The 139,173-nt window shown below is 49.5% G+C and overlaps 7 protein-coding genes and 1 long non-coding RNA gene across 13 annotated transcripts; 4 read left to right on the top strand and 4 right to left on the bottom strand.

The window, feature by feature from the left end:
• Positions 1 to 814: 814 nt before the first annotated feature.
• Positions 815 to 3,902, top strand: LOC133230486 (free fatty acid receptor 2-like). 2 transcript variants are annotated; one of them, XM_061388004.1, is made up of 2 exons: positions 815 to 976; positions 2,018 to 3,902. In XM_061388004.1, exon 2 carries the CDS (start codon positions 2,025 to 2,027, stop codon positions 3,012 to 3,014), a length of 990 nt encoding a protein of 329 aa, XP_061243988.1. In that variant the 5' UTR covers positions 815 to 976; positions 2,018 to 2,024; the 3' UTR covers positions 3,015 to 3,902. The 2 variants fall into 2 exon arrangements, with proteins under 2 accessions (XP_061243988.1, XP_061243987.1); XM_061388003.1 differs by lacking the exon at positions 815 to 976 and adding an exon at positions 983 to 1,470.
• Positions 3,903 to 14,890: 10,988 nt separating this feature from the next.
• On the top strand, positions 14,891 to 30,244 carry LOC133230488 (uncharacterized). Of its 2 annotated transcripts, none has more exons than XR_009730877.1 (3): positions 14,891 to 20,230; positions 23,389 to 23,446; positions 24,657 to 30,244. It is a non-coding gene; the product is annotated as an uncharacterized LOC133230488 (long non-coding RNA). The 2 variants fall into 2 exon arrangements; XR_009730878.1 differs by having other exon boundaries at positions 26,873 to 30,244.
• Positions 30,245 to 31,307: 1,063 nt separating this feature from the next.
• Positions 31,308 to 34,789, bottom strand: KRTDAP (keratinocyte differentiation associated protein). 2 transcript variants are annotated; one of them, XM_061388005.1, is made up of 6 exons: positions 34,655 to 34,789; positions 33,344 to 33,382; positions 33,207 to 33,248; positions 32,986 to 33,030; positions 32,140 to 32,187; positions 31,308 to 31,458 (listed from the first exon to the last, which is right to left on the bottom strand). In XM_061388005.1, exons 1-6 carry the CDS (start codon positions 34,739 to 34,741, stop codon positions 31,420 to 31,422), a joined length of 300 nt encoding a protein of 99 aa, XP_061243989.1. In that variant the 5' UTR covers positions 34,742 to 34,789; the 3' UTR covers positions 31,308 to 31,419. The 2 variants fall into 2 exon arrangements, with proteins under 2 accessions (XP_061243989.1, XP_061243991.1); XM_061388007.1 differs by lacking the exon at positions 33,207 to 33,248 and having other exon boundaries at positions 34,655 to 34,788.
• Positions 34,790 to 44,287: 9,498 nt separating this feature from the next.
• Positions 44,288 to 57,179, bottom strand: DMKN (dermokine). Of its 3 annotated transcripts, XM_061388008.1 has the most exons (19): positions 56,571 to 57,178; positions 56,111 to 56,302; positions 55,946 to 55,999; positions 55,630 to 55,674; positions 55,026 to 55,256; positions 54,314 to 54,349; positions 54,114 to 54,176; positions 53,883 to 53,921; positions 51,863 to 51,913; positions 51,663 to 51,710; positions 51,344 to 51,391; positions 49,134 to 49,190; positions 48,748 to 48,795; positions 46,937 to 46,984; positions 46,551 to 46,592; positions 46,153 to 46,224; positions 45,372 to 45,395; positions 45,216 to 45,263; positions 44,288 to 44,596 (listed from the first exon to the last, which is right to left on the bottom strand). In XM_061388008.1, exons 1-18 carry the CDS (start codon positions 56,970 to 56,972, stop codon positions 45,216 to 45,218), a joined length of 1,548 nt encoding a protein of 515 aa, XP_061243992.1. In that variant the 5' UTR covers positions 56,973 to 57,178; the 3' UTR covers positions 44,288 to 44,596. The 3 variants fall into 3 exon arrangements, with proteins under 3 accessions (XP_061243992.1, XP_061243994.1, XP_061243993.1); XM_061388010.1 differs by lacking the exon at positions 56,111 to 56,302 and having other exon boundaries at positions 56,571 to 57,179; XM_061388009.1 differs by lacking the exon at positions 46,551 to 46,592 and having other exon boundaries at positions 56,571 to 57,177.
• Positions 57,180 to 64,838: 7,659 nt separating this feature from the next.
• On the bottom strand, positions 64,839 to 69,496 carry SBSN (suprabasin). The gene is made up of 4 exons (XM_061388011.1): positions 67,934 to 69,496; positions 66,067 to 66,132; positions 65,905 to 65,949; positions 64,839 to 65,045 (listed from the first exon to the last, which is right to left on the bottom strand). The coding sequence occupies exons 1-4, from the start codon at positions 69,416 to 69,418 to the stop codon at positions 65,022 to 65,024; spliced, it is 1,620 nt and encodes a 539-aa protein (XP_061243995.1). The 5' UTR covers positions 69,419 to 69,496; the 3' UTR covers positions 64,839 to 65,021.
• Positions 69,497 to 74,197: 4,701 nt separating this feature from the next.
• Positions 74,198 to 83,144, top strand: GAPDHS (glyceraldehyde-3-phosphate dehydrogenase, spermatogenic). Its single transcript, XM_061388012.1, has 11 exons — positions 74,198 to 74,375; positions 76,483 to 76,645; positions 77,668 to 77,764; positions 77,949 to 78,055; positions 80,214 to 80,304; positions 80,385 to 80,503; positions 80,869 to 80,950; positions 81,240 to 81,391; positions 81,553 to 81,715; positions 82,731 to 82,828; positions 82,919 to 83,144. The coding sequence occupies exons 1-11, from the start codon at positions 74,309 to 74,311 to the stop codon at positions 82,989 to 82,991; spliced, it is 1,212 nt and encodes a 403-aa protein (XP_061243996.1). The 5' UTR covers positions 74,198 to 74,308; the 3' UTR covers positions 82,992 to 83,144.
• Positions 83,145 to 83,366: 222 nt separating this feature from the next.
• TMEM147 (transmembrane protein 147) lies at positions 83,367 to 85,240 on the top strand. Its single transcript, XM_061388013.1, has 7 exons — positions 83,367 to 83,552; positions 83,631 to 83,700; positions 84,241 to 84,300; positions 84,387 to 84,523; positions 84,664 to 84,748; positions 84,839 to 84,960; positions 85,043 to 85,240. The coding sequence occupies exons 1-7, from the start codon at positions 83,476 to 83,478 to the stop codon at positions 85,164 to 85,166; spliced, it is 675 nt and encodes a 224-aa protein (XP_061243997.1). The 5' UTR covers positions 83,367 to 83,475; the 3' UTR covers positions 85,167 to 85,240.
• Positions 85,241 to 87,787: 2,547 nt separating this feature from the next.
• ATP4A (ATPase H+/K+ transporting subunit alpha) lies at positions 87,788 to 100,688 on the bottom strand. The gene is made up of 22 exons (XM_061385797.1): positions 100,677 to 100,688; positions 100,436 to 100,576; positions 100,281 to 100,340; positions 99,696 to 99,899; positions 98,272 to 98,385; positions 97,823 to 98,075; positions 97,261 to 97,529; positions 96,410 to 96,608; positions 95,928 to 96,037; positions 95,690 to 95,824; positions 95,028 to 95,220; positions 93,834 to 94,009; positions 93,214 to 93,350; positions 92,976 to 93,126; positions 92,712 to 92,880; positions 92,466 to 92,620; positions 91,144 to 91,267; positions 90,571 to 90,716; positions 89,096 to 89,229; positions 88,584 to 88,685; positions 88,401 to 88,492; positions 87,788 to 88,192 (listed from the first exon to the last, which is right to left on the bottom strand). Exons 1-22 carry the CDS (start codon positions 100,686 to 100,688, stop codon positions 88,164 to 88,166), a joined length of 3,105 nt encoding a protein of 1,034 aa, XP_061241781.1. The 3' UTR covers positions 87,788 to 88,163.
• Between the last annotated feature and the right edge of the window lie 38,485 nt (positions 100,689 to 139,173).

Consider the following 139,173-nt stretch of genomic DNA (forward strand, 5'->3'; position numbering starts at 1 on the left):
ACGTGTAAAGCACTGGCTTGTATCCTTTATCTATGCTGCCTTGGGGACCCCTCACAGAAGTCCTGGGATGTAAGTATTCCTGTCCTCGCTCAAATATCAAGGAAACCAAAGTTCAGAAAATTGATCTGCCTCAAGGTCACAACGAAGGGACTTGGATTTGCGCCCACATCTTCATTTGGGGCTTGCCTGGTGGCTCAGCTTGTAAAGAATCTGCCTGCAATGCGGGAGACCTGGGTTCGATCCCTGGGTTGGAAAGATCCCCTGGAGAAGGAAATGGCAACCCACTCCCATATTCTGGCCTGAAGAATTCCATGGACAGAGGAGCCTGGCAGACTACAGTCCATGGGGTCGCAAAGAGTCTAGACATGACTGAGTGCATTTCATTTCACTTCACTGCGTGATTTTAAATCCCACACTGTTTCCACCCCAACAAGACATAGGCTAGGAGAAAGCGATCAGTTTCAACTGGGAAGGCTAAAGAAACTTGTTGGGGGCAGAGGGCAGGAAACTCTACGTAAAGTGGAAAATTGAAGAAGAAAAGGAAGTATAAAACTCTTTTTGGAGACTGAGTAGAATTACAGAAGAAATCGCCTAGAAAAGAGAAGACGATGAAATAATCTGACTTGGGAAATGGGGGGAAAATGCCTGGGATTGAAAAAAAATTCAGGAACTAAGGACAGAAAATCTGGGTTTGGAAATCAGAGTGAGGATCTCTGGGCAGGTGGTGGGGAGTAAAGATGCTCACATCCTTTCCTTTGGGTTCGAGAGGAGACAGCGCTCAATTACTGAGCTTCCCCTCTTCGGTCACATGACCATTGCCGATATAAAAGCTTTCTACCAGCCAAGTTTCTTACCACTTTTTGCTGTGTGAAATGGGCGGTAGCCGTGGCTAATGCTCTGTTCCTCTTTCCCAGAAGCTTTCAGCCTCTTCTTCAAGACTAATCCCAAGAAGCCATTTATCCCGAAGGAAGACAAGGCAAGGCAGCTTGCTTAATGCTTGCACTCTGGGAAGTGATGCCAGGATCAGAAATGGAGGGGAAAGCATTGGGGGTGGCTGGAGGAAACTGACTGTGAGAGGATCAAACCCAGAAACAGCAGCCAACGGGGGCAAAAAATTGTGGAGCAGACGCTAACCCTGGAGAGAGGATGGAGGGGCCAGACAGCGTGCGGGCAGTGAGGCTGACAAGCCAAACGGAAACTGTTACCCCATTAAGAAGAGTTGCTCTGTTTGTTATCAAAACACCCGGCTCAGGAGCAGTGACAGCCCGTGTGCTTTTCTGAATATTCTCTGAAGTCTCTCGGGGGACAAGAAACCATAGGATATTGTGGGCTCACCCCTCCTCCCCGCGCCCCCTCCCCACACTTCTCCAGCTTCCTCTTTGCAATCTAGTCCCCGAGTCCAAGTCCGTATTGGACTGGGGAGGGAGAGGCGGAGAAGAATTTGTGTTCTGCAAAAGGAGAGGAAAACAGGTAAGGGGATGGATGGGGGGCTGGGCACCTGCTGCCTGGGCCAGTGGCAGGGTCCTGAGGAGGAACCAGCCCTAGGTCACAGGGCCTGGGTTTTCAGAGCCCGAGTTCTTCTGAGAGAAGTCTTCAAATACCCTCCTTGCTGGGGTGAGGCTTGCCTTTTCTCCCTGCAGGTCTCTGACTGGGGAAAGGACTTGAGGAAGGTTGCAGACTGCTAACAGTAACTTCCTGTGTCCGGGAGGAGAGAAGGAGAGAGGCTGGGAGAACCACAGGGGGAATTCCCTTGGGCAGCCAAGGGTTGGTCTCCCCCAGAGACACATGATGGCAAACGTACTAACTACTGCTTAATATCCCGCCCCAAGCAAAGTCAATAATTGCTCTGGGCAGTTCTGGCAGGTGGTGTGAACAAGCAGTGGTGGGGGCAGAAAGCCCTGGCCTGGGAAAGGGAGCATGCGGGGGAAGATGTCCACAGACTGAACCAGACCAAGGTCTGCAGTCTGTGATCTGGTTCACCTGACCTTGCCCCCTGCCCCTTTTCATCCTCTTCCAGGACAGCCATGCCAGACTGGGATAGCTCCTTGATCCTCACGGCCTACATTATTATCTTGCTCACCGGTCTCCCTGCCAACCTCCTGGCGCTGCGGGCCTTCCTGGGACGCGTGCGTCAGCCCCACCCTGCACCTGTCCACATCCTCCTGCTCAGCCTGACGCTGGCCGACGTCCTGCTGCTGCTGCTGCTGCCCTTCAAGATCATCGAAGCCGCGTCTGACTTCCGCTGGGAGCTGTCTAATCTAGCCTGTGCCCTCATGGGTTTCGGCTTCTACGGCAGCATCTACTGCAGCACGTTGCTACTGGCGGGCATCAGCGTCGAGCGCTACCTGGGAGTGGCTTTCCCCGTGCAGTACAAGCTGTCCCGCCGGCCCGTGTATGGAGTGATCGCTGCTCTGATCGCCTGGGTCATGTCTTTTGGTCACGGCACTGTGGTGATCATTGTTCAGTACCTGAATTCAACCCAGAGGGCCCCAAAGGAGAATGAGACCACCTGCTACGAGAACTTCACCCAAGAGCAGCTGAGGCTATTGCTGCCCATTCGGCTGGAGCTGTGCCTCCTCCTCTTCTTCTTCCCCATGGTGGTCACCACCTTCTGCTACTCGCGCTTTGTGTGGATCATGCTCACCCAGCCCCATATGGGGGCTCAGAAGCGGCGCCGAGCCATGGGGCTGGCCATCGTGTCGCTCCTTAATTTCCTGCTGTGCTTTGGGCCCTATAACATATCCCACCTGGTGGGGTTCTACATGAAAGCAAGCCCCAAGTGGCGGAGGGAAGCTGTCGTATTTGGTAGCCTCAATGCCAGTCTGGACCCCTTGCTTTTCTATTTCTCTTCCTCAGTCGTACGCAGGTCCTTTGGGAAAGGGCTGCAGGCACTGTACCATTGGGGCTCCTCCCTGCTGGGACGCAGATGCAAAGAAACAGCGGAGGCCGCGAATGAGGACCCGGGCGTGAGTCAAGCAGAGGGAGCCCCGAGTTCGGACTTCACCCTGGACTAGGGATGTTCCTGGACCTTCGGAGGAACTCTGAGTTTCGTAGGAGTTGAGCAGGCTTGGAGAGGGAGAACACGAGTTCCTGGCCCTGATTCAGGGATTCCCCCCCGGCCCAGACCCAGTCCACTCCTGGGGACTGTAAAAATCTCTCTCACCAGCTCCATATCCCTTCCTGACTGAATTTCCTTCCCAAAGGAGCGTAGCTTCAGGACTAAAGAAGAAACAGTTGGGCACAGAAGCACTATCAGACCAGAGTTTCTGAAGCAATGTAGCTAATACAGATTACAGAAGTCCTTGTGAGGTGGTTAGTAGCTGAAGCTAAGGCAATCTTGCTACCAGCTTTGCAACAACACCTACACGCTGGGCTAGTTGGTGGTGCTGGAAAGAAGCCCGTGGAAAAGATGGAAGAGAAATACTAAACGAGGTCAAAGATGTAGGAAGGCTCTGAAGCAAGGGGACTAGGAGGGAGGACGGGGATTTAGACCTCTAATGACTGAGGTGTGGACAATATCCATCTGACCTGCTGCTTTGTAAGTATGATCCTGTCTTCCTGTGTGTACCTGTCTCCCCCAATAAACTGGGAGCCACCTGAGGTCTGGGGAGGTATTCTTCCATGGTGCTCTCTGCAGGTCAGAACCTAGCTCGGTACCCATCAGTTAGAGCTCAACTCTCGCTAGCACAGGAAAAGACAATCTGGTCTGCCAGATTAAAAACAAAGATTAGAGACTTTCCTGGTTGTCCAAGGGTGAAGATTCTGTGCTTCCACTGCAGGGGTCACAGGTTCAATCCCTGGTCAGGGATCTAAGATCCTGCATGGAGAACTAAGATTCTCCATGCCACAGGGTGTGGCCAGAAAAAAAAAATGACTGAAAATAAAGATTATAAAACTCTGAAGAGAGTGTCCACAATTTTTGTGACATTTCTGCAAGCACAAAGAGGGCAAAAATGGGATGGAGAATTAGACTTTGTGGTAGGGTGAGGGTGCTGCCTCTGAAACCACAGAAATCTGTTAAGATAAAGATGTCATCAGAGTGGAATGAGTAAGCAGAATAAGTATGGATGGATTCCTGCCTAGACTGATGAATAGAAATTGGATTCAGAAAGAGGACTGGGGTGAGTCCCTGCTCAAAGCTATCAGTGTATCTCAGAGGCTTTAAACATGTTATCCTTCTGCTTAGAAACCTGCAGCGTTTTCCTTTCATCCAAACTTTTCCTCCCAAGAATTCACATCTTGTCACCCTACACTTGCCCTGTATCCTCTCTTCCTTCCCAACTCCCCCTGCCTCATTTATTTCTCTGCCAGAAGGATCCCTAGACTGTGCTCCCGGGTTAATGGTCCCTCCAGCACCTAGTGGTCTGCAACAGAGGCTCCACAACAGAGGGCTTCCCTGGTGGCTCAGTGGGTAAAGAACCCACCTGCCAGTGCAGGAGCTGCAGGAGACATGGGTTCGATCCCTGGGTCAGGAAGATCCCCTGGAGAAGGGAATGGGAACCCATTCGAGTATTCTTACCTGGAGAATGCCATGGTCAGAAGAGCCTGGTGGGCTACATACAGCCCATGGAGTTGCAAAAAGTTGGACACGATCAAAGCAACTTAGCATGCACGCATTCCACATCAGAATAACATGTAGAGGTATAAAAATTCTACAAGTAGCCACCTCACACATTACTGACCTGGAGTTGCTGGGGGTGGAGCCCCAGCAGGTGAGCTTTAAGATGCTTCCCAGGTGATCATGAAAGGCAGCTCAGGTCAGAAACCACATGGCTCAGGGTCCCAAGAAATTATTCTTCAGAGACCTTTTCTTGCCTGTAAGTCCCCTTTTCCTCAAACCCGTACCATGCCATCTTCTTATTGCTTGTTTTTCCCTCTCTTGTGAGACACCACTCAACACGTACTTTCTCCAGAGAGACTTCCCTTATTACTCCCACTCAACTGAGAGCTCATTTTCCACTTTTCTTCAAGGCAATACCGTACTGGTGTCATAAGAACTATGGTTTCACTGTTGATTCTACTAGTAGCTAGATGACCCTGAGCAAGTCACAACCTCCAAGCCACTGTTTCCAAATCATACTAACGAGGATGCCATATGCCTCTCAGGGTGAGTCTGAGGATTCAAGTGAGATTGCACAGATAAAACTGCTGAGAAACTATGGAGTGTTAATTAACTCTAAGATATCAACGCGGGGGACTTTCACAGGTTGGTGGTCCAGTGGTTCAGAATCCACCTTCCAATGCAGGGGACACGGGTTTGATCCCTGGTCAGGGACTAATATCCCACATGCCCTGGGGCAACTAAGCCCGAGCACCGCAAGGAAGACCCAGTGTAGCCAAAATTAAATAAATAAATATAAAACTTAAAAAATAAGATATCAATGTGTGTGAAACACAGATGTACTCCCACTCAAAAGAAGCATAGTAAGTAGAACATTTAAAGTTATGGAAATAATATATTATATAGTCAGCTATGTAGGGTGGTTTGACAGTAACGTGTCACAAAAAATTCTTGGATTTTCAGCTGACTATAGACTTACTATGCGCGTGTGATACATTATACCTTCCAAAAAAAAAGAAAGCTGATTTTGTTTTGGGTGGCATTAAAAGAAATTGAGTCTAAATAAGTTGATGATAATCCCACTTTACTGAGGTCTAATCGGTAGCATGCTCAGGACTAAGAAGTTCATTTTTTTAAAGGACATTAATCCAAGGAATCAAGCCCAGAAAAATTAACTGTAGTGCTTTGGAGATTTAAAGCATAATAATAACACACATTAAATGCCAGGCACTGTTCTAGAGAAGGAGCCTGAGACAATTAAGGGAACTTTCCAAGGTCAATAGTGAAAGGGAATTTGAATTCAGGTCTTCCCAACTCCAAAGTACCTGCTTTTTTTCCACTGACATGTGAAAAGCAAGTAAGAGAATGCTGAATATGTGGCTGGGACAAGATAAGCTCATTTTATGGAGGATGAATTTTCTGTACCCCCACAGAGAAGAACAAGGATCATGGGCAAAAGAGGCAGACAGCTACATCTTAAACAGTCAGGGCTCAACAAGGTAATCACCCCCAAGTCTCCAGGAATTTTGAAGTAGAAGGCACTCATCTTAGATATGGAGCAAACTTCCATATCCAATAAGGACTGAACCAGTTAATTGCCAGACTCCTTCCAACTCAGAGATTCCCAGGGTTTTAGGGCCATGGCTGCTCTTGCTAAAAAGTGCAAGAAAATTTATGGATTTCTGAACCTTTCAGGGTGAAATTTTAGCTACTCACTGACAAGCATTTGATCTCTATCAAGTCACTTCATATATAGCCCATATCTTTACTGAGAAATTACTATCGTTTGCTTACCAAATATGTACTGATTTTTAACCTATTTATATAGCTATTGTAAGCCAGATACTTTTCTAGGGACTGGGGTGCAGAGTGTATAAGAGACAAGGTACTTACCTTCTTGGGACTTCCATTCTAGTTGGAAAAAATAGTTAATAAGCAAGTAAACAAACAATAAGGTAATTTCAGAGTGTGGCAAATGGTTTTTACAAATGGGCCAAAACAGAGATATGGGAGAATGTATACTGAGGGATTGAGAAGGTTTAGAAGATTCTTCAGAGCCAATGATGGTCACGTGAGACCTGAACAAGAAGGAGTTGCCATACAAAGGCCCATGGGAAGAGCATTCTAGAAAGAGGAACCCCTGCTTCAAAAGCCATAAGGAGGGAGAAAACCTAAGCTTCTCAGGGGCATAGAGATGCGGCCCCCATCTCAGTGTGGGGACAGAGCAGAGGTCTGCAGACTCAGGCATGTTTTAGAAACCCCAGGAGAGTTTGCTGAAGCCTAGCTTAGTCTTCCCTCCCCTCAGTTTCCAAATCAGTAGGTCTGGGATGATAATCTGGATTTCGAACAATCCCAAATGATGTTGACGCTGGTGTTTCAGGACAACTCTTTGAGAACCACTGGGCTGGAATCCTGTGAAATGGGGAGAGAGTGAAAGAGGAAGTCAAGGAAGCCAGCAGGGGCCAGCCGATATGTGTTTGAGGCTCCAGATAAAAGCATGAATTTATTGCAAGAATTTTTGAAGCTATTCTAGAGTTTGAAGCAAGAGGGTGAAACCATCTGATTTCCATTTTCAGATGATCGATGTGGCATCTGCGCCTACCACTGAAGGGAGACGGTTAGGATCAAGGAGATAATATGCCCAACAGAGTTAAGAACCATAAAGTAGCAAACACCAGGCTGGGAACTCCGTGAAAGTGAGGCGGTTTCCTCTTTCATTAGAACTGGCCGCTCAAGAACCAAACAGCCAGGAGGAGGCCTTATAAGTTATCACACATCTACGTGACAAATAGGTGACCGATGCAATGGAGTTTGAGCAAGCTCTGGGAGACGGTGAAGGACAGGGATGTCTGGCATGCTGCAGTCCATGGGGTCGCAAAGAGTCAGACACGACTGAGCAACTGAACAGCATATGTAAGCCGGTTCTTCAGATGAGAGTGCAAGGGGCGGGGAGTGGTAATGGGGGAGCGGGGTAGAGGGATAATGATGGGTAGCATTACCCAAGGGATGGAGGGCAGCAAGGGCCCTGATTTGTAGCACTTGCCAGTTTCTGTGGCCACACACTCCCTCCAGGGTCAGTTGCTACCCTGAACATGTGTTTGGCAATCGATGCTAAAAACCAGCTCTTGCAAACCAGCTCAAGCACATCACTAGACGTACTGCCTAGCACAGAAGCTCAACTGGCAGATTGGTCACATCCTACTTGAGGAAACTTTCTCTCTCCCTGGTTACAGGGAGTACCAGGCTCGAGCACAGGACTTTCAACATGATAAACACTCGCTAAATGTGGCTGACTGGGCCAGATCCAAGAGAATCTGGGTGGCGGGTTAGTTGTGGGACTCCTCTGAATTCCCTGCAGGATGACAGATGGGTAAACAGAAATATTAGTACCTGGTTAATGAATAACACAGACAGCAGCCTAGAGCCGCTAGCAGGAAACAGGGGTGGAGGGACATGTCTGAGCCTGATCTGGGGGCCCAACCAACAGGATAGGGGAACCTGGCATTGACTATTTCACTTCCACTTTCTGGAAAAGATGCTCCTGTGCCCCTTTCTCAGAAATTCTCACTGACCACACCTGTAGTGTGGTTTTGTGGGGGACACTGTGGTGGGAGAAGGCAGATGTGGGTAGGCCCGGAGAGGGTCTGAGGGAAAACACACAGCCAAGATTCCAACTCCATTCCCTTTAACTTCCCTGCTCCTTCCCTCCAGGAAGGAGGTTCTATTTCTATTGGTTCTCTCACTCTCTCTTTTTTCAACTTTCTCTGCCTCCTATGGTTAAATATTAATACTTTTGCCCTATTTTTTTTTCCTTTTCATTATTTTTCTCTAGTCACAGGAAATGAGGGTATTTCACATCTAAAAGTTGCACATTCAACCAGGAAATTGGGCCAAAGATCGCTAAGCCTTCAGACTCGGTAGTCCAGTAACCTACTTGGCAGAGTTTTCAAGGTGTGATAAGGGAGAAGATGTGAAGTGGTGGGGGTGGGGAGCCAAGGCTGCGGTCAGCTGTCCACCAACAGCTTACTCAAGGAGAGGCTCTTTTCTAACCTCAGGCTCCCTCTCCCCAATCATTGTCCCCTGCCATCTGTCAGCTCTAGCCTCAAGGAAACAGTGTTAGGAAAGTAAACATACTGCTCCCAAATCTAGATGTTTTAAATCATGTACAGCAGTCTCAAGTTTCCAAACTGCCTTATCAGGACTTCTCTGGTGGTTCAGTGGATAAGAACCCACCTGTCAATGCAGGGGACATGAGTTCGATCCCTGGTCTGGGACAATCCTACATGCCTCGGAGCCTATGTGCCACAACTACTGAGCCAGAGTGCTGCTACTACTGAAGCCAGTGTGCCTAGAGCCTGTGCTCTGCAACAAGAGTTCAGGTCAGTTCAGTACTCAGTCATGTCCAACTCTTTGCAACCCCATGGACTGCAGCACGCCAGGCCTCCCTGTCCATCACCAACTCCTGGAGTTTACTCAAACTCATGTCTATTGAGTCGGTGATGTCATCCAACCATCTTATCCTCTATTGTCCCCTTCTCCTCCCATCTTCAATCTTTCCCAGCATCAGGGTCTTTTCCAATGAGTCAGTTCTTCACTTCAGGTGGCCAAAATACTGCAGTTTCAGCTTCAGCATTAGTCCTTCCAATGAATATTCAGGACTGATTTCCTTTAGGATTGACTGGTTGGATCTCCTCACTGTCCAAGGGACTCTCAAGACTCTTCTCCAACACCACAGTTCAAAAAGCATCAATTCTTCAGCACCCACTTTCTTTATAGTCCAACTCTCACATCCATACATGACCACTGGAAAAACCACAGCTTTGACTAGATGGACCTTTGTTGGCAAAGTAATGTCTTTGCTTTTTAATATGCTGTCTAGGTTGGTCATAATTTTTCTTCCAAAGAGCAAGCGTCTTTTAATTTCATGGCTGCAATCACCATCTGCAGTGATTTTGCAGCTCCCCCCCCCAAAATAAAGTCTCTCAGTGTTTCCACTGTTTCCCCATCTATTTGCCATGAAGGATGGGACCAGATGCCAGGATCTTCATTTTCTGAATGTTGAGCTTTAAGCCAACTTTTTCACTCTCCTCTTTCACTTTCATCAAGAGGCTCTTTAGTTCTTCTTCGCTTTCTGCCATAAGTGTGGTGTCATCTGCATATCTGAAGTTATTGATATTTCTCCCAGCAATCTTGATTCCAGCTTGTGCTTCATCCAGTCCAGCGTTTCTCATGATGTACTCTGCATAGAAGTTGAATAGAAGCCACTGCAAATAGAAGCCACTGCAAAGAGAAGCCCGTGCACCACAAGGAAGAGTAGCCCCCAGTCGCCACAACTAGAGAAGGCCCCCGCAGCAACAAACACTCAGTGCAACCAAAAATTAATTTTAAAAAAGAATAACTCACTTAAAAAAATAAAGCGGCACATCAGACCTCACGTCATCACACATAAGCATTCATTCATCCATGAAAGTCTGTAGAGGCCTATGGCACATTAGGCGCTGTTCTAGGTGCTAAAGACACAGCGGTGCACAAGGACAAGACCCCTACTCTCAGACAGTTCACATCTGGGGAGAGGCAGGCAAGGGGACAATAAACAGACACTCTGAAGCAGTGTCAAGGGCTCTGAAGAGAGTCAGACGGAGCCAGGGTAGGAGATGACTTTGAGGAATGAATGAGTGGCTTGGGAAGGCCATTGGAAAGTGCCCTTTGAACTGTGACCAGAATGACAAGAAGAAATTATGCAAGCCAAGAACTGAGGAGAAAATGATCCAAGCAAAGGGTTCAAGGCAGGTACAAGGCTGGAGCAGGCTGAATTTGCACAGGGAACAGAATGGCCAGGGTGACTGGACTTGAGTGATAGTTGGAAGACAGGCAAGGAATAGATCATAAGGGGCCTCGAAGTTTCTGATAGGAAGCACAGTGCATTCTCTTCTCCCTGCTTAACAACACAGAAACCTGAGGCTAGAGCTGTCAAGTGACATGCCCCAGTCCCCATCAAGACAGTCTTCTGAGCCCTGGTGCAGACCCTAGACTCCCTCTCAAAGCTGGATGTGCTCACTGGCTCTCTCAATCAGCTACCTCTTTGTGGGAGAGAAAGGGTAGCAGGAAACATGATTCATGAGGTGTGTACTAGTTTGGACAGAACGCTGGAGGTGGAGGAAGATGTACACTGACTGCCGAGACCACCAGGGAAAAAGGAAGCAGAGGTGGGACAAGACACCTGAGCACCCAGGGCAGAGATCAGCAAGGAAAGTGAGGTTCTGGGAAGGAGTCGCGGCTGGGGGAAGGAAGGATGCCTGGGCTCTGGGACAGCCTGGGTGGGAGGTAGAGGCAGTAACCAGCACCATCTCAGGCCAGTGAAACAGAAATGGCCTTGTGAGGACAAGTGATGGAATCTGGAGAAATTTTTGAAAGCTTCTATTGGAACAGCCAGCAGGATTTCCAGGGAAGCAGCAGTCACAGTAAATGGGACTGAATCCTGACTTACACTGTGCAACTCAACTTCTCTGTACTTTAGTTTTCTGATTAAAAAAAAAAAATGCAACTAATACAGCTTCATGCTATTATGATGATTAAGTGAGTTTAATATTATACATACAAAACACTTAGAACAGTATCTTGCACCTTGTAGATATTTATACAAGGTGAGCTTTAAAAATGTAATTCTGTTTTTCTGCATTGTTGTTGTTGTTCAGTCTCTCAGGCATTTCCAACTCTTTGCAGCCCCATGGACTGCAGCATGCCAGGTTTCCCTGTCCTTCACCATCCCCCAGAGCTTACTCAAACTCATGTCCATTGAGTTGGCAATGCCATCCAACCATCTCGACTTCTGTCATCCCTTTCTCTTCCTGCCTTCAATCTTTCCCAGCATCAGGGTTTTTCTGCATGGAGCCCTCCAAATGCTTCTCATGCATGGCTCTCAGAATAAAACTCAAGGTCTCCCTGGGCCAGCAAAGCCCTGCATGATCTGACACTTGTCCATCTGCCAAAGCTCGTCTCTTCCTCACCCCCGACTGGCACCCCATCCTTCTCACTTCATTTTTCCTTTGTGCAAATTACAACTTGCTAAGATCTTGCTTTCTGATTCTTTGCACTTACTGTCCCCTTTTTCTTGAACTCTCTTCCCCTAGATCTCACAGGGCTGAGACCTCATCTTTCAGACTGCTGGTGACTTAAACTTTGTTTGTTCACAGGACTTTCTCCTCAGTCCAGACTAAAATTGCCTCTCTCTGATACACGCACTCACATTATTCTGAGTTACTGACTTTACTGCATTTATCACTCTCTTGTATCTATTTTTTGTTGTTATTTCTACAAAAGGTGCACGTGCCCATAGTTTAATGAGTCAAATAGTTTGCTGTGAAAAACAGCATATAGCTAACCCTCTCACCCCACCATGGACATTTACCCCTTCCTGGAGGCAACTGCTTTCACTTTTTTTCCATTGAATATTTATCCCTTGTGTCTATAAGGGATTTGCTTATTTTACTATTCTCTCTCATTTTTCAGTATCAGGTTTTATCTCCTAACTCTCCCAATGTCAGATGTGGATTTGGCTCTCCCCAATACATAAACACACTTCCTACTCTTCATATTCATAGTAGACTTACCTCATAATCATATTAGAACAACACTCAATGCTTATGTTATTGTGACTGTGTAAATAATGGAGCTCTATAGCAAACTATGATTACCCCTATACCCTGCACAACTTTCACCCCGCCCCAGAATTAATAGTTAACTTATCTTTCATTTCCTTAGCTTTTTACATATTTATCATTGATTTCACCCAAACTGTTTGCCAATTGTCTTATCTCCTCTCGAGACCTTCAGAGTTATTAGCAGGAGACAGATTCATCTTCTCGAGACCTCTCTAAGGACTTTCTGATCTGTTCCAGTCTGGACTAGTGGTGGTTTATGCCAGCTGAGTCTTGGACATTTTTAAACTGAGAGGGTTTTTCTGCCACTCTGTTCTCATTTCTCTTCCTTGTTTTATGTCCTCTCACAGCTTCTCTGTTATTGTGGTTGTTGTTTAGTCACTAAGTCATGTCCAACTCTTTTGTGACTCCAGTGGACTATAGCCCACAAGGTTCCTCTGTCCATGGGATTTCCCTGGCAAGAATACTGAAGTGGGTTGCCATTTCCTTCTCTAGGGGATCTTCCCGATCCAGGGATCAAACCCACATCTCCTGCGTTGGCAGGCAGATTCTTTACCAGAGCCACCAGGGAAGCCCAGTAACAGCTTCTCTAGAAAATAATAAATGTTTTGAAACTCCACATGTCTGAAAATGTCTTCAGTCTACCTTCATTCTTCACTAATATCAGCTGTATGTGGAATTCTAGATTGGAAATAATTTTCCTTCACAACTTCCAAGGCATTGCCATATTGCCATCTGGTTTCCAGTCTTGTTGAAAATTCCCAAGGCATTCCTATTTCTGATTCCTTGTTTGTGATCTTTTTTTTTTCAGTGGAAGCTTGTAAGTTCCTTTACCTTTCTCACAATTATTCTAAACTTTCACCCACTGCACTAGACACTTGTTTTCTTTCAATCTGCAAAATAATATCCTTCAGTTTGGGGAAATTCTCTTAAAACATTTTGTGATTATTTCTTTGCCTTCATTTTCTCTCTTTTCTCTTTCTAGAACTCCTATTATTTGGGGGGATTTTGGACCTCTTAGCCTGGCCCGCTAATTTTTCCTTCTCCCCCATATTCCTTCATTCCATCTTTTTTTTTTTCACCTCTCCATCTTTTTGCCCTACTTTCCATGAGATTTCCTCAAGTTTGTCTCTCAGACCTTCTGTTTAATTTTTCCTTTTTGTTATCACTTTTCAAATTCAAGGACTCTCTTTTATTCTTGACTTTATTCCTGACTTTTATTCTTGACCGATTACAACAAAGTCCTGGTTGTAATATCCACTCTGATCTCTTTAAGAAATTTTCATCTTCCTCTTCCAAGTTACTTTTAAAGTGCTGGCCTCAATCTTATACGTCAGAAGTTGTCATCATACATCTGGAAATCCTTGATTGTCTAATCATCTTGAAGAGAAGGAAGGAGACTAATATTTTTTGAGATATAAAAAAAGGATATAAAAGTAATTTGACATGTTGTCTAGGCAGAAAAGAAAAAAAAAAGTTTGCTTTAAAGGCAGAAAAGGAAAAAAAAAATGAATAAAAACATGGCAAAATCTCCATAAGTGTTGAATCTGGGTAATGGATAGGATTCTATTGTACTATTCCCTCTACTTTTGATCATATTTGAAAATATTCACAATAAAAATGTGGTTATTGGCAGAATTAAGTTCCTTGATGTCTTCTGTACTGAGGGCCTCAGTTTCTTGCTGGCCATGGGCTGGAGGTCTCCCTCAGTTTCATATCTCTCTGTAGGGCAGCTGGCCTCTACCAGAGCAAGCAAGAAAGCATGAGAGGACAAGAAGGAAGGCAGTCTTTTTTATAAACTTGACCTTCAAATTGATCTTCCATCATTTTTTCTCAACTCATTTTGAAAGGGTAAGTGAATCATACAAGAGTGTGTATACAAGGAGGTGGGATCACTGGGGCTGTCTTGGAGGCTGCCTTCCATAGGTACTAGGTAATGAGTGGAAGCTGTGAACACATGAGTTAGGCTTCACTGGAGGGTGATTCAGCTGGTTCATTTAGTAGGGAACTTCTGATGTCAATTTCTTCTTGGGCTGATCAAATTTGCCAGGAAAGATTCTTCTAATCACCTGCCTGGAAGGTGAAAGTTGGATTGCCAGAAATTTAGGATTCAAATGGAAAAGACAGGTGAGTGGTCTCAATATATACCATTCCTTTAATCTCTGATTTACTTCATGTTGCTCCCTCTTCCTACTGTCTCTGATGCCCTACATTCCAAAGACTCTCTGTATTCTCCTCTCCAGAGAATAAAACTCATCTTACCCCATGTGAGGGGCAGCTGCCTTGCATCAGAAAACTGGGGAAGAGATCTGGGGGCTCTTTTCAAATAAACTTTCAGCCAAGCTTCCTTATGTTAGCTTGCCCTTCACCCCGAGAGGCACCTCTTCCCACCAGTTTGTGAGCCTTCTGTGGGCTCAGTAGTAGAAGCTTGGTTGAGTCTTGGCTTTTCCCACTGCTGGTTTGGGATTCAACTTTTCATAGGTCTGACAAATCAGTTACCAGTTATGGGTGGCATTAGTGGTACAGAATCAGCCTGCCAATGCAGGAGACACAAGAGACTCAGTTTCAGTCCTTGAGTTAGGAAGATTCCCTGGGGGAGGAAATGGCAACTCACTCCAGTATTCTTGCCTGGAAAGTTCAATGGACAGAGGAGCCTGGTGGGCTACAGTCCCTCGGGTCGCAAAGAGCTGGACACGGCTGAGCACATTGTCATTCATCTGCTTTCCAGCTTCCAAAATTCTGGCAGCGTTGCATCCTCCTTTCTCCTCCCTGTTCTTCTAAGTCTAGTGCCTTTCAAAAAGATCTCTTTGTTGTCATTTTGGTGTGATCTCAGGAGGGAACCAATGGAAACATGGGTATTCAATCTACCATCAAGTATTATACCAGCAAGTATTTCATTATTGTTATTTGTTTGTTTATTGCCTGTCTTCTTCCCCTCTTGATTGTGGGTTCCAGGATAACTTGTTTTGTTCACCTGCGCATCCCCAGCATCCAGAACCATTCTTGACACAGGTGGGTGTTCAACAAATGATGGAATCAATTTGCTGGAGAAGGAAACTTGCTACTCACTCTCAACATGGTGTTAGCAGACCCACCAGGTCTCTTGACTTTTTATCTTGTGTTCTTCTTGTCACAGGGTGGGTGTTTTGCTGACTAAGAATATGTAACAGGTTATAAGGTGCTTTACATGTTACAGAGTGTTTTCAGAATCTTACCTCATTTGATCCCGACACCAGTCCATGGACCAGATAAGAAACAAATTATTATTGGCCCTAATACAGTTGTGACTCTTGCCAAGAACTACCCTGTGTCAAAGAAATCACCAACCTTGTTCCTGATTTTTTACCCCATGCTGCTGTCATTGGTCTGGCCCTTCCTGCCATTTTGTTTGCAAATAAGACTCTTAAGGCTTGGCACTCCCCAAGGAAATAGTTCTCAAGAATCCAAAACAAGATGTTTCACAAAGAGGAAAATAGGTACAGATGTGGGTAAGTAACCCAAGGGCCTTTGAGCAAACAGAATGTCTGAGTTTTGTGACATGGCTGGAGCAGAGAAAGGAGAAAAGTGGGGCTATCAGAATTAGTAGAGCATAGAGAAAAGATTGGTACTGGGAGGGAATGGGGAGTTAGATGCTCAAAGGAGAGAGAAAAGGTCCCAGAATGTAAAAGCAGTATGTGTATGGTGGGAGAGTGGTGGGAAGAGAATAACCATCTACCAGTAGACTCTTAAAAAAAAAAAAAAGAAAGAAAGAAAGGTGGTGGGAGTGAAAGGAGATGAAAAGAAAACCATATTACAATGATAAAGCCAGTTACAAAATACCCTAGACAGCCAGTTTGATAAAACATGACATCACTATCTTGGGATCTAAGACTGGCTTAGTTTCTAAACAGTCTGAATGCTGCCTGAGGCTCCCCAGGGAAAAGTGAAAGTAGAAGCCATGGCCCCCTTAAGGGAGACAAGATGCAACTTCAGACAAGTTCCAAAGGCCCGGGTGAGAGAGACAAAAGGCCATGAGGTCTCACACTTTCCTTGTGCCACTTGCTGTCTTCTCTTGGACTCTGCCTGCCACCTCCTGGGTAGACAAGGTTACTACCTACCTCCAAAACCTGGGCAAACTCCGGGAGATAGCGGAGGACAGGAGAGCCTGGCGTGCTGCAGTCCTGGCCTCTGTTACTCACACGCAGCCAGGAATCTCTCAGAAGCAGAAACTTAAGGATGAGGAGCTGACAAGGGGTCCACCTCCTTAACCCCACATCAAATCTTGATGAGTTGTGGTGTGGCAAAAGGCTCAAGACATCCTTTTTAAAAAATTATTTTATTTATTTATGTATTTATTGATTTTGGCTGCACCGGCTCTTCTCTAGCTTCGATGAGTGGGGGCTACTCTCTAGTTGCAGCGCTCAGGCTTCTCATCATGGTGGCTTCTCTTGTCGCAGAGCACGGGCTCTTAGGGCATGGGCTTCAGTGGTTGTGGAACATGGGCTCAATAGCTGCAATTCCCGGCGTCTGGAGCATAATCTCAATTGTTGTGGTGCATGGCTTAGTTGTTTCCCCGGCATGTGGGATCTTCTCAGACCAGAGACCGAACCAGTGTCCAGAGGCTTAACATATCTTCCTAAGCTACAAAAACAGATGCAGGATCAATTGCACAATGATAGACGTTAACTAGGCCTTTGGTGATGATCACTTTGCTGTGTATACAGACGTCAAATTATAATAGTATACGCTGGAAATTTATATAATGGTATATACCAATTTTACCTTGACTTAAAGAAGGAAAATTAAAACTTTCTTTAAAAAAAAATGTTTTATTATTTATTTATTTGGCTGTACTGGGTGTGGCATACAAACTCTTAGTTTCACCATGTGAGATCTAGTTTCCTGACCAGGGATCAAACCTGCGGCCCTTTCATTTGGAGCGCAGAGTCCTAGCCACTGGACCACCGGAGAAGTCTCAGGAAATTAAAACTTTCTAAAGTGAAGAAGGAAGGAAGAGACAATTGCAAAAGAGCATTAAAAAAGATAGGAATTAAAGCTCTCCAAAAGCATAAAGAAAACAGTATCATCCATTATGTTATTAATAAAATAAGTATATATAACAGTAGCAGCTAAGTGTCCCAAGACCTTGATACACACAGTCTCAGTGCTAATTCCTCTGCACTCACTCTTTAGCAACTCCTTACCAAACCACATGTCAGTTCTGTGATGACTTTTCTTTTTACAAAAACGGAAACGGAATTTTAGATTGACTGATAAATCACTTGCCCAATATCTCATAGCAAAGAAAGTGGCGGAGGTAGGACGAGAACCCAGGTCTGTGTGCCTCTGGAGACTGAACTCTCAGCCATCAAGTTTTATCCTGCCTCTCAAAGAAGAGCAGAACATTTGTGCACACAGACACGTGTCTGAAATCAGGAAAGGCTATGCAACAGCCAACAGTGGTTACTTAGGGAGTTGGGGAAGTGTCAGCTTTCATCTGCTACTTTACATAATTCTGTACTGTTTGCATTTTCCCAATGAGCACATGTATGCTCCCCAAACACACACACAGAAGAAAAGTCAAATTACTGTAGCATTTAGGCCTTGTTTACTGAGCAGTTTCTATGTACTATGTCCCGCACTAAGCACTTCATATTCAAAACTCACTGACTCCTCACAGCTGTGTCTGGAGGGAGGATATTATCGTTAAACCCTTTTATAGATGAAGAACCTGAGACTGAGAGATACGGACTGACCTTGCAAATGTCACATAGCGATGCAGGGACTCTGCTCATGTCTGACTGGTTTCAAAGCCTGCTTTTACCTGCTTCAGAGTGCTGATTGAGCAGTAACGATTATGATGATAATAACAGCAGTTTAAGTGCTTACCACATGCCAGACCCATGCTTTCTGTTCAAGATCTCATCGAATCTCCATGGCATCCCCCATTTTACAGATGAGAAAACTGAGGCTCAGCAGAGAATAAGTCACTTACTTGCCCAGAACCACCCAACAGAATTGGAACTAGAATCCAAATCATCATACATGGCACTGGCATCCATCCAGCTGCTCAAACCAAAAACTGAGTAGTTATCCTTGAATCCTTCCAGTCTCTCCTTTTTCTCCATGTTTAGTCCATTGGTTCCAGTTGGTTCCAGCTTCCAAAATACATACTCACTTCTCACTAACCAGCTACTGCAGCACCAGTGGAAGGTATTGCCATCTCTCATCTGAGCCACTGCAAAAGATTGCTCACTGATCACCAGGTTTCCATTTCTGTCTCAGGCCCCTTCCCATCCACTCTCTACACTGCAGTCAAAGTGCTCCTTTTCAAGTCTGTTGCTAAATATCCTCTCATGCATCCTTTCTCAGGATCTTAGAGGAGAAATTAAGCCTTGCAGAGAATGGTATGAGTGAGTGTTTTCTCAGTTTTCCAAAGGATGATACTGGCTAATACCATTCTTTTGCTAATACAATAGGAACTGACCTAATTCACAACATGCAATGGATGCCTTAGAGTGTCAGGGCTTAATTCTCGGCAAGAACTGGGTGGAGGTGGCCACAAAAGTTCCCTGTCACACTTCAGTGATCACAGCCTTTGGGGCCCTTGTGACCTGCCAGCCACCACACCTCCACCTGTGCAGGCTCATTTTCTACTAACCTTTTCCTGAGCACAAGAACTTAGTTTTGTTCCTTAACTATAGAAGCCTCACTCTTTCTTCAAGGTTTTTACAGAATCTGTTCCATCTGCCTCAAACTCCTGCCCCCAGGCCTTCAGGGTCAGCTCCTTTGTAAATCATTCAGATCTCAGCTCAGATTCTACCAGCTCACAGAGACTCCCTGACGCCTTCATTAAAGAGACACTGCTAATTTCTGCTGTTCCACTGTCCCATTTTGTTTCTTTTCCAGTGTGTATTTATCATCATCTGAAACTGTCTTCTTTCTGTGTTCACTTACCTATTGAGTGTCTCCCCAGTTAGAGCTGAGCACTCCAGGGCAGTTCTATTTCTTCATGGTTGCATAACCAAGAGAAAACTTTTCACGGGGAAGCAGTATGTTTAAAAGCGTGTTTAGAAAACTTGTTAGTCACTCAATTGTGTCCAACTCCTACAGACCCCATGGACTGTATCCCACCATGGAATTCTCCAGGCAAGAATACTGGAGTGGGTTGCCATTTCCTTCTCCAGGGGATCTTCCTGACCTAGGAATTAAACCCAGGTCTCCTGCATTTCAGGCAGATTCTTTACTATCTGAGCCACCAGGGAAGCCCTTGGAAAATTTATCAGACATTTATGGTTTGTCAGTCACTGGGCTAGAAGTTTTGCAATGTTTCCTTCTATGAACTCCAGCACTGTGCAACAGAAATACAATGTAAGCCATTTTTAATTCTTAATAGCCACATTATACGAAGTAAAAAAAAAAATGAAATGAACATTAACAATATATTTTATTTAACTCAAAATGTTCAAAATATATTATCTCAGCATGTCATTGTTTTTAAAACAGAGAAATATTATCTTTTTTTAGTACTCCTCTTCCATCCTTCCACTCTGCCTTCTGGGTTCTGAAGACCTCAGCTCTTGCCTCATAATTTGGAGATTCGAAAGTTAACACTTCAGAACTGGGCCTCAATGTCCTTCAGATTATGTCTCAGCTTTCCTGCCTTTTCTGTACCTCTCTCAGTGTGCCAATGCCCTTCAAGTGAGAAATGGGGATGCAGTCTGAAGCCTAGAAGTCAGAAACAGGTGTGGTAAGTGGTCAGCAGCAGGGTCTTAACCAGAAGTGGGCTGGAAAGAGCAGAGGTAGGGGCGCCAGAGTCAAGGAGCATGCGCAGGGTAGCTTCCACCGGAAGTACATGAAAAGGGAAAGGAAACGGCCACGCACAACTGTTGGGGCCTGAGGTGTCCTTTTCTTGACGCTTGGCATCCTGCCCTGGCAGTGGAGCTGGGGCAGCCAGAAGAGGAGTTAGTGTTGGTGTTCGAAGCCAAGTCAGAACTGGACATTGACTTTTCCACTGGGAACAGTAAGAACTGTAAGTTTGGGCCCGGAGGGGAGGAGGGTTTATTCCTGGGCAGGTTCTTTGCAGGGAAGGAGCTGGACTGGGCTTCTCTCAGATCAGAAGAGATCTTGGGAGGTTTCTCCCGGGTTTGATTGGTTGGTGGGCACTGGTACTCAGTCATGTCCAATTCTTTGCGACCCCATGGACTATAGCCCACAAGGCTCTTCTGTCTGAGGAATTTTCCAGGCAAGAATATTTGAGGGGGTAGCCATTCCTTTCCCCAGGGGATCTTCCCGACCTGGGATCAAACTCGTGTCTCTTGCATCTCCTGCACTGGCAGGCAGATTCTTTACCACTAGCGCCACCTGAGAAGCCCTTCTCCGGAGTGTATTGAAAAATGAATCAAAGCCAAAGTAAAATGTGTTTCCAAAATCGTGCCATGTCATAAAGATTTACATTGAATGAACTATACAATACAAAAATACATCCTGGACAGTATGATAGTGCAGACGATTTGATTTATAAGAAACAACAAGGTGGCCTGGTAATGGTACACTATTTTTAAGTTGTATGGTGAATGAGACCTTGGTTTCTTAATGTAGTCAGCCTGTCTCTGTAACTCTGAATAATCTGATTTGGAGGCAATTTAAGGAGTCAAAAGTTCGTTTTCCTGGCTCCTGCTTCCATACTGGAGGAGCCCTAGATGTTCTGTTAGGAATTAGTAAGGAAGATTATCCTGAGCATAAGGGGGATCTGTGATAATTGGAAGTCTTGAGGGATCTTTTCATCAGGTCACCAACTCTAGATGGACATTGATCCCTGGTGCTACACTGGGAAAGAGTATGATGAGGAGTGCTATGTGTAGGGAGAGAGGTTTGTCATGGTGGGGTGGGAGCAGCGGGGAGGTTTCTGGTTGAGATGATCACAGTGACCCACGACAACACATTGTTTAAAGAAGGTAGAGAATCACATGAGAGGCACAGGGGGACTTTTTTTTTTTTGGGCTTTGCCAGGTCTTAGTTGCAACACTCTGGATCTTCAATCTTCATTATGGCATGTGGGATTTTTAGTTGCAGCATGCACAATATTTAGTTGTGTCATGCAAAGTCTTAGTCGTGACATGTGGGGTCTAGTTCCCTGACAAGGGATCGAACCTGGGCCCCTTGCATTGGGAGTGCATTGTAACCACTGGACCACCAGGCAAGCCCCGGAACTGGGGAATATTAAGGTGGGTTTCCTCACCTGTTAGAGAGAGAGCGAAAGAATAGTATTTATAGGGAGGTTCATGCTGTGGGAAGTATTGGGGGTGGGAGGAGACGAGGACGACAGAGGATGAGATGGCTGGATGGCATCACTGACTCGATGGACATGAGTCTGAGTGAATTCCGAGAGTTGGTGATGGACAGGGAGGCCTGGTGTGCTGCGATTCATGGGGTCGCAAAGGGTCAGACACGACTGAGCTACTGAACTGAACTGAACTGAACTCATGCTGTGGCAGGTGTTGGGGCCTTTACTGTAGGGCCAGGATGGTGTGGGGCCTTGGAGAGGGAGTTCTCAGAAGAAACGTGTGAAGAGAAATAATTGTTTGGCAGACTCAGAAGGAGGCTTGATCAAATGAAAACTTAGGCGTGGACAAGGAGACTGGTCCTTCATTCAATTCACAAGTGTTTATTGAGTACTTTCTCTGTGCCAGGCACTATGTGAGAGGGATACAATGGGAAGCAAAAGAGTTCCTGTCTTCGTGGGACTGACCTTCTTCTAGTTCTATGTAAGAAACAGAATGTGAGCCACGTATGTAATTTAAAAGTTTCCAATAGCCAGATTTTGAAAAAGTAAGACAAGTGAAATAAATATCAATGTATTTTCTGTAACCCAATATATCCAAAATATTCCAACATATAAAGTCAAAATATTAGTGAAATATTTATATTCTTTTTTCTTTTTTGTAATGTCTTTAAAATTCAATGTATGTGTTCTACATTGCCCCATATCTCAGGACTAGTCACATTTCAAGGGCTCTGTAGTCACATGTGGACAGTGGATAGCTGCATTGAAGTGTGCAGTATTATAAAGATAACAAATTAACAGAGATGTTTCTGGTAGTGATAAATCCTGTAACAAAATATGTAGCAGAATTGGAAGATCAAAAGGGCAGGTGACTCTTTAAGTGAGGTGATCAGACTGGAAAGGTCTCACAGAGAGGTGTTATCTCAAGAAAGTTGAATGAAGTGAGGGAGCAAGGGAAATGGGGAATGAGTCAAGTGGTAGAGGGAGCAGCTAGGCCAGTCTGGAGGAGCTCCAGAGGGGCTGGGTGGCTGGATCAGAGTGAGAAGGGAAATCGGGGAGGTAGGAGATGAGGCCCCTAGTAAAGTCCATAGGGTTTATTCTGAAAGTAATGTGAAATCATTGAAGAGTCAAAGTTGGAAAGATGACATGATCTGATTTAACATAAGGAGTTTACGGGGCTCCTGGGAGGTGATTGTGTATCCATGATGATGCAGGGTCTGGTAGGAGGGCAGATGTGATAGCAGTCAACTGCAGTAGGGGGCGCTGGGGAGCACTACTCCAGTCGCCAGTCTGGGAGACTGGGGTTGTATGAGGAATGGGAGGGGTTTGTTACTGGGAGACGACTGGGGGCTTTTTGTTTGTTTGGATTGTCATTGGTTTTGGGGAGGAGCACCCAGGAATGTTGTCATAGGTTTATCTGTTGGGTGTCAGGAATTGCAGTGGGAGTCTTAATAGGAGGATTGTTGTCAAGGGTGGCATGTTGGTGTTCAATTCTCAGAAGCCTCTGAAGATATTTTCATCTGTCAGAGTTCTTGGGCTGCCTCCCACAGTGCCATTGTTATAGGGGGTTGTAATGAAGGAAACCAGTATATAAAACCAATGTATTTAGGAGATGGCTTGTGGAGTATGGGGTCAGCCACACAACTCCATGGCTGAATGACTTTGGGCAGATTGAAATTAATGTGTCTTTATTGTTGTTTTATAATACTTTATTATGAAATATCCCAAACACACATAAAAATATGAGAAACTACACTAACAAAGCCTGATGTACATGTCCCTCAGCTTCATCCCTCTTAACCTTTTGACCTACTTGCTTCAGTCTTGTTTTAATATCTAAAACATTATAGACAGAGTTGAAGCCTGATTGGACCTTTCTTGATCCTATTTTCTTCTATTCCCAGAGGTAACAGAATCCTCAAGTGAGTGAAAATCCTTCCCACCAGTATTTGGACTTTCACTGTAAGTAGATGTACCCATAAACATACAGTATTGCTTTGCATGTTTTTAGGCTTTATATTAATGGTTTCACACTACAGGTATTATTTTGCAACTTGCATTTTTCTTTTTCTTGTCAATATTTATTTAACAAAAGGCTTTATACTTTGATTTTTCCCTTCTGAATTAGGTTTCTTTACTTATTTGTATTACCCCTCCCCATGCAAGATGTACACAGTGATAGTTTTTATGGTTAGAACATGTTCCGGATTTTTTTAGACAATAAAGTATCCTCAGTCAATGGCCCCTTGTTTGTGTTGCTGAAACTCAGCCTCTGCTCACCAGTGCCAAACAGAAATGCAGAGACAGAGTTTTGGATGAAGTAGAAAAGAGTAGCTTTTATTGCTTTGCCAGGCAAAGGGGGCCACAGAGGGCTAAAGCCCTGCAGACCATGTGACCCACCCTGGAGTGGGTACTAAGGAATTTTCTAGTGTTCAGGGAGCAGGGCGTGATCAGCTCATGGACTACTCTTGGATTGGTTGACATCAAGGTGAAGTTTCAAGAATCATCAACCTTCTGGTTTCAACCAGTCCAGGGTCTATGGTCTTGTGGTCAGCAGTTTCATCTGGAGGGGGTCTGCTTCCTGTAAAAACAACTTAGGATTTTGTGTCAGGCCTTTATCTGTATCTTTCCGGGAACTGGGAGTTGGTAATTCTGTTATGTGGCAGAGTTACAGTCTAAATTGTTACCAGTTCCCCAGCCCAACAACTGTGCTTTGTTTCTACATCTTCACCTTTCCCAAACATTAACTCTTGCATCAACATTTTAGTTCAAAAGACAAGGATACCAGGGCTTGTGCACAGTGTCACTTGGATTGCCTGATATCTTTTTTCTTCTCTCTCTTGAAAGTTCACCTCAAGAAAGTCTGTTTCTTCCTGAATTCTTCTCTAAATATACATTTACTCCTGACTGATTATTTATAGACTAGCCCCATGGACTGTGATTCAGCCTCATAAAGTCAATTGGGTTCCTTATGATTTTCAAATAATATAAGACCGTTGCCAAGATCCTGGAAGAGAAATGGCAAAGGTAACACTATAATAAATTTGATCTAGGAGTATGTTTTGGATTTGCATTTGAATGTGAGGATGTCTGGCATTTTGAAAATTAGAGTAGTAATAACAATAAAAAAATTTTCAAATTATAGCTGTTATATATGTATATTGTCTTCTAGATCTGCACCTGCCAGTATGGTAGCCCCTACCTACATGTAGTTCCTGATCATTTGAAATGTGACCAGTGCTACATGTTGAAAAGATAATATTTAGAATCCGCCTACCAATGCAGGATACTCAGGTTCGATCCCTGGTTCAGGAAGATTCCATATGCTGCAGAACAGCCAAGCACATGCACCACAGCTATTGAGCCTGTGCTCGAGCCCGGGAACCACAACTACTGAGCCCATGAGCCACAGCTACTGATGCCTACACGCCCTAGAGCCTGTGCTCCACAATAAGAGAAACCCATGCACTGCAAGTAAGGAGTAGCCACTGCTCACCGCAACTAGAGCAAAACCCACACAGCAGCAAAGACCCAGCAAAGCCTAAATAAATAAAATTATTTAAAAAAAGAAAAGATAATATTTTGGAGGTATAAGGGTAAATAAAATATATTCTTAAGCACCTTGCATTTCCAGTTAACAGCTGTTTAGCCTCAGCCTGGTTGATTTATGTATTTCTATCTCATTTTCACTCCTGGATACCTACCGTTCAACCAGATGGACATCCCGTACTTTATGCATCCATGCTCTTGTTGATGGACATTTCGGTGATTTCCACTGTTGAGCTGTCATGAGCATTGCTGCTGTGAGAATCCAGATACCTGCCTCTTTGCCTAGAGGTGCACGTTTCTAGTGTATGCTAGGACAGCAGTTGCTGGCATGCACCTGGTGCACACACAACTTTGTACTTCAGTCCTGGTTTTATCATTCAGGAGTCTGATGAGAAACTTCACTGACAGCAAGTTAAACCCAGCCGTGATTTGCCCCTTTGAGTTTTATTTTCCTGTGTACAAAGCAGACTCGATCATAGTACCCACTTCATTGAATTGCAACAATTAAATAAGATCATGAAGGTAAAGTACTAACACAATATCTTACATGTGGTACGTGCTCTCTTTGTGTCTCATTGACAGGAAATTAAGATCATTAAAAGCTCTAAGGCTTTGGAGCCTAACAGAAAGTGTTATTCGCTCAGTCTCATCTGACTCTTTGCAACCCCGTGGACTATAGCCCTCCGGGCTCCTTTGTCTGTGAAATTCTCTAGGCAGGAATACTGAAGTGGGTTGCTATTTCCTTCTCCTGGAGATCTTCCCAACAGAGGAATTGAACCCCTGTCTCCTGCATTGCAGGCAGATTCTTTACCATCTGAGCCACCAGGAAGGGACTCTAACAGAACCTGGGTTCAAAGCGTGGCTTTGCTGCTTCCTCTCTGGGTGCCTTTGGGGAAGTCACGTCACCTCTCTGAGCAGCAGTTTCCTCATCTGTTAGGAAAGAGCAAATGTGTGCTGTTGTGAATGCTAGCTCTCTAACTGTGTCTGGGTCATGAGCTGACTGCCGTTACAGAGCGTAATGATACCAGCTACCCTTTGTTATTATGAATGTTAGGCTAATATTTATTGAGTGTTTCTTAACTCCTCTGAAGTACTGGTGTTATTCTCACTTTACAGATGATAAAACTGAGGCCCCAGCAGGTGGCCACCCAGAGGTCACACGGCTAGTGAAGTGGTGTGTGTGTGCTCACTCAGTTGTGTTCGACTTTGCTACCCCGTGGACTATAGCCCACCAGGCTCCTCTGTTTATGGAACTTTCCAGGCAAGAATACTGGAATGGGTTACCATTTCCTACTCCAGGGGATCTTCCTGACCCAGGGATGGAATCTGCATCTCTTGTGTGTCCTGCATTGGCAGGCGGATTCTTTACCGCTGTGCCACCTGGGAAGCCCTTGAAACCAGGTCTGACTGATTTTAAAGCACATGTTCTAATCACCAGGTTATAAGCCTTAAATGTCTCTGGCAGCTGCTCATCATGCTCAGCAGTGGTTTCTAAACATTTTTTGTGAAAGGAAGCATTTTGTCTGGGAAAGTCTTATATAGAACCCCAGTCTGGAAAGCAAATGTATGCTGTACCACTCCAGTTAAAGTGACAGTAACGTCATAGGTCCATGCCAGTTTAATTCTGGCTCTGTTTAGGTTGTGTGAGCTGAAACAAATTACTCATCTCTCTGAGATTCAGTTTCTTCATTTGCAAGATGGGGATAATGATACCAACCTAATAGCTTTGTTATGTGGATCGACTGAGACAGTATATGCAAAACACTTGGCATGAAGCCTGGCTTGTGATAAAAACCAAATTAGAGTGGCTGTTGTTGCAGTTGTGGCTGTTTGTTGCAGGAATCTCTTCACTGACCCCGGAATGAAGTGGAAATTTCTCAGCCTTGTATTCATGGCCCTCCATCATCTGACCCAACCTGCATTTCCAGCCTTCAGCACCTACACTGTATTACAACAACCCCAATCCAGTGTCCGGCACTACCAGTTCTGCGTTTATGCTCTGTCCACTGGGGGAACCCTCCACGGTCCTCCTCCTTGCTCCAAAAGTACAAAAGTACACTTTATAAAAGTACTAATGAACCTGTTCGCAGGACAGAAATAGAGACACAGACGTGGAGGATTGATTTATGGACACAGTTGGGGAAGGAGAGGGTGCGATGAATTAAGAGAGTAACATTGACACATTTACACTGCCATATGTAAAATAGATAGCCAGTGGGAAGCTGCTGTGTATCACAGGAGCTCAACTCGGTGCTCTGTGATAACCTACCTGTGGGACAGGGTGTGGGTGGGAGAGAGGCTCACGAGGGAGGGGATATATGCATACATAAAGCTGATTTACATTGTTGTACAGGGAAAGTCCCTTTCCTATGTTTTCCTTGAAGAAACATGGGAAATCCCAAGAGATTTTGTTGGTTTCCTCTCCCTGGAATCCTTTACCAGGTTCTTCTATACTTTTTTTTTCTGCAGAATGGTAGTTAGAGCTATAAGGATGCTAGAGTTTTAATTTGATTTGAAGTTGACTGTTGGCAAGAATACTTCATAGATGGTGATCTGTCTTTTCTCTTGAATCAGGTCTCCTCATCTTGTAGTATTTGCAGAGATCCATGAGTCCACAGATTGTCAGCCTGATCCAGCCTTCTCAGGTTCCCTGCCAGTGTTTCACCTGATGGTTTTAGCAGTCACTGATGCTATGCTATGCTAAGTCACTTCAGTCGTGTCCGACTCTGTGTGACCCCATAGACGGCAGCCCACCAGGCTCCCCTGTCCCTGGGATTCTCCAGGCAAGATCACTGGAGTGGGTTACCATTTCCTTCTCCAATGCATGAAAGTGAAAAGTGAAAGTGAAGTCACTCAGTGGTGTCCGACTCTTAGCGACCCCATGGACTGCAGCCTACCAGGCTCCTCCATCCATGGGATTTTCCAGACAAGAGTACTATGCGTGCATGCATGCTGAGTCATTTGCCTTCTCAGCCTAGACTCATAAATTGTTTCTTAACTCTGTAACCCCTCAGCACTCACAGATTACTCTTGTGTTAATAAAATATTGAGTTGTCCAAAAAGTTCATTTGGGTTTTTCCATGCCATCCTCAGGAAACCCTGAACGAACTTTTCAGTCAACTCAAATGTTATTGTGCAATACTGAATACATAAATGTGTATTATTGATGGGGTTCAGTACGCACTAACCCCAAATATGCTGCCTTAGCATATTGAATATTTCAAGCTGAAGGAATACAAGAAAATAGATGCAGGAAGGACTCTCTGACCTTCCCTAGAAGCACGTCACAAGACCCTCATGTGTGAAGTGCCCTCCCTCCACCCAAGGGAAAAGATCATGCTTGCCTCCAAGATGGAGGGACCCCCAAGAGGAATATTATTGAACACACCTAAGTTTCCCCAGTTTACTGAGCTCATATCCCATTTGTCCTATCCCATTTCACCATGACTGCCCACTCTTCACCAAACCTAGCACAAAAACAGACAAGCCCGACTGCTTCTTCAGACCTTCATTTATTTGTGAAGGCTCCCATGTCACATAAAACTTATACTAGATAAATTTGTATGCTTTTCTTTTGTTAACATGTCTTTTGTTATAGAGACCCAGTCAAGAACCTGGAAGAGTAGAAGGAAAAGATTTATTTTTCCTCCCCTCCAATATATTTAAGGAAAAAATTAAAACCTTAATAATAGAAGCCTCTCTCACTTCCTACTGCCTCCATGTATCTATCCCTTCTCTGTCGCATGATGGTCTCTCTACCTACGAGGTAACTACTATCCTGAATTTTGCATTAATCATTCTCCAGTTTTCCTTTCTCAGTGGTTCTCAAGCCATTAGAATCACCGAAAGAGCTTGTTAAAACATGAATTTCTGGGTTCCACCCCCAGTTTCTGATATAGTACATCTGGGGTGAGGCCCAAAAATCTGTGCTTCTTGTAAATTCTCATGTGGTGCCAATGCTGCTGATCCCAGACCTACAGTCTGAGAACTGCTTTATCTCAAAGACGCTCCTGCCTTCTATGTAATGACAGCTTGTCTCCTTCCCTAAAACCTACTCACTCAATAAATATAGCTTAAGGACCTCCCCTTCTTCTTCCTCTCCTCCATTTCCTATCACCCAATTTATGAGCGTTCAATCTTTGCTAAGTATTTTACTTGACTGTGGCATTTAACTAGTTTTCCACTTTTTCTTTCCCATTAATGATCCTGTTTATAAGTTGCTTCTTGTTTGTGTGTGTGTGTCAACTAGAAGAACAGGTATATAAACAACATGAACATGCCGTGTTCAAATATTCTGCTTTGATGATTAATTATTGATTATTTTGAGCTGAGAACACTTATTATTAAACAGCGGATAACAGGAAGGGTTCTCTGACATACCCTATACACACCTAAAAGCGAGTTGTAAATTTTTCCTTGAGAAAGGTACCCTCCCTGTATCAGGAAGAGAAGAACATTCTTATCATCAGAGACTGGGAGTTGACTCCAGTCTGTATAAACAAACCTACTAAAATAACCCTTATCTTCCACCAGTTCCCTTCACATACTTTCTAGTCACTGTCCCACGATTTATTACCCCTAGTACAAGCCCCTGTGCTTTGTCACATCCCCACAATTTATCATTCTTTTTGTTAAAAGGTGTGTACCGTATAATCTTTAGGACCTAAAGACTTCGGGTTTTCATTTTCCATCTGAAGATACCTGTGTATATGTAAAAACAAATTAAATGTTTATGCCTTTCTCCTGTTAACCTGTCTCATGTCCATTTAATTTTTAGGCCAGCCACAGAACTTAAGAGTGTAGAGGGAAGTTTTTCCTCCCCCCTACACAAGTTTAATTTCCCTTCGTAGTCTACTTCTTCAAGTAAACTACAGGCCACAGTTTGCAAGTTCAGTTGCTTGTAAGAGCCAAAAGGCAATGTAAATAAGTGAAATTTGCCATGTGGAACTTAGCTGAGACCATGTCCTATGTAAAGATGGCAGCTGTTACTTGGATTTAAGCCAACTGAGGGTCCCTTGTTGTCTCATTTTCCCAGTTTTCAAGAGAAACCAAAAATAACCCCAACTAATTCAACAGGTTAAGTACATACAGCAGCCACACAGAGCACACAGATTCCAGACAAAGTATGTTTGCAGGAACCAAAACTGAATCCATTCCATACTTCTAGACCTTTGCGGTACATGGGTGGATGGATGGATGGGTGGGTGGGAGGGTGGGTGGGTGAGTGAGTAAATAATGAATCTGGGTCTTTACCGCAGTTCCCAAGGTTGTGGGGGAGGGGAGTACAGAAAACAAGCAATTGTTGAGGACCTGCTATATGCCTGGCTCTGTGCAAAGGTTTTACGTACCTTATCTCATTTGACCTTCATAACAACACCTCAAGGTAGTTATTATCGTTCTTGTTTATTTCCACACTCATTTCACAGATAAAGAAAGGAGGCTTAAAATGGCCCAGGGTCACACCACTAGTTTTCTTTATTTATAACCTGCCTAATTTTTCTTTTTTTACTTTTATTTGCATTTATTTTTTGCGACATTTATTCCTGGGCCATAAGTTTTTGTTTCTGCAGTTTCTTATGGGATATCTTTTTCTTCTTTGCAACCTCCTCTTCTTGTTTAGGAACAGTCTGTTCTTTTTCAGTAGGGATCTTATGGGGTTTTCTGGGTCAAGTGAATAACACACCATTTTTAGACATCATCTCAGACTTCCCTGATGGCTCAGATGGTAAAGCGTCTGCCTGCAATGCGGGAGACCTGGGTTTGATCCCTGGTTTGGGAAGATCTCCTGGAGAAGGCAATGGCACCCCACTCCAGTACTCTTGCCTGGGAAATCCCATGGATGGAGGAGCCTGGTAGGCTGTAGTCCATGGGGTCACTAAGAGTCGGACACGATTGAGCAACTTCCCTTTCCCTACTTACTCTATGTGTGTATGTGCGTGTGTGTGCACGCACACTCAGTCATGTCCAACTCTTTGAGACCCCAGGGACTGTAGCCTGCCAGGCTTCTCTGTCCAGGGGATCTCCAGGCAAGAATACTGGAGTGGGTTGCCATGCCCTCTTCCAGGAGATCTTCCCAACCCAGGGGTCAAACCCATATCTCCGGCATCTCCTGCCTTGACAGACAGGTTCTTTACCACTAGCATCACCTGGGAAGCCCTTTCTACTTACTATCCTCTCAGAAGTCAAAATTTCTGCCTACCAGCCTTGGATCCCACTCCATCTTAATTCCTTTTGAGAGCCCAGTAAGATAAGGACAGAGATACAGATGCAGGAGTTGTTTGTTTGGAAAACGTTTTATTGGCATTACTGAGGCAGCAAAGGGTGATCGTAGGATGGTGATCAGTAGCCCACTCTTTCAGTGGCATCAGCAGCGCTGGGTCTCTGGGTCACTGGGCATCAGGAGTTGCACTCCTCAGACCTTTCAGCTGAGAGAGAGAGAGGGTACAGTCAGATTGGAGACCCTGGGGCACAGGGAGCCAGGGTCCTAAGGAAGTCCAGGATAGGGTGGGGTTCTGACAGAGAGGACTCACTGCCCTGGTCTAAGTTCCTATTCTCCTCTGAGTTATAGTGGTTGCAATTTCCCTTAGACTTACTTTGTTGTTGCTGTTTAAATTTTTACTGTGGTACAGCTGATTTACAATGTTGTATTAGTTTCAGGTGTACAGCAAAGTCAATCTGTTATACATACACATACATGCACTCTTTTTTTAGATTCTTTTCCCATATAGGCCATTACAGAGTATTGAGTAGAGTTCCCTGTGCTATACAGTAGGTCTTTATTAGCTATCTATTTTATTTGTAGTAGTTCGTATATGTTAGTCCCAATCTTCCGATTTATCCCTCCCCTCCCTTACCCGCTGGCAACCATAAGTTTATTTTCCACATCAGCAACTCTGTTTTTGTTTTGTAGATAGGTCATTGGTAGCTTTTTTATTTAGATATCTCGTATAAGTGGTATCATGTGATATTTGTCCTTTCCTGTCTGACTTAGCTTTGGTCAGAAGAACGTTTAGCCTGCTTTCACTTTCCTTACTCTCCCGCTCGGATCCTCTGCTTTTTCCCTCACCCCCAGCCTCCTTTCTCTCCTAATTCCCACCTCCTCTTACCTTAGGAAAGGCATCCCAGTTGAGGAAAGGAAGTTTCTGTTTGATAGACTAAGACAGAAAAAGAGAATGAGAGTAATGTGTTACAGGTCAGGTGAACATGGATCAGTAAGCTCTTGTTGAAGAGTTCTCTGAAGCGGTGATGGTGTCATTGTCTTATAAATACAGTAAGAATGAATATTTTCTGAGCCTATATTCTGTGCTTGCCTTGTACAGACTACTTTACAGGCGTGATTTCACTTGGTCTTTGCAGCAATCTTTTGATTTCAGTACTGACATCATACCCACTTCACAGATGAGGAAACTGAGGCTCAGAGAACTGAAGACATTTGCATGAGTAGGTGCAGGATCATGCATCACAGGCTGTACTTTCAGTTCTGCCAAGGACTTAGCCTCCTTTTTTTTTTTTAATATTTATTTTTATTTAGTTATTTGGCTGTGCTGGGTCTTATTTGTGGCATGTGGGTTCTAGTTCCCTGACCAAGGATCAAACCTGGGCCCCTTTTGCATTATCCACTGGACCACCAGGGAAGTCCTTGGCTTTAGCCTTCTAAATTTAGGTAAGTCACTCAACTCAGGACCGCATTTTCTTCCTAGAGGATGAGGGGATTTGAATAAACCCTTGACTGATTAAGTTCTTACTTTTCAGGATTGTCTTTGGGGGTCACATTAGGAAAACAAAGTGTGGCCACAACAGCCTCCCAGGGAAACATCCTTTAGCTGGGCAGCATTCCAGAGGGACAGTTACTCCCTCCTGGAACCCAGGAAAGCACCAAAAGGGCTAGACCAGGATGTGTTGCCCCCTACCCGGGCAAGCAATCAGGAGAGAAAGGGCACCCAAGCTCTTACCTCAAAGAGAGCGTGCCAGTTCAGGAATTCATCTTTCTTAAAAGCCTTTGCAGAGAGAGAAAGAGACCAGAAGAGGGTCACTTCCAGGGAGGGACAGAGCTTAGCCCCTGGCCCTCTGGGAAGAGTGAGGACCGAGGAAACCCTGCAAGCTCTCCACCCAGGCATCAATCTCCCTGAGGATGGGAGTGTTTGTGGGGGCCGCTCTAGAGAATGAAACTTACTGATCGCAACTTGTCAATGTTCAGGAACTGGGCATTAAAGGCCTAGGCAAAGAAGCAGGGTGTTAAGAAAGTTACTGAAGAACATTGAAGAGATAGGGGACAAACTAATAGTCAGATGGCGAAAACCGGTGGTTTACCTCGGGTCCTGCCTCATAATTACCAATGGTGGTTTCTTCCTGGAAAGCGAAGAAGAGAAAGGGGTTAAATGATCGCCTGATGGCAAACCACCTTCCCCAAAGCCTCTCTGCCGCCCTCCACAGGCCAGCCCCATTTTCCATCGGGGGTGGGGGGTGGGGGGGGCTCAGTTAACCCACTCTGTCCCAGTATGCTGGTGGATGGTAGACAGGCATACAGGTGACAAGAAAGGGATTGGAGAGTGGCATGCGGGAGACAGAGAGTTCAGAGCCCAAGCCTGCATCCCCTGTAGGCAGCAGGGGAAGAGGGTGGAGGAAAGAGGACTCCTCCCAAGAAAAACTAGCTTGTGTGGTTCTGCAGTAGACTCAGGGTGTTCTGAGACACTCCCACTTAACCCACAAAGCTGGGCGCAGGAGATTAGCAGGCAGGTGGGACCCCTTTCTGAGGTGCCTTGCCTGCCTTTAATTGATGGAGCTTGGTTTGCTTTGTGACTTGATTGCCACCAGAGTCCCGGTCTCCATTTCTCTACTCCAGGTGGTAGCCAGCCCCCATCCCTGGACCTCGGTACCTCCAGACTGTCACCCTCCCCAACTCAGCTGCCCAGCTTCATCCCCACCTTACTTCTTCCTTCCCACAACAGAGGTCACAAACAGTAGCCCACAGGCTAGAACCCAAATGTTGACATCACATCATAATTTGGCTTGTTTGTTTTTTAATTTGAATTAAACATTTTTAATTAGTAAGAGTTCATAAATCAGATTTCCAGGTTCTCTGGAAAACTTTTCAACTCTGGCCACACCAGGTACCTTTTCCCACTTAGCAGCAGGCAGGTGGCATATGGACTGTCCCTTTTGAGCTGGGGTAAGACCGCACCACCTCCCCTCTTGCTCCCCAACGTCACTTGCTCCTGTCCTAAGCAGTAGAGCCTGTGCCCTGTCGTTGACTTTCATATCCAGCGTGGACATTCTCCCCCAACAGTGGGATAAGGTGGGAAGAGAGGGACCTCAGGGGTTTTCCTGAGGTCAAAAAAGGTGTGGCTGAACCCAGACAACCAGCCTCAGCCCCTGTCCCCTCTCAGGATGTCCAGCCTCCACCCCACACTTGACTGTCCTTTCCAAGAAACATAAGCCTCTCTGCCCCTTCCCAGGAATGCTTTGTCTCCTTCCTCCTGTCTTCCATTCCTCAGAGCCCCAGCTTCTCCTTCAGCCCCTGGGAACGGCCAAAGATAAGAGCCACTTCTCCAGTAACTGATGGAGGGTAAAGAAACTGAGGAGTAAATCAACTAATAAGAGAAGCCAGGTGACATCGCTCACCTCAGAGCTGGGCAGCGCCGCCCCCTGAGCAGAGTGGAGCGCCAGGACAGAGAGAAGAACAACAGCGGAAAGAACGGGGATCTTCATGATGTCAAGTTTGGGGTGCTCTGAGGCAAGGCAACCCAAGGCTTGCCCTTTATATTCCCAGGGAGGCAGATCTGAGCAGAACTGGGGTCCCCACCCCACTGACTCACCTCCAGATCCTGTTGCCCACTCCTGGGGCTCTGGGAAGGGGAGGTGTGGACTGTTCCCCACTTACCTTGGATTTCTCAATTCACATACTGCCTCAGGCACTACAAAGGTGAGCCAGCAATGGGGTTCTTCATGCAAACAGAGCTGAGATAGAGACAGGTTGGACCTGTCCCTCCAAGTGATTGGCAGTGGCACCCAAGCAATCTGTCCTTTAGTCTTTGTCTCCTTTCCTTGTAGCTCTTGGTTCGTCTCTTATAATTCAGGCTTTTTCCCACCCTATCCAATTCTGTCTAAACCCCCTACACTGTCATTGAAGGCCTACCAGGCTCTGGCCTTAACCCAGCTTTCTAACTTTTCCTTCCTTTTACTCCCTTTGCACATACCTCATGTTCTGGCCAAACTGAACTCCTTGCCAAAGCTACCCTTTTACTCCCTCCTCTGAGCAGCTGCCCATGCTAACTTATGCCTAAAATGCCCTTCTCTCCACTTTTGTTCTCAGAACCCAACACCCATCTTAGATAAACTTCCTTGATATCTGTCATCATCTGTTATCCCTGACTCCAAAACGTTTCTCTCCCTCCTCAGAACTGCCATGGCAGTTCATTTGTATCTCTCTGGCATTGTACCTAGAGTCATTTGTGGTCTTCCCTCTTAGAATGTCAAGTTCCTTGAGGCCAAGGACTATATCTTGATCACCTTTATATCCCCCAGCACCGTGCCTTAGAATGGAGTGGGATTCTACAGATGCTAGATTAAGCATCTTAGAATTTAAACATCCTTCCACCAAGTTGTACACTTTCTTCCTTTAGGGCTGGACCCATTATCCAGCTGTCCATCCTTTACTCTTGGATCTTCAGAGAGGTAACTGTTTTGACCTTAGACAAAGAACTGAGAAACACAGGAAAGCAAAAACAGGTCTTAGAGCTACCCAGTTGGAGATGGGCTCTAGGTCCTAAACTTTGAGTGCCTACACCATCTCGCTGAGCTGATTCTGTTCCCCACCCCACTCCCCCAGCTTGGGAGTTGTATCATCTCAAAGCAACAAGCCACCCTCATCAAGCAGCCTTCTCTGCATTGAGGTTCGGGCAGCCCAACCGGTTCCTGATGTAACAGGGAGGTGCTGGAATGAAGACGGGAGCTGCCTCGACAAGGCAAGATCTTCTTTAAGAGTGGACTCTTAGGACTTCCCTAGTGATCCAGCGGTTAAAACTGCATCTTCCAGTGCAGCAGGTGTGGGTTTGATCCCTGGTCTGAGAGCTATGATCTCACAAACCTTGTGGCCAAAAAAACAGAACATAAACAATAGAAGCAATATTGTAACAAGTTCAATAAAGACTTTAAAAATGGCCCATATTAAAAAAAAAAAAAAACTTAAAAAAAGAAGACTGAGCTCTTTACCCCAGCCTGATGGGCTACACAGAGCTAGCAGGCCTAGCGGAGGAGGGCTGGGTCTTACTCAGCAACAGTCTTTTTGAACCCCACACCCCAGTCCCTGACATCCTGCCCCTCTTTAGCCTCAGGAAGCCTCCTCTGTCTTTCTAACAGCACCTCCCCATCTGCAGAGCTGTCTGAGGAGGCAGTGTTTGAGAAACCATCAAGCACAGATGACCAGGTCACCATTGATGTCATGCAAGGTTGGTGCTCCTGGAGGGGACAAGTGAGAAAATGACAGATGGGTGGAGCACCTCCCAAAAAGGTTTTCTGGAGGACATGAGTTTTTTAATGTGTGATGAATTCTTACCAACTAATTAACAGGGCCTGAAGGAGCTCAGTAACCACCATTCTGTCAGCATAGGGTCAACAATGAATGAAGCTGAATGAAGAATGAACAAAATGGGACTTCCCTGGCGTTCCGGTGGCTAAGAATCCCCCTTCCAATGCAGGGGACACAGGTTCAATTCCTGATCGGGGAACTAAGATCCCACATGCTGCAGGACAACTAAGCCTGTGAGCCACAACTACAGAGAAACCCGCACACCCAAACAAAAGACCGCACATGCTGCAACTAAGACCCAAAGCAGTCGTAAATAAAAAATACATAAATAATAATAATGACCAAAATGAAGGCTCGACCAAGGAGAGCCGATGTGGCGTAATGAAGTCCCACCAGACCTGCTAATGAAGGAGCACTTCGGCCTGGATCACCTAGAAAAACAGACCAGCCCAGCACCATCACCTCTCCAGCTCCAGAGAACTTTCGCAACGAACTGATTTCCCTATTTTCCTTTCCACCTCATGCAAATGCTGCTAATAATAACATGAGCCAGTTTACTGATGTCCTACTCTGTGGCAGGCCTTGCGCTAAGTGCTCGAAGTGCATGATCTCGCTGAAATCCCACAGAGCTCCTGTTAGGCGGGTATTAAAATTATCCACAGTCTGTAGGCAGGAGAACCACAGCGCACGGAGGTTAAACCACTCACCCTTGGTCACACAGCCGGGGCGTGGCGAGGCCAGCATTACAACCCCAGATTCCAGAGCCTGCACCTGTACCACTCCTTTCCTGTACTGTGTCTTGCAGAGGGTCTCAGCCTGACCACCTAGAGCCTTGTATGAATTAGACCCACGCCCTGAGAGCTGGGGGGCAAAGCTGCAGGGAACCCCCACTAGTCCTCTTCAACAGGTGTCCTGTTTTTTAATTTTTATTTGCTTAATTTTTGGCTGTGCTGGGTCTTTGTTGCTGTACAGACTTCCTCTAGTTGCAGCAAGTGGGGGCTAGTCTCTAGTTGTGGCGCACAAGCTTCTCACTGCGGTGGTTTCTCTTGTGGCAGAGTACAGGCTCTAGAACGCACGGGCTCAATCACTGCGGCCCGTGGGCTTAGTTACTCCAAAGCATGTAGGATCTTCCTGGACCAGGGATCAAACCAGCGTCCCCTGCATTGGCAGGCAGATTTTTAACCGCTAGACAACCAGGAAAGTCCCAAGTGTCCTTTTGCGGTGTATGGCCTGCACAGCCATAGATGGCAGCTCTGAGCAGGCATACATTAATTTCTGTGAATTAAAATGCAATCTCAAAAATTACAGAATGACCTCTGTTCGTTTCCAAGACAAACCATTAAATACACAGTAATCCAAGTCTATGCCCCAACCAGTGATGCTAAAGAAGCTGAAGTCGAACAGTTCTATGAAGACCTATAAGACCTTCTAGAACTAACACCAAAAAAGATCTCCTTTTCATTATACGGGGCTGGAATGCAAAAGTAGGAAGTCAAGAAATACCTGGAGTAACAGGCAAATTTGGCCTTAGACTACAGAATGAAGCAGGACAAAGGTGAACAGACTTTTGCCAAGAGAATGCACTGCTCATAGCAAACACCCTCTTCCAATAACACAAGAGAAAACTCTACACATGGACATCACCAGATGGTCAATACCAAAATCAGATGGATTATATTCTTTGCAGCCAAAGTTGGAGAAGTTCTATACAGTCAGCAAAAACAAGCTCGGGAGCTGACTGTGGCTCAGACCATGAACTCCTTATTGCCAAATTCGGACTTAAATTGAAGAAAGTGGGGAAAACCACTAGGCCATTCAGGTATGACCTAAATCAAATCCCTTATAATTATACAGTGGAAGTGAGAAATAGATTCAAGGGACTAGATCTGATAGACAGAGTGCCTGAAGAACTATGGACAGAGGTTTGTGACATTGTACAGGAGGCAGGGATCAAGACTATCCCCAAAGAAAAGAAATGCAAAAAGGCCAAATGGTTGTCTGAGGGGGCCTTACAAACAGCTGTGAAAAGAAGAGAAGTGAAAGGCAAAGGAGAAAAGGAAAGATATACCCAATTGAATACAGATTTCCAAAGAATAGCAAGGAGAGATAAGAAAGCCTTCCTCAGTGATCAATGCAAAGATATAGAGGAAAACAATAGAATGGGAAAGACTAGAGACCTCTTCAAGAAAATTAGAGATACCAAGGGACATTTCATGCAAATGGACACAATAAAGGACAGAAATGGTACAGACCTAACAGAAGCAGAAGATATTAAGAAGAGGTGGCAAGAATACACAGAAGAACTGTACAAAAAAGATCTTAATGACCCAGATAATCACAATGGTGTGATCACTCACCTAGAGCCAGACATCCTGGAATGCAAAGTCAAGTGGGCCTTAGGAAGCATCCCTATGAACAAAGCTAGTGGAGGTGATGAAATTCCAGTTGAGCTATTTCAAATCCTAAAAGATGATGCTGTAAAAGTGCTGCACTCAATATGCCAGCAAATTTGGAAAACTCAGCAATGACCACAGGACTGGAAAAGGTCCGTTTTCATTCCAATCCCAAAGAAAGGCAATGCCAAAGAATATTCAAACTACCATACAACTGCACTCATCTCACACACTAGTGAAGTAATGCTCAAAATTCTCCAAGCCAGGCTTCAACAGTACGTGAACCATGAAATTCCAGGTGTTCAAGCTGGTTTTAGGAAAGGCAGAGGAACCAGAGATCAAATTGCCAACATCCACTGGATCATCGAAAAAGCAAGAGAGTTCCAGAAAAACATCTACTTCTGCTTTATTGACTATGCCAAAGCCTTTGACTGTGTGCTGCTGCTGCTGCTAAGTCGCTTCAGTCCTGTCTGACTCTGTGCAACCCCATAGATGGCAGCCCACCAGGATCCCCTGTCCCTGGGATTCTCCAGGCAAGAACACTGGAGTGGGTTGCCATTGCCTGCTCCAATGCATGAAAGTGAAAAGTGAAAGTGAAGTCGCTCAGTCATGTCCGACTCTTCACAACCACATGGACTGCAGCCTACCAGGCTCCTCCACCCATGGGACTGTGTAGATCACAACTGTGGAAAATTCTGAAAGAGATAGGAATACCAGGTCACCTGACCTGCCTCTTGGGAAATCGGTATGCAGGTCAGGAGCAACAGTTAGAACTGGACATAGAGCAACAGACTAGTTCCAAATAGGAAAAGGAGTACATCAAGACTGTATATTGTCACCCTGCTTATTTAACTTATATGCAGAGTACATCATGAGAAATGCTGGACTGGATGAAGCACAACCTGGAATCAAGATTGCCAGGAGAAATATCAATAACCTCAGATATGCAGATGACACCACTCTTATGGCAGAAAGTGAAGAGGAACTAAAAAGCCTCTTGATGAACGTGAAAGAGGAGAGTCAAAAAGGTGGCTTAAAGCTCAACATTCAGAAAACTAAGATCATGGCATCTGGCCCCATCACTTCATGGGAAATAGATGGGGAAACAGTGGAAACAGTGTCATACTTCATTTTGGGGGGCTCCAAAATCTCTGCAGATGGTGATTGCAGCCATGAAATTAAAACACACTTACTCCTTGGAAGGAAAGTTATGACCAACCTAGATAACATATTCAAAAGCAGAGACATACTTTGCCAACAAAGGTCCGTCTAGTCAAGGCTATGGTTTTTCCAGAGGTCATGTATGGATGTGAGAGTTGGACTACGAAGAAAGCTGAGTGCCGAAGAATTGACGCTTTTGAACTGTGGTGTTGGAGAAGACTCTTGAGAGTCCCTTGGACTGCAAGGAGATCCAACCAGTCCACCCTAAAGGAGATCAGTTCTGGGTGTTCTTTGGAAGGAATGATGCTAAAGCTGAAACTCCAGTACTTTGGCCACCTCATGCGAAGAGTTGACTCACTGGAAAAGACTCTGATGCTGGGAGGGATTGGGGGCAGGAGGAGAAGGGGACGACAGAGGATGAGATGGCTGGATGGCATCACCGACTCGATGGACATGAGTTTGAGTAAACTCTGGGAGTTGGTGTTGGACAGGGAGGTCTGGCATGCTTCAGTCCACGGAGTCCCAAAGAGTTGGACACGACTGAACTGACTAACTGAAGCTGTGTTCTTACCAAATGGAAACAGAGAACTAAGAGATTAAATGGTCCTCACTGAGCATATGCCCCAGAATGAACCTGCAATTGCCTCAGATCCAGATGCCTCTTATAGTTTGAGCATCTTGCCACACCAAGGGTGTGTTTAAAGATAGTCTTCTGGTGTTTAAAGATAGATGCTTTTACATAATGCCTCTAAACACACGCCTATTGTTTCATGTGCACAACCCAAGAAATTCTGTTCACATTCTGGAGAAAAACAAACTGGGTGTGCCACAGGCTGCTCAATGTTATGTAGCAGCCTGGACAGGAAGGCAGTTTGGAGGAGAATGGTTACATGTATACATATGGCTGAGTCCCTTTGCTGTCCACTTGAAACTACCACAGTGTTGTTCATCGGCTATACTTCAATATAAAATTAAAAGTTAAAACAAAAACAACTGGCCGTGCCGGGCTTATGATTATTTCCATTTGGCACCTTCCTGATTTTCAAGGGTAATTTTGGCTTTACATGATTTATGCTGTAAATGCTAATCTAGAGTCTACTGTCCCTCTCTCCCAGCTCTCTCCCTTTCCCCCATTTAAACTGCCTTGGTGAGTTTGTGTTTCCCAAGTGTCCAGTGTCCAGTGGTTGGGCAGGTTGGGAAGAGAGGCATAGGAGGATCCTCATTGGCAGAGAGAGTCCCCGAAGTTCAGTTAATGGGACCCTCAGCAGGAGGATCTTCCCAGGTTCAGCCTTGCTTTGACTGCATCCCACAGGGTAAGTGGAGTCAGGCAGAGTCACCGAGCCTGCCTCTGTGTCACCCCAACCCCAAGTCTGGTTGATCTCCTAGTTCTCACTCCTAGAATACCAGTAAGCCCCTGTTTTCCCACAGGCCGCGGCTTCCCACTCCACCCCAAATCTGCCAGAACTTGAGTGCGGGTGGGAAGCGAGGCCCAACCCTGATTGCTACATTACAGACACACCTAGGGGCTGGGAGTCAGCCTCCTTGGGCTCAGGGAAGGGCTGCATGCTAGGGTCTCAGGGTCTTGGTGAACATCGAGGTGAAAAGCCTAGAATCCTTGGAGAGAACGGGGCCAGGGTATGAGGTATGGGGTATGGAGAGGCAGAGGCCAGGGCATCCCTGTCTCATCCTTTCCTCCCTGGGTCGGTGTTGTGGTCACATCCAAGAACGCAGTCACGTTGCCCAGCAGGTCTGGCTTCTTCCCTTGCCGCCCACCCTCTGCTCTGTGTACACTTTGCTTAAACTTCTCCCAGGAAGACTTCCTAGATAAGCCCACTTAATTCTTTTTTTTTCCTTTTTCAAGAAATAGAGTTTTATTTCATTATGACAGATTCAAACCAAGGTTATAAAAGCCCGAGGATAATGACTAACACATTCCGTGAAAAGATTTTGTTCCTGCTTGACAGTGACCTGTGCCAGACAGATACCAGAATTACTTTTGTCTTTTCAAAAATATCAAACGATGACCGAATTGGAAAGTTTTCATGCAGTTCTCGTGGATGAATATTCCCAGAATACAATATAAAAGCTGACCAACTTGGAGATAGACCATCTCATTTACCTACTTTATCTCGATACTTCTTATACCTTATAAACTACGTTCACAAGTGGCTGACAGAGGCTAAGACTTCATTGAACCCACTTAATGCTGACCCCTCTTCCATTCTCTAATTCCCAAATGTTTATTAAACAGCTTTTTGGCTCTTGGTGCTGAGGATTCGAGATGGACAGAAACCTGTCCTGTGAAGCTTCTGTTCCATTAAAGGAGACAGATTATAACCTAACCAAAAAAAGTAAGAAACAAGATCATTTCAAAGGATGACAAGCTCTGTGAAGAAAATAAGATCAGGTGATGTGAGAGTGGTTGGGGAGGTGTCCTTGGTTAAGCTGGCTTGGGGATTTGCATTTAGACCAAAAGTCATTAAAGTTTTAGCCTTTCGATGATCCGGGGTTTCAGGGATAGGTAACAGCAGTGTTCTTTGGGAAACTGTCCAAGCACATCTGGGTTGACATTGGACAGAGAGACCAGAGCCAGAACAAGCTGAGCCGTGCTCAGGGGTTGAAATTTTATTCAACAGTTAATTGAATTTGTGGGCTTTCCTGGTGGCTCAGCAGTAAAGAACCCGCCTGCCAATGCAGGAAACACGGGTTCCATCCCTGAGTCTGGAAGATCCCCTAGAAGGAAACGGCAGCCTACTCCAGTGTTCTGGCCTGGAGAATCCCACGGACAGAGGAGCCTGGCGGGCTACAGTCCATGGGGTGGCAAAAGAGTCAGAAATGATTTAGCCACTAAACAACAACTGTGGGGTTTGTGGGGGATTCTGAGCAGGGGAGCCTCCCTGGCTGCTGTGGGAGAATGGATGTTAGGAGAAACTCAAAAGTCAGAGGCTACATCAAGAAGCTGCTTCAGAGGTCCCGGCAGGAGAAAGGGCTGGCCTGCTGTTTTGAGGATCCTTTACACCAAAGGGCCTCAACCTGCTTTACCCAGTGCTTTAAACTTTAGAGGGTGGCTTTCAGCCCTTTGGACCATGAACGCCCCAAGTCCAGAACTATGTTGACCACCTCGATCCCTCAATCCCCAGCTTCTCCCTCAATCCCTCAGGGATTGGCAGGAGGCAACGTGAGGTCCAGCAATTTCTGTCGCTCACTCACACTCCCTGAAGGAAGCCAGCTGTCAAGTCAGCTGGAAGGACAGAGCGGCAGGCCCGGGACAGACGCGCTCTCCCCCCTGTGGCTGCGAGGAGGTACTGCAAGGCCCTCCCTAACCAGGTGAGATCGGGAAAGTGTGAAAGTGTTCCTGGCTCAGTCGTGTCTGACTCTTTGCGACCCCCGTGGACTGGAGCCCGCCACGCTCCTCTGTCCATGAAATTCTTCAAGCAAGAATACTGGAGTGGGTTGCCATTCCCTTTGCCAGGGGATCTTCCTGACCCAGGGATCAAATCCAAGTCTCCTGCACTGCACTCTTTACCCTCTGAGCCACCAGGGAAGCCCCTGAGATTCAGAGATGAATATAAAGCAGGAATCCCGGCTTAAGGACAAACGTGAGAAACGGATGCACGTCAAGTCATTTCCCCTAAGTCCGCTTTGGGCCCGGCTTCTTTCATTTCTTCATCAGCTATTTGGGGCCCACCCTGTGCCAGGCCCTGAGCTAAGCCCTGGGAACTGAACCTCCCCTTCCCCCTCATGTCAGTCATTTTGTACACCCCTCTCAGGAGGAAGGGGTTTCTCCAGTGCTGCTGCTGCTGCTGCTGCTAAGTCGCTTCAGTCGTGTCCGACTCTGTGTGACCCCATAGACGGCAGCCCAGTGACTCAATGGTAAAGAATCCGCCTGCAATGCAGGAGATGTGGGTTCGATCCCTGGGTGGGGAAGATCCCCTGGAGGAGGGCATGGCAACCCACTCCAGTATTCTTGCCTGGAGAATTCCATGGACAGAGGAGCCTGGTGGGCTACAGTCCATAGAGTCACAAAGAGTTGGATCCGACTGAGTGACTGAGCGCACTCAGGAAGAAGGTGAGTTACTCGCCCCAAACCCGTCTTCCCTCCTCCCTGACCCAGACCATCAGTGTTGGTGGTTATTATTAAACCATTATTAAAGAATAAAATCTGCCAAAGTATTAGGGATACAAGATTCCTGTTTTATTTCCACAGAGAAACTAAAGTAGGACGCTCCTTCTGAATTTTCGTCACGGTGACTTCAGGTCACAAAATGGAGCTGGTGAAGAAACAGCTGGGGTACCCACTGAGACTGGTGGTCAAGGAGACATCACCACAGTGTGTGGGGGGAGACAAGGGACAGGCAGGCAGGACCCCAAGCTAGAAAAGGCAGGTGTTGGCGCTCAGACCAAGAGCTGGGGCCCGGGCACAGTCTGGTCCCTTGACAACCCATGTTTCTCAGGGCCTCAGTCACGGTCGGAAGTGCTTGTCTAGAAGAAGAGAACAGAGAAAAGGGTAGAACACCAGCCACTCCCAGATCTGTTGAAACCAGGCGTTCTCTCATCTCCCCCAGCTGCTGCACGCACAGTTCCCTCGTGTCCTGCGCATGCCACCTGCGGTCTCCTCTCTCTCTCCTCCCTAAAACAAGTATTACCCCTCCCACAGCCCCCTCCCCCTTCCACACACAATTCCTATCCTGTTCCCACTCCTTACTCTAGTGTTCGTTCCTGTCCTTGCCTGGCCCCATGAAGTACTCAGAGGGTGCATTCCCAGTGTTCTAGGTCATTTTAAAAAAACTCTTCCAAGTATTTATTTTAACTGAAGTATATTCTTCTTTTAATTTTTAAAAACATTTTTTGGCCAAGCCATGCGGGAATCTTAGTTCCCCAACCAGGGATCAAACCCACACCCCCTGCATTGGAAGCTCAGAGTCTTAACCCCTGGACAACCAGGGAAGTTCCTGGTCACTTTCTTATGAGTCTTTCTCCACACACCACACTTGGGTGTCTCCTCCTCCTTAATACCTTTAGCATGTTCTTCTAGAACAAAGGGAATGCCCAGCCCCCAGCCCTGACCCCAGGAGACTGTGCCTCAGCTCCTGATACTCACCTACCAAAACTTCACCCACTGCAGCAGGCCAGGGTATGTCCGGGAAGCCTGTGGGGCAAGGAGAAGGTCTGAATGGACAGCGCATCGTCCCCCATGCACCCTCTGGCCTCAGACCCCTTCTCTCGAGAGCCAAATTTTCTCTGGCCCAGAACTTACCGAGGAAGAAACCGTGACTCCCCCCTGTAAAGAGAAGATCAGATGAGGTGAGGTGAGGGCCTCCATGACTGCTCTGTATCAGCCATGTCCTCAGGGCTCAGGAGGGGCCGGTGGCCCCAGCATGTTCAGACCAGAGTCATCCCAGAGATCCTTTGGTCTGACGGCAGCCTTTCGGCCACAGCCAGTTTCTCATCCTGCGTGCATTTTACCCAAGATGATACTGAACGTGGTCCCTGAGCGTGCACTGACCAAGGGGAGTGAGAAGAGGAAAGTTAGGTCTCCCTCTGCCTGCCCGGGGAATGAGCAAAGTGGATACCCACAGGAGTATTAACTGCAGCTTCACCTCCTTTCAATCAGCAGGCAGTTTCTGATCTCTCAGAAGTCCCAGAGAGCAGGGGCTTTATTATTCCAAGAGATGGAGGGAAATACTGGCAGTTCGTTTGTTTGTTAACCAGCCGAATTAGTATTCAGCATATTCCTTTACTGAATTTATAAAATTGTTTCTTTGAGCCTGAATAAAGCAAAATCCTCACTTTTCTTTCCTGTTACTTCCTTTATGAAAAGCTTTCATTTTCCCACCAACCAAGAGTTTCTGGGCCAGCCTCCTCTCCCCCAGAAAGGTCAGCAGTTAGAGATAGAGAGCAGATTTGCCGTGGGTCCTGTAATTTTTGAGAAGGCTTATGTTCCTCACTGAGAGGATCCCAGTTTTCTCCATGGCATGCGATGTAGTCACGGTTCCCCTGTAAACTCTTCTGAGTGGGTGGGCAGTTGCAAGTCTTACCTTAGCGGGTGTCTTGGCTGGGTACTGCCCGCCAAGGGCTGCAGGAGGTCCCTGCTGGTTGTAATTGTAGTTCTGTGGAAGGAAACAGTGGGGGGCGTGGGTGGGTAGGGGGACAGGAGAGACGGGATGAAGGCATTTTACCCCCAACCCCCTGCTCTGGCTGGACCTTTCTCCAAGCCCGTGCCTCCTCCCCTCCTCACGTCATGTGTTTGCTTCTGTAGCATCTCCTTAGCCACACCCACGCCTTCACCTCACTTCACCTCCCAGCCCAGATGGCCTGGCCTCCCTTGTCCTTCTCTGCCTCTCCCAGCATCTCAGGTGTCACTGAGGAGGTGGGCAGAGGAGACCAAGGAAAGAAGGGAAGTCTGAATCAGGTGGTCAGGTGGCAATTAGCTCACCTTAGCAGTCCCAGCTACTGCGTCTTGCCATCCTGTGCCAGGCTGAGAAAATGATAGAACCAGGCGTGAGGAGGGAGAATTTCAGATGGGCCAGACCAAGAGCCAGGTGGGCTTCCCAGGTGGCGCTAGTGGTAAAGAACCTGCCTGCCAATGCAGGAGACATAAGAGAGGTGGGTTCGATCCCTGGGTCAGGAAGATCCCCTGGAGGAGGGCATATCAATCTACTCCAGTGTTCCTGCCTGGAGAATCCCATGGACACAGGAGCCTGGTGGGCTGCAGTCCATAGGGTCACAAAAGTTGGACACAACTGAAGTGACTTAGCATGCACAAGAGCCAGGCGGGAAGGGGCCATGGGCCTTCTAGGGCATTCTGAGGGAGGGACTCACCTGGCCAGCCCCACCTGCCCTCTTCTGAAGTGATGGCAAGTCCTCGCCCTGGAAGGAAGAGGGAGTCAGAACAAGGGCAGCCTCATGGTCCTTCAGGCCTTGCCGGACTCTCACCACCCAGGCTCTGCCCTCCTTCTGGAGGCCAGCATCCCACCCGGCCCACCCACCCCTCTCGGGGTCCGTGATAGGTGCTGCCTATGGTGAAGGCGGCGGGCCGGGAGGAAACTGATGGCCCAGATAGATAGAGGACAGGTTGCCACACTCAGTGGGCAACGAGGAGGAGAGAACAGGTTTGGCAGCCCCACCATCACCCAGGCACCTGCAGTACTGGCCTGAGCCAGAATAACAAGTGAGGGAACCTATGCAAGCTCCCAGGGCGGAGCCCCTGCGTCAGCCCCACCCATCTTCAGCCTGCAACACACCCTGCTCCCCTCATAGGCCTGGTGATCCCTCTTCCCAAATGCTGTTCTCTACGGGGTCTTTGGAAGGCCCGGCTGCTTCCCACGGAGGCCAAGTCAAAGGAGAGAGAGGCAAAGGAGAAATGCAGGAAAGCAGACAGAGCCCTTAAGAAGCACTGCAGGGACTTCCCTCGTGGTCCAGTGGCTAAGACTCTGCACTCCCAATGCAGGGGCCCCAGCTTCGATCCCTGATCAGGGAACTAAGATCCCACATGGCTCAACTAAGGGTCCCCATGCCAGAACAAAGATCAAAGGTCCTGCATGCCGCAACTAAGACCCAGCACAGCCAAGGAAATGAGTAAATATTTTTTAAAAAGAAGAAGCACTGCAGATGTGCAGGCCACGTCCCCTCCTCTGATCAAGGCAAGGGGAAATCTTGCCTGTCTCTTTCTCAGGCTCAGGATCTTCTCCCCAAATCTGGCTCAACACTCCACCTTATCCATACCTGCCATTGACTTCTTTTTCGTTCTTTCTGTCACTAACTTCTAACCCCACTACTAGCCCCAAAAACGTGGACACAAACTGGAGGACCTCAGGCCTCCACAGGCATTTTTTGGCTTGGTCCACATGTGTAAATTCAACTAGTTGTGAACAGTTGAAAGCCCTAGCTTTTCTAGAAAAAATCAAGACAACGTGTCCCCATCTGTCCAGCCTCACGTGCCCACGTGGACAAGGGAGCCGGCGGCCCTGGCCTCAGTGCCCAAGAGTCCTGATTCCCAAAGGCCACTAGCCCCATGAAACCCAAGTGTGGCCTTCAACAGGACGCTAAGGCCCTGCCCGTCCTTCCCAGAACTCAGATAACCAGACCCCACCACCCCAGCACCTGCCTGCACGCGACCTTGACCCTCCCTCCTCCTCCTCCCCCGATAGATACTACCTTCCCGCTGCCCTTCAGCTTTCCTCCTGAGTGACCCCGTTCCAGCCCTGAGAGTTGAGCTCAGCCCCAGGCCCCTCCATCTCCCCCACCCCGTGACCCCTGCCCCCTGCTCCCCCTGCAGTACCCACCCAGCTGTGGCTCCCCCCGAGCCAGGCCACACACAGCAGGAGCAACAGCAGAGATGAGACAGTGGCCGACTTCATGATCTCCCGCCTGTGGAGCCCTTGACTCGCGACCTCGGCTTTTATTCCCGGGAGGACCTCCCACCCAGCTCCTCCATGACTCACAGCTTCCCTCTCCCACCCCACCTCCACTGGGCATGCACACAAGGAGGAAAGAAGGGACTGAGGGAGGCACCTTCCCTCAGCAGGGAGGAAGCAGAACCGAATCTCCATGCAGCTGCCCAGGGGCCCCGAACCCCGTGTCCCCAGAGCTGAGCGTCCTGACCCCTAAACCGGGGGTTCTACAGCCCTTACCTCAGTAATGACTTTCCAGTTCAAGAAAGGAGTGTTGTGTTTGAAATCCTGAAGGAAGAAGGAAAGATGAATGGGCCACAGGGAAAGAGGATTCAGAGGGTGGAGTGTGGCAGCCTGTTGTGAAAGTTTCAAGATCACGTGCAAGAACGGGTTTTGGTGCCTGGGTGTAGTTTGGGGTTAGATGAAGATAATCCTCCAGGAGACTGAGGGTGTTACATTGCTGATGGTACTGGTGATAAGACTTGGGGGAGATGATGCATCTCAGAAGTGGGAAGAGGGGGAATTTTGTGACAGGTAGACTGAGGGGTAGCTGCCTTGACGGAGGGAGGGAAGAGGGACAGGATCACCAGGATTCCCAGTTCTTCAAAGAGTGAGAGTTCTCCTACCTCCCAAAGCCGCCTGAAGTAGAGGAGGGCACGAGTGCTGGGGGGTGGGGCTTGGCCCTGTGGATGGAAGTGGGGAGCGAGCCGGTGAGCAAGGCGCCTGTCCCCAACCCACCCTCACCTGCACCCTGCTCCTGCTTCCCTCAGCCTCCAGAATTCACTGTGACTGAGGTCTGGGGGTAGCTGGTGCCTCTAGGGACACCAGAATACTGTTTTGGGGGACAGGGAGAGGGAGGCTTAGCCACGCCTCCGTCACCCCCACAGCACACGACAGCTTTCTTCTCTAGCCAAGTTCCACCCCCTCCACCCCCAGCCTCAGGGAGAACACAACCTCAGGTCCTGCCCCCTGGACCTTTCCACCTTACTACCTGCCCACCTCCCAGAGATGTGGAGCCGAAGTACCCCCTTCCAACCACCCCGCCCCCTCCCCATCCCCCAGAACAACAGTGGAGACGTTAAGAAAGGAGCAGAGACCAGGAATGTGGGATAGCTGAGATTTATTTTGGAGCAAGCGTTGAGGTTAGTAGGGAGATAGTGGTGTTTAAAGAATGGGTCAGGGTGGGGGCTCCCCTCCATCTGGTAGCTCCGTGTCTGGAAGTCATGGGGTGCGAAAGCTCCTCTGGTCCTGGGCAAAGAAAGAAGTTCCAAGGGGGAGCTCAAAGACTAGGGATTCGGTGAGCAGTGGACTAAGGCAGGGGTAGATGGGACCTCCGCATCAGAAATCTACAGGGACCTTTGCGCCCACGGCTGTCATCCAGTCAAGTCCAGCTCTTGGGCTTGGAAACCCCCATACCTGCCAGGAACATGTGGTCCCCTGTCCTCACTCCTCATCTGGCTGAGTCCTGGCTCCCTCATTGCCCCTCCCCCTACCATGAAGGAGGTGGATCTCTCCCTCCTCTTCTCTGCCCATCTTTTGTGTCCTGTCCCTTTCCTGGGAGATCTGCTCCTGGGGGAGCCACCCCCAGTGAATCCTGCCTGGCAGCGAGCACTCCCTTTACTGCCCCCCTAGATGTGCAAAAACGTTTGACCCCCTGGGAAGTATCTGTGCATGCCCTGGTTCTCCCATTAAATTCTTAAGTGCCCATGCTCACAGGCTTGAGCATGGTCCACGGCAAGGAGTCTTGCCCTTACCAGAGACCATTCTCTATGAAATAGAAAAGTCTGTTTTGTTCATTTCGTCCCTCCAAGCCAGGACTCTGCTGTGTAGCCGGGAGCTTCTGCAACTTCCATCTTTCAGTCCCCATCTTATTCCCAGAGGGTGACGTTCCTGAGATGGGGACTGCCTCTCTGTCTCCCCACAGACCATCTCCCTCCCCCATGAGTTTTGGAGGGCAAGAATCCTAGTCTGCATTCTTTTACTTGAAGGGTCAGGAACTCTAGTTTCTCCAATCTGGTGGCTAGTAGGACTGGGATGGGCAGGGGGCGTCTGACCGCTGGAGAGCAAGCCCCAGTGGCAAGAGGCAGCTGCTTCTCAGCTCTGGGCTCTCACAGGCCATAGAAAGAGGAGCCCAGTGTTGCCGTATTGTTCTTTGAAAATGAATCAAACAAAAGGATCAGTGGACCACCGATTGCAGCTTCTGCCTTTGGTATTTGAATCATTTATTTGTCCTTCACCCCCCATTCCAGTCCACCCCCTCTGCTCTGGAGATACATCTGCTATTCTGGTGTCAGACCAGCCCGACCAGGGCTTCCCCTGCAAGAGCAAGGAGTAGGCAGGGAAGAAGGACAAGGGGGTTCTGGACTCCGAGCATCTCCTAAGATTACGTATGTGCAGGGCCCAGACTGATGCCTGGAGTGTTCATTCCCTTTTCCTTTCTCTCTTGACATCAATCCTCAGGTGAACTTTAGCTTCCCGTGATGATTCAGTCCATGCCCTGCCTCTCTCTGCCTCTGCTCCCTCCCTGGTTCCTGGGAATTAGGTCTACTTACTCTCTAGGGAAACTGAGGTTCAGGACTGTTCAGGTCTACATGTTGAGAGGTGAAAGAAACCTGCTCCCTCCTTATCCCCCACTCCCAACTGTTTTGAAATTCTCCCTCTCTTTTCAGGTCTCTGCTGTCCTTCCTCCTCGTTTTTATCTTTTCTTTTTAAATGGCAGAAATGTCTTCTTAATGACCATCATCACTGTTCCCTAGCTCACCTAGCTAGAGTTTAGCTTTCTTCTCTACATCCCTCTCTTAAAAAGATCAGAATGACACGGCCTTCCAGCCCTTACCTTGTTTAAGGCATCCCAGTTAATGAAGCCCAGCTTGGATTTAAAATTCTGCAGGAAAAAAAAAAAAGAAGAAGAATGGCCAAATTGGACATAGTGTGATTGACTCAGGGCCTCAGGACAAGAGAGGTCAAGGGCCACTGCTGACAATCATTTTATTGGGTTGGCCAGAAGTTTGTTCGGGTTTTCCCAAAGATGGTATGGAAAAACTGGAACGAACATTTTGGCCAACCCAATAGCCCAAAGACTTCAGCCTGTGGGACCAAGAGACACAGGTTTGGTTTCCAAAAAAGAGTGAGCAGAGCACTCGTGCTGAACTCACCTTCCAGAAAGTGTCGAAGTTGAAGGGCTCAGAAGATGTCTGAGAGTTCTAAGGGACCAATGAGAAACAGAAGGAGAGTAAGAACCCACTCTGTGGGCTGGAGGCAGGGGTGGGAGGCACGGGTGTCGGGGGGTGGGGAGGGCAGGCAGGGGTGCTTGACACCACGGTCCCGACCCAAGAGGAGTGATGTTCTCACTCACCAAGGTGTTGATTCCACTGACAGCTTCGCCTTCTCCACTGGAGCCCTGCCCCTGGGTGGGGAAAAGGGGACTGATGATGTTCAAGGCTCCATGCATCCTGTCATGCATGGCGCCTATCACCTCTCTCTTCTCAGCCTTTGTACTGTGTACTCTCTGTCAAGCCATCCACCCCACTTCTTTCCACAGCACTTAAGAGCCGCCACCTCCAGAAAGCCTTCCTGGACTGACTTGCTGCTTGCTCTCCAGACTAACCCTACCCAGTCCCTTGAATCAAATCCATATTCTTTCTTCCCCCCATTCCTTGCTCTCCAAACACCACTAGTAGCCAACATGTAGTCCCACTGTGCACGGGGCACTGTGCCTCTTTCCACCACTTTCCCATGTGGAAACAGCTTTGCTTTACAGAAGGAAACTGAAGCAGAGAACTGTCCAGCAGCTTTTCTCAGCTCCTGTCTCCGTGTTAGACTCCAGTGCCAGGACTCTGAACCACCTTGGTGTGATTACGATGCAGAAAGCTCTGCAGTAACTGATGGGGGTCAACAAGTTAGCTTCGCTGTCCCTGTTTGACACAAGAGGAAGCCCAGGCTCAGCGAGGTCAACTGACTTGCCTGGAGACACACAGATGACAGGAGATACTGCTGGTGTTCAAACCTCCATCTTTTAACCCAAAATTCACTGCCTTTCCACTTGTCAATTCTGTCTTCTTACATTTGGTTTTAAAAAATATCCCCTTGGGACTTCCCCTGCGGCCCAAAAGACTCCTCCTTGCAATGCAGGGGGTGCAGGTTTGATCCCTGGTCAGGGAACTAAGGGGTTTCCCAGGTGGCGCTAGTGGTAAAGAACCCGCTTGCCAATGCAGGAGACATAAAGGACATGGGTTCAACTCCTGGGTCAGGAAGATCCCCTGGAGGAGGGTATGGCAACCCACTCCAGTATTCTTGCCTGGAGAATCCCCATGGGCAGAGGAGCCTGGTGGGCTACAGTCCATAGAACCGAAAAGAGTTGGACACGACTAAAGCAACTTAACATGCATGCACGGGGAACTAAGATCCCACTGTGGGGCAAGTCCAAAAAGTAAATAAAGAAAAGAAAATAAATATCCCCTTGATGACAGAGGATGCGATGGTTGGATGGCATCACCGACTCGATAGACATGAGTTTGAGTGGACTCCGGGAGTTGGTGGACAGGAGGCCTGGCGTGCTGCAGTCCATGGGGTCACAAAGAGTTGGACACAACTGAGCGACTGAACTGAACTGACTGATTATTCTGTTATTTTTGTCTGTTTTTCCACCTCACTACGTATTTAAGATTTTGGTGTGCAAAAAGAAAACTAAAAATAGAATTACAAACTGGGAGGTTTCTTAAAACCTGCCTACCCATAAAAGGTTAGTGTCCCTGACATGTGAGGAGCTCTTCACAGAGCCTTCTCGCTGTAGTGCCCTCCTCCCCACTGGGCATGCTCCTCGTCCTCTCACATAGGCTAGCAGCCTCGGCAGGACGCTTGTTGGAAACCAGAGTCTCAGCCGCACCCCAGTCCTGCTGAATCAGAATCTGCATTTTCACAAGACCTCTGGGCGCTGCCTGTGGACCTTAGCGCAACACCTCCTCTGTCAACTCAGCAGGTGCTGACAGAGAGCCAGATTTCCAGGATAACTAGGAGGGAAAGGTACGCTTTCAAAATGAGTTTCAAAACTCATCACCGAATTCTGTTCACTGGTCAGGTATAGGACATTTGAAACAATCCTGTTTCTAAAAGGACTGGTTTTCGTTCCATTGTTCACAGCCCCAGTCTGTGGTCTAACGTGAGATAGATCATGTAAGGACCTACAATTAATTATTACTTGGGAGCTAATTAGTCTTTTGAGGAGCACGCCCATGGTTTCCTCCCCCTGGATTGTAAATTCCCCACAGACAGGGTCGAGACAGAGGCTCGCATTAGGAGAGGGGTGAGAGGAGCTGCAGTGAGGAGGGAGCACCACTGCAAGGATGAACTGCAGTTGCTGCGGGTTCAGCTCTCACCTGACCCCCAGATCCCCCGGACACGTGCGGGTTGTCACACTGTGGGAGAGACAAAGAGAAGACTCTTGGTCCCCACCCAGACACCTAGTCCAGCCCTGCAGACTGCAGCCTTCGCACCCCAAGGCTGGCCTGGGTCCATCACCCTGTCAGCATCCGCCCTCGTTCCCTGTGGGGACTGAGGGAGCTGTCCTCTCCCACCATTGCCCACCTTCCATGCCTCTTCACACTCACCTCGGGTTTGTTTCTGACACCACTTCCAACTCTGCTCCCCGAGGAGGGGCTGGGATTGTATCCCTACAAGGGAGAGCAAGAGTCCGTGTGGGGGCTTCAAAGGACTTGGAAGGGCCCAGAGTTCCCGAAGTAGGGATTGTCCCCATCCCCTCACCCTCTCCTGGAACCTAGAGAGGAGAAGGGACCCCTAGAATCCTTACCTGGGAGGAGCCACCATGATCAGAATTTCTAGTGTCCTAGATGGAGGGAAAGCAGGTGGTACAGAGAGCAGTAAGTTATGGCAGCTTACAGCACCTGGCTTGTTCTTGCCTGAGACCTTTCCCAGAACCCCAAAAAAGCCAGCTGTGCCCCCTCTCTGCAGGCCCCCTGGTTGGAGCTCCACCCTCATCCAGCTCCCAGGTCATGGTCCCCGACTGACCCTCTCATCCCTCCTGTGGGGACATTATTATTAGCATCTACACCGAAGTTCTGTAATTGTCCTTAAGTCTCCACATGTGGTCCTGTCCCCGTCCTCCTGGGAGCTTCCCAAATAAGTGTCATGTTTCCCTGGGCCCACCTCTCTGGCTCCATCCACCACCCCAGCTCTGGTCAGATTCATCAAGTAGACATGCCTGCAGGAGCAGAGGTTAGACAGGAGACAGCATCCCCCATCACCAAGTGGATGGCAAGGGGCTAGGGTAAACGCAGTAAACTAATTCCAGTAAATTCTTCTGGAATTAGAGGGCACGTGTCAGTGGCACCGCCTGGTGGGGCTTGAAGGTGGGCAACATGAGCTGGGGGGCCTGGGATGACAACTCCATTGACGCCAGCTACCCTGGGGCGGGCAGCTTTCAGGAAGACCCTGGAGTGAGTGTCCTCAGCAGGGACCACCAGGGGCCCCATCTCTGCCTTCAACAAAAGAGTAGAACATACCGAGCTGGACCCGGAGCTGCCGCTGCTGCCTGCATTGCTGCCTCCACCGTTACTGCTGCCGCCGCCATTGCTGCCGCCGCCATTGCTGCCGCCGCCATTGCTGCCTCCACTGTTACTGCTGCCGCCGCCATTGCTGCTTCCACTGTTACTGCTGGTGCTTCCATTGCTGCCGCCATTGCTGCCGCCACTGCTGCCGCCACCATTAGTGCTGGAGCCACTGCTGCTGCTTCCCTGAGGAGCAGGAAGAGACCAGCGTCAGTCACTAAAGTCCTGTCCGACTCGGTGCGACCCCAAGGACTGTAGCCCGCCAAGCTCCTCTGTCCATGGGATTCTCCAGGCAAGAAGACTGGAGTGAATAGCCATTGCCTTCTCCAGGGGATCTTCCCCACCCAGGGATCCAACCCTGATCTCCCTCATTGCAGGCAGATTCTTTACCATCTGAGCCAAGAGACCAGAATGAGGTCTAAAGATGAGAACACCAAGGGAGAAGGCTTTCCTCCCTCTCCCTCCTCCCTCAGGAATATTTCCCGCCCAGTGTGAGCTGAGTAGAGTTTCTCTGTCTCCTCCCCGTGCAAAAATGCTTCAGGTTGCCCCGTCCTCTTACCCCAGAGTTGCCAGAGCTTCCACCTGAGCCAGGGGGGGTGGTGCACTGTGGAGGGAAGGGGACGGGTGGGGTTCCAGCCGAAGCTGTTCCCCGGGGCCAGGCTGTCCTGCATCTTCGGCTTGGCTTCCTGTCCCGGTGCCTCTCTCCCCGCAAGCCTAGCTCACTCTTCTCATCCTAGTCCCCACACCCGTCTCTCCCCAACTAGTCTGTTTCTTCCTTCCATCCCTCCCCTGCCCATCTTTCTCTCCGCTGTGTCTCTCCCAGTTTCTATCACATGCATCCAGACACCTCTGCCTCTCCAGGCTATTCCTCTTACTTCTGTATTTCTGTTGTTGTTGCTTCTCACTGAACCAGGTTTGGGCGAGGTTCCCTGCAGGAAGGGTGAGATGAGCTTGGGATCAGGAAGGACACGGGGGAGGCGCCAAGAGTGTGGGCTTGAGGGCACGGAGGGGGCAAGCATCAGGGTTGATGGTTACTTTACCTGAGAGTTGGCCCCCAAGTTGAATGCCCCTCTGTGGCCTCCCTGGCCCCAGGAGCCTCCCTGAGCATTAGCTCCAAAGCTTCCACCTGAGCCTCCAGAGAACACCTGGTCCTGGGTGTCCCCTGGGCCTCCAGAGCTGCCCTGAGAGCCAGGAATGCCATGGCCTCCGGATGGAGGCTGCCCATTGGTTCCCTGAAAGAATGACATGGCTGTACTGAGTGTGTGTGACCTCCTCACTCTGGGGTGGAGGAGAGCGGGCCGAGCAACTCAGAGAGAGAGGAACCGGAGCAGGACACAGGGGCAGGCAGGTGGAGAGAGACCCAGGGCAGTGGAGGAGGGAGGCCTGACGTGGAAGGATCGCCATCGATGAGGAGGCATCCCTCCTTTCAGCTGCTTCCCGGGATCCTCAGCCCAACTGCCCATAGCCTCCCATTTCCGCAGCGGCCTTCCAGCTACTCACCCAAGCTCCGTTGCTGCCGGGCGTCCCCTGCCAGGACTTGTGGGCAGGGTCCCCTCCGTGTCCGATGATATTCTCAGCCTGTCTGTCGGCCTCACTCCCAGTGTTTTTAAGAGCGTGGCTCGCTTCCTTAAGCTTGTGGGCAAGAGCATCCCCCAAGTGGGGGTCCCTGGCCTCCCTGATTCCCAAGCCCTCTGTCTTTCCAGTACCTTGGCCAATGGCCTTCTCGATTCCGTGGATGGCAGCTTCTCCCAGCACTTCTCCCAAGGCCTCTCCCACCCCGTGTCCAATGGCTTCCCCAACTTCTTCTCTGGTGTTCTCCTCTCCACTCTGCAGCGGGCTAGCCTCCCCACTGCCCAGGAGCAGGAACAGCAGGAGGCAGGCCAGAGACCCCTTTAGCTTCATCTCTGCCTCACTTCCTCTCCCTGAGTGTCTTCTTTCCACCCAGGTTCCCTTTCAGGCCCTGTCGCTTCCCTGATGTCTGCCGGCCCTCCTCCCTTCTCTCCTTCCTTCTGGCTTCTTGTTCACCCTCCCTCTGGGTCTGCAGCCTGCTCTCTCCCTCCCCAAATGCCCTTGTCTTCCCAAAGTCCTCCTCCACGCCGCTACTCCTTATAGTGTAGCTTGGGAGAAGGTGGCAGGGCTGGGCGGTTCAGGGTCCCTCCCCACAGTGACTCAGATCCAACTACCCGATAGGGTAATGAGCTGTAATTGTGAGTCTGAGTGTCTGTGTTGAAACAGAGAGGGAGTCTGTGCATCAGGGAGGGAGGGAGAAATGGGATGAGTTCGGTGCCAAAGTGTTCTGATTTCCCAACTCCAGGAATTTGGGGCGCGGGGTGGGGGTGGGGGCATCTGGGGAGCTAGGCTGGTGGTGCCTCCTAAAGGTGATGGGGTGGAGGGGACTTAGGAGGGAGGAATCAGACAGGATGTCAACAGAGGGAGCGAGGGTAAGGAGCCCAGTGGAACAGGACCCATCCTAGGTGTAAGCCAGCCTGGATCCAGGGCACCACGATGGGTGCAGGTGACCTTCGCCAGCCTTCATCTCTCCCATCTCTCTTGCCTCCCATACTGCCACCTACAGGTGAGAGCCTGACACTGCCGTGCCTTCCAGCCACAGAGCCTGGGACCCCAGGCAGCAGTCAGGGAAGGAAGTGGCCGTGACCCTCAGAGTGGTCATCAGGGCGTGTCAGTTAGCATCTGGGCTGAGAAAGCTGGGTGTGGAGCAGGGGAGCTGGGCGGGCCGGCCACCCCCAGGGAACGAGTGGGAGGGAAAGACCTAGGGAGGGTGCAGCTGACCCAGGCACCTATCCTGTTTACCAGGCCTGACCCAGGCACCTATCCTGTTTGCCAGGCCTGGAGGGGGCATGTGTGTGAGCTCACAGCCTGCTGTGAGGGCTGGGACTACACCAGCTCACCCCACCCCGCCCCTAGCTGCTCCCCAACAAGCCAGAACAGCACTGGCGAGGGAGGAGGGGTCAGCACAGTGGTCCTCTCCCCTGGGCCCAGCTCAGTATGCAGAACTCGAGCATCCTCCAGAGGGCTCATGGCTCGCTGCTCAGCAAGTGTGGCCGCTTCTCCCACTCCCATGAACCCCAGGTCCTCCCATTTGGCACTGCCTGTATTGCTGGGACTCATCGCCCAGTTAGGAGGGGCCAGTTTCCATCTGCCTTTCTCAATGTCTCTCAATCAGTCTCTCTCCACCCCAGCACCCGCACCCCAACTTGTAACATCCATCACCTCTCACAATGTAAACACTGCCTGTCCTCCGCTGCTCCTTCCTACTTCCCTATTTTTCCATCGCTGACTCTTTAATGATAATAATAGTGGCAATGGTAATACAATAGTAATCGTCATCATCTTTGTAGCTGCAGTTGATCTGTGCCCAGCACTGGACTAAGCACTTTAAGGCTCAGACAGCCCTGGAAGAATCGGTCTTATTATTACCCCCATTTAGGGACAGAGAACTTGGTGCTCAGAGAGGATATAGTGGTGGGCTGCCGTCTATGGGGTCGCACAGAGTCGGACACGACTGAAGCGACTTAGCAGCAGCAGCAGCAGCAGCAGCAGTGGCAAAGCCCAGCCCAGGCTGGCTCGCTCCTGAGCCTGGTTCCCAGCGCACTCTGTCTTCTTGGTGCCTGAGACCCTCTCCTGGTTTTCAGAACCTTCATTCTTCTCTGGGTAGAATTGGTTTGCGTTTTGCTCCGGGGCCATGTGAGGGGCAGAGAGCATAAATCTGAGGCCTCCGGGGTTAGTGATGGACACCCCACACCCCCCGGGACTCGCTGCTCCCCACCCACACAGGACCTCAGGGAAGGAGGTGGCACACATGCTCGGCAACTCCAAGACTCCTTCCCACACTTCCCTCATGGGACATCCTCACCATGGCATAGAGCTGCCCTGTTCCTTCTTTCTTCTTTCTCTCTCCTTCTTGGAGCCAGCTTACCTTCTTAAGTATATTTTAAGAGAATACTTTATATCACTAAGTAGAAAGCCAGGATCACTGGCCCATAAACAAAAAGTACAAAAAAGCAAAGTGAGAAGCAAGCAATTGTATCACATTATAGCTGGCTGCAGTTCCTGTATCCTCTTTGTTTTAAAAAATAAAGATTAGCACATCTGAGAGAGGTGTTCTGAGCCCACAAGCACAGAAATGGAATCTCCTTCTTCACCTAATCGAAAGTTTCTTAAACATTTTAAGAAAACAGTTAAGTTCCTCACTTTTTGATTCAGACTTATTCAAAGCCATGTTCACAAGCCATCTAAATTCTCCCATGCCACCATTTATACCTTCTTGAAAAATACTGCCCTCAGACATCTGTGGACCTGAGGGGTCACTTCAAATCAGTCTGAAGGCGTGTTTATTAAATACCTGTTGTGTATTTAATAAACAGAAGACTAGGTGCTTTCACATGAATGATCTCATTTAGTCCTCACTATAATCTCGAGAGATAGATATTATTCCCATTTTACAGATGAGGTAACTGAGGTCGTGAGCTGTTTAACACACATACAAAATCATATACAAGATCATGGCAAAATGGAGCTGTCAGAATCACCTAAATCTGTCTGACTCCAAACAGCCTTTTCTCCTACAGCTCCGTGCCTCTTCTCTTCTTTTATGCATAACAGTATCCACAAATCTGATATGCCCAGACCCTCTGATTTCAGCTTTTCTCTCTAATTCACTACTTCATTCATTCAACAAGTGTTTACTGAGTGCTTACTCTGTGTCATGCCTATTCTAGGCATGGAGTACAGCATGGAACAAGATCATGAAAATCTCCCTCCTTGGGGAGCTCACATTCACTAAGGGGAGATTGGACAATGAACATATCAGGTGATGAAGAGTCTTAAAAAGAAAGATACAAGGGGGTGAGGAAATAGACAAGACGGAGTTTGGGGTTTGCTTTAGTTTTGGGTTTTTTGTTTTCTTGGCTGTGCCTCCTGGCTGGCAGGATCTTAGTTCCCCAACCAGGGATTGAACCCAGGTCACAGCAGTGAAAGCGCAGAGTCCTAACCATTGGACCACCAGGGAACCCCCTCATAGTGTTTTAAATAGCGTGGTCAGGAAAGGGCTCTGTAAGATGTGATCTATGACCCAAGACTGAAAAGAAGTGAGAGTGAGCCATGAGAATATCTGGAGCCCGGAGATTCCAAGCAGAGAAACAGGGCAAAGGCCCTGAGACGGGAGCCTGCTTATTCTGTTTGAAGACCATTGTGGCTTGTGCAGAGGGGAAATGCGAGCAGTTGAAGTCAGACACAACTAGGCCAGATTGTGGAACTTTGGGGACTGTGGTGAGGACTTTGACTGCTAATGAGGTAGAACCAGCCAAGGGCTGGGAATCAAGGAGGGTTGTGCTAATGAGGTAGAACCAGCCAAGGGCTGGGAACCAAAGAAGGTTGTGACCTGATTCAGATGTTTAACTAACAACAGACGGGGGTGGGGGTGGGCCTGAGGTGTACAGAGGCCAGGGAGGAAGCTTCGGGGGGAGGCCGAAATCAAGGATGGATCAGGCATGGGGCTCAGGGCTCGGTGGCATCTCTGCTCCCCTCTCCGGGGTCCTGGGCCTCAGACTGGCAGCTGCTGGCTCACCTCATCCTTTCCTGGAGCCCATGCTCAAATCCTGACTTGATTACTTACTGCAAAAGGTGTAGATACAAGGATGACACAAGGTAACACACAAAGCAAAGAGCTTAGCACGGTGCCTGGCACATAAGAACACTCGAAATATGTTCTTGCTAGTGTCAGACACATCACTGATGTTGGAATACTTTCCTGGCAGTTGTTTAATTTTGAGACACATACACAGGCACGCAAGTACCCCCTGAATGGGCCAAAGGCAGAAATTTAATTTTAAAGAGGACTTATTTGGGGAATTCCCTAGCAGTCCCGTGGTTAGGACTCCCCACTTCCACTGCGGGGGTGACAGGTTCAATCCCTGGTCTGGGAACTAAGATCCGTAAGCAATGTGCTTCCCACTCCCCTACCCCCGACAAGAAACAACTTGGTATGGGAACTTATTTGGAAGTAGCCCTCCCCCAACCCAGGGTCACAAGGAAGCCCGCCGCTGCCCCTCGAGCAGAGATGTGCAGGAAAGTGCTCGGGTTGAGGAGCCAGCCATCACTGCCTACTAGCTGGGTGGCCTCCATCAACTCTGTCCCTTCTCTGAGCCTTGGCTTCATCATCTCTAAGGGGGTGATCATGGGACCCGCCTCAGGGGAGGTTATGAGGGTGACTGAATCATGTCTGTAAGTGCTTAGTCTAAAGTGAACACCCAGTAAGTGCTGGTGGTGACGGTCCCACCCAGCCTCCTCTCCCTGTTCTTCCACAGCCTCGGCAACTGGCCTCCTCTCTTTCTGACTCCCTCGCCTGACTGCCTGTCTGGCCCAGCTTCGGGCTTCCTGCTTATACATCCCAGGTCTGCTCCAGCTGGTAGCCTCCTCTCTACTAGTTGCCAGACACCTGTGCCCGGCCTCAACCCCTCTTCCAGAAACTCTTAGTCTAGGAGAAATGGATATGAAACAGGTAAGGAGATAATTGCAGGCTTCCCAGGTGGCTCAGTGGGTAAAGAATCTGCCTGCAATGCAGAAAACATGGGTTCGATCCCTGGGTTGGGAAGATCCCCTGAAGGAGGGCATGGCAACCCACTCCAGTATTCTTGCCTGGAGAATCCCATGGACAGAGGAACCGGGTGGGCTACAGTCCATTTGGTCACAAAGCGTTGGACACGACTGAAGTGACTGAGCATGCACACACACACACAAGTATATAATTACAGTTTGTCACAACACCTTGAAGACCAGGATCAGTGCACTATGGGAGCAGAGATAGCCCTTTGTTCAAACCGGGGAGTCAGGAAAGGACAGATAGGCAGGGCAAACGTCCCTAGCAGAGGAAGCAGAGCTCGCCAGGCATCGAGGAAGGACTGAGCCATGCCTCTTGTAACCTTCAGATCTGGCTCAACCCTCCTCTTCCAGAAGCCTCCCAGGACTGACCCCCAGCATTATCCTATATCTCTTTGTCACCTTCAGGAACCCCATTCAAGCCAACCTAGCAAGAAAATGGAGGCAAATAGAATCAATGAAAGCTTTTACTTTCTGAAAGAATGATTCCCCACTCGGAAGGGATTCTTCCAGACCAAATGAAAGGACGTTCAACACAGAGTAGACTCTCTGTTCCCACATGTGTAGGAAACACGCGGCATTGAGTTGGGCAAAAAGTTCATTTGGTTAGTGAACAGTTGTTCAATAAAGTTCTTGTGAAAATGGAAAATATGTGTTTTATTGTTACTTAAAACCAAACGAACTTTTTGGCCAACCCAATAAGAATGAATGCTTCTGTTTATTGAAATGCCAGAAACAAAGCTCTGGGATTTACTTTGAAAAGCATTGAAAATGTATCAGTATACCCAAGCAGAAGGATCAGGGGAGGGGACGGTTAGGGAGTTTGGGATGGACATGTACACACTGCTATATTTAAAATGTATAACCAACAAGGACCTACTGTATAGCAATAAAAGAAAAAGTATCAGTACATGGCTAGACGGTTTGGTGTGTGTTGAGTGGAAATGTGATAAAGCAAGCATAGTCATATGTTCATGGTGGAATCCAAGTGGTGAGTATGCAGGTATCCACTGTAAAATTCTTTCATTTTTGCAATAAGATACTGCCAGGGGAAAAAAGGAGCAGATATTGTTTAAGTAGGGACTTCCCTAGTGGTCCAGGGGTTGGGACTCTGAGCTTCAACTGCTGGGGGCCTGGGTTCTATCTGTGGTTGCGGAGGCAGTGAGGCAAAAAATAAATAAATAATAAAATAAAATAGTGGTATTCTACAAACAAGGAAAAACACAGAGAATATGAAGTGCCCAGAACATTGCCTTTACTGTGCATATCAGGCCCCTCCCCTCCCTGGTGTGTTCTAAATTTAATCTTTATTGATACATCACTTCGTGTTTGTTTTCAAATTCTGTTTGTGCTTAGTCACTCAGTGGTGTCCAGCTCTTTGCGACCCCATGGACTGCAGCCCGCCAGGCTCCTCCATCCATGGGATTCTCCAGGCAAGAGTACTGGAATGGGTTGCCATTTCCTCCTCCAGGAGATCTTCCCGACCCAGGGATCGAACCCACATCTCCCGTGTCTCCTGCTTTGCAGGCAGATTCTTTACCTGCTGAGCCACTGGGGAAGCCTTCCCGGGAAGCCTTCCCAGGAAGCCTTTAAATTCCCCAAGGGCAAAAACACTGTCTCTATTTCTGGTCCCACGGTTGATAGAATTTTGGAGCTGGAAGCCATGTTTGTAGTCCTCTCTTGCAGATCCCCGCCCTCCTTTATATGAGAGGAAGTGGTGGCCCCTGGAGGGGAAGGACATGGCCCACAGGCACCTGGTCTCCCAGCACTCCACCCATGCTAGGTGAGTAGTCTACAGACTTTATAGGTAACTGGGCAAGGTCAGGTTCTGGAAATAGACAGGCCTGCTACTTTCTCACAGGTTACCCCAGGCAAGTGGCCTGGCCCCTTGGAGCCTCACCTTCCTCCTCCACACAGTGTAGATCACATCCTTTGGGTTGTAGGAAGCTTAAAGGGCTGTAGAGTATCTTTCATATGGTACCCGGAAGCTACTGCATGCTCAGTATAGAGTAGTTGCTAGCATCGTTGCTCTGGGCTTTGAGCCATCCACAGATCTGAAAACGGGGCCTCGTGTGTCACCATTCCTCTCATAAAGAGGCCTCCCTCCTGTCCTTCCCCCTGAGCCCTTTGTGGTCCCACCGGAGAGAAGACCTCGCACGTGTGCCTCCTTCCTCTCTCCTTATTCACTGAGTCCCCTCCCTACTGATACTAAACAACAAAAGAGGACTTCCCTGGTGGTACAGTGGATAAGAATCTGCCTGCCAATGCAGGGGATACAGGTTCGATCCCTGGTCCTCGAGAAGGTCCCACAAGCCGCAGAGCAGCCAAGCCCGTGCACCACAACTACTGAGAAGGTGCCCTAGAGCCCGGGAGCCACAACTATTGAACCCATGAACCGCACCTCTGGAAGCTGGCACACCCTAGAGCCTGTGCTCCGCAACAAGAGAAGCCACCGCGATGAGAAGCCCACCCACCATGATGAGCGAGTAGCCTCCACTCTCCACGACGAGAGAGAGCCTGCTCGCAGCAACAAAGACCCAGCACAACCAAAAATATTTTTTAAATGTTAAAAATAAATAAATAAACAGCAAAAGACCTCTGGGTTTTCAGAATATCCTTTGTGGCTGTTTCTCTCTCCACTTGCTGTGTGACTTTGGTTGTGTTTCTTAACTTGCCTGAACCTCCATGTGATTTTTTATAAAATGGGGCAATAGCAGTACCTCTTACCTAACTGGTCAATTGAGGCGATTCAGCGAGGTCATGCATGTAACGCCCGGGGAGCCTAGCATGCCTTAATTACACGATACACACGGGTTACTATTGGTATTCCTTTGGGTCCACACCCCTGAAGGAGGATGCTAACTTTCTGGGCTCCACCAAGGTTCCTGCCATTTTCCCCCGGGTGCTCCTCCCCGCACTACTGGCCCGGCGGGGCTTTCCCTGCATGGATTTCCTCTCGGTGCCAAGAACGAACTTCGCACTAGTGAAGTATAACCTGTCCCTGTAACCACACTCCTCCATCAGATCAGCCCAAAATCTCCAGCGCCACCCATCCTGTGCATCAGACTCCCGGTTCCTCCAGCAGCAAGAAGAGGAAAGACAAGCCTCCTCCCACGGATCCCCGCTTAGGGAGAACAATGGACCCTGATGTTGTATGGTGTATTGTATTTATTCACAAGTCTCAGTATTGACCCCTAAGGGACTCTAGAAATCCTCCCCCTTCCCTTCCCCACGCCCCCTCAACCCCGCCCTGCGTGCCCCAGCTCCTTCAGGTCACTTCAGCGGATATGACAATAGGAATGTCAGTGTCTTCAACCAGGCCAGTTCATCAGCTTAGGGAATGATGCTGGTGACGCTCTGGAGGAGAGAAGGAGAGAGGGAGTGGATACAGAGTCCTGCACCCTCACACCCCCTAAAGAGATGAGAGGGAGACTAGCTACTCCGGCCAGGAGTTGCTTCTGTTCCAGGGACTATCTTAAGGAAGGCGGCACCTAGACTCAGGAAGAACAGAGAGCCGGTCCACCCAGACACAGGTGCCAGGAGCCTCGGTAGAGACTGAGAAGCCTTGTCTGCTTTGCCTGAGAGGATCCTCCACCACCTCCAGAGCCCGGGAATAAACACGGGTGTGTCTCTGAGTTTCTGGCGTAGTCTTAGGGCTGTTCTACACCCTCACCCTTTGGATCCAGTTTCAGGCCGCTGAATATACTGAGCACAGACGAGACCCAGGACTTCTCTTTGGGTCTAGAGGGAGGCCCAGGATCCCAGAGGAGCCTTTAGCCTGGTGGGGGGTGGGGGTGGGGAGGGACTTGCTGTCCACCAGGGACAGAGCTGGGGTTCCCGCCACCCAGGATGTTGCCACAAGACAGCAGGAACGAAACAGCCAAGGGAGTCACAGTGAAGAGAGCGGGTGTGATAGGAGATGCCGAGGGGCGTGGTGACAGGCACACGTGGGAAGGTTTCAGCAGCCCCTTCCTCCCTGGCTCCTAGATGCATAGGGACCCCTGGAGGTCTCTTCTGCTTGGATGGGAATAGAAAGAGCCCAAAAGGTGAGCGCAGGATGTGAAGAGCAGAGAGCAGGGAGGCAAGGCAGACCAGAGCTGGGAAACGGGTTGGCTGGCATCTGCAGAGCCTGAGTGTCTGTCCGAAGCACAGCTCTCAATGAACAGGTGATGGAAGAGGGTATGAGAACATCTCCAGAAACCACCTAGGCACTCACCTTCCACAGGACTGACAAGGCCATGAAGGGCTTGTTGACCGAAGCCTGAAATTCAAGGACAAGAGGCTCAGTCCCCAGCATCTGTCCCACCTACCACCCGAGGAAAGCCTCCGCTCCCCGCACCACCACCCTCTGAGTCCATGCTGTGTGCTCGAGACTTACTCCAGATGTTAAGGTTGTGGTTGCGGCCCCTCCGTGCTGGGTGGTGGATCCGCCTGGATGACCGTCCTGTGGACGAAGCCCAGACTGTTGTTACAACCCCCCAGACCTTGAGGGTCTCCCAACTTCTTTTTTTCCCAGTGGCCCGTTTTCCGTAGGGTGACTGGGACTGGGGTGGGAGGCATAAGCTCACTCGCCGACCCGCACTGTCCAGGAAGAAAACCCAAAGCCCACGTGGCTGTGGGAATTCCATGAGAGGAGAAGCCAGGAACCATGTCTGCCCTTGCTGGTCAGTCTTCCCTCAATTCCCTTTTGTTCTGGTTAATGAGACGTTCTTAGTCACTGAGAAGGGGCCTCACTAGAAAGGGAGCCCAGAGGAGCCACACAAATACCAAGACCATAGTTTAATCTCCGCCCTGACATCTAATACACTCTTCTACACACACTCCATCCTGATCACTAGTTCGGGCTGATCCCCATCCTGAACCCTCCCCAGACTCTCAGCAGTGCCTCTGCCTCTGCACTGATGCTGCTAGCCTCGAGTCCCCAAACAAACCACCCACTCTTGGGCTCTATTCAGTGAATCCTCGCACCTGACTCACAGCCCTCTCCCTTACCCTGCACACTTTCAACATAGTTCTTCTCTCCGCACCCACCCATCCCTGGCTCCGTGGCTGGCAGCTTTCGAGGCCTGGGCCAGTCTGCAAGCTGGTGTCCCAAGACTCCGCATGGCGAGTGGGGAGTGGGGAACTGGGGCAGGCAGGAGTCAGCCTTCTCTTGCTCCTCCTTGGTGCCCGTAATGCCATGTGTGGTGCAGCTTGCCTCCCAGTATCTCTCCCCTCTATGTAAGTGGGGATCAGAAATCCCCCAGGAAGTCTCCCTGGTGATCCAGTGGTTAAGACTCTGAACTTCCAATGCAGGAGGTGGGACATGGATCCCCGGTTGGGAACTAAGATCCCATATTCCACATGGCTATGCTCTCTATGCTTAGTTGCTCTGTCATGTCCAACTCTTTGCAACCCCATGGACTGTAGCCCACCAGGCTCCTCTGTCTGTGGGGATTCTCCAGGCAAGAATACTGGAGTGGGTTGCCATGCCCTCCTCCAGGGAATCTTCCCAACCCAGGGATCGAACTCAGGTCTTTGATCTTGCAGGCAAATTCTTTACCATCTGAGCCACCAGGGAAGCCCATGCTGCATGGCACGGAGAGAGAAAGAAACAAACAAAGGAAGGAAGAAAGGAAGAAAGATTCTCTGGAAGGCCTCCTCTGACAGGGCAGTGTGGAAGAAGAGAAAAAAGCCTAACTTGCAATTCACCAAAGCTGTGTGCTAGCCATGTGACCTTGGCAAGTCCCTCAAACCTCACTGAGCTTCCAGTTCCTTATCTGAGAATCAGGGAGTCAGCATCCTTACCCTGACTACCTCAGAGGCTTGCTATGAAAATTAAACAGAGTGGGCTTATCTCCCAGAGCTAGTCCTAAAGTTCATGCTGACGTTCTGGGTTTTCTCAACACTCATTCTCTTTGCTCCATAATAGATCTTGGCCTCAGTAACTGCTTCCTGTTCCCCAGGGGAGGCAGTGCTCCTCCCTACCGATTGCCTTAACTGGGAAGACAGCTCCCTGGAGGTGGTGCTGGGGTCCTGTCCATACAGGGCTTTGCAGATAAGATGGCTTAATCAGTCTGACCTGTTGGCCACCAGCTCCTTTGTAAGGGAGATGGAGAGTGGGAAGCCCAAGCTTCCCCCAAGCTTAGCTGCCCAAGCTTCTTTCACCAAATGATGGTGACGTGGGCTCCCCAAAATGTCCCAAGGGTTGAACCTCTCCCTCCCCCAACACCCTTCTCCCCACTTCCCCACCCCTGTTCACCTACATTCAGCAGCTGGTTGGCCTCCTTGCCGGCTTGGTTGACCCCATTATGAACATTCTGCTGCAACCTGTCCTCCTGCTTCCCGGCCTGGCCTGCAGCATGGTGGACACCTTGGCCAAGTTTCTCCGCTTCCTTTCCAGCCTGGCCAGCAGCGTGGTTGACCCCATGGCCCAATTTCTCTGCCTCCTTGCCGGCCTGGTTGACCCCATCATGGACCCCTTGAGCCACTTTACCCGCCTGCTTTCCGGCCTGTTCAGCAGCGTGGTGGGCCCCCTGCCCAAACTTCTCTGCCTCCTTCCCAGCCTGATTCACTCCATGTTGGACCCCGTGGACTATTTTTTCTCCCTCTTTCCCAGCCTGCCCGGCAGCATAATGAACATCCTTGCCAAACTTCTCTGCCTCCTTCCCAGCCTGATTCACTCCATGTTGGACCCCCTGGACTATTTTTTCTCCCTCTTTCCCAGCCTGCCCGGCAGCATGGTGGACTCCTTGACCAAACTTCTCTGCCTCCTTCCCAAACTGCCCAGCGGCATGGTGGACCCCCTGCCCAAACTTCTCTGCCTCCTTCCCAGCCTGATTCACTCCATGTTGGACCCCCTGGACTATTTTTTCTCCCTCTTTCCCAGCCTGCCCGGCAGCATGGTGGACCCCCTGCCCAAACTTCTCTGCCTCATTCCCAAACTGCCCAGCGGCATGGTGGACCCCCTGCCCAAACTTCTCTGCCTCCTTCCCAGCCTGATTCACTCCATGTTGGACCCCCTGGACTATTTTTTCTCCCTCTTTCCCAGCCTGCCCGGCAGCATGGTGGACCCCCTGCCCAAACTTCTCTGCCTCATTCCCAAACTGCCCAGCGGCATGATGGACCCCCTGCCCAAACTTCTCTGCCTCTTTCCCAAACTGCCCAGCGGCATGGTGGGCCCCCTGACCAAACTTCTCTGCCTCGTTCCCAAACTGCCCAGTGGCATGGTGGGCCCCCTGACCAAACTTCTCTGCCTCTTTCCCAGCCTGCCCAGTGGCATGGTGGGCCCCCTGGCCAAACCTCCCTGCATCACTTCCCACCTGGTTGACCCCATGAGGGACCCCCTGAATCACTGTGTCTGCCTCCTTCCCAACCTGTCCGGCAGCGTGGTTGACCCCATGGGCAAGCTTCTCTGCTTCCTTTCCTGTATGTCCGACGCCATTGTTGATTCCATGGGCTACCTTGTCCAAGCCACGGTTGAGCCCCTGGACACCCTTCTCCAGCTCCTTGCCGGCCTGGTTCCCCATGCTGCTGAGTCCATTAAAAACTTTCTCCACTTCCCTTCCAGCTTGAGTGATTCCATTGTTGATGCCTTCCAGGGCCTTGCCCACTTCTCTCTCTGCACTGCTCAGCCCTCGGTTGATCCCTTCAATGACCTTCTCAATGGGATCATTGTTGGCCGCCCATCCAGGCAGAGCCCCCAGTAGCAGCAGGAGGGAGCAGGAGCTGAGCAAACTGGCAAGATGCATATTGTTGGGCAAGCGGGGAGGATGCAGAGAAGAGCCAGGGAGGCAAAGCTGCTATTTATCCTCTGCCTCCTTTGCTCTTCTCCACCCCTCATGACTCAATTACCCTGTGAGGTGCTTAGTCCCCGATCAGGGAGGTATTTCCCAGGGAGATCTGGGGTTGAGCAATGAGAAGAGGAGGAAGAGAGGGTGAGTCATGAATGGAGAAGACTCACACGGCATCTTTGCTCCTTGCCCAGCTCTCACCCTCCACCCCTGAGCCCATATGTCTGCCCTTTCAATCACCTGCTTTTTTCATTCCTCAGTCACTATCCAGGCTTCATCTCTCCCAACCCCATCTTCAGTCACCCTTCATCCCTAGGACCCTGGCTGGTTCTTCAGCATCTTCACTCCTCTCAGGGGATCTAAGGATCCAGCTTCCCCAGAAACAAGGGTCTGAAAAGATGGTGAGCAGGGGCCAGAAGCACCCCCCAGGGAGTGGAAGCAATCATTAGACCTTGCTCTGATTGTTGTTGTTGACCCCCAACCCCAACACTTACTATGCTCCAGCCACACAGGTCTTCTCTCTGGTCCTCAAACACACCGAGCTCATTCCTGCCTCATGCCCTTGGCACTTGCTCTTCTCTCTGCCCAGAATGAAGAACTCAGATTTTCACAGGTTATGTTCCTCCTCACTCTCTTCTTGCCTCAGATGTCACCTTCTCAAAACACCCTTCCCTGGCCCTCCCCCAGTTATACTCTGTAATGTCATCCTTTACTTTTTATAAGCTCTTACCACAATCTGAAATTATTTTTTATTGTCTGTCTCACCTATCAGATTTACGCTTCCCAGGTGGCGCAGTGGTAAAGAACCCACCTACCAATGCAGGAGATCTCAGTTCGATCCCTGGGCTGGGAAGATCCCCTGGAGGAGGGCATGGCAACCTACTCACTGGATTCTTGCCTGCAGGATCCCCACAGACAGAGGAGCCTGGGGGGCAACAGTCCATGGGATCACAGAGAGTCAAATATGACTGAGCACGTGCACACACACACACACATCCCTATCAGTTTGTAGACTTCCAGAGGACCTTTGTCTGTGTTGGTCATGCTATATCCTGAGCTTCAAGAACATTCAGTAAACATTTGTAGGTTGAACAATGGATGGCTTAGAAGAGAGTCCAGGCCTGAGCCTGGGTCTCAGAGCGTGATGGAGGGAAGTTTGTATGTGTCCCCAGAGCAGCATCAGGTCCCTTGGTGAGGGTGGAAGATTTTGGAACCAGAAACACATTCTTGCCCTACCTCCCAGCCCTTGGGCAAGGGCAGAGGACTGATTGCCACTAGCTGGGACAGGACGTAGTGTCTCCTGAAAAGCCGGTTGAGGCAGCCACAGGGAGGAGCCGAAGACCCAGGGCAGCAGGAGCCAGTCAGCCAGAACCTGGGCTGGGGGCCAGGAGCTCATCCCTTCCTCCCTCCTCCCCCTGAGGCCTCCTAAGTCCCGACCTGAAGTCCCAAGTGTTGACATAATGGCAAGAGCTGGAGACAGAAACAGCTGAGAGTTTGGCCTCAGTGTGGAGTGGGACATCGAGCAAAGGGCAGGGGGCGGTGGTAGGTCTGTCCTTGGTGGGTCTGTAGAGCTGGTTTGGAGGGACTAGAAGGATGATGGCCAGTGGGTGGGTACAGTTGGGTGTCGGGGTGAAAGATATTTGGGTTTTGGTGCCAAGGGGAGAGCCTGGGAGAGGGGGTGAAGGTGGGTTTGCAGGTGGGCAGGCCAGGCACGAAGGAATGTGCTGGGTGTGAGCAGGTGGGGGCGGCGGAGTTATGCGTGTGGGTGCCCAGGTGTGGCGAGAATCTGCACGTGTTTTCAGGCTTTGCTCAACAAAGGTGACAAGATCCACTTCCCCTGGAGGACCCAGGGCTCCATCTCAGATCCAGGGATCCAGATCCAGAAAGCCAGGAGTTTCTGCCTTCTCTTCTCTAGGTTCTGCCCATAGACCATGATTAATTGTGCCACCTCTCCAAGCTTGAGCTTACCAAGTTGGTTTCACAGTCCAAGGATAAAGTCAAATCTCTGGGCAACTTCAGGTGTGGCTTTCCTGCCCTTGTCCCGCACCAGAATGAGGGAGTTCCCCAGGCCGGGAGGTTGCTAGGTGGGGAAGGGTGAGCTTCAGAATCTTAATCTGCCCCGAGATTGAGAGGTGGGGTTTCTCCTTCAGAAATGTACTCCGTTTCTCTCCCCCACCCCCCATCCTACCACCTTCTGTCAGTCTCCATCCTTCTCTTCAGTGCATAGTTCTCATTGTTGTTGTTCAGTCACTCAGTCATGTCCCACTCTTTGCAACCCCATGGACTGCAACACATCAGGCTTCCCTGTTCTTCACTATCTTTGCTCAAACTCATGTCCATTGAGTTGGTGATGCCATCCAACCATCTCGTCCTCTGCCGCCCCCTTCTCCACCTGCCCTCAATCTTCCCCAGCATCAGGGTATTTTCCAATGAGTCGACTCTTTGCATCAGGTGGCCAAAGTATTGGAGCTTCAGCTTCAGCATTAGTCTTTTCAATCAATATTCAGGGTTGATTTCCTTTAGGACTGACTGGTTTGATCTCCTTACGTCCCAAGGGACTCTCAAGAGTCTTCTCCAACATCACAGTTCAAAAGCATCAATTCTTCATGCTCAACCTTCTTTATGGTCCAACTCTCACATCCATACATGATTACTGGAAAAATCATTCATTCTCACTTGCACTATTTAACTCAGGACTTTGGCATCTATCTCCATGTATGAGATTAACCTGGAGTTGTCCTTTCTCTGCTGTTTCCTAGAGTGAGTAGTGGAGGTTTCAGGAGCTGAGCTGTCATAGCACCCCCACAGCACTCCCATGAAGTGTGCAATGTGGGTACACACAGTGTGCCTGCCACTCCATGGGGCCAAAGAGCCCAGGCCCTACCCGGAGTGCCTCAGCACAGGAGCTGCCACTAGGCTTCCCAGCTTCACTTAGGCTCTGCACTAGGTCCTGTAGAATGGCGAATATTTGTTCCCAGGGCCTCAGCACATCTTGCCCATAAAATCATTGGGATCTGAGTCACCCTTTGGGAGGACAGATCTTAACTCCTTGTTTCTTCTCTTGTTATTGGCCTCCGCAGATTTGCCATTTCCTTTTTTTTTTTTTTTTTGGTGGCACTGGGTCTGTGTTGTTGGGCATGTGTTTTCTCAAGTTGCAGTGTGCAGGCTTCTCATTGCGGTGGCTTCTCTTGTTGTGGAGCTCAATATCCAGGGCTCATAGGCTTCAAGTTACTGTGCACAGTAGTTGCATTGCATGGGCTTAATTGTCCCGAGGCTTGTGGGATCTTCCCAGACCACAGAAGTCCCGTTATTTCTTTTTGTACCAGTTTTGATTCCTCGTATTTTCTAAGAACATTTTAACTGCATCTAGTTTTTCATATCTATTATTGTAAAGGCATACAAAATCGGTCCCTTTTCAGTCCTGGTTTTATTTGTGCACACTTCCTCCACCTTGACTATACATGTTAAATTTGGTACCCCCCACCTCTGTTCTCCTTTTTGGTCTGGGTTTGTTGACATCTCCCCAACTGTTCACTCAACTTATTTTCAGTTTCACCTTTCTCATCCAAGCAGGAAGGCCTCACCCTTGCTCTGTCTCATGGCAGATGCTTAGCAAACTGAGTCCTTATGGAGGTTAGGGGAAGGAAGAGGTTATGTCATTCTGCCCTTTCTTGCTTCCACACCTCTCTCTGGGACGATGACTCCCTCCTGGCCCAAATCCCCCCGAAATCTTGGTCACAACTGTGTGTCAACTGGCCCTACAGGTGAAGGTGCCTGCCTGTGAGTCACAGATGAGCAAGCAAGCCCCCACACCCCATGCTTTGGGGGAAGGGAGCCATCGGTCCATGTGTTCTTCCCAGAATGTTTAATGAAAGCCTGCTTTGTGTCAGGCACAGGAGCTGGAGGACCAGTGATGAACAAAACAGAAAACAATGGGCCCAACAGGGAGACAATGAACAAGTAAAGGAGTAACTGCATCATGGGAAACTAAATACATGAAAAGCCATCAGGAAAAGAAGAGCATGTGTGACAGGACAGGACTCAAGATTGGGCATCAGAAGAAACCTCAGGAGGTTACATTTATTCATTCATCCTGGAATTATTTTTTGAGCAAGCACCTTTTAAGTACCATTCTTCTAGTCAATGGGATATAAAAGTTACAAAGGCAGACAAGCCCTCTAATGGGCAGAGACAATTTGCAAGAAAAAAAAAAAGGATAAATAAAATGATCTTTAGAGAGAGACATATGCCGGGAGGAAAAGAAAATTATAGAGAATAACCCTAGAGCAGATTGGCACATTTTTATATGTAACCCGGGATGGGAAGTCAAACAAAGATTCCTGGATGACAGGAGTAATTAATGGTCATGGCAGGTAGTGACTGAGAAAGGAGAGAACTTTAGATGTGGAGTTAGGAGGAACTCTCTTAGAGCGTAGCACCTGAGGGAAACCAAAAGGCTGCCAAGGGAAGAACTTGAATGAGTACCAGAACGAATGAATAAATACAGGACTTCCAGGCAAAAAGAAATAGCGAGGATAACTATCCAGAGGAGGGTCCAGAAGAGCATACAGCCTGTGTGCCCAAGGAGAAGAAAGAACAGAGAAAGGGCTTTGAAGATCAGTGCAAAATGTTGGATTCCATTCGAGACGCCAGGGATGGTCTTGGAAGGGTGGTACATGGCCGCAGCCACGTGCCTCGACTGGGACTGGGCCTTCGCACCGGCTCCTCTGTGACGTCACAGGACGTCACGGAAAGAAGTTCCGGTCTCTCCAGCCCTGAGCCCCGTCAAGCAGTAACACCGCGGCGAGTGCCAGGGCGGCTGGCTGGGCCATGAAACCTTAGAAGGCCATGTCGAAACGCGACATCGTCCTCACCAATGTCACCGTTGTCCAGCTGCTGCGACAGCCGTGCCCTGGTGAGGGAGGCGGCGGAGCGACCCCCGGGAGGGAAGAAAGGGCGGTGGGTCCGAGCCCCTGCCGGCGGGAGGCGCCCTGGTAGCGTCCACCAGGAGCCGGACAGGGGGTGCGGGGTGAGGGACCACTTGCCGGTCGGGGCTCTTCCATCCGGAGCCGCTGCCCTCGCTCCCCACAGCCCCATCCTCCTCACCACCTAGTTTGCGGGCAAAGTGCGTTCTATGACGGTGGTGGAGGGAAAGGGGACCCCCGCCTCCAGGCTGGGCTTTGCGCCAATAGCGCCATGGAAGGGTAGAAACCGGCCTGGGTGAAGGCAGGAGCCGGGTCTACGAGGGGGAACCCGGGATCTTCACCCCCTTCCCGCCCCGCCCCCTTACCGACTGAAGGCTAGGCCGCCCGCAGCCTCGGCACCTGAGGGGTGGGCAGGGCCGCGGTGGGTGGGGCTTGGGCGGGGCTCCAGAGTCCTGGAGACCCTGGAACGCGCCTGTAGGCCTTGAACCCCCCTCCCTGCTTATCACTCGCTCAGTGGTCTCAGTCGTGGGTTTCCCCTCGGCAAAGTGGGTGTACAGCGCATACCTCACAGGATTCAGTGAGCTGATGCACGTGAAGAGCTCAGCACAGCACCTAGCCTTGGTGGCACCAGGAAATGGGAGCGTCATTGTAAATAATTGATAGCGCGCCCAGTACCGTGTTTCACCTACGGGGTGAAGCTTCATCACCGAAGCTGCCCCAGGCTCTTCCTTCCCAGCCCATGTACCCGATCCAGGAGCAGAGGGAAGAAGGCAAGCCTGGGGCAAGTTGCAAAAGGACCAGCTAGGGTTTCTCCTGAAAGGTCACAGAGTAGGCTCAGATCCCTACTCTTCACCATATGAAGAAATGCCCCCTTTTCACGAGGGCAGAAACAGAACCCCCAGGAATACCGACATTCTTAAGGTCACCAATAAACACTGACCAATAGTTTTATGAACTTGTAGCGGTACTGGAAACACACACAGCCCAGCCTCAGGTCACAAGGTCTTTGGCAGACTGGAGAGATTAGAAGAGAGGTCAGCTGACCCCCAGCTCCTAATCCCACCCCCTCCAAAGTCCCTTTGATTCTGGTGCCAAACACAACTCCAACCTTCATCCTCCAGGCTCTCTCCAATCCCTTCCCTTCCCTTCCCTCACGAATACACTTAGTGTCAGACGTTCTCCCCTCTATTAAAACCAGCACCGATTGTGCCTTGAGATCTCGCTGAGTCCTCACAGTAGCCCCCAGGCGAAGGGTCAGGTGTGACACCAGGAAACAGGCTAGTTTCATTACCTTGCTCAAGACAACTCAGCTGGCAGGTGGCTCAGCCAGGGCTGACATCCAGGCCTGACCCCCAGCTTGAAACCCTCTGCCAGCCAGGCCCCCTTGACTGCTGTCTCCACCAGGTCCCTCCTCCCCACATCAAACCCTCAAACTGTAGCTCAGACAACACAGCTTCAAGCATGTTTTAAACACAGTATGGATGTGGACATGCATGTTTGGAGAAGCAGAAGCTGATAGGGGTTTCCATTCGCTTCATGTTACGATGGACTTATGTTTCCGAGGATAAGAATCACCTTGGAAACAGGATTCCTGGGGCTCAGTGCAGACCCGCTGAGTCAGATTTCCCTAGGAAGAGGTCTTCCCATGATCCTTACCAAAACAGTTTGGGGACCACTGGACTAGATCAGTTATCAGATAAGTTTGGGAAACAATCTTCAAAATATTGTGTGTGGCATGTTTCCTAGACTCTCTTGTAAGCACTACTGTGTCACCTCATTTAATCCTTACAGCGATCCTCTGAGAGAAGTACCATTGTCATCTCCATTTTACAGAGGAGGAACACGAGGCACACAGACCATCACCCCAAGCAGTTGTTAAAAATACACATCCACTGAGTTAGAATCCCCAGGGAAGAGGCCCTGGCACTGTTATTTTAAAGCAAGCCCACCCCCTATCCTCTCTGTGGATTGGGTAGTTTGGGGAACACTGGGCTCGACAGAAGCCAGCAGCAGATCCTGAGTGGCAAAGATGGCTTGTTCTGTCGCAGTGATGGTACAGCTCATTAGCTCATTGTCCCTCTCCCCTGCTCCCAACAGTAACCAGAGCACCGCCCCCACCAGAGCCCAGGGTTGAAGCAGAGCCTGAGCCCCCGGCCCAGCCCCAGCCCCAGCCGGAGCCAATCAAGGAGGAAGTCCCACCACCTCCACCGCCCCCTCCTGCACCTAAGAAGGTTCGGGAGCTGATAGTTGGCATCAATGGGTGAGTCACCCCTGAGCGGTTCCCAAAGCTTTAGGGCCTACCCCTAAAGCTCTACCCCGTTGGGCTTCCCTGGTGGCTCATCTGCCTGCAATACAGGAGACCTGGGTTTGATCCCTGGGTTGGGAAGATCCCGTGGAGAAGGAAATGGCAACCTATTCCAGTATTCTTGCCTGGGAAATCCCATGGACATGGACAGAGGAGCCTGGTGGGCTACAGTCCATGGGGCCACAGAGTTGGACATGACATAGTGACTAAACAACAACACTCTATTACTAAAGGGGGCATTTCCTCACATCTTACCAATGCTTTCATCCTGCCCATCCTAGAGAAACACAGGGATAAAGTCAAGAGGGCTCCACCTTCAGAGAGCTCACATTTGGGTAGAAAGTCAATGAATACGGAACACGGCAGCTCAGTGGTGAACAGTGTGGAACCTGGGGGAAGAGTAAAACTGAAGAGGGCTATGTTAGCCAGGGACTCAAGGAAGGCCTCTGGGAAGTGACACTGGAGTCCGACCATGCTCTGAGTGACAATGGGGCAGCAAGCAATGGCTAAGGGGTGTAGGGGGCAGCTCAGTGTTCTAAGGACAGGCAGGAATTCAGCACAGCTAGTGGGGGGTGGCACAAGCAAGGGAGAAGAGGACGGAGGATGGTGGAAAGCCACACAGGGACCTGAAGGACCATGGTGAGGCGTTTGGATCTGGTTTTACTGATAGACGGGGATAGAGGTTTTCATTTTTCAGCTCGATAATCTGACCTGAAGTTCTACAGGATGCATCCAGCTATGAAGTGAGGAATAGGGGTGAGAGGACGGAGGGGCAGAGAAACACATAAAGCGGTGGAAACGGGCGAGATCGTGTGAGCAAAATGACACTGGCCCGCACAGGGATGGGACCGTCTTCCCCAGACTGAGACATCCCACCCAGTCCCCGAGCAGGCCTCTTTAACCCCTCCCTCCCGCCCCCCGCCCCTGCCTGCTAACTGGGGACTCTGAGGACAAACCCCTAACCTTCTCCCTGGCAGATTCGGACGCATCGGTCGTCTAGTGCTGCGTGCCTGCATGGAGAAGGGCGTTAAGGTGGTAGCAGTGAACGACCCATTCATTGACCTGGAATATATGGTGAGCAGCAGACAAAAGGCAGGGTGGGAGACGGTGGGACCGGAGTGGCGAAGGGGTTCGGGGGAGCTCTGTGGAAGGCTCCCAGCTGCCCTGTGGACCCCTCACGGGGGGCGGGGGGCGCTGGTCCCGAGAGATGCTCACTCCCCATCCACCCCAGGACTAGAAGTCCTTCTGTCTCCTGCAGGTGTATATGTTTAAGTATGACTCCACCCATGGTCGATACAAGGGGAACGTGGAACACAAGAATGGACAACTGGTCGTCGATAACAACGAGATCAGTGTCTTCCAGTGGTAAGGGCAGCTGTCTGATGCCAACCTGCAACATATTAATGCAGGCGTTGTAGAGGTGATTAGAAGGGGATTCCAGCCTCTCATGTAGGGTTCAATTTGTAACCCCCCAAACTACATGTGCATATGCTTCCAGGTACTGGTTTGGAGAGGCGATCTTGGAGAAGCCCCTGACCCCTAGAATGGGGAAGCAGTAATCTAGAAACATGTCCGCCTGTACTCAAAATACTTTTATTTAATACACATGTGCGTGTTTTTTCTGAGGCGTATCAGCTCAACCTGTCTAAAATTCAACTCTTGATTATCCTTCAACCCTTCAATCTATTTATCCCCCTGCCCAGGAAACGGCATCACCATCTAGCCAACTACTTCCATTCAGTTCCTACACAGCAGCCACAGAAGCCTTCTTAAACAGCTGGACTGGTTACCCCCCATCCCCACTTAAATCCTCCAGTGGCTTTCCCGTCACCCCACAAACAAAATCCCAGCTGCTGACGGGGTTCCCCACCAACTATGTGCCCCATGCCCCAGCCCCATGTCACCAAAGACACACTGGCGATCGACCTCTTGGAACCCTGCTCCAGCACCTCTTAGAACCCACTTCACCCAGTTCTCACTGATACAAACACTCATCCTTCATCTAAAGATGTATTTGTGGTTTTTTAAATATTTATTCGGTTACCTCAGGTCTTGGTTGCGGCCCATGGGCTCAGTGGTTGCCATACGCGGGCTTAGTTGCCCTGCTGCATGTGGGATCTTAGTTCCCTACCTTAGGACTCAAACCCATGTCCCCTGCATTGCAAAGTGGATTCTTAACCACTGGACAACCAGGGAAGTCCCTTAAAGATAATGTTTAGAATCTAGTAAGTCAAAATCAGTAACAACTAGATGTTTACTAAGCTTCAAATACATTTTCAAAATACCAAAAAAGAAAAAAAAATTAAAATTTATAAAATGGGAAATCAGTAAATCTACTTTATCTAAGGTAAATTAGTCACTGCTGGCCCTATGGCTGCCTTCCATTTTTCACACATGCACACTTGCAAGCCCTCTCCAGCCGCAGGCAAGATCCACGGCCTTCCCAGTGCTCTTCCCAGCAGGTCCACTCTCAGCCCCGCTGTCCATCGGTGGTCAGGTATGGGTGGAGGTGAGGACTGGAAAGTCAGAATGAGAGAGGCTGTCCGACCCCAATTTGAAGTCATGACAACAAAAACAATTCGATTCCAGCAGAGCAGTTGTTGCCCAGACACAGAGTCCTTTCCTTCCTGGGCCCGGGCACCATGATCCCTGTCCCCTAGGGCACCCTCCCAGTGCTGCTCCGCCCCCACACAGCCACCCCGTGTGTGCCCCACTTGGGGGCCGCCTTCTCTGGTGACTGCAGTCCTTTTTCTCCCTTCCCCACTGCTCTGCATCACAGCACCATGGATGCCCTCTGGCATGTCTGCACAAGCAGTGTGGCTTATGTGTGTACTTTATCCTGCTCCCCCACTTCCTGTTGCATGACCCTGGGCAAGGGCATGAAGCTTGGTTTCCTCGTGTATCTGATGGGGATGCTGATCATACCCACCGCAGCCGGAGCAGGGAGAAGGGCCAGAGGTGTGCGGGGAGCACCAGAAAGGTCCTCCTCCCACAAAGCCTCATGCAGCGCTCCCGCAGGGAGGGCCCTGTCAGTCTGCAGTACCACTGTTGCTCTGGCACCTGTGGGCACAGGCCCTGGCTCCCTGGGTAGACTCAGTGCTTCTTGAAGAACGAATGAATAGAATCCTCAAAACAGGCCCCTGGGCAGGAGGGCAGGGCCCATGACAAGCTAGGGGAGGGGGCTGGGGTCTCCAGAGTCACTGACTGCCGCATGCCAGCTTCCCAACTGCTGCAGAGGAAATTTGTTGAAGGGCCCTTTCCCCAACTTGGAAGGCAGAAAAAGGGGAGGGGGATATAAGAGAAGAGCTGCTTGGGTCAGATGATGAAAAGGGGGACCTGCCAGATGACCACAGAGTGAGAGCCATGCGTGGTGCCCAGGGAGACGAGGAAGACACTCATTCCTGCCAGATGGCCTGGCAGGAAGGCCTCGGGTCAGCCTTTCTCAAATGGTGAAGGCCAGGAACTATGAAGGGGAGGTCAGGCAGCGGAGAGACTGACTGATGGCGCTGTCGCCCCTCCACAGCAAGCAGCCCAAAGAAATCCCCTGGAAGTCTGTCGGGAGCCCCTTTGTGGTGGAGGCCACCGGTGTGTACCTGTCCTTAGAGGAAACTAAGGTAAGTTGGGAGGAGACACCCGGGGCTGCCTGGGTGGGGTGGCACTCGAAGTGTCTCATGACTCTCTGCTTCTTCTCTAGGCCCACATCGAGGCAGGTGCCCAGCGTGTGGTCATCTGTGCGCCCTCTCCAGATGCACCCATGTTTGTCATGGGGGTGAACGAAAAGGAATATAACCCCAGCTCCATGAAAATCGTCAGGTAACGACGTATGGGCAGCAATATTCTGCAGGGTGTGCCTGAAGGACAAGCCTGGGGGTGGGGGGTGGGGGAGACAGGAATCCATCTCACCCTCACCACTCCCCCTCGCCCCCTGGTGCTGTCTTCACTTCACTCCACTTCTCCTTCCCAAGGTCTTAGCAGCCCTCTTGTTCATGTTACCCTAAAGCCATCAGTTAGAAATGTTCTCAGAACATGTTTGGGGAGCTTCCGCTCCCCACTGCTCCCTCATCCCCAGCCCGTTTTCAGCAAACCAAGTCTGTGTGCAAACCCTGAAGGTCAGGTAAGGGGGGAGGGGCGGCTCTGCGGCTCACCTCCTGGTGCCCTGGCACTCCTGGCTGTTTCAGCAATGCATCCTGCACCACCAACTGCCTGGCCCCCCTCGCCAAGGTCATCCATGAACGATTTGGGATTCTGGAAGGGCTGATGGTAAGCTGGGGAAAGGGGATGGGGCAGGAGACACAGCTGGGAGCCTGTACCTCTTCCTCCCGTACTTGCTTCATGTGTGGAGTTAACAGGGAGAGGCTGGTTTTCTGGGAGGGGAGAAGCCCACCAGTGGTGACATCCTTTGAACTCTGGATCCTGCCTGCATGTGCTCCTCCTGTGGATGGGTGGTTGTGGCCCTGCCAACCTCCACACTTGGACCACTAACCTTGGGCCTGGGAAGAAGAAGCCTAGGAGCCGGGAAGGCCTCACCTTGGCCCTCTTCCTCCCCAAGACCACAGTCCATTCCTACACGGCCACCCAGAAGACAGTGGATGGGCCATCGAAGAAAGCCTGGCGAGACGGACGGGGCGCCCACCAGAACATCATCCCAGCCTCCACGGGGGCTGCTAAGGCCGTGGGCAAAGTCATCCCAGACCTCAAAGGGTATGAGAGCATGAGGCTGCAACTGGGGCGGGGGCCCACCCCAGGAGGACTGGACTGGCCCCCAACCCTGGAGGTGTCCAGTGTGGGGAAAGCAGAGACAAGGGGGAATGGCGGCGGGGCCCCTGGGTTCTGACTCCTGCCCCTGCTGTGGGATTCTTCAGGAAGCTGACAGGAATGGCATTCCGAGTGCCAACCCCAGACGTGTCTGTGGTGGACCTGACCTGCCGCCTGGCCCAGCCTACCCCATACTCAGCCATCAAGGACGCCATCAAAGCAGCAGCCAAGGGGCCCATGGCTGGCATCCTTGCCTACACGGAAGATGAGGTAGGAGCTGAGAAGGGACCCTGGGAAGAGCCCTCTGGGGAGGGAGCATGGTTTTCCATTCACCAAGGAGTTGTTTGCAGCGTATTAAGACAGGACCTGCAGGGCTGGGAAGGTCAGCTCTCCCCACCAAATCAGGTCTCTGTACTCGCTCCCCTTTGGTCTGGACTGCTTTTCCCTCAAGTAGCCACACAGGGTGCCTTCACCTTCTCCAAGTCACTACTTAAACCTCTCACCTCTTTTTGTGGCCCTTGTCCTTACCTGAAATGTCATTTCATGGTCACTGTTGGCTCTGCTAGCATGAACACTCCAAGACAGTAGTGACCTTGGGACTCCTTTTTCACTTCCATAGCTCCAGCCATCTTCCAGGGCCTGGCATACAGCAGGTGCTCAACACATGCTTAGTGAACAAGACAAGGATTCCCATTTTTCAACACTTGCTTTGGGCCGGCCACAGCCCATGGCCTTCCCTGTGAGGAATGGGTATCACCTCCCTCTGCTCCATCAGTCCACTTTGGTGCTGTCTCCCTGCTTTAGCTCCTTCAAGTCCACCCTCCCAAAGCTGCTGGGATCTCTTAAAGAAATCAGATCACATCATCCTCAGAGCTGGAAACCTTCCTGTAGCCTTCCACCGTGCTAGGGTCAAACCCCCAAGGGCCCTCCTGCTCCAGTTCCTTCCACCTCAGACCCTACTGAGGGGTGGAACTGACCAGATCCTCCTAGTCCTCCAGAGCCAGGCTCACCACCTTCCCTCAAGGGCCTCTGGCGACTCATCCCCCTTGCAGGATTCCCAGGAAGAGATGTCTATTGGTGCAGCATCAAAGGCTGTTTGCAGTCTATATCCTTTAGCCTGGCCCCTATGAGGCCCCTATGCAATGCCCCCATGAGTCTCCCTCATACCCTGTCCCCAGAACCTGGACAAAGTGGGGCTCCATCAAATACTGTGCGCCCAAGAGACTGAGCTCCTGAAGGTCCTTCTTCTGCGACCCACGCTTATCTTTGAAATTCTGATCTTCAGGTCGTGTCCACGGACTTCCTTAGCGATACCCACTCGTCTATCTTCGATGCTAAGGCCGGCATCGCGCTCAACGACAATTTCGTGAAGCTCATTTCCTGGTAAAGGGGGAAGGTGTCAGAGACCGTGGTGGGCAGAGTGGGAGTGGCCGGAAAGGATCCCCTGAACCCCCTCCATCCCTCCCTCCCCAGGTACGACAATGAATATGGCTACAGTAACCGAGTGGTGGACCTCGTCCGCTACATGTTCAGCAGAGACAAGTGAAGCAGGCTGACCCCCCTCTGCTTCCCAGTGCTCCCGGGCCGGAACCTGTTTCTCCTATCCCCGTCCTCGGCCCCCCGGGGAAAGGTGGGCGTCCCCGCGCGAGGGGCCTGTGCCGCTGGGCCAGTGGTAAAATAAAAACCCAGAGTGCTCACAGCTGCGCGCCATGTCTCTGCGCCGGTCACGACGGGATCGGGTCCGAGATCCAGAGCCGCGCCGCACGCGCTCGCTCGATCCGGGCGACCGGACCCCGAGAGCCGCTCCCGAGGGCCGGGACGGCGCGGGGTCCAGCTCCGGACTGGGCTCCTTGCTCGTCGCCCCCAGGCGCGGCGGCGGAGCCGGATGACGTCAGCGCGCCGCGCCACGGACTCCGGCTCCCAGAAGGCCGCGCGGGCCGCGGCGGAGGCAGGTGGGCGCCAGGCCCGGGCTCTGGCGCCAGGCCGCCGAGGCAGAGGGGCGCGCTCCGGCGAGCCGGGCGGCCAGCGTCATGACGCTCTTCCACTTCGGGAACTGCTTCGCCCTGGCCTACTTCCCCTACTTTATCACCTACAAGTGCAGCGGCCTGTGAGTGCGGGGAGGCCGCGGGGCGGTGGGAAGGGGGTGCCGCGGGTCGAGCCGACCCCTCACCGCCCACTCTCGCAGGTCGGAGTACAACGCCTTCTGGAAGTGCGTCCAGGCCGGGGTCACCTACCTGTTCGTGCAGCTGTGCAAGGTGAGGGCGCCAGCGGTGCCGCGCTAGGGCTCGGAGGACCCGCGTCGCTGCCCCCGCCCGGACCCCCGAGGTGGGGCCACTCCCGCACCCCAACTGGTTGCTCCAGAATGCCTGGGGAAGCCGGGCTTGGAAAGGCTGGAACCCGAGGAGAGGTCCCCGAGCAACTTTTGTATAGCACTTTTAGTAAAACTGAGAACATTCGATTACATGGCCAAGAGGGTTTTGGATACTAACTACTAAGAGCCACTGACAACCCCAACTCCCACCAACACTGCTACCACTGCCCTGGTGGGTAACCAGCCGCGGCGCCTCAGACCTGACCTCGATCCCCTCTGATCACCACAAAACCCAGACTTCCAAGTCCCTGCCCTCAGTCACCCCAGCTTCTGCCTTCTTGCTGCTCTCTGGTGATCCTTCTTCCACATGGACCCCCCCGCCACCAGAACCCCAGTGTACTCCCCTCCACGTACTAACTTCCCACCCAATCCACGTGGTTGCTTTCCCTCACCTTGAGGTGACCTCTCTGTGTTCTGGTCTCAGATGCTGTTCTTGGCCACTTTCTTTCCCACCTGGGAAGGCGGCATCTATGACTTCATTGGGGTGAGTGGGGGCAAGGGAGGGGGAGGGAGTACAGGAGTGGGGGCCCCTGGCACCTGTGCTTACTCAAGCCTCAACCTGACCCACAGGAATTCATGAAGGCCAGCGTGGACGTGGCAGACCTGATAGGCCTAAACCTTGTCATGTCCCGGAACGCCGGCAAGGGGGAATACAAGATCATGGTTGCTGCCCTGGGCTGGGCCACCGCCGAGCTCATTATGTCCCGGTGTGTGCAGCAGCCTGGAGCCCAGACTCCTGAGAAGGGACACCTGGGTTCCAGGGGGTGCTGGAGGGCGGGGGCTCACTCAGATTTTGGGTGCTGAGAGTGTCTGGGCACTAGAGAATCCCTCCCTTTGCCTTCCTCAGCTGCATCCCCCTTTGGGTTGGAGCTCGGGGCATTGAGTTTGACTGGAAATACATCCAGATGAGCATCGACTCCAACATCAGCCTGGTACGCAGTCCTGCTTACCCCACACACATCTCCTTTGCTGGTGGCTCTACTCCTCTTGAGGCCCAGCCCTGACTGCCCGCTTCCCTCCAGGTCCATTACATCGTCGCCTCTGCCCAGGTGTGGATGATAACTCGCTACGACCTGTACCACACTTACCGGCCAGCAGTCCTCCTCCTGATGTTCCTTAGCGTCTACAAGGCCTTTGTCATGGAGTGAGCGGGGTGGGGTTGGAGGCCGGGTCCAGATGGGCCAGGTTTTCTCTTCTCCCTCCCTCACTGTGCTGTTTCCTCACAGGACCTTCGTCCACCTCTGTTCCCTGGGCAGCTGGACAGCACTGCTGGCCCGAGCGCTGGTGACGGGGCTGCTGGCCCTCAGCACCTTGGCCCTGTATGTCGCCGTTGTCAACGTGCACTCCTAGGCTTGGCATCCCAGACTCTCACATACCTTCTCCCCATCCCCAGGTTCAGTGAAGTAAACAGTATTTGGAAAGTTGTTTCTGCCTTCATTTCTCTCTGGAACTGTCTACTAATACTGTGCTCACCTGGGTCCCAGCGGCCCTGTTTTGGTTTCGGAGCCAGGTAGACAAGCCGGGAGACTAGGCAGCATTGATTTGTCCTATGTTCCTGGACCAGCTCCTCTGCTCATTGTTTCCCTGAGTTGGCTGAGGGCTTGTAGACAGTCTTTGAGCAGTGGCATAGCCTGGGCCCTCAGGGAACAGGTGACAGAGGGGAGCTAGAATCCAAGAGGTGGTTCTTGAGGGCTTCTCCTCACTGCCATAACCTGGCCCTCTCCCACGTGGCCCTTCCCTGGCTCGTCACCTCCTCAGCTCCTGGTCCCAAACCATCCCCCCATCCACCTTTTGTATGGGAACTAAGGGAATCTATCTGAAACCCCCGTCTTACAGTTTGCCTTTCTCTGCTTACAACCATCTAGGGCTCCTCACACTGGAGCAGTCCACTGGACCCTTGGTTTTGTCTTTGAGCATCTGTTTTGTCATTCTGAGGTTCTCAGTGCGCTGACTCGTTTCTCTGGCCCTCAGATTAAACCCTGGCCTGAGTCTTCTTAGGGTGGAGAACAGAGACAGCTGCAGCCCAGGAGCAGAGCCCACCAATGTGGCTGTTACCCTGAATACCACCCTGCTCATCCCAGTCCTTCCCTGGTCTAGTGAGGCCAGCTTTCTGCCGCTTTCTCTCCCTTCCCTAAGGGGGATTGATTAGAAGCAAGGCGTTGAATGGCTTCCGCAAGATCCACCCAGCTGCAAACCCTGACCACGTGGGAAGGTGCACCCCAGCCCTGCTGTTATCAGTGGGATCCCCCAGGGCATGAGATAGAGCACGTGCCCCTTCCCTCCCTCCCTTCCTGCCTCCCTCCCTCCACTAGGCTCTCCAAGTCCTGCCATAATGTTACTTGACCCAGGGCCTAGAAAAGCACCAAACACAGATCTGTTCAGCTCTACTCTGAGTCTTGGTGTTTCCAGAGGCAGCATTTGCCTTCAGATGGGGCAACCACCATGTAGCCCACCTCCTCCTCATTGCTCATAGTCAAGACAGGGTTCCCAGGGGCCTTGGGATGGGGTGGGGAGGTGAGTGAGAGGTCACCATGAGTTTGATATGAAAAGGGAGTGGATGGGGGGCTCCCCAAGCCCACATGCATGGATATATAAGGGCATTGCTTTCTCCCGTATCCCCCTCCCATGCCCCACCTGGCCCTGAGCACATAGAGGGAAGGTTGCAGAAATGACTATTCAACCTATCTGCTGAGCAGGGATCTGGTCCAGGCCTCCTACTGGTGGCCATCTGTCTGTGAAGTAGTCCCAGCTTTCATGGGGTTCAGGGACTGAATAGGGGCACTCAAGCCAGACGGATCAGGACTGATGGTGAACCCTGGCCGGGATGGTGGCCCTGGTGGGCTAGACTACAGTGATAAGGGCTGGGAAGGGAAAAGGTGGCTATCTGTCTCCTGGAGGAGAAGGTGTGTGAGCTGAGACACAAGAGGATGATTTCATGGGGCAAAGAGGAGAAAGTAGGTGTCAAGGCCCTGCTTTTCAAGGAGCAAAGTCCTTGAAGTTAAGAGAGAGCACCTGGCCTTTCCAGTGAAACAAGAACTGGTTGGAATGAGTTCAGGGAGCTGTGTGTGTTTATCTTGCCAGGTGGGCTGGGGGTGGGGAGTAGGGAGATGACCCGTGAGAAAGGAAGGAGTCCAGGGTAATAGAAGTGTGGTGTTTGTGAGCACCCCTGAGGGCTCACGACATTTCCAGGGAGAAGGAGCCAGAATGATGGGAGCAGGTTTGGAGGATGATGCAGAGGCCAGGATAGGCCCCTTGAACATGCCAGGGGAGGCTGGGGGCAGATGTGGGCATCACTGCAGAGACAGCTGAGGCCGGTAGGGGTGTGGGGACTGCCGATGAGGAAGGAGAAGCCTGGGGTCCAGCCAGAGAGACTTGTCAAAGAAGAGGGAAGAGAGGCAGGAGAGGACTGGGGAAAGGAGTGGCAAAATAGGGGGGCAGACTGTGGACAAGGGAGTTTCCAACAGTTGGAGGATTCACTTTTCAGGTGATAGGGGTGTGAGAAGGGGACCTGTGACTTTCAGCCTCCAGGAGTCGGTTGGGACTAAGCAGCGATAGGGTGCCCATTGCAGCTGCAAAGGTATAAGCGCAATCAGGAAACTCCTGTGAACTGGGAGGGGCTGCTTCAGGCAGAAACGATTCTGACACCTGTTGAGGAGCCTCCAGAGATGGAAAGGGGTACTGAGAAAGGAGAACCCAGAGGTGGTGGTTAGCTAGTGGTACAGTTAAAAGGCACTACTCTGGAGCGTGCCCACAGTCACACCAGCTTGCCCAGAAATGCTGTCACTCTCGGCAAAGAACTGGGAATTCCTTCTCCCAGGCAACGTTTACTGAGTACCTACTATGTGCCAGGCTGTGTTCTAGAAACTGGAGATAATATCCTGGAACAAACAGCCCCTGAGTTGTAGGCAACAAAGGGGCTCATGAAAAAAAAAAAAAAAGATGACAATGCCCAGCACCGAATAAAAGCACAGTCAGTGTGAGCTGGTTTATTACTATCATGCAGACAGAAGTGTTTTTAAAGAAGACTCTTGTTGGCCTGGAGTCCTAAGGAGAGACCCACCTCATAGGAGCTGTGAACTCCCACTCCCCTTCAAAGCGCCCCCTACCCTTCAGGTGGGGGCTTCCCTGAGGCCAGCTCAGAGAACTGGGCCTAGGGAGGATGAGTGGGGAAGGGGAGTGGGGAAGGCCTCTCTGAGGTTGAGTTGTTGCGGGCTACAAGAACAGACACAGATGGGGCTGGAACTCAACTGTGCAGATGTTTTGGCGGCTGTTCAGAGGGTCCCCAGTGTCCCCCACCTCCACCCCTGTTGTAGCAGGTGCAAGGATGACTTGAAGGCAGTGGTCCTTCTAATAGTAGAGTTCCTGGTCCCACCAGCCTAGGGGAGAGAGAGAGAGAAAGGAGACTCAGTGCTGGGGGTTTCGGGTGAGTATGTGGGAGCCAGGGGCTCAAAGGTGATAGCTCAGTGGTGGTTTCATACGGCAGGTCAAGGGCTTAGAGGTCAAGTACTGGAAATCAAACGTCAAGGCAGCAGCTCTAAGAAAGTTTCAGCCTTCCATCCCCCGGCTTCCAGGCTTCACACTCACTTCCTGGGCAACAGCGAACTCCAAGTTTCCGGATCTCATCATAGACAAAAATGAGGAGGCCAAAGGGCATGGGGACCAGCCACCACTGGTACCTGAAGGCACAGGTGAGATGGCAAGGTCAAGGCTACCCCCAGGTCTGTGTCTCACAGGCCCACCTGATGCCCACAGCTCACAGCCCCTCACCGAATGGGCATGAAGTTGAAGATGTTGGGCATGCCAGGGCAGTAGCACAGGAAGCAGCCAATGCAGACCTGGAACACGATGGCAATCACCAGGATCCTGTTCCTGCGGGTGGGGTGGGGTGGGACAGACTCAGACAGGTGGACTCGGGACAAAGACAGGCCAGGAGGAGATGGGGACTGGATGGACATCAGGGTGCTGGGTCAGAGGGCATCAGATAGAAGCTGAAGGGAGATGTTCTAAACACCGAACCCTGGCGTAGCTCACACCTGTCCCCCAATGGACGCTGGCCCTACACCAGGAGTGGTCAGTATCACCCCTTTAGCTGATGAAACATGGAGGGGCCAATTGAGATGCACGGGGTAGGAGCTTTTGGCCAGCTATTGATCAGGAACATTAGCACCTGGCCCTGGCACATCCACTGTTGGGGTCTGCTGGCTGCAGTAAGCCCTGGTCAAGACCTGCTGGGGCTCGGAGGGCAGGGTAGGGGTGGGGCTGCGGCCGGCTGGGGACACCTGAAGAAGCCCTGCTGGAAGGCAGAGAGGCGGCGTGTCTTGCGGATGAGCACGTCGGCAATCTGGCACATCTCGATGCTGATGAAGAACACAGTGTAGCAGGTGTACTGCTGGTACAGGCGCTGCCCAAACGTCTGTGGACCCAGAGGGAACAAAAGCAGCCTGAGCCCAGGCGGAGAGCCTCTGCAGCCAGCTGGGCACACAGGGCCTGGGGCCACGAGCCCCTCAATACTCTATCCCTTGTGTCAGACGCCGGGGCGGGGACAAAGGGAGTTGCACGGTCTGCCAGGTTTGCAGGACCCCAGAGTGCAGGGCCTAGAAACCTAGTCCAGTGAGCTTAGATGTCAGTGCCTGGCCAATCAGTAGGTCAGGTCAATTGCCTTCATAATGAAAGGAGGGATGCAGGATTTCCTGGGCACCCTAAAGGGAGCACCTGGGCAAAGGGAATTCGAATCCTGAGGCAGGGTATACAAAGTTCGGTGACTCCAGGGCCCGAGAAGATGGCAAACATGAGCCAGATGGGCCTTTGAGGAATGCGGCACAAACCACATTTAGAGGGGGCAGCCACTGTTCAATCCGTGTCTGCAGTATAACTATTTCTATACATCCCATTAATTGTGTAAGGAACACTATGCTCCAGGTACCAAGTGTTTTGCATGTATTCTCTCATTAAATCCTCCCAATAATCCTATGAGGTAGATTGGTGGTATTCAAACTTTGACATACATCAGAATCCCCAGAAGAATTGGTTAAAATGCAGGTCCCACCCCTAGAGTTTCTGACCCCAGAGGTCTGAGGGAAAAACTGAGATTTTCAAACAAGTTCCCAGGTGTTGCCGAAGCTGCTGGTCTAGGGACCACACTGTAAAAATCAATAAGGTGAAAGTCACCAAGATAAGACGTGAGTATGCTATCCACTTTAGAGGTGGGAAAACTGAGGCACAGAGAGGCAAATGACTTCACCCAGTATCACACAGCTGTGAGGAGCAGTGGCAGACAATGAACCCAAGCAGTCTGGTTCCAAGATCTATTTTCTTAACACAACAGTAAATGTTCAAGGGGAATGTCCCGATCTGTGACTCCACAGGGCAAACTAAACACACCTGCCAGCCAGATCTAGCCTCTCTGTGCACCAGCTTTCACCTGAGTCAGGCACACATGCAAATACTCCGTGTAAGTCATGCTGCTGCAGGGAAAATAACAGGATACTGGGGAGCGGGGCAGGATCCTGATTCCACACCTGAGATGATGTCTTGCTGTCAAGGTGGAGAGAGGACCCACCTATAGCTAGGGTCATCAGAAACGAGACTTTGGAGCTCGAGACTGTGGTGGGAAAGACCCCTTACCACAGAACTGGCAGAGAGCTTGGGTGTCCAGGAGGCTCTGGCTCAGCTCAGTCATGCATGGAGGAGTGAGTGTGGGCCACACTCAAGGAAGGTGGTGCTGGAAACTCAAGGGATGGGGGCAGGGACTCACCCACTCCTGGCCATAGCTGTCCTGCAGATCTTGTAGGTGGTGGTCCTCCCACTGCGGCCGCAGTCCCACACACAGCAAAGGGAACCAGCCCTCCTGGGCCATGGCTGTGAAGTAGTCAGTGAAGCCAGCAAATGACTGGATGGCACCTGGTGACAGGGAGACAGAGATGGACAGACAGAGAGAGTCAGGAACACACAGAAATAGTAGCATGGAGACAGACAGGAACACAAACAGTGGACAGACAGAGAAAAGACTCCAAGAGAGATCGACAGTGACACGAGACAGGACACAGGGAGAGGCAGGGACGGACACACACCCAGAGGACCCAAAAAAGACAAGAGGCAATGACCCAGAGGCAGGGTCAAGGAGAAAGAGGCCAGAGACAGAGGAGGGACCCAGGGGCCCACAGAAGCCATCGTGTGCAGACAGACTCAGAGAACAACAGACACCCAGGATCAAAGGCAGACACCAAGATCCAGAACAAGGCAAAGTCCCAGGGAGAGACCCCACGGTGGGCGAGCAGTCCTGCAGGACAGCCCTGCACCGCCCCACCCCACGCCCACAGGCGCGCACCGATCTGGAAGTAGGAGTAGGCAGCCAGGGGCTCGTTGACCAGTCGGTCCCGCTTTGGGTTCCGTGGGCGCAAGTGCATGATGTCACTCTCAGCCTTCTCATATGCCAGGGACACCGACGGGAACTGGCCAGGAGTGGAAGGAACCAGGGTTGGCAGTTGGCCCGGGCCCCTGTCCCTGACTCTTTGGCCCCCCTCCACCTCTGCAGTGGACGGGGACAGAACTGAGGTAAGGAGGTGAGACCCACAATGGTCACACAGTCACACCTGCCGGGACAGCCTGAGGCCAGCTGGCCCTTTCCACGTGTGTGTCCACATCTGTGCCGGTGTCCATCTCCATGGGAACGTCTGTGTTTATCTCTGCTATTGTGTGTTCTCTCGGCCTCTGTCTTTCTCCCTTACTCTTCCTCTCTGTTTCTTCTCTGGGCTCCTCTGGTCTTGACAGCTTTCCCTGTTGCATGTTCTGTCTCTCTCTGCCCCTTACTTTCTTTGTTTCTTTCTTATTGTTGTTGTTCCTGTCTCTTGTCTCATGCTGTGATTATTTCTCTACTGTTGCATCTCTGTGTTCCTGTCTCTTTATCTCTCTTTGTCACTATCTCTGCATCTCTTCTGTCTCTCTGGGTACCTGTGGTCTCCGTCCTGTCCCCTACCCGTCTGTTTGTGGCGGCAGAGTGTACTGACCGAGGACAGAGGTTCTGGGCACCAGCCTGCCTGGGCTTGAATTAGCTCTGTGACCTGGGGCAAGCCAGTCAAGTTGTCTAAGCTGCAATTAGCTCATCGGTAAAATGGGGGTGATGAAATAAAACTCATCTCACAGAGTAGTTATGAGGACAAAATGAAGTAATTAACATATACCTGGCCCAGAGCAGACATTGTGTAAGTGCTGTTGACTAAATCTGTGACATGACCATGCATCTGGCTGTATTCGTTGGCTGTATCTGAGGCTCTTTTCTGTCTGTCTGCATTGAGGCCTATCTGACTCTGTTTATCTGTCCATGTCTGTTGGAGAATGTCTGCAATCCAAGCTTAGCCAGATAGCTGTGTCTGTTAAAATCTGTTTGTCTGAGTGTCCATATCTGAGTCCCTGCATATCCTCGAGTCTAACTGTGCCTACCTGAGTGTCCACCTGTGTGTCCATGTCTGTAATTCTGTCCGTGGCTAGTTTCCAGCCTGCCTGTGTGTCCAAATCTGGCTGTCTGTTGTACACACATCTGTATCACTCTGAGTCTAAGACTGTCCATGATGGTTTCTGTCTATCATGCCTGCCTGTGGGCATATGTCTCTGGGCACTATATGGGTGGGGGCACTGGGGCCGTAGACTCACGATGTCAGTACAGAGTTCTATGAAGAGGATAGTGATGCATCCGAGAGGCAGGGGCACACTGACAGTGATATAAATGAGATAAGGTGTCAGCTCAGGGATGTTCTTGGTCAGCGTATAGGCGATGGACTTCTTCAGATTGTCAAAGATCAGTCGGCCTGTGGGGGGACAGCAGGCACCTCAGTGTTCCCCTAGCACATTTCCTCCCCCACCCACACTGCTGGCCCCCATCTCAGATCTGGCCCGGACCCTGCTCCACGCCTGTCACAATGGAGGCGAAGTTGTCATCAAGCAGGATCATATCCGCTGCATTTTTGGCAGCATCTGAGCCAGCAATTCCCATGGCCACGCCGATGTCTGCCTTCTTCAGGGCTGGGGAGTCATTCACACCATCACCTGTCACGGCCACGATGGCGCCCTGCAGGCAGTGAGTACAGGTGGGAGGGTGGTCAGTGACAGGGCAGCCCAGGGCCAGCCCAGCCCATCTGCCCACCAGCATCATCAGGGTCGCACCAGTCGCTGGCAGCTCTCCACAATCACCAGCTTCTGCTGGGGACTGGTACGAGCAAACACCATCTCAGGGTGGGTCCGCAGTGCCTCGACCAGATCTGATGGGTCCATGTCCTTTAGCTGCATGCCATTAATCACACAGGCACGGGCATCCCTAGAAAGGGATGTGGGAGGACATCACTGGGGCCTCAGTCCATGTGGGGTGTGGGAAGAACTACAAGGAGGACATAAGGGGACTTACTTCCGGTTAACCTGGTCCACGGGCACACGGAGGCGGGCAGCGATGTCCTCCACTGTCTCACTGCCTTCTGAAATGATGCCCACGCTGGCTGCAATGGCCTTGGCTGTGATGGGGTGGTCACCTGTCACCATGATCACCTGAAGGAGGAACCAGCAGACCCCTGACTCCTTCAGATTAACCCACCTGTCCCTGTCTGCCCCAGTGGACATTCCTCAGCCACAGTGATCAGTTTAAGGATGAACATGTAACCGAATGTGGAATAACGGCCAAAGATGCATTCTTTTTTTGGTGTGATGGCTAAACAGGTGGGATGTTATTTAGTTGGAGCTGTTGGGTGGTGGTCATCTTTGTCCACCAAAATGGAGGACTGCTTGAGAATAAAGCCAGCAGAGAGAAAAGTAGAGCTGAGACGTGGAGAAAGGCAAATTCCTAAAGACACTGAACTCCTGGATCCAGCTATACCCAAACCTTCATTCCCCAGAACTTTTCAGTTCTTGAACCAATGTGTTCCTTTGTGGTTCAAGCTGTTTTCAGGTGAGTTTCTGTCACAGGGTGGCTCATCCTCAAATCCTGTCATCCTCTGTTCTCACCCCTGCCTGATACTCTCCCCAGGGGCATACCCGGATGCCTGCTGTGCGGCACTTGAGCACAGCATCAGGAACGGTGGCCCGGGGTGGGTCTATCATGGATACGAGTCCCGCAAAGCACAGGCCACTGGTTGGAAAGTTCATGGCCTCCACATCGAAGGCGTAGCCATGTGGGTAGTCCTTCTCACTCAGGTAGAGCTGGCAGAAGCCTGACCAAAAAACAAGGAAGTCAAACAGGAGGCCTGGGTGAACCCTTCCATAGCAAAACCAAATGATGAGTAAAATAACCACATCTTGCACCAAGAATCGGTGAATGCCTGACCCTGTGCTGAATCCTTCATTCTCATTACACTTAGCCCTCTGTATCCACAACTTCCACATTCACAGATTTAACCAACTGCAGATCAAACATATTCCCAAAAAATCTCCAGAAAATTCCAGAAACACCTGAGTTTGCCACACAATGACAACTACCTGCGTAGGTACATCTTACCTAGTGCATTAGGCACGCCAAGTAATCTGGAGATGATTTTAAGTATACAAAAGGAAGTGCACAGGTTATATGCAAATACTACACCATTTTACATGAGGGATTTGAATGCCTGCAGATTTTGGTATCTGTGGGGTAATAAGGGTGTGGGGGGAATGTGGTAGGTGTCTTGGAAGCCGTCCCCTATGGACACTGAAAGACGACTGTGTTGGAATTTATCCCCACAACCACTCTGGGAGTTACTAGCATCCTCATATTCCAAATGAGGAAACAGGTTTGGAGAAGGGACACTTCTTGCCAGAGGTCACACACCAAGCAAAGTGGAAGATCGAGGCAAGGGTTATGGACGCTTAAGGAAGCAAGACAACACTTGGGAGGGGGTCAGAGGTCAGAACAAGGATTGGGGAAAACCTTGAGTTGAGGCAGAGACTGGAGGAAGTCGAAAGGTCTGGAGGAGGATGCTGAAAGGCAGACGAGAAAGAAAACAAGGACTGGTCATTGGGGTGGAGGGGCGGCAAGAGTTGGGGAAAATCAAGAGATCACAGGTTGAGTCAGGAGAGGTAAGATCCAGGTAAGGACAGGTTGGGTGGACGTAGGCATTGACGACAGGGATCAGGACTGAGATAGGGAAAGTCAAAGTTGAGTGTGTAGATTGGGGCAGGTCAACTGTCGAACAAGGATGGGAAAGGTCAGGGTTGGGGCTGGCCCAGAAGATTGGGCAGGGTATGGGGTCTCACCCAAGACGCGTTCGCCCAGGCCTCCCAGGCTGAGGTAGGCAGTCTGGAAGGCCTCGCGCCATTGCTCATCCAGTGGCAGCTCCTGGCCCTTGATGAGGATGGAGCTACAGCGCTCCAGCACGCGCTCGGGGGCGCCCTTCATGACAAGCACGTGTCTCGGGTCTCGCGGGTCCTCCAGCGTGTGGATGGACAGCTGTGGGCCGAGGAAGAGGCGGGGTTGTGAGCGAGATCAAGGGGGAGAGGCGGGGCTTGGGGAACTGAGGGGCTGACAGCGCCCAGGCGCTGCGGGAGCAGCCTTGGGTGGGTCAGGGAGGGACTGAGCGTGAGGGGCTTGCTTACTGGGCAGGTCCTTGGTAGAGGCTGAGGGTTGGGGAGGACCTATCGGCCTGGATAAGGGCCTGGGCGTGGGGAACGGGAAGAATTTAGGTCGGAGTTGGACTGGGGCGGGATTTGGATTGACAGCTTTTCCCCACCGAGGGCCTGACACCTGAGAGCGGGCGGAGTGCCCGGGCCCACGCTGGGCTTTGGCTGTGTGGAGGGAGGGGCCTGAGAGTGAAGGCCGGCCGCAAGCCAGCCCGGAATGTGGGTGGGGCCTTCGGTGGGCGGGACTTGTGGTGGGCGGGACTGGACCGTGGGCGGGGCCGGCCGCGGCGGGTGCGCACCTGGAACTTGTTTGTAGAGTTGAAGGGGATCTCGCAGACTTTGGGGAAGCGCTCGCGGTAGCCCATGGCATTGCCCAGCGTCAGTTCGGAGAACTTGAGCAGCGCTGTCTCCGACGCGTCCCCGATCACGATGCGCTGGGAACGCGGGAGGTGTCAGGGGCGAGCCGGGCTGCACCACCAGGCTCCCGGGATCCCCAGGCTTCGTCCCCCGACTCCCCTGAACGCCCGCTGCTCTCACCTTGGGCACCGGCACTGCGTCCTGGCCCGACTTGAAGGCAGCACGGTTACACAGGGTGAGCACGCGGCACAACGCCCGCCACGTCTCCGAGGATTGGTCAAATGTCTGCCCTGGAGGCCAGGCATCCAGGCTGGGGCTGCGAAGGGGCTCTCCGGTACCAGAATCGAGTCCCCCAGCCCCCTAGATTCAAGACTGAATCCCGGCCTGGGTGGGACCCACACACCTCCACATACCCCGGGGCAGAGCTTTCTCTCCAGACCCAGTATCACGTCTCTTCGGAGACCCAGTAAATATCAAACCCCTTCACAGACCCGGAGCTTAGCCACCCAGGACCTAGCCTTTGCCTGATGACTGCTGGAGCCCCTTCTCCATTAATGCAAAGCCTTCCCCAGACTTCATTCATTAACTTCAGAGCTCCCTTCTAGATCTCCACCATCTACCAGATTCCGCCCAGCCACTGTCCCCCACCCCCACCCCCACACCTGACTGGTCTTCTGTAGTGTCCGCCGAGTGGATGTGGTTGTCGAACCACAGATGGGACACAGTCATGCGGTTCTGAGTGAGGGTCCCCGTCTTGTCAGAGCAGATCACCGAGGTGGAGCCTAGTGTCTCCACTGCTTCCAGGTTCTTGACTACACAGTTCTTGCTGGCCAGCCGCTTGGCTGTCAGGGACAGGCACACCTGGGGGAAGGGTGGGGAATGTAGGCATGGGGATCAAGCCTTGCTCCCCACCCCCCCCCCTCCTTTCTCAGCACTGGGGATCCTTTACCCCAGCCACAATATGCAGCATTAAGCTGCCACAGAACTGCGTGCACAGCACCCCCCTGCAAAGACTAGGCTTTTTCTTGCCTCCAAACTCTAGTCCACTCTGCTTTCCACTTGGGATGCCTCCCCAATCTGTCCAGATAAATGTAGTCAGGCCCCTCTCTTAGCTGTCCTAGCTGAGATTCTGTAATTTCTTATCAGCACAATCAAAGTAAGAAAACTAACATTCCCTAAGTCTCCTCTTGGACTGGCCCAGGACTGGGTGCTCACTATGGAAGGCTGCCCACAGCAGCCTTCAACACCCAACCTCAGCCTCCTCCTGCCAAAGCCCTTCCCTGTTCATCTCTGAGTGTTGGATGTGTGGCACAGGACCCAGCCCAGAGCAGCCCCAGTGGGTGTTTGCTGAATGGATGGGATAGGTGGAGAGATGGGGGTGGGGAGGAGGAGAAAAGGTGATGGAGGATGGATGGACAGATAGGGAGAGGATACAGGGAAGCCTGGATGATTGGAAAGACGGATGGACAGGTCTCTCAGCTCACTGCACGGTTCTTCTGTGTCCCCAGCTCACCGTGACAGTGGCCAGCAGCCCTTCAGGTACATAGGCTACCACGATGGCCATGAAGAAGACCATGGCCCGCAGGAAGGTGTAGCCGATGCACATGGCCACTATGAAAAATGTGGCACCAAAGAGGATGGCCAGGCCTGCGATGATGTCCACAAAATGTTCAATTTCGATGGCGATGGGCGTCTTCTCATTTTCTACTCCTGAGGCCAGTGATGCGATTCGTCCGATGATGGTGCGGTCGCCCGTGTTCACCACCAGGCCCTGGGCGGTGCCTGCAGTGGGACCAAGAGGGTAACTCAGCTTCAGGTGAGCGGCACTGGCGGGGGCGGTGGGGGTGGCGGGCGGCTTGCACAGCAGCAGCGTGAACCAGAGGAGGGACAGTCATGGAAGGCACTGGAGGCAGTAGGGGGAGCTAGAGAGGCGGCGTGACCCAGAGAGGCAGCGATCACCTCAAGTGGGGGAGTCAGTGGGTCTCAGAATGAAGCAGAAGGGGGCAGTGGAGGCAGCAAAGAGCAGCGCGGAGGCAGCGTAGTCATCTGGACGGGTGGGTGGGGACCTCACAGACCCTCGAGGCACATGGTGGAGAAGAAGGCGATGTTGCGGGTCTCCAAGGGGCTCTCATGGGTGCACTCGGGTGAGCGGGTCTGCGGCTCAGACTCTCCAGTCAGCGAGGAGTTGTCCACCTTGCAGCCCTGGGCCTGGAGGATGCGGATGTCGGCCGGCACTCGATCCCCGCCTTTCATCTCCACCAGGTCGCCCACCACCAGCTGATCTGCGTTGATCTGGAACTTGTCCCCGTCTCGGATGACAGTTGCTTGCTGTGGAACCAGAGCACTAGAGTTGAGGGGGGCAGGGAGCAGGGGTGGAAGTGCAGTGGGAAGGTGGGGAGGTGAAAGCAGGGAGAGGTGAGGACCTGTGGGGAGAGCTGGGGCCAGGGGATGAAGGGCTGGCTGGGCCTGATGGGAGGAGCCACAGAAAATGCCAGTGGCTGGGGGCTGGGGGCTGGTGACCCACCTGGGGGACGAGGTTCTTAAAGCTGGCAATGATGTTGGTGCTCTTAAACTCCTGGTAGTAGCCAAAGCAGCCGGTGACCACGACCACGGCAATGAGGGCCAGCGCCAGGTACAGCTAGGGGAGGCAGAGAGGGGTGGGGAATGACTAGGGGCTGGAAGCTCCCTGCCTGAGGCCACTGCCTGCTTTCTGGTCCCCCTGGTGATTTCCTCCAGGGTCACCTCCATGGTTTTCCCTACTCTACTAGGAAGCCTCAGGCACTATGTCCTGTGACCTGTGTCCCTGTCCCCATGAGCGTCACATCCCACATCCAACTGCCTGTGCTCGCTGTGGGCACAGATCCACTTCCCTGGCCCTGTGGCCCCATGCCCTGTGACCGTGCCGCACATCACTGTGCAGCTTCGTGGCACGTGTCCCCTTTTCCTGTGCCCCCCAAGTCTTGCGTTCTGCACTGTCCTCTGCCCCATGTTTCCATGTCCTATGTTCTCTGTGTTCCAAGGCTCATAGTCCGTATTTTCAAAATCTGTGTGCTCCTTCTTGTCCCCTGTGCCCAACAGTCTTGTGCCCTCCTGTCGCCACTTCCACGTGTGCTATCGATCTCATGCTCCATGTTCTGTGTCGCCCACAGTGTCCCAGGTCCCAAATTCCAGGTCCCTCCACACATCTATGTACCCTTGAGTCCCCATCCTGTGTCACATGCCCTGTGACTTTCAATCCTCTGTCCAATGTCACATGTCCCAGGGCCCCCATGTCCCTTGTCCTGACCCTCTCATGTATCCAGTGTTCTCTTGTCCTGCATCTCAATATCCTTCATGTTTGGGTGCTCTGTGGCTAATAGCTTGCGTGCCTCCATGCGCCGTGTCCTGAGTCTTGTGTCCTCATGCCCTTGTGTCCCCATGTCTGAGTCCCAGTGTCCCCTGTGCCCTCTGTCCTTGGTCTGTCTCATGTCCTCATGACCTCTGTTTTCCAAGGACTGTGTTTTGTTTTGTTTTTCATTTTAAAGTCTTCATTGAATTTGTTACAATATTGCTTCTGTTTTATGTTTGCGATTTTTGGCCCTGAGGCATGTGGGATCTTAGCTCCCCAACCAGCAATCGAACCTGCACCCCCGGAATTAGAAGGTGAAGTCTTAACCACTGGACTGTCAGGGAAGTCCCTTCCCAGGACCATATCTTAAGTGTTGCATGTCTATGTCTTCCTCCCTATGTCCTCCATCTCTGCGACACAGACTCCCCTGCACCCCCTGTGATCTTGGGTCTGTCTCTTAGCCCAGTGTCCTTCAGCCCACATGACCCACGTCTTAAAGCTGTTTTTCCACGTCTGTAGATCTCCATCCTACATCACTCATATCCAGAGTTGCATGCTTAATGTCCTCTGTCCCCCAGGTCTCTGTGTCCCAGATCTGGCTCCCAGCACCCGTCACTCACATTGTCGTCTGTGGTGAGGTCGCCCTCGCTGGCCTGGATGGCAAAGGCGATGAGGCAGATGGCAGCGGCCACCCACATGAGGCACTGCAGACCACCCGCCAGCTGCCGCGCGAATTTGACGTACTCGGGGGTGCCCCTCGGCGGCCTCAGAGCATTGGGCCCATCCCTCAACAGCAGCTCAGCAGCCAGGCTGGCAGACAGGCCCTGGGGATGGGCGGGGTGGGGTCGTGGTGGTCACCAAGGGCTCTCCTCTCATTAACAAGAGCTCTTCTGCCTCTGTCTCTTTCACCTGCCTCCTGCCCCCTCTCTGTCTCTTCTTGCTGTCTCTGTCTCTCTGTTTCTTTTTATCTGCCTCTCTTACTTGTCCCTTTCTGTTTGGCCTTTTCTTTTCTTCTTTTGTCTGCACTTTGTAGCATGTGGGATCTTAGTTCCTCGACCAGGGATCAAACCCATGCCTCCTGCATTGGGAAAACAGAGTCTTAGCCACTGGATTGCCAGGGAAGCCCCTGTTTGGCCCTTTCTAATGTTTTTGTCTCTCTCCCCCTCTCCTTCCCTGCACCCACCTCTCTGTCTGCCCCAGCTCACCTTGGTCGCACTGGTTTGGTATTTCTGTTCCAGCTCCGGCACTGACAGCTGGTGGTCATTCTGCATGGATGGAGCACCACACTCACTTTCTGTCTCCTGGGCCCCTACCCTTGCCCTCGCCCAGCCCCGCCCAGGCCCACCCAGCCCCTGCTCACAATCTCCATCTCCTTCTTCATGTTCTCCAGCTTTTCCTTCCTCTTGCCCCCTCCACTGGCCGCCTTCTTCTTGCTCATCTTGGCCACCATGTCCCCACCAGGGCCAGGACCCAGCTCTACCTGGTGCAGCTCGTAATTCTCCTGGGGGCGGGGGGGCGGGGGGGACAGAGAAGGCATCAGATCCCACTAGAGCCCCTGCCTCCAACCTCCACCCCCCTCCCCAATCCCTGACCGCACTCACTGCCTTCCCCATGGTGCCCAGTGCAGTGCCCTCCTTTGTTGAGACCGAGCCCAGGGTCTGGACCAGCCCTGATATACCCAGGGAGGTAGGAGGGTGGAGCAGGACAGGCTTGATTACAGCTGATTATGGGGCTCCTTGGAGTGACCTCCAGGCCCAGGCAGCTCGGGCCTTTCCTACTAGGCTGCCCTACCAGCCCAGACCCCATTGCAACCTGTTCCTGAGATCAGGGGCCCACTGGGAAAAGCTGTCCTGACAACAAGAGGAATAGTAAGAACATAAGGTGCTCCTTATGTGCCCAGCACTGTGCTAAGGGCTTTCACATATTAGCTTGTTTAACCTCACAACTACCCTTTGAGGTGAGTGCCATTCTCACCTGCCCCCACCCCCCTTTACAGATGGGGAGATAGTCACGGGAGGTGAAGTCACATGTCCCCACATCCCACAGGATGTGAGACATAGGACTCAGAAGCAGGCAGCTTGACTGCAGAGTGTCTGTCCTATTTGAAACCGAATAGCAGGCGCTGGACCCCTGGGTGTGTGGGGGTCACAACAGTGGCTGTAATGGCTGTCATTCAGGGAGCACTTATCCTGTGTATATCGAATGTTTCCTTAGCTCCTCACAACTGCCCCATGAAGCTATGTTCTCTTATTAGCCCTCATTGTACCGGTGGGGAAACTGAGCCACAGAGAGATCAAGGACTTTGCCTGAGGTTGCAATGACTGAGTAACAGGAACCGGATTCCAGCCCAAGCTTGACCCTGGAGCCTGGCTCTCATAAGCGCTCACCAGTGAAAACACCCCAACTTCACAGCAGCAGTGCTAAGCATGGGCCAGTATTGAGCACATGGGTCCCTGCGAGAAATTCCTGTGAAAGCGATAGTATTATTCCCATCATACAGAGGGGGAAACTGAGGCTCAGAGGACCCCAGAGGCATGCCACCCTCCAGCTACAGCCATCACAGCCCTCAATCATTGCCCTGTCTCCACCCCAACCTGCCCAGGTGGGCACCACAGTGCAAAGTGGGGAAGGGATTTTTTGAACTTGGTGCTTGGTACCAGGTGTGAGGTTTGGAGACCCCCATCGAAACCTCCCTAGGCAGGGACTTCCATGGGAAGCCATGATGGCTGCCCTGGTAGGATGGCGGGTCCTTGATATTCTCCTGCTTGAGCCTCACAGTGTCTCCAGGGGCATGTGTGGGTATATCTGATAACTGCCTTGGTGATGTCCTTCTCTTCTGGGGCGGGTCACCTGGGAGCAGTAGGAGCCCCTCACCGCCACTCCCCCCACCTGGCTGCAGGAAACCCCAAGAGAGGAGGCAAGGCCAAAGTCACACTCACTAACCGGGTACTTTTCTCTCTGAGTCACACGTGTAAAATGGCTTATGTTACTACTCCCCTGCTTACAACCTGCCATGGGCTTCCCTTCACACTCAGACTAAACTCTGAAATCATTCCTGTAATACCTAGCCCCAGATCACCTCTCCCAGTTCAGTCTCTACTGCTGAGCCGTTGACACTGGCCTTGCTGTGCTTTGTACAGGCCAAGGTCATTTCTGCCCCCGGGCCTTTGCACTTGCAGTTCCTTCTCCCTGGTACTCTCTTTCAATCAGTCAGTCAGTCATGTCTGACTCTTTGCAATTGCATGGACTGTAGCCCACCAGGCTCCTCTGTCCATGGGATTCTCCAGGCAAGAATGCTGGAGTGAGTAGCTGTTCCTTCTCCAGGGGATCTTCCCGACCCAGGGATCAAACCTGGGTCTCCTGCATTGCAGGCAGATTCTTTACCATCTGAGCCACCAGAGAAGCCCTCCTTTTCCTCAGGTATCAGTTGGCTTTTTTTCCCCTCCAGGTCTCAAATCATATGTCTCCTCTTCAGAGAGTCCTCACATGTTAACACGGCATCCCCACCAGACTCCACCTCCTTACCCTGTTTACTCACACGTTTAACCCAACCTGACCTTGTATCTTATTTGTTTGGTGTCATTAGTGTCCCAGTGGAAGGAAGACTGGGACTTGGCCATGTTTGCTGCTGTATGCACAGCACCCAGAAAGGTGATCTCAGACACCATGTAGATGCTCAATAGACACTGTTGGATATTGAACAGGATTTCTCTCTTTGAGTGGTTGGGAACATTCACTAACAAACCTGGAGCACCAGCCAGGCTCTCAGGAAGTCTCGTCATTGGGAACCCCTCTGGTGTCCCCTCGCTGTGTGCAGGGCTGGGAGCAGGTAGGCAGGCTCGTCTGTATAGATTAGGGAAGCCCACAACCTAAGTCACAGGTGAAGAGACAAGGCGCCATCACTGGCAGCAGAGGGCTGAGCCGAGATACAGTGCAGACCCCTATCAAAACTCAGGGACTGCCTTTCTCTGGTCCCTACCTCATTTGTATTTCTCATTTCTTAGTTGTATTATGTTCATTTTCAATGATTTTAAATATTTTAGACTTAACAAGTCACAGGGATAGTAAAATGAATTTCTTACATTTCCCCTAAATTTAATGACTTGACCATATCTGCGCTAGACAGATGATATAGATAGATAGATAGATAGATTTGTTATTGCTGTTCAGTTGCTAAGTTATGTCTGACTCTCCACAACCCCATGGACTCCAGCACAACAGGCTTCCCTGTCCTTCACCATCTCCCAGAGTTTGCTCAAATTCATGTCCACTGAGTCAGTGATGCTATCTAACCATTTCATCCTCTGCTGCCCTTTTCTCCTTTTGCTTTGGTCTTTCCAAACCATAGATATTAATAAATAGATAGCCACCTCATGCGAAGAACTAACTCCTTAGAAAAGACCTTGATGCTGGGATAGATTGAAGGCAGGAGGAGAAGGGGACAACAGAGGACAAGATGGTTGGATAGCATCACTGACTCAATGGACATGAGTTTGAACAAGCTCCTGGAGATGGTGAAGGACAGGGAAGCCTGGCATGCTGCAGGCCATGGGATTGCAAAGAGTCGGACACGACTGAGCAACTGAACAACAAGATAGATGATAGGTTTTTTTTAAAGTTTTGGCTGAATCACTGACTCATTTGAGAGTAAGTTGGAAACAGGATGCTTGTTTATCTATAAATACTTGGGCATGCGTCTTCTATGAACAAGGGCACTTTCTTACGTAACCACAGTCCCCAATCAAATTCAGAAACTAATATGGATATAACATTATTAACCGATTTAGAGAATTTATTTGAATTTCCTCAGTTTTCCCGCTTATGTCTCTTTCTTGGTCTAGGACCCAATCCAGAATCAGGCTTTGCATTTAGCAGTCCTGGCTCCCCACTCTCCTTCAGTCTGTGACATTCCCCCAGTCTTTCCCTGCCTTTCGTGACCTTCACATTTTGGAAGAGCAACTCTGTTATTCTGCAGAATTTCCCTTGGTTTGGGTCGGCCGATGGTTCCTCGTGGTTGGCAGGAGCACCGCAGCTGCGTTTGTGTTCTCTGAGTATCATGTTAGGGCGGGCTTTATTTTTGAGTTTTCAAGCAGCCTGGAACAAGTCAGACATGTGGGGGATATCAGAGGCTTAGGGAATGACCAGAGGGCTGTTCTGTGGTCTTTTTATTTTCTCTTTAAAACACTGTGGCAGTCGCGGGCTGGTACTCAGCTGGACCAGTGACTCAAGTAATGGAAACAGCCACTCTCTGAGCCCCCAGACCTCCCACACCCATCCCAGCCTGACCTTGCTCCAGCCCCATGGCTTTGTGCATTCTGACTAGTCAGTGCCCCGTTAAATTTTTTTTCCCCACAAGCTCCCTGCTTATACAGTCTTCAGCTGGTACTCAAGTTCTGCATCTGTGCGTTTATTCTTTCCTTGTGTGTTCAAGCAATCCTAACCCTATCTCCAGGGTGGACAGGCGGGTGCCCCAGGCAGGATCTGGATAAAGTGGGAAGTGTGCCAACGTTGGCACCTGGAGCAGCGCCCAGGCAGATTGTGCCATGTGGGGAGGGGACAGGCAACTCCCAGCACCACTCAGGGGCAAAGACTTCTCTCAAGAATGTCACAAAGCGTGACAATCCATCTAGCACAGGGAGCAAGATTTCCCTGAACCTGGGGCACACAGGGCAATAGAGACTTTTTGAGAATGATTGACATTCAGAATTGAACATTTTTTCCTATCTATCAGAGAAGACAGACTGCTAAATGAATGGCAGACATTTGAATGGGTTTTTATGGGCTTCCATGGTGGTTTGGATGGTAAAGAAACCGTCTGCAAAGCAGGAGACCTGAGTTAGGTCCCTGGGTTGGGAAGGTATGCTGGAGGAGGGCATGGCAGCCACTACATATTCTTGCCTGGAGAACGTCATGAACAGAGGAGCCTGGTGGGCAACAGTCCACGGGGTTGCAAAGAGTGGACATGACTGTGCAGCTTTCACTTTCAGGGGAATTTGAACAAGAGTCTCCTAGAACTGTGACCGCACACACTCTTAGGGACTCTGCATCCTACAAGACCTGCTGGGAGCAGACCTCTGGCTGTCCCTTCTTCGTCCCATGTGCCACTTCTGCTTCATGTTTTAAGATGTCTGCTTATCAAATTTGTTATTTCAAGGGAATTCCCTGGCAGTCCAGTGGTTAGGACTCCACACTTTCACAGCAGATTCGATCCCTGGTCAGAGAACTAAGGTCCTGCAAGCCAAAAGAAAAAAATATCATTTCAAGACCTTGAAACATACAGTTTTCTCTGCCTGAGACACTCACCTTTCATCCTACCCACATTCAACTACCCCTCATCTATCCTGCTCCAGCACAGATGCCCCTTCCTCCAGGAAGTCTTCTGGGACCTCCCGCCAGGCTGGATCAGGTATCCACCCTGGGCTCCCACAGACCTCTAGGTTTCCCTATACTAGCCCAAGACCAATCTGATGCTTAATTCCTTCTTCACAAGCCTGACCACCCTGGGCTGTCCCTGTCTGGTAACATTTCCTCTCCCCTCCTCCTCCAGAGGATAGAGTCCCAGATGTCTCGGTCACCACTGTATGCCTGCACCACCCAGCCCAGAGTCACCCCGGCTGGCCTCAGAGAGTGTTTGTGGAGTGAAAAAGTTCATTGTGACCTTGGTTTTCTGTGTTTGGTCTCCGATAAGATAGTGGACTCAGCAATGCCCTTTGCTTCCTGGGCAGGTCACCCTTCCCCCACCTGCACCTCCGCCTCCAGCTGGATGTTAGGGGCCCAGCAGGCAGGGACCTGGCTTCCCCTTCTTCTTGCAGCTGGCAGAGGAGTATGCAGTAGGTCAGCGAGGGAAGGACAAGGTCACCCCAGCCCAGCTGAGCCACCAGCCTGGTCTCCTGGGTTCTGCTCCCCTCCCACCTTTGTACAGATGTGTGAAGGTCAGATGTCCTCAAATCCAGCCATCTCTCCCATCTCTGCTCCCTCTCGGGTTCAACCTCCATCCCTTCCTGCCTGGGTTCTCAGCCTCTGTCTCCCTGCTTTCATCCCCCTGCTCCCATCCCTGTCCCCATACATGCAGCCAGAGGGAGCCGGTGAACCCCTGAGTCAGAGCAGGGCCATCCTGGCTCAGAGCCCTCCCGGGGCTCTACCTCACTCCAGCTGAAAGCAAAGTCCTCACGCTGGGGCCTGAGGTCCTGGTGAGCTGTCCTGTTGCCTCCCTGTGCTCATCTCTTCTCCCCCGCCCCACTCCCCATACCACTCTCCTGACCCCAGCCACACGGTACCTCAAGCACAATGAGCAGAGTCCTGCCTCCTGGCCTTTGTATTTGCTGTTTCCTCATCCTGGAATTGGAGGAAGGCATGGCAACCCACTCCAGTATTCTTGCCTGGAGAATCCCATGGACACAGGTGTCTACCGGGGTGCAGTCCATGGGGTTGCAAAGAGTTGGACACGACTGAGCAACTTAGCATGTACGCATGCATGTCCTGGAATGATTTTCTCCCAGATCCTGCATGGCTCCCTCTCTCCCTCCACTGGATCTTTCTCTCTTTTTCAGTATTTATTTATTCTTGGCTGTGTCGGATCTTCGTTGTGTCATGTTTATTGTGTTTGTGGTGTTGGGTCTTTGGTTGTGGTGCACATATTCTCTAGTTGTAGTGCGTGGGCTCTGGAGCATGTGAGCTCAGTAGTCGCAGCTCACAGGTTAGCTGCTGCGAGGCATGTGGGATCCTAGCTTTCCCACCAGGGATCAAACCTAAGTCCCCTGCATTGGAAGGTGGATTCTTAACCACAGGACCACCAGGGAAGTCCCTGAGGGGCTAGGATTTTGGAGGCATCTGAGGTTTGATCAAGAGAGGGGCTCCATCAGCACTGAGTTTTAGGAAGCTGCCCCTGGCTGCTACATAGAGTGAATCAGAGGAGACTAAGATTAGAAGCCAAGGGAGAAGGCTGAGGAAGGAGCCTGGGGGAAAGGACAAGGGGGAAGCCAGGAGGAGGGGTGCTCAGGAGGTCCCCTGTGGGGATAGGGACTGGAGAAGGCAGTGTCCAGGTGAGGCCCAGGGCTCTGGCCTGAGGGTGATGAGGCCGCCCCGGAGATGAGGCCTGGGAGGAGAGGCAGACTTGAGGAAGTGCTCAGACATTGTAGGAGCCAGGGACATACAGGGGAGATGACCAGGCGGCTTCAGAACAACCAAGTCTTGGAGCTTACAGGAGAGTCTGGAACTGGGGACTGAGATGAGGGTGTTGTCAGTGTAGAAACTTTTAAAAAATATATTTATTTATTTGGCTGCCCCAGGTCTTAGTTGTGGCATGAGGGATCTTCTATTTTCATTGTGGCATGGGGAACTAATCCCCTGACCCAGGGATTGAACCCAGGTCCCCTGCACTGAAAGCACAGTCTTAGCACCAGACTACCAGGGAAGTTCCCATGGGGAAACTTAAAGTGAGGCTACAGGAGATGGGACAACCTCTGGCAAGGGTGGGGGAACAGCAAGGTGCAGAGGGGAGGGCAGGGCCAGGACGCAGCCTCTGGGAGCCACGCTATTAAAGATGAACACACAGTCTGAGAGGTGTGAGAACCAGGGGCGAGGGTGGGATGGAGGGGGTGCTCAGGAAGCAAAGGGAAAAGGAGCCTTTTGAAGGAGGGTAGGTTCAGCAGTGTCTTGTGTTTGTAAGAGCCCCCATTGCCCAGCACAGAGCCTGCCTGGCACACAGCAGGTGGCTCACTGTTTGCTGAATAAAGGCATGGCTGGAGGAGTCGAAGGCAAAACTCACAGATGTTTGATAGAAACCGTGAGAAACCAAAGACTGCGTTTTGTGACTAGGGCATGCCGACTCCCCTTCCTTTTGCCTGGCAGGGAAGCTTGAGAAAATTAGAGTTAGAAAAGGTAATCTCGGATAGAGAAGTATGCAAATCTCAGAATGGGGTTCAGAAGCCCAGAATGAGGCATACAGTTCTCTTGACCTAATCGTCTAATTCTGAAAGGAGGGGGAGGGGCAAGGAGCCTGGACATCTTTTTCCAACTTCTAACCAATCAGAAGAGGAAAATCAACAAGTGGGACTGGACCAGCGTCATCAGGTAAGCAAACCTGTCCATACCGACTGTCAGCCAATAGGTAAAGAGAAACATGGGAGCTGGGGGGCCGTGGCATCAGGATGGTGGATGTCCAGGACACGCCCCTTGCACACGTCAGCCAATCATGAGAGGAGGACAAAAAAAACGATAACGGGGCTGGACCAGCAGCTGGCTGATACGGATTCCTAGGCTCTGTACACCTTCTTGGCTTTCCAGCCAATCGGGAGTGGAAGCAGGGGAACACCTTTTTTTTTTTTTCTTTCAGTACTTTGAAAATGTCATACTACTGTCTCCTGGTTTCAATTATCTCTGATTAGAAGATAGTCCTTGGTTGCTAACACTATGCTGTATAACTGAAATGTGTTAAATTTGTTAAGAGGGCCAAACAAAAGTGTTGTCACACACACAAAAGTAAATAAATATTGATATGTGACATGATGGATGGGGGAAATCCTTTCATGATATATATGTATATCAAATAATCACGTTGTACACTTTAAATACCTTTTGTCAGCTACACCTCAAATAATACTGGAAAAATAAAGAGAACAGTTTTAGGTTTTTCTGTTCCTTGAAGTTCAGGTGTCTTTTCGGAATTCTCTGGTGATTCAGTGGTTAGGACTCTGTGCTTCCACTGCAAGGGGCACGGGTTCCATCCCTGGTCAGGGAACTAAGATCCAACTAGCGACAAGGCACAGCCATAAAAAAGGAGAAAGTTCAGGTGTCTTTTCTCTGTGGTCACTGTGATGGCTAATTTTATGTATCGACTTGGCTAAGCTATAGTGCCCAGTTGTTTGATGTTACTGTGACAGTGGCTTACAGATGTGGTTTACATTTACAATCAGCTGACATTAAGTAAAATAGATTACCATTCATAACGTGGGTGAGTCTCTTCCAATCAGTTAAAGCCTTAAGAGGGACAACGAAGGTTTCCTGGAAAATTAGAAATTCTGCCTCAAGACTGTATCATAGAAATCCTACCTGAGTTTCAACCTGTTGGCCTGCCCTGTAAATTTTGGACTAACAATGGCAACATTGATTCTTATTTGAATTTCCAGGCTGCCAGCCTGCCCTACAAATTTCAGATTTGCCAGTGCCCACAATCACATAAGGGCTTCCCTGGTGGCTCAGATGGTAAAGAATCCTCCTGCAGTATAGGAGACCCAGGTTCGATCCCTGGGTCAGGAAGATTTCCTGGAGAATGGAATGGTTATCCATTCCAGTATTTTTGCCTGGAGAATCCCATGGACAGAGGAGCTTAGCGGGCTACAGTCCATGGGATTGCAAAAGTCAGACACAACTGAGCGACTAACACTTTCACTTTTCTTCACAATCACATAAGCCAATCTCTTAAAATAAATCTCAATCCCCACGCCCATCTCTCTTTTTATCAATATCTCATGTGTGCGTGCTAAGCTGCTTTGGTCCTATCTGACTGTAGTCTGCCAGGCTCCTCTGTCCACGGGACTCTCCAGGTAAAGATACTGGAGTGGGTTGCCGTGCCCTCCTCCAGGGGATCTTCCCAACCCAGGGATCGAACCTGCCTCTCTTATGTCTCCTGCATTGGCAGGTGAGTTCTTTTCCACTAGTGCTGCTTTACCACTAGTGTGTTCTGTTTCTCTGGAGAATCCTGATGGATAAGCTACTTTAAAGATCTTTCTGAGCTTTGAGAATCAATGGGTTAATGTTTTCTCATGATTTAGAGAAAATTATCAGCCATTATCTCATCGCATATTGAATCTGCTGTGTACCAGAGCTCCTCTACGTATAGGACTCCAATTACAACCATGTTACATAATTAGATAGTGTCTGGTAGCATTCAGACAGAGTGATGCTTTTTCCTTCCTTTTCTTCTCTGTGTTTCACTTTGGGTGATTTCTATTAAACTGGTTTCCAAGGGCTTCCCTGGTGGTCCAGTGGTTAAGATCCACCTTCCAGTGTAGGGGATGCAGGTTCAATCCCTGGTTGGGAAACTAAGATCCCACATGCCTTGGGGCAACTAAGCTTGCGAGTTGCAGCTAGAGAAGCCCACGTCCCTCAGTGAAGATCCGGTGCAGCCAAAAATTAAAACAATAAAATAAAATCTTACCCTCACAAAATAAATAAGTTGGTTTTGAATTTATTGATCTTTTCTACTGCATCCAGGATGTTGTGAAGCCCAGCAAACTACTTCTTAATTTCAGAACCTGTATTTTTCAGCTGTGCATTTCACTCTGCACTCCAGCTTTCATTCTGCCACACCAGCCCATTTGACCTTTAAAGGCTTGGTAAGTTTCTCTTCCCCCAGAACAGTCCCTCTGTCACAGGCCCACCCCTTTAGCCACCTGTGCCAAAATTTAGCAAGGTTACTTAAGATGGACCCTTCATTCACTGGAATTTAGTTTCTTGAGATTTTACCCCCCTTTTTTTTTTTTTTTTTGAGATTTTGCTCTTTATACCATAGATCTTTGATGACTTTAAGCTATGAATTTTTAGTTTATTCCTCTATCATTGTTACAGAAGGAAAATAGTCTTCCATGACCTTCTACATCTTCCAGGAGTGGAATTTTGGCTTTAAAGATAGAAATCAGATCTCATGCTTTCCTATTTAATATGTCCAATGGCTTCCCTTCACTTCGGATCCAAACTCCACACCATGGACACGACTACCACGACTCTGTGACTCTGGGTGATCTGTTCCCTGCTCATGATGCCACGCTGACTTCTTTTTTTAATTAAAAAAATAGTTTTGTGTGTTTATTTTTGGCTGTGCTGGGTCTACATTGCTGCACTAGCTTTCTCTAGTGGTGGCGAGTGGGGGCTACTCTCCAGTTGCAGTGCAAGGGCTTCTCACCGCAGTGGTTTCTCTTGCTGTGGAGCACAGGCTCTAGGCTCATGGGCTTCAGTAGCTGCAAGCGTGCAGGCTCAGCAGTTGCTGTTCTCAGGTTTAGCTGCTCCACGGCACGTTGGATCTTCCCTGTCCAGGGATCAAACTCGTGTCTCCTGCACTGGCAAGCAGATTCTTTACTGGTGAGCCACCAGGGGAGCCCTCACACTGACTTCTTTACATATTCCCAAGGCTCTCCTCCAGGCTTACTGGCTCTTCCCCTTTTCCTACACTTTCTTACCTCAGGGATATTATACTTGGTATTCTATCTAATTGATTCTCTCTTCTCCTGGTAATTCTATAGCCCTCACCTTCTCATGCTTCAGACAGGCCACAGCTCAAATATTGCCTCCTAAGAGAGGCTTTTCCTAGATACACGCATCCCTATGTTCATTGTTGTTCAGTCTCTCAGTAGTGGCTGATTCTTTGCAACCCCATGGACTCCAGCAGACTAGGCTTTCCTGTCCTTCACTATCTCCCAGGAATTGCTCGAACTCGTGTCCATTAAGTCAGTGATGCCATCCAACCATCCTCTGTCATCCCCTTCTCCACCAGCCCTCAATCTTTCCTAGCATCAGTATCTTTTCCACTGAGTTGGCTCTTTGCATCAGGTGACCAAAGTATGTAGCTTCAGCTTCAGCATGATTTCCTTTAGGATGGACTGGTTGGATCTCCTTACTACCCAAGGGACTCTCAAGAGTCTTTTCCAACACCACAGTTCAAAAGCATCAATTCTTCATGCTCAGCCTTCTTGATGGTCCAACTCTCACATCCATACATGACTACTGGAAAAACCATAGCTTTGACTAGACAGACCTTTGTTGGCAAAGTGATGTTCTTGCAGCACTATTTACAATAGACAAGACATGGAAACAACCTAAATTTCCATCTACAGGTGCCTGGATAAAGAAGATGTGCATATAGACAATGGAATACTACTCGGCCATAAAAAAGAATGGAAGAATGCCATCTGCAACTATGTGGTTGGACCTAGAGATTATCATATGAAGTAAAGTCAGACAGAAAGACACATATACAGTATCACTTATATGTGCAATAAAAAATATGACGCAAATGAACTTATCCGCAAAACAGAAATAGACTCACAGACGTAGAGAACAGACTTACAGTTTCCAAGGAGGAGGGGCTTGGGGGGGAATGAAATGGGAGTTTTGGGGTTAGCAGATTGCAAACTATTGGATATATATACCATGGATAAACAACAAGGTCCTACTGTATAGCACAGGAAACCATATTCAATATCTTATAATAAACCATAATAAGAAAGAATATGAAAAATAATATATATATGTATAACTGAATCACTCTGCTGTACAGCAAAAACTACATTGTGAATCAACTACACTTCAACAAACTCTCACAACCCACCCCCAAAAGACAGGCTTTGCCTGAACACATTACTATACCTGTCTCCCTCCCATTTTCCAGCCTCTTTTAAATTATTTATGATGATCTGAGGTAATCTTGTTAATTTACATTTTCTTATTTCTGTTCTAGCCTCCCTCAAGATAACATATATTCTGTGAAGCCACGGCCTAATCTGTCCCATTCAACACTGACTCTTATGCCCTAGCCCAGGCACACAGGAAGTATGCAATAATCTGTTGAATGAAACCTCCAGGATACTTCCAGGAGCTGTTAGTACACAGGGCTGTGTAAGGGCATATCCCAGCCACACAAACGCACATACACAGTTGCTCAGAGGCATCATATGGGCTGCTCCTAGAAGTGCTGGGAGAGCGACTTCTTCCATGGGGCAGGAGCAGGGCACTAATATCCAAACCAAGTTCAGAGATCCGCAGGGGGGGCTTCCCTGGTGGTCCAGTGGTTAAGAATCTACCTACCAATCCAGAGGATACAAGTTCAATCCCTGGTGCAGGAAGGTGCCACATGCTGAGGAGCAACACAGCCCGTGGGCCACAGCTACTGAGTCAGCACCCTAGAGCCCATGCTACGAAGCATGAGAAGCCTGTGCACTGCAACTAGAGAAAATCCATGTACAGCAATGAAACCCAGTGCAACAAACAATAATTAATTATTTAAAAAAAAAGATTCCCAGGGAGCAAAAAGGCCTTACAGTCTCTGGTACCATGAGAGGCACAGGGCATGCCAAAGAGATCTCTGGCTCCCGGTTCTGCTAGGTCTTCTGAGCTGTCTTGGGGCAAAAAGATGGACAGGAGTGCCAACAGGCCAAGAATGATGGTCACATTGCTGAAGCCCAAGGGCAGCTTAGAATTTTTCTTTGCTCTAAAAAATTTTTCGGTGTCCAAACTGTTTGCTTTCCACACCTTTAGAGGTGAAGACAGGCTGATGTTTTTCTGAAAAGGAGCAAAATGGAGGAAGGGGCCCCTGGAGAGAACCTGAAAGCCGTGATTAGGATGAGGGGAGAGGGAGTTAGGTGGATGGGAGGAGGAAGCCATGGAGTGAGCTGGAAGCCATGGAGTGAGGTCTGGGCGGGACTAGGTAGAGGGGGGCCACAGGGATCTGTGGGAAGAAGCAAGGTGGTGAACAGGGTGGGGACAAGCCCCAGGGTAGCCGGGAGGGTTGGGTGGAGAGGGGGCTGAGGTTAGTAACTAGAGAAGAGGGGGAGCTGGGCAGGGGCCAACTCGTCTGGACAGGGAACACGTGGGGGTGTTCTGCAGAGGCAGGGCTATAGCTGATCTCCACCCACCAAGCAGAACATTTGCAGGTATCCCCTAGTGGGAAGAAGCAGAAAACTGAAAACATGGACAGCAGTACATAGTTCTTCACAGGAATGGGGAAGGCTGTCTTGTAGACTGACTGCATCCCTGTGACCCTGTGTCACTGAAAGAATATGTGTGGGGTCTGGCTGCTGGCCACTCAAAAGCCAATAAACAGGCCAGGCTGGTGGAAAGGAAAGTTTGCTTCACTTCAGATGCTGGCTTCTTGGTGGGGAGGATGGCATACATCTGTCCAAAGGCCGACTCCCCCACCCCACCCCACCCCTCGACAAGGAGGGGACAAGAGCTTTTAGAGACAGGGTGGGGGTGGGGAGCTGCTACATGTAGAAACAGCACAGTCAGCTCCGACAGTCATCTTCAGATTGGTCACCAGTGGTCTGAGCAGCAGCATCTTGGTCTTGGTTGTTTTAGGTAGTTCATCTTCAGTTCCAGGGTCCATTTGTTCCCATTTCTCTGAGGCCAGTTCTCAGAATTGTGGCAGCTCATGTCCTGGGTACAGTCTGGTCATCATATAGTTAACTTTTCCACCTGGTGTTTTGGTATCTATAAGACAACTCATAGGATGTGGCTCAGAATATTCTCTATAGCCCTTGAGAAGGAACCAAATGTCCTTGACTATGCTTAATGACTACATCACTATTATTTAGTGTCCTTTGGCTGTTTTCCTTTGTATCTGCATTTCTCACTTCTCTGATTAAGCTTATTCTTTGACTAAAGCTTTCCACGGACAAAAGGCAGGCAGAGGGTCCTGCTCCGTTTCACTTGAACTCTGGGGCCCGGTCTCAGCCATGGACTCCAGGAGAGGGGATGGGATGTACAGAGGGACTGAGAAGGGTCAGCAAATGCTGAGTAACCGGGATTCATGGTGTTGTGGAATCCAGAGTTACGAAACACACTTCGGAGGACACTCAAGACAGTGGAGTACAGTTTATTACGCCAGCGGGTCCAAGGGGAATCATTTCCCAACAAGGCCCCTGATGTTTCTGAGAGGCCCAGGTTTATACCCGCCACTACATGACTGGTTACATGTTAGCAACCTCCTTGTTGTACATGATTGAGTTTTACAACAAGTAGGTGCTAGGAGAACAAACAATTAAGGTTAGAGGGGGGAAACAAAGATTATACATCAAGGGAGGATGGCTCCATGGTTAATCTACCAGGGGCAGCCTGACCTCAACTATAATCTCCGTTTGCCATCTGTAGAGAGGGAAGTCTCCAGGAGAAGTGGTTTTCACTAGCAATGGTTTCCTCACTCTTGGGCAGGGTTCAGGCCCAGTTTACATCCTGTCTTTAAAACGGATGACAGATTTCAAGATGGAATCTCTCTTGTTTTCCTCACATTGGCCCCAATATTCCCCCCTCTTGATGCCCATCTTATCTTTAATGATGGGCATCAGTCATGGGTAAAACTGCACACGGGGACTGTGTTACACATCGAGTTATACACTGGAGAATACAAAGCCCCAAAATTAATAACATGATTAACAAAATAGTTACAAAAAGATTTTCCACCAATCACCTTTGATCCAAGAAAATACCGACGTCTAAAAAGGAGGATTTTCATTAGACACAGCTTTTACCTGGTTTTTCATGTCATCTAGAGTAGCTGATATATTGCCAGATAAATCAAGGATATATACACAACACTCAATTTTAATTATAGCACAGGTCCCTCATTGGGTGGCTGTAAGTCAGTCTAAAGCCATCCGATTTTGAATCATTGCCATTCTCGTTGTCTTGGATTGCCTTTGCATTGTCCAGGAGGGCCGTTTCGTGAAGTTAGTTAGAGCTTTTATTTTAATCATCACAGACCTTGCTCACCGTGCATGTAAATAAGGCAAATTTACCAGGGCTTGTTGTAAGGATGGCTTAATACTTCCATGAGCAAGGGCAAATCCTAATGTTCAGTAGCCAACCCAACCGACTGGAAGCCAAGGCCATAAATTCGATCCACATGGCCATTGGGTGCCATTAGGGGCCACCCATCAGATTCCAGGGTTATACTTCCAATCTGAGCCAGGCCCACGAGCTGGTAAATCTGGGCCATAAGTGACCTCTAATATTTGTTCACACTGCTCAGAGGACAAGTATCCCACATATTTTAATTCTTTTGGATCTATGGGATGGTCACCAAACCCAACTTCTTGTTCCCTGTGTCCCCAACAGATAGGGGCAGGGACAATAGGTTGGCCTTTTTCTGGGGTAATCCAAAAATATTCATCCCATATCTGTTAAAACTGTTCAAATCACCCGATGGATTGGCCCTTCTCACTGGCTATTGAGTTCTCATTCTTTTTACTTTTTAAGTAAAAGGTATAGGCTTTGGTCCCTTTTGTAAGGCTTGTATTTACCTCAAGTGTTACCTCATGGCCTTGACCAATTTGGTTAAAGTCCAGGTTACACCAAGGAAGAAACGACAGGTTGTGAGTTACCAAGGAAGCAAATGCCTCTTGTTGCTGTCTCAAAAATGAGCAGAGGGAGCTAAAGTCCCCTCTGCATAGCGGAGACACCCACCAAGGAGGTCCGTGCAGCACTGACAAAGGTATGGCCACACACCTAACAGTTAGAAGTATTTTGGAAGTTTGTATCCGAGTGGGCCCAAGACAGGAACACACTATCCTGAATTTGCAGTCCCGGTAGGGTTATCATGCTGATCAGGAACAGCAGAATTATTTGCAGCGGCTCCAAACTGAATCTGTGGTTGCTGATGGAAGATAAGTCGGGTCTTTAATGGTTCCTCCAGGTCAGGATGGGCAGTCCAAGGTCCCTTCCCTTTTCCTCTGCTGCTGGTGTGTGGTGAATCTAGGGAGTAATACCTGCAACTTTAACTGCAGTGGGAGTGGTTAGTACAATTGTATATGACCCTTTCAGGGGAGTAGGGGGTGGACAGCACCGGTTACTTCCAATCCTTTACCCATACTAAATCTCCCAGTGAGTATGGTGTACAATAGTGTCTAGAGAAAATGGAATTTTTTTTGAACATAAGAGGTGACGTCATGGATCACCTTTTCCAACTGTTCCAGTTGCTGCAACACCTCCCTCCCTCCTCTTTGTAATAAATTTCCCTTTACTTCCCTAATAAGTGGGGGAGGCCTCCTGAACATTATTCATAGAGGGAATACCCATGCCCGGGGGGTCATTCTGATCCTCATTAACACTAACGGCATCACGTCCATCCGGGAGGGAGCACCAGTTTCCTGCACCCATTTTGCCAAAGTCACCCTGATGGTCCAGTTCATTCTCTCAACCATTCTTGAGCTTTGTGACCTACACATTGTATGTAGTTTCCATTTAACATTGACTGCTTTGCAGACCAGTTGGAGTAATTCAGCCACAAATGCAGGCCCATTATCTGATTCCATACTCAGAGGGAACCCAAACCTAGGAATAATGTCTCTCGGCAAGAATCAGGCCACTTCCTTTGCTTTTTCAGCCTTGGTGGGGTAAACTTCTACTCATCCTGTAAAAGTACATACTGTTACCAGCAACTATTTATAGCCTCAGCATGGCTTTGCCTCAGTGAAGTCTACTTCTAGATGTTCAAATGGAGCTGTCCCCTTTAATCGTGTTCCAGGAGGTGCAGTCTCCTTGGGAGGCAGATTATTCTTGGCACAGGTTACAGGTTACAGGTGGCTTGCATTTGCCCACAAGGCGATTAGACGTGGTATGACAAAATAGCGAGCTAAAATCTCATAAGTCTTTGTTTTCCCTAAATGGGTAGATTGATGGCAATCTTTAACCAGTTGAAATGCCCTAGAGGGGACAAAAAGCATCCCATCTGAGAGTTCCCACCATCCATCCTCCTGTAGTGTTCCTTGCTCAGTGCATGCCCAGGTGGTTTCTTTTACTTGTCATAGATTGGGACCGCTTGGGCGGTTAGTAGGCTAGACACCACAGGCATCACCGTAAGTTTGGTTGCTATATTGTCCTGGGCGGCTGCTTGCTTTGCTGCTCGGTCAGCCAGACAGCTCCCTTTCGCCTGAGGTGGGTCCGACCCCTGGTGGATCCTACAGGGCATTACTGCCACTGTAGCGGGTTCCCACACTGCTTCCAACAGCAGCAGAATTTTCTCTTTATTTTTTTTATCTCTTTGTCAGTTGCAGTTAATAGCCCCCTTTCCTTATATATGGAGAACAACAGCGGGTAGTAAAGAACAGTTGGGCCAGAATGAGTGTGCCCATCTGACCCCACTTGCAGTGCCGCCTGGACTTTCCTAAGAAGCATCTGCAAAACCTCTCGCTCGAGGTTTCTTTGTAGACCTCAGCCAATCTGAACACTCAGCTCTCCCTTTTTCCCTTCCTCTGAACTGGGTAGGGCGGGTATAACGCTAAGTCTCTCCCATCACACTCAGTGGCGCAGTAAGAGGGAAAGGAGCCTCCTCAATCGGGGGACGTGGGGAGAAAATCTCCCTCTTTTCTCACTTCTTCCTCCTGCTCTGGGAGTCCCTGTAGTGTTCCCCAGTATGAGGGAGGAAGTGGGAGCTCCTCTTCCTCTGGATCATGATTTTTTTTTCCCCCCAGCTTTTCTTGCCTGGGTTCTGCCTGCGCTAGCAAAATCTTGCTTTCTCCTTTTTCAAGGTAACATACCTGGGTGCTAGGGGATGGGTTTTGTGCAATTAGTAGCCATGAGTCAATGATCTGGGTGGCCTGGTTGCCCGGTTACCAGAGTACACAGCACGAACTTTGTCCAATTTTAGGGTTCCCTCAGAGGACCATCCTACCCCAAAGGATGGCCAGTCTACCTCACAAAAGGTTTTAAGCTTGTTTGGGGTTAACTTTGGAGAAGGCAGTGGCGCCCCACTCCAGTACTCTTGCCTGGAAAATCCCATGGACGGAGGAGCCTGGTAGGCTCCAGTCCATGGGGTCGCTAAGAGTCGGTCACAACTGAGCAACTTCACTTTCACTTTTCACTTTCATGCATTGGAGAGGGAAATGGCAACCCACTCCAGTATTCTTGCCTGGAGAATCTCAGGGACAGAGGAGCCTGGTGGGCTGCCATCTATGGGGTTGCACAGAGTCGGACACGACTGAAGTGACTTAGCAGTAGCAGGGGTTAACTTTATGCCAAAGTCTCCTCCAAAGCCCTTTCTCAAGTTTTTAATCATGCATCCAAGAACAGCCGGCTTGGATTCTCCGCTACCCACCCCGCTTTCACTTTCCTTCTACAACGCCTCTCGTGCTCCTCTTGCTCTCTCAGCAGCCAGCCAGATCCAGTCAATTAAGGCTTCCACGTACTCTTCTTTGCACAAGTCTGATTGATCCTTGCTAAATCCAAGACCACCTTACCACTGGCTGGTGCAGCCAAATGTGCATGCAAAGCCACAGTTCCCAATCTGACCCCAAGCAATGCTTGGGAGGTCCCTGAGTCCCTAAGAATGGAAGAGTGTCGTGGCAAAGGGGACAGTCCCTTGGAAACTAAAAGCTACGTTGACAAACAATCAGTACAGGCCTAGTGAACAGAGTACCACTTATTTCAGTAAACAGTTTCCCACTGACCCTAGGAGGACACAGCCGCCACAGACTCATCCAGCCCCGAGGGGTTGATCAGGCCCCTTCTTCCACTATTACAGTGGGACCTACCTGTGCACTTCCCTTCTGTCGTCCACAGTCTTGTGAAGTCTGCCTGTAAGGACGAGTTGCTAAAACAAGAGCCAATCCATAGGCAGAGGCTCAATGGGCCTGTCTCTCCAAGGGCTTCCTGGCCAATGCACCAGAAATGTGGAATCTGGAGTTACAAAACACACCTCGGAGGACACTCAAGACAGTGGAGTACAGTCTATTACACCAGAGGGTCCAAGTGGAATCAGTTTTTATACCCGCCAGTGGGTATAAAACTGGGCCTTTCAGAAACATCAGGGTCCTTGTTGGGAACTGATTCCCCTTGGACCCGCTGGCGTAATAAACTGTACTGCACTGTCTTGAGTGTCCTCCGAGGTGTGTTTTGTAATTCCGGATTCCACAGCAATAGAACCAACAGCACCAACAGGAGAGTGCTGGAAGTCCTTGCCCCACAATGACCCTGGCTACCACTATGGGAAAACAGACCCTGTGACATCCCAGTGGTTCCATATAATACTCCTGCTGGCCCTATATAACACCCTTCAAGAAACAGAAACCCTGCAAGCTTCTCCTGTCCTCCTACACCCATTCCTGCTCTCCAGTAACATTCTCCATCCTGGTTTGCTGTGCAGTCCAGTTAGTTAAGCCTGGTCCTACCAAATTACTGAGAGCTTCCCTTTTAGTTTAGAAAATTCTCAGTTTGGATGTTAAATGGAATGGTCACTTTAGCCCAGTGATGCTAAAACTTAAACATACAACAGAGTCACATGGAGGACTTACTGGAACAGGTAACTGAGTGCCCAAAACTGCTGATTCGGTAGGTCTGGGGCAGGGCTCAAGAATGCGCATTTCTGGGACTTCCCTGGTGGTCCAGTGGCTAAGCCTCCATGCTCCCAATGCAGGGGGCCTGGGTTCAATCCCTGATCAAGAAACTAGATCCTACATGCTGCAACTAAGAGTTTGAATGCCACAACTAAAGATCCCAAATGCTGCAACTAAGGCCTGGTGCAGCCAAAAAAGTAAATTAAAAAAAAAAAAAAAAAAAAACCTTTTAAAAAGAATGTGTATTTCTGACAATTTCCCAGGTGAAGCTGCTGCTTCAGGATAGGGACCAGGCTTTGAGAACCACTGCTTTAAATGATGACTTACTCTCGGTACCCCTCTAACCCTCTGGTCACTTCTGTAATCCTTTTTGTGTACCCCATATTCCCCATCCTGCAACTCTGTCCTCATCCTGCTACACTCCTCTCCCTGATCCAGTAACAACCTTCCTGTCTCTCTTAACACCTCCCATAACCCACCCTCCTCCTATAACCTCTCCCTGTCCTCTAGAACTCCCTTTCTGCTCCCCATAACCCTTTCCTAAACCCCTATAATCCCCTCCCACAACTTCTTATCTGTCTTATACTCCCCCTGCCTCTATAAACCCTTCAATTTATTCATATAAATCCCTCCCTGTTTCTCCTCAAACCCTTTCTCAAGACCCCATAACCTCCCAGATCCCTTCCTAACCCTCTCCCTGTCCCATGAGAACCTTCTTATCCCATGTAACCCTCTCCTTGACCCCTATAATCTTCTCGTCTCTCACAACTTTTTCTTGTTCCTTTCTAACCTCCAGCCTCTTTCCCACACAAATTATTTCCTTTCCACCCAAGAAAAACTTTCCTGTGAGTTTACAATTCCATCCTGGACACCCAGACATCCATCATCCCCCTGTCTATCCCATACTAGCTCTGGCTATCCTCTTTTGACCCCTTCCTGGTGCCCTTAAACTCCCCACTCTGGATTATCATCCACAAACCCAGTTAATGCCACTACTGACCGCTCAGCCTAGCCCTGGGGCTGCCCTGGAGAGTTGAGTCACAGGAGCATGGCCTCTGTTGGCTACCACTTCATTGTGATTGGCTGCCCTGATATGGAGGAGGTGGCGGAGGGTCAGATGATGATGTCTCAAAAGGGTTTAGACCCAGATTCTGGTTGGTTCAGTGTTTTAAGGAGGCATTACTTAGGCACTCCCCACCCCTCTTCTCTGCCTTGTCCCCTTCATTGATTCAATGAATAAAGAGGTAGGGTTTCAACTATTTGCCTTTTTGTTGTTCCCAGTTTGAGCTCCTGATTGACTCAATGAATGAACCTCAAGTACAGGCTACTAAATTCTGGAATGATTCTTTGTTAAGTTCCATAAGTGCAAAGGGCAAGGTGTAATGTCGTCGTTGCTGTTTTTAGAATGAAAATATCAGAAGCCTAGGGTGCTCCAGGCAGCACTCTGCTCTTGAGGGCCAAGTGAAAGCCAAGAAAGGCAAAGCCACAGCTGTCCCGGCGTTCAGAGACCATGCAGGAGGTGGGGAGATGGAGAGGGAAAACCTGGATAAATAAGCCAAATGATTTCAGAGATGACCAAGGGCCATGGGGAATAAATAGGACACAAGGGCGAGGAACCCAGGAGGGTGCAGGAGGACAGATGAGTAGTGAGGCGGTCAAGGATGGCCTGCCTGGAAGAGGACATCCAAGCTGAGACCGTGGATGAAGGGCCAGCCATGTGAAGATCGGGGGGAAAGAGTTCCAGGCAGGGGGAATGGCAAGTGCAAAGGTCTTGAAGTGAGAAAGAGATTTGTGTGTTCCAGCAACAGAAGCAAGGACAGTGTGGGTAGAGTGTGGAGAGGCAGGAAGAGAGCAGCTGACCAAGGCTGGGCTGAATACCTGGGTGAGGGATTTGGGTTTGATCCCAAGAGCCGTGGGAATATGGAGGGTTTAATCCAGGGAGGGATAGAATCTGGCTTAGCTTGTGGAGTTTCTCCAGCTGCCCCGAGCTGAATGGAGAGTGGAAAGCAGAAGGTTTTTGTTTTGCCTGAAGACAGTGTCTGGCAGTTTTATTCTTAGGGAGAATGGCGCAGTGCCCTGAGCCCTGAATCCCTTGAACATGGTGGGACTTGGGGATGGAAAAAAGGAGTATCTGGCAGAGAGAATGAGCCAGAAACATCAGCCAGCAATAGCCATGTGGGACCTGAGAGTGTCTGTCTGAACATGTGTATGTCTGTCTCCTAAGATGAGGACTCAGTGATGCCTTCCTCATCTTAGGCTGTCACCCTCCCCAGTCCCTGGAAGCATGGAAGCCGAAAGGTGCAGGCAGGACAGGTGTAGGCAGAAAGCATGTTGCCAAAGATTGCTTCTCACCTTCTACCAGAGAAATCATCAACACAGACTGATAAGAATGAACGCCCCAGGATTTCCCTGGAGGTCCAATGTATAAGAATCCAGGGGACACGGATTTGATCCCTAGTCTGGGAAGATTCCGCCTGCTGCAGAGCAACTAAGCCCGTGCGCCACAGCTACTGAACCCGCGTGCCACAACGACCGAAGCCCATATGCCTATGGCCCATGCTCCGCAACAAGAGAAACCACTGCAGTGAGAAAGCCTGTGCGCTGCAATGAAGAGAAGCCCGCACTCGCTGCAGCTAGAGAAAGCCCGAGCACAGCACCGAAGACCCAGTGCAAGCAAAAAAAAAGAAAGAGAACCCTCATCCATGGCTGAGAGTCCCTTGGCTGGTATGTTTCTTGCCAGGTGGATCCCATGGCTGGTGGTCATGTGTCTCTTAGCCAGTGGGCTACATCCCAGGAAGGCCATCGCTCCCAGTGCTCTGTCTCACTAAGGGTTTAATGTGCAACTCTGACCAGAGCCATTCTTTGGTGGGGTTTCAGCAAGTGAGAGTGAACTGCAAGGGCTGTCTCACCTGCCACTCTCTCCAGGGGCTCACCCAACTTCTGAAATTCTCTTGAATTAACATTCTAGAGTTTCCTTTGTCCACAAAACCAGGTATAAGGGCAGGACTAGGAGAAAAGCTGGAAATAAAGCTAGGTACTTGTGCCTTCAACCTGCCTACGGTAAAAGATTAATAAAAAGAAATGTCAATCAAGTAGTTAGGATACCAGAAGGGGGCACTCTGGTACCTTGCAGCAACAGCAGAGTCCTACAGGAAGAAGAAAGATCCCCTCTTAGCTGGGGGTTGCCTTGGTGACTCTGATGGTAAAGAATCTGCCTCCAATGCAGGAGACTGGGGTTTGATGCCTGGGTTGGGAAGATCCCCTGAAGAAGGGAATGTACCCACTCCGGGGTTCTTGACTGGAGAACCCCTTGGACAGAGGAGCCTGGCGGGCTACAGTCCATGAGATCACAAAGAGCCAGACATGACTGAGTGACTAACACTTGCTGGAGAAATATCTGGCAGTCTACTTTTTCAGGTCAACACTACTGTGTGCTTGTTCTGTAAAAGGATCAGTTTTCTTCTCTGTTGCTTGAAGCCAATGACTACAGATGGATCCCTGCATTCTTGCCAAAATTTGCTGGCAATAGTCTTTTTAATTTTGGTTTCAGTTTGAATTTCCCTAATGACAAAGGATGTTAATCACTTTGCATATGCTATGGCCGTGTGGAAATTACATTTTGTGAAATGCATGTTCATGTTTTCTGCTCATTAAAAAAGCTGAACTGCTTATTTTTTCTTATTGCAAATATTTTCTTTCAATTTGAAACAACTAAGAAGGTGAACTTCTTAGTGGTGTCTTCACAAGCAGAAGTATTAAATTTTAATAAAATCCAACTGTCATTTTTATTATTGTGCTTAGGGTTTTTTTTGTCTTACATAATAAATCTTTGTCTACCTATGCAAAGGTTATAAAAAAGACTCTCCTGTGCTTTCTCATAGAAGCTTTATATTAAGTTTTAGCTTTATCTAGGTCTGTGGTCATCCTGAATTAATTTTGTAGCTAGCACAGTTCTCGTGTACAACTCTCCAGCCAACTCTAGCCTGCCAGGATGCTCTGTCCAGGGGATTTCCTAGGCAAGAATACTAGCATGGGTTGCCATTTCCTCCTCTGGGGAATCTTCCCAACCCAGGGATTGAGCCCATGTTTCCTGCATTGGAAGGCGGGTTCCTTACCACTGAGCCACCAAGAAAGCCCCCTCAAATGGTCCCCTCAGAGCTACTGAGAGACTGTTTCCTGGGATATAATTCTCAGTAATTTCCCTCAACAAAACCTAAATTCACAGCTCTTATGCATTTTTCTTTAAGTCTTAACAAACGTCTCTATAAAAACCCAAAAGGACGATTCAGAGAGTATCTGGGCTGGTGAACATCTGAAGGTACTAAGAGGGTGTTTCCCCTAAAGAGAACATGGAAGCTCTGTGACCTTTCCCCAGACCTTGCACTGTGCATCTTTTCCATCTGATTGTTCCTGAGTTACATCCTTTTATAATAAACTGGTAATCTACTAAGAGCTATTGAAAAAGATCTTAATGACCCAGATAACCATGATGGTGTGATCATTCACCTAGAGCCAGGCATTCTGGAATGAGAAGTCAAGTGGGCCTTAGGAAGCATCACTATGAACAAAGCTAGTGGAGATGATGGAATTCCAGTTGAGCTATTGCAAATCCTAAAAGAGGATGCTGTGAAAGTGCTGCACTCAATACATCAGCAAATTTGGAAAACTCAGCAGTGGCCACAGGACTGGAAAAGGTCAGTTTTCATTCCAATCCCAAAGAAGGACAATGCCAAAGAATGTTCAAACTATCGTACAATTGCACTCGTCTCACACACTAGTAAAGTAATGCTCAAAATTCTCCAAGCCAGGCTAAAACAATACATGAACTGAGAACTTGCAGATGTTCAAGCTGGATTTAGAAAAGGCAGAGGAACCAGATATCAAATTGCCAACATCCGTTGGATCATAGAAAAAGCAAGAGTTCAAGAAAAAAACATGTATTTCTGCTTTATTGACTACACCAAAACCTTTGACTGTGTGGATCACAACAAACTGTGGAAAATTCTTAAAGAGATGAGAATACCAGACCACCTTACTTGCCTCCTGTGAAATCTGTATGCAGGTCAAGAAGCAACAGTTAGAACTGGACATGGGACAATGGACTGGTTCCAAACTAGGAAAGGAGTACGTCAAGGCTGTATATTGTCATCCTGCTTATTTAACTTATATGCAGAGTATATCACACAAAATGCTGGGCTGGATGAAGCACAAGCTGGGATAAAGATTGCCAGGAGAAATATCAATAACCTCAGATATGCAGATGACACCACCCTTACGGCAGAAAATAAAGAGGAACTAAAGAGCCTCTTGATGAAAGTGAAAGAGGAGAGTGAAAAAGCTGGCTTTAAACTCAACATTCAGAAAACTAAGATCATGGCATCTGGTCCCATCACTTCATGGCAAATAGATGGGGAATCAACAGAAACAGTGACAGACTTTCTTTTATTGGGCTCCAAAATCACTGGAGATGGTGACTGCAGCCATGAAATTAAAAGACACTTGCTCCTTGGAAGAAAAGCTCTGACCAACTTAGACAGCCTATTAAAAAGCAGAGACATTACTTTGCTGACAAAGGTCCATCTAGTCAAAGCTATGGTTTTTCCAGTAGTCATGTATGGATGTGAGAGTTGGACCATAAAGAAAGCTGAGTGCCAAAGAATTGATGCTTTTGAACTGTGGTATTGGAGAAGAATCTTGAGAGTCCCTTGGACAGCAAGGAGATCAAACCAGTCAATCCTAAAGGAAAGCAGTCCTAAATATTCATTGGAAGGACTGATGCTGAAGTTGAAGCTCCAATACTTTGGCACTTCAAAGATGTGAAGAACTGACTCATTGGAAAAGACCCTGATGCTGGGAAAGATTGAAGGCAGGAGGAGAAGAGGATGATGAAGGATGAGATGGTTGGATGGCATCATTGACTCGAAGGACGTTGAGTTTGAGCAAGCTCTGGGAGTTGGTGATGGACAGGGAAGCCTGCCATACTGCAGTCCATGGGGTCACAAAGAGTTGGACACGACTGAACGACTGAACTGAACTGAATCTACTAAGTAAGTTGTTTCTCTGAATTCTATGAGCCACTCTAATTAATCAGTCCTGAGGAGGAGATTGTACGAACCTCTGATTTACAATCAGTCAGTTAGACATACAGGTAACAACCCAGACTGAGGACTGGTGTCTGAAGTCTCAGGAAGAGGTTGTAGGAAACTTCAATCTGTACCTGGTGGTCAGGCTTGTGACTGGCATCTGAAGTGGTTGGGGAGGGTGGGAGCTGCCTTGTAGGACTGACTGAGCCCTCAAACTGTGGAATTTGATGCTAGCACCAAGCAGTGTCAGAACTGAGTTTAATTGTAGGACATCCTGGAGAAGGAAATGACAGCCCACTCCAGTACTCTTGCATAGAAAATTCCATGGACAGAGAAGCCTGGTGGGCTATGGTCCATGGGGTCCCAAAAAGTTGAACACAACTGAGGGACTGAGCACGCATGCACACAGGACATCCAGCTAGTGTCTGACAGTAGCTTATTAAGTGTGGGGATCACCCCTCCAAAACTGGAGTTGGTAACTGAACCTATTCAAAGATATTTTACATTCAATTTAGACATGGAACTCTTTTAAAAACAGAATCCAGAGTCTGTGTTCTCCCAGTTTAATACCTGTAATAGCTTCACCTCACATTTAAAATCCAGCCTTCTTCCTGTGACCTTCCAGCCTCTCTGTGACCTGCCTCCTGCCCACCCTCTGAACTTATTCCGTAGCACTCCCATTGCTCCACCCCAGTCCCACTAGTCTTCTGGGGACAAGTCAGGCTCCTTCCTGCCCTGGGGACTTTGCACTTGCTGTTCTGCTTAGAACTCTCTTCCAGAACTTTCTAAGGCTCTCCCCTCCTCTCACTTCAGACCACAGCTCAGATATCAGCTCTCCAGTGAGGGTTTTCCTTGTCATAAGTCCCTCTTCCTACTCTCCCAATGTTTTTTCTTCTTCATAACGTTAACACTACCAGAACTGTGCTGTCCAGGACAGTGGCCATTAACCATATGTGTCAAATTTAATTTAAATTAATTATAATTAAGTTACATTAAACACTGAGCTCCTTAGTTGCACTTAGCCTCATTTCAAGTGCTCAACAGTCTCCTGTGACTAGTAGGTACCATATTGGACAGAGTGGATTACAAAGCATTTTTATCATTGCCAAATGTTCTGTTAGACAGAGTGGACCCAGAACCACCTTCTTGCTTTACATTTTACCCCTTTTTCTGTGTCCTCTCAAAATAGAGCAAGTTCTATGGAGGTAGATCCCTCATCTCTTGAATCAGCACTGAATCACTAAGGCCTAAAACTGCCTGACACAGTAGAGTGGTTGCCTAATAAATGATTTGCATTATTCACTGAATGTGTAAATAAGCCCCCTGGAACTCTGAAGTGGACATGCAGGGGCATGAGAACATGTGTGCACACACACATACATACAGATTAAAGGAAAGCAGAAACTTCCTCATAAACTTTATTGCTCTCAAAAACCCAACGGTGGGGAACTTCCCCCCAGTATAGGTAGGCTACTGACGTTCAAGTTCAAAGGCTCCAAGAGGACCCATGAGGTACAGTTCATAACTTTCTGAGGGAACTGAACTTTCAGGATGATCTCATTCTTGCTGCTTTATGGCTCTGATAACAATGGAGGAAATAATGAGAGTGGAGCCCACCAGGATGCTTGAGATGCTGAAGCCCAACGCCAGTCTGGAATTTCTCTGTGCTTTCCTCTGGTCCCCAAGGATGTTGGCTTCACGGGTCTGTGGGGATGAAGGCAAGCTGGTGGCAGTGTTTCCAAGGAGAAAGGGGATGAGGGAAGGGCATCCCTGGGGAGAGGTGGGGTGTGAAAGACCAGTAACAGTGGTGTGGGGGTGTAAAGTGCAGGGGTCAGCCCCTCAGTGGAAAAAGGAAGAAAGAAGGGAGCCAGGATGAGGGTGTGGGTCTGGGCAGAACACAGGAGTGGGGAGCAGAGAGGGGGCTCCTGGGGAGGAACAAGGGCAGCTACGTAGTGAAGCAGGAGTAAATCCCCCAGGAGGAAGAAAAGGGGATTGTTAGGGAGGAGCAGGAAGGTGGGATGGGACAGAGAAGGCAGATCTGGGGGCTACAGGAGTTGGTGGTAGCTGAGTGGTGCCCACCTTGAAGGAGAACAAGAGGGCCGGGATTGCCAGCAGAATGAAGAAGAAGAAGGAAGTGATGGAGAGAAACAAATAATCTTTCTCCGGGGGATTCAAGGGCACCAGGATGACTGGCTGCATCGGGTAGACCTTCTGCATCGGGTGGACCTGCTGCAGTGGGATAACCTGCACTGGAGCAATCTTGGACTCTCGGTCCTTGGGGTCAGTCTCAGTAGCCATGACCTTGGCCAGAGGAGGAGACGCTGAGCAGGTGCAATCTGTAGACGAGGGAAATGGGACCCGAAGAGGGGATATCTGAGTTCCCAAGAAATGAAGACTGTCCGAACCAATCCCTCTACCTAGAAAGGCACTGAAAACGAGACACTGCCCCAAACCAGGGGGCAGCACACCAAACCAGAACCCACCATACCATATATGTGCCTATATAACAGTTTCGATTGGCCCTATAGCACGATTCAACCCTCCTCTATCCTCTGATAACTCCTCTGTACCGTGCCCCATTACTCACTCCGTATCTCCCTCTAACTACTTTCCTCCGCTTAACTCTCCCAACATCCTCCACATATACACACTTAAATTTTCTGATAACCCATCACAAACCTAGTTAACGTGTCTAGGACTTCCTTCACCTCTCAGTGCCGGAGGCAGTCTCGGGGATTTGAGTTACTGGGCGTGGTTTCCCTACTGACCACCACTGCATTATGATTGACTGTTCCCGTATAGTTGTGCCGCCCGGGCTCAGATCCGGCTTCTGATTGGTTCAGTGTAGGTAAGTGATGTTACCTAGCCAATCCCCTTTCTTCTTGACTTCTTAATTGATTCCGTGAAAAACTGGACTAGGTATTCGCCCTTTATGTTGTCGTTCCCAACTTGAATTCCTGATTGGTTCAACATACAGTGTGTGGGTCTTACTTCCAAATTGAATCTGAGTGCAAAAGGCCTATTGATATGCCTACAAGGAGCCTATTGAACACTAGACTTAGGCTGGGCACTGAGGACGGTGTAGTAACTAAGTCAGACAAGACCGTGGCTTTCCTGGAATTTACAGTCGCTGGAAGAGAAGGGGAAAAAACACCCAAACAAATAGATTAAACAATTTAATGGAAGATTAAGACCTACGAGGAATAACTAGAACGGGGAGGGAGAGGGACTCCCAGGGCCCACACGGGACTGCGGGGTGGGGTTGAATAGGCAGAAAACGTCCCTCTGAGAAGGAACATCTAAGCTGAGACCTGAAGTACAAGAAGAGCCATTCCCTAGAATATTCGGAGGAAAGAGTTTCAGGCAGGGGGAAGAGCAAGTATTCATACAAAGGTGCTGGGGTAGGAAGGAGGTTGGTAAGAACAGGAACAGAAACAAGGGCCATGAGGCTGGACTCAGTGATAGATCAAGATGCATAAACAGACACACAACTGCACATATTCAAACACACACACAGTCTGCAAGCCAGCAAGTCCTCCTTAGAGTTTTTCACTTTGACGGCTTCCTTTGAATTAATAGCCTTGTGTGTGGCACTGGTGCGAGAAAGTGAACTGCCCGCACTCATCCCCTTGAACAGAGGCTGAATGATCAAAGGATGCCTCTGTTGCTGGTTCCTTGGCTTAGAGATTCTTAGGTTGAGTGTTTCTTTTGGCTTTTCCAGGCCATCAGAAAATAAAGCTGAGAAAATTGTAAGATGTTGAGAACCCTCATGATTCCATATTCAGCAGAGTGACCCATATTGAAAAGGTCTCATCTGTGACCCACTTGTTCTCGTCAGCTTTCCTGGTCTGTGATGATGGAAGGGAAATGTGCCTTCACGATGTTTGCTCTGGGAGAACTTTGGGGATGGGACCAAAGCCATGATTGAGAGTGACAGCCTTCCAGTGACAGCCCATAATGTCATAGTATGGAAGAGATGCGGGGGGGGGGGGGCGCTGTCAGTAAAGCATGACACAGGAGAGTGGCAGGAGCTCAAAGAATGATCAGCCTTGATAGAGAAAGCCAGAGATGGAATCTCCAGGGGAAGAATTGGACCTAAACAGTGTTTTTTAAAGCATAGTCCTCTGACCAGCGGAGCCAACATCACCTGGAAATCTCATTAAAAAGCAAATTCTTGCCCACCCCCAGACTTTCTGAGTATGAAACCCCGGTGGTGCCTGAAATCTGTTTTAATACACCCTCCATGCAATTCCAATGCAAGCTAAAGTTTGAGAAATACCAGACTAGAGGAATGAATGAGAAAGTGTGCAAGTGCCAAGGACCCTCTGAGATCTTCACTTTGAACTCCGGACTTTGTCTTTAGGAGGTTCTTTGGGTTCTGGAAGTACAGAGGCTCTTCAGCTTAGGGTTTTATGTCCAAAAACAGTGGGAAAGGATAACATAATAGTTTCAAGGGTGTGGCCATCAGCCATTGGGAGAATCTCCTCGGCTTTGCTCTAAGAAGTGGGAGAGGTCAGCCAGCAGTTGATGGGGCAGTAGAAGTGAAGGAATGCCATCAGAATCTTCTGGAGGGCTTCTTGAAACAGTTTTCTGAGCTACATCCCCAGAGATCGATTTAGCAGGCCTGAGATAGGACCAATGAATTTGCATTTCTAACAGACCCCTAGGTGTTATGCCTCTGACCCTGAAATTGCCAGTTGAGATTCCCCTCTGGTAGCAACCTCTTTCATTAGGTTGCCTGGGGAAGAGGAAAAAGAAGCAGGGCTCCCAATTTCTGAGGTTGGACCTAGGGAAAACCAAGGACAGGGTAGGTTTTCTACATCCCCAACAGATTAAATACACCAAGATTCTACCTTTCATGCATGTTCAGTTGTGTCCAGCTCTTTTCAATCCCATGGACTATATAGCCCACCTGGCTCCTCTATCCATGGGATTATCCTAGCAGGAATACTGGAGTGAGTGGCCATGCCCTCCTCCAGGGGATCTTCCCGACCCAGGGATCGAACCGGTGTCTCCTGTGGCTCCTGCACTGGCAGGCAGATTTTTTACCACTGAGCCACCAGGGAAGCCTGGGTAAGATTTGTTGGCAACCATTTTGCATGTTAGAGAATTCTTGGAATGGGGGAAGTCTGACATCCAAGTTGTTATTCAATGGATACTACACTTTTTATGAATACTAAATTTAACAGCTGACTAAATTTAACAGTGATGACATTGGTTACATTATTATGAGATTTATTTGAATTTTTATGAATTCCAAATATTCAGTCAATAATTGTGAAGCCAATTTGTGTATGTGTGTATTTGTGACTAAAACTTTTTCTATGAGCATCCTTTGGACAGCCAGGTAGTCAAACCAGTCAATCCTAAAGGAAATCAACTCTGAATATTCATTGGAAGGGCTGATGCTGAAGCTCCAATACTTTGGCCACCTGATGTGAAGAACTGACTCATTTGAAAAGACCCTGATGCTGGGAAAGATTGAGGGTAGGAGGAGAAGGGGGCAACAGAGGATGAGATGGTTGGATGGCACTATCGACTCAATCGACATGAGTTTGAGCAAACTCCAGGAGATAGTGAATGACAGGGAACCCTGGCATGCTTCAGTGGGGTCAGACATGACTGAGTGACTGAACAACAACAAGAAAGCTCATTCTGGCACTGTGTCCAAAACAGAAGGAAACACTTGCCATTCTCTTCATAATGGGTACTCAGGAGCATAAGTTTTTTGCCTGCTGCTCCCAAGAACCTCCTATCTAGCCTGTGAAAGGAACCTGCCACCAGCAGCCTGCAAAAGAACATTGTGACTCTCCCAAGAGACCTCAGAAGTTCTCTAATTGACCATCTAATTAGCTTAGGGGCTTCCATTGAATTTGTGGAAGAGAAGAGTTCTTTATTAAAGAGAGAGGTCTCTAACTGATCAAGTCAGGAAGCAACAGTTAGAACTGGACATGGAACAACAGACTGGTTCCAAATAGGAAAAGGAGTATGTCAAGGCTGTATATTGTCACCCTGCTTATTTAACTTATACGCAGAGTACATCATGAGAAACGCTGGGCTGGAAGAAGCACAAGCTGGATTTGCTGGGAGAAATATCAATAACCTCAGATATGCACACGACACCAGCCTTATGGCAGATAGTGAAGAGGAACTAAAGAGCCTCTTGATGAAAGTGAAGGAGGAGAGTGAAAAAGTTGGCTTAAAGCTCAACATTCAGAAAACAAAGATCATGGCATCTGGTCCCATCACTTCATGGGAAATAGATGGGGAAACAGTGGAAAGTGTCAGACTTTATTTTTTTGGGCTCCAAAATCACTGCAGATGGTGATTGCAGCCATGAAATTAAAAGACACTTACTCCTTGGAAGGAAAGTTATGACCAACCTAGATAGCATATTTAAAAGAAGAGACATTAGTTTGCCAACAAAGGTCCGTCTAGTCAAGGCTATGGTTTTTCCAGTAGTCATGTATTGATGTGAGAGTTGGACTGTGAAGAAAGCTGAGTGCCGAAGAATTGATGTTTTTGAACTGTGGTGTTGGAGAAGACTCTTGAAAGTCCCTTGGAGTGCAAGAAGACCCAACCAGTCCATCCTAAAGGATATCAGTCCTGGGTGTTCATTGGAAGGACTGATGCTGAAGCTGAAACTCCAATACTTTGGCCACCTCATGCGAAGAGTTGACTCATTGGAAAAGACCCTGATGCTGGGAGAGATTGGGGGCAGGAGGAGAAGGGGACGACAGAGGATGAGATGGCTGGATGGCATCACTGACTCAATGGACATGGGTTTGGGTCAACTCTGGGAGTTGGTGATGGACAGGGAGGTCGGGTGTGCTGTGATTCATGGGGTCTCAAAGAGTTGGACACCACTGAGCGACTGAACTGAACCCTACAAAATTTATTAGTTAAATTAAATGATTTTTTAAATTATGTATATATATCAATAATTTTAAAATATTCAACAAATCTAAACTTGATATACAGTGCATGCATGCTGCATGCTAAGTTGCTTCACTTGTGTCTGACTCTTTGCAACACTATGGACTGTAGCCCACCGGGCTCCTCCACCCATGGGATTCTCCAAGCAAGAATACTGGAATAGGTTGCCATTTCCTCCTCCAGGGGATCTTCTCTACCCAGGGATTTGAACCCGAGTCTATTATGTCTCCTGCATTGGTTATTTACCACTAGTGCCACCTGGGAAGAATCGAAATAAACAACAAATTTGTTGGTCCATATAATTAAATAGAAATTTTAATTCAGAGAAAAACAAGAAAACAACAACACAAGGAAAAAAGTATTTAAAAGGTCCAGGAGATCTAATAGATAATAGGTAGGAATCTTCAGAAAAAGAAAGGAAGTAACAAGGTAATAATAAGATATAATTTTCCCAAGCTGGACCAAATACTGCTCGTGGAAAGAATTCACAAAGTTTCTGACAGAACGGTGCACAACACACACACACACACACACACACACACACACTCCTAGGCTTGTTCTGGTGAAGTTCCTGAATTCTAAGAGTAAGACAAACATCCCAGGAAGTCCTAGACAGTTCCTTAAATGGAGAGGCAGGGAATTCCCTGGTGGTCCAATGGTTAGGATTCCACACTTCCACTACAGAGGGCACAGGTTCAATCCCTGGTTGAGGAACTAAGATCCTGAAAGCCTTGAGATGGGGCCTAAACAAAAATTTTTTTAAAAAAAAGGAGAGAGAATTAGGCTGGCACCAGACTTACTGCCATCACTGAGCATGGACATGAGAAAATGGCTACAGACCATCGAGACAGTGACACAAAAATATTATCCCTAGTAAGATTGTTCATGTGTTCCAGTTATGAAATCTTTTTATTTTATCCAGGATTTAAGTTAACCACTCATGTATCATACCATAGGAAGTCCCGGAACTCTAACCCAACAAAAATTAAGACATCTCAAAATACAAGACAGAAAGGAGACAGAACAGTGGTAAGCAAGGTGTGTTTGTGTATGTTTTGAAAGCTGTTGTGAAAGTGTTAGTTGCTCAGTTGTGTCCGATTCTTTGCAACCCCATGGACTATAGCCAGCAGGCTCCTCTGTCCATGGGATTTCCCAGGCAAGAATACTGGAGTAGGTTGCCATTTTCTTCTCCAGGGGATCTTCCAGACCCAGGGATCAAACCTGGGTCTTCTACAATGGCAGGAAGATTCTTTACCAACTGAGCCACCAGGGAATGTATAGATAATCAAAACAAATGGGTTCATGTTGATGGTGAAACTGGACATTTGTAACCTGTGTTCCTATTTTTTAAATCAGAGAGATATGTTCTCTGTCATTTCTCCCCTAAAACAAAAAGGGAGATAAAAACATGGATTCCAGGAACTAACAACTATAAGAAAAAGTGTGACACCCTAGGAAGACTGAAGGCTGCCTCCAGCTGGTGTGGAGTGTTCATAAGGTGCACAGGTGGCCACAGGTGGTATGGAGCAGAAAGTGGCTGGAGGGGCCAAGGCTTAATAAATTGAAGGAAAGGTCAGCATGCATGGAGGAGCCAAGGCTTAATAAATTGAAGGAAAGGTGAGCGTGTATGTGTGTGTGTGTGTGTGTGTGGTTTTTGTTTCCTAAAGGTAACCTTTGAAGTTTTTAAAGTATTTATTTACTTATCTGGTGCACTAGTTCTTAGCTGTGGCCCTCAAGATCATCAATCTTCATTGCTGTATGCAGGATCTTTGATTGCGGCATGCTAAGTCTTAGTTGCAGCATGTTGGATCTAATTCCCTGACCAGGGATTGAACCTGGGCCCCTGCGTTGGCAGCGAGGAGTCTTAGCCACCAGGGATCTCAAGTTCTCTCTTCTTTTTTTTTTTTTTTAACTTTTTGGCTGCACCATGAGGCATGCTCGATCTTAGCTGCCCAACCAGGGACTGAATCCACACTCCATGCAGTGGAAGCACCAGAGGGTAATCCTGGAGTTTTAAAAACAATTTATTGAAGTATGATAGGTCCACCCTGACTCAAAGAATCTGCCTGCAATGCAGGAGGACCCAGGTTTGATCCCTGGGTTGGGAATATCCCCTGGAGAAGGGAATGGCTACAGACTCCAGTATTCTTGCCTGGGAAATCCTGTGGACAGAGGAGCCTGGCGGGCTACCGTCCATGGGGTCACAAAGAGTCAGACATGGCTGAGCAACTAACGCATCACTGAAAAGTGCACGTATCAGAAAGGTACAGCTCAGATCTTTTCCAACTGAACTCATTGGGTGAAAGTAAAAGTGAAAGTGAAGTCGCTCAGTGGTGTCCGACTCTTTGCGACCCCATGGACTGTAGCCTACCAGGCTCCTCCCTCCATGGGATTCTCCAGGCAAGAGTACTGGAGTGGGTTGCCATTTCCTTCTCCAGGGGATCTTCCTGACCCAGGGATCGAACCCGGGTCTCCCGCATTCCAGGCAGACGCTTTAACCTCTGAGCCACCAGGGAACTCCTTCACTGGGTGAATACACACCCAATGTATTCTGGCATTCTACTGTTTATGGGCATTTGGGTAGTTTCCAATCTGGGTTCTTAGGAATAAAGTTGCTATGAATATTCTAGCACAAGGATCCCCAACCTCTGGGATCTAATACCTGATGATCTGAAATGAAGCTGATGTAATAATAATAGAAATAAAGTGCACAGTAAATATAATGCTTGAATCATTCCCAAACCAACCCCTCCCCTTGCCCAAGTTCATGGAAAAATTGTCTTCCATGAAACTGGCTAGCACATCTTTTGGTGTGTTAGCTGTTCTAGCACATCTTTTGGTGAATATATGTACACATTTCTTTGGGTATAAATCTGTGGATGGAATGGCTGGGTTGCCAGAAGGATGCTTTTCAGATCCTGCTCTTGACTTTGATGTAGTTGCCTTGAGGACGTCATCGGCTGTACCTTTAGAAGTCGGCAGCAACAGTCCAGGCTGGTGGTGTTCATGGAAGAGTTAGGGAGTAAACCCCTCACCTTCGAACATTCACTCACTCCTCTAGCCTAGTGCTTTCAAACTTCCAGAACTGAATGATTACAATTCAGAGAGGTGGCCTCCTTCTGTGCTGCTCTTCCTGCTGGGGGACAGAGGAGTGGGGGACAGAAACTAGTGGTAAGCATGCCTAAGACTCTCTCTTGGGGCTCAGCCATCTGCTGCCTCCTAAAATTCACCTCTACTTGCACAATTAGAAAACCCAGCTAATCCTCCCAACGTTTGGAACTCTACACATATGTCCTCAGAGACGAATTATTAGAACAAGATGGGCTAGGAATTGGAAATCACCATGATCAGTTCACAGAGGGGAGTTATTGACAAGTAGAATGTAGGGCATTTGGTGTTGAAAATCTTCAGTATTAACACATTTTCAAGACCTAGAGGTAAGAAGAAGTGTGGTATCAAAATGTTTGAATACGTATGCACATGGAAATGCATAAAGGTAACTGAAAGAGTTCAGAGAAGGCAATGGCAACCCACTCCAGTACTCTTGCCTGGAAAATCCCATGGATGGAGGAGCCTGCAGTCCATGCGGTCTCTAAGAGTCGGACATAACTGAGTGACTTCACTTTCATGCATTGGAGAAGGAAATGGCAACCCACTCCAGTGTTCTTGCCTGGAGAATCCCAGGGGCGGTGGAGCCTGGTGGGCTGCCGTCTATGGGGTCGCACAGAGTTGGACATGACTGAAGCGACTTAGCAGCAGCAGCAGCAACTGAAAGAGTTACAATAAAATATTGTCAGCAATTACCTGGTGGCTCAGCGGTAAAGAATCCACCTCCCAATGCAGGAGACATGGGTTGGATCCCTGAGTCAGGAAAATCCCCTTGAGAAGGAAATGGCAACCCAGTCCAGTATTCTTGCCTGGGAAATCCCATGGGCAGAGGAACCTGGCAGGCTACAGTCCATAGGGTCCCAAAGAGTCACACATGACTGAACAACTAAATAGCAACCTACAAGAGGGGGAAAGTGATACCAGGACCAGCCATAACATGAGCTTTTTTGTGAGAATATATTTGTGTGAAAGTTGTGCAAAAAAAAAAAAAAAATTCTATGGGACTTCCCAGGCAGTTCAGTAGTTAAGACTCCAAGCTCCCAATCCAGGGAAGAGAGGGTGGGGGTTCGATCCCTGGATGGGGAGCTGAGATATTGCATGCCAAGGCACTGCCACATGGCATGGCCAAAAATAAGTAAAATTAAATTTTAAAATCTCAGGTAAAGAAACAGTTTTAATGATCCAGAGGAAAAAGAGAATAAAAAATGACCTGGCCGATTTGGCCACGGGGGAATTCTGTTGAAAGCAGTTAGAGAGTTCTGGAGAGTCTGGGAACAATTCGTGAAGGGGCACATAGATAACTGAGCAAACAGAACCAACGGAGGAAGGAGGAGGAGGAAGGTGAGGAGAAGCAGGAGGAAGAGGGAGAAGAGAAGCAAAAATCAGAGGAGAAAGAAGAAGAAAAAAATCTGAAGGAGTCCAGGCAGATGGGTTGCTTGGCTGTTGAGTTTAAAAATTAGTTCAGAGTATGTAATCACCATAAGTGGCTTCCCTGGTGGCTCAGACAGTGGGTTCAATCCCTGGGTCAGGAAGATTCCTCTGGAGAAGGGAATGGCAACCCACTCCAGTATTCTTGTCTGGAGAATTCCAAGGACAGAGGAGCCTGGCGGGCTACAGTCCATGGGGTTGCAAAGAGTCGGACACAACTGAGTGACTAACGCTTTCACTTTTTTCGCTTTTAATCACCATGAACCACCATGCTCAGTAATGGAGCATACTTACACAGGCCTAATGAAATATAATCCGTATAAATTGAATAAAAATGGTAGTCCCGTTCTGCAGGAAGTAGAGGGGAGAGAAAAATGTGTAGGTATTATATCTGTGTGTTTCATTATAATAATTCAACTGATGATGTCTCAAGATAGAATAGACATTTGGGGTTTGTTCCCTGGTGGCTTAGCTGGTAAAGAATCCGCCTGCAATTCGGGATACTTGGGTTTGATTTCTGGGTTGGGAAGATCCCCTGGAGAAGGGAATGGGTACCCACTTCAGTATTCTGGCCTGGAGAATTCCATGAGCTGCATAGTCTATGGGGTCGCAAAGAGACACGACTGAGCAACTTTCATTTTCACATTACATGTTGGTAAATACCAGATGAATGCCTGAGAGTGGAATGCAGGTTGGGGGGAGTTACGAGCTGAAGCAGAGAAGACTAGTTGGCTTTCCAAGTATTATAGCACAATATGACTTTTTTGGATTTGGCTGTTCACCCTGACATAGGCCATCCTGACTCGACATGGCTCTGCAGATGAATGTGACAGCCCCAGCTTAGGCTGGTCTGGGGAACGACAGGGATGGCTGACGCTGACCATCCAGAGCCACCGACACAACAGACAAGTAGATATAATCTCCTTTCCCAGACACACCCATAACATGGAGCAGTATTGCACAACAGCATTGTAACAGCTAAGGTCAAGGTTAACCATAGACTAGCACTTTCATTCTCTCCTTCACTCATTATTTTCCATAAACCTTCCACGACGAGTCTCTTGTTGGGTATGATTTTAAAGCCGTAACCCCAGATGTCTAAGCAATGTAACTCTATTTTCCTGCATTTACACAGGTTAGGGTGGATTAAGTTATGGAAATAGGCGGATCATATATAACATGGAACAACATAGTAGTTTATTCTCTGCTCCCATCATGGGAGGCGGTAGGGCAGTAGTAATCTTAGGGAGGTAATCTTAAAGTGGTAGTCCCTAAGATTCAGGGACTGAGGCAGATGGGAGCTCTTCCATCTCTATAACACGTGACCTTCAAATCACCAGGGGTATCATTTGCCCAATCAGCTAGGGGAGGAAGAAAAAGACAGAGTGCCTGTGCAGGAGATGGGTTAAGGCCAGGGTTATTTGTAGCACACATCATTTGTGATCACATTCCGTGAAACCAAAGACAATCTCATGGCCACGCAGAGGAACCTAGGAAATGTGACT

This window comes from Bos javanicus, chromosome 18 (genome assembly GCF_032452875.1).
Source record: "Bos javanicus breed banteng chromosome 18, ARS-OSU_banteng_1.0, whole genome shotgun sequence".
Lineage (NCBI taxonomy): Eukaryota > Metazoa > Chordata > Mammalia > Artiodactyla > Bovidae > Bos > Bos javanicus.

Bases quoted from the DNA above. Each gene is read 5' to 3' on its own strand.
- KRTDAP (XM_061388005.1), bottom strand. From the start codon at position 34,741: ATGAAGATCCCCGTTCTTTCCGCTGTTGTTCTTCTCTCTGTCCTGGCG. The intron at 33,383-34,654 runs GTGAGCGATGTC...TTCGCTTTCCAG, and splicing joins CGGCGCTGCCCAGCTCTGAG to GAAGAAACCACCATTGGTAA. The intron at 32,188-32,985 runs GTAAGAGCTTGG...TTTCTGTCTTAG, and splicing joins ACTGGCACGCTCTCTTTGAG to TCTATCAAACAGAAACTTCC.
- ATP4A (XM_061385797.1), bottom strand. The intron at 99,900-100,280 runs GTGAGCTGGGGC...GCCCATCCCCAG, and splicing joins ACCAAACCAGTGCGACCAAG to GGCCTGTCTGCCAGCCTGGC. The intron at 96,609-97,260 runs GTGAGCTGGGGA...CCCTTCCCCCAG, and splicing joins GGCTGCTGGCCACTGTCACG to GTGTGCCTGTCCCTGACAGC.
- LOC133230486 (XM_061388004.1), top strand. From the start codon at position 2,025: ATGCCAGACTGGGATAGCTCCTTGATCCTCACGGCCTACATTATTATC.
- DMKN (XM_061388008.1), bottom strand. From the start codon at position 56,972: ATGAAGCTAAAGGGGTCTCTGGCCTGCCTCCTGCTGTTCCTGCTCCTG. The intron at 55,675-55,945 runs GTAAGAGGAATA...TTCCCTCCACAG, and splicing joins ACAACAACAGAAATACAGAA to TGCACCACCCCCCCTGGCTC. The intron at 55,257-55,629 runs GTAAGAGGACGG...CCTGCTCCTCAG, and splicing joins GAAGCTCTGGCAACTCTGGG to GGAAGCAGCAGCAGTGGCTC.
- SBSN (XM_061388011.1), bottom strand. From the start codon at position 69,418: ATGCATCTTGCCAGTTTGCTCAGCTCCTGCTCCCTCCTGCTGCTACTG. The intron at 65,950-66,066 runs GTAAGTCTCGAG...CTTGAATTTCAG, and splicing joins CCACAACCTTAACATCTGGA to GCTTCGGTCAACAAGCCCTT. The intron at 65,046-65,904 runs GTGAGTGCCTAG...TCTCTCCTCCAG, and splicing joins CCTTGTCAGTCCTGTGGAAG to AGCGTCACCAGCATCATTCC.
- TMEM147 (XM_061388013.1), top strand. From the start codon at position 83,476: ATGACGCTCTTCCACTTCGGGAACTGCTTCGCCCTGGCCTACTTCCCC. The intron at 84,524-84,663 runs GTGTGTGCAGCA...TGCCTTCCTCAG, and splicing joins GCCGAGCTCATTATGTCCCG to CTGCATCCCCCTTTGGGTTG. The intron at 84,749-84,838 runs GTACGCAGTCCT...GCTTCCCTCCAG, and splicing joins TCGACTCCAACATCAGCCTG to GTCCATTACATCGTCGCCTC.
- GAPDHS (XM_061388012.1), top strand. From the start codon at position 74,309: ATGTCGAAACGCGACATCGTCCTCACCAATGTCACCGTTGTCCAGCTG. The intron at 77,765-77,948 runs GTGAGCAGCAGA...TGTCTCCTGCAG, and splicing joins TCATTGACCTGGAATATATG to GTGTATATGTTTAAGTATGA. The intron at 78,056-80,213 runs GTAAGGGCAGCT...GCCCCTCCACAG, and splicing joins GAGATCAGTGTCTTCCAGTG to CAAGCAGCCCAAAGAAATCC.